Source organism: Bufo gargarizans, chromosome 5 (assembly GCF_014858855.1).
Source record: "Bufo gargarizans isolate SCDJY-AF-19 chromosome 5, ASM1485885v1, whole genome shotgun sequence".
NCBI lineage: Eukaryota > Metazoa > Chordata > Amphibia > Anura > Bufonidae > Bufo > Bufo gargarizans.
The window spans coordinates 169,033,868-169,178,046 of record NC_058084.1 but is presented as its reverse complement, the minus strand read 5'-3'; the positions used below and the strand labels follow the sequence as shown (position 1 = coordinate 169,178,046).

General features: G+C 43.6%; 1 protein-coding gene across 5 annotated transcripts; it reads left to right on the top strand.

The window, feature by feature from the left end:
• Nucleotides 1–42,166: 42,166 nt before the first annotated feature.
• Nucleotides 42,167–141,368, top strand: ZNF516 (zinc finger protein 516). 5 transcript variants are annotated; one of them, XM_044292738.1, is made up of 7 exons: nucleotides 42,167–42,259; nucleotides 76,933–77,028; nucleotides 89,777–89,935; nucleotides 98,999–100,915; nucleotides 121,542–122,984; nucleotides 129,844–129,948; nucleotides 138,674–141,368. In XM_044292738.1, the coding sequence occupies exons 4-7, from the start codon at nucleotides 99,148–99,150 to the stop codon at nucleotides 138,895–138,897; spliced, it is 3,540 nt and encodes a 1,179-aa protein (XP_044148673.1). In that variant the 5' UTR covers nucleotides 42,167–42,259; nucleotides 76,933–77,028; nucleotides 89,777–89,935; nucleotides 98,999–99,147; the 3' UTR covers nucleotides 138,898–141,368. The 5 variants fall into 5 exon arrangements, with proteins under 5 accessions (XP_044148673.1, XP_044148672.1, XP_044148671.1 ...); XM_044292736.1 differs by lacking the exon at nucleotides 42,167–42,259 and adding an exon at nucleotides 46,123–46,364; XM_044292741.1 differs by lacking the exons at nucleotides 42,167–42,259; nucleotides 89,777–89,935 and adding exons at nucleotides 46,123–46,364; nucleotides 130,965–131,032 and having other exon boundaries at nucleotides 138,674–138,873.
• The last annotated feature ends 2,811 nt before the right edge of the window (nucleotides 141,369–144,179 follow it).

Sequence of the window (144,179 nt, the reverse complement as noted above, 5' to 3'; positions counted from 1 at the left end):
ACATTTTAATAGCAGAAGCAATGGTACTGTTAAGCCTTCTCACTTCTGCAGAAATGTCCTATTCTTCTGCAAAATGGAAAAGTAGAGGATATATTTTTTTTTCCGAGGCTGCGGCACGGACATATGGATGCATTTCTTGCAGCCCCAATGAAAATAATGGGTCCACATCCAGTCCGCAAAAAATGCAGACATGGAACAAAAATATGGTTGTGTGGATGAGGCCTTATACAAACAAAGACATAAACAGTATACATAGCATCAGGACAAAAGTGCTATAGACACAGTCAACTGGGGCATCCATTACAACTTCACAGAGAAAGTCACCCAACTTTCTTAGACAACTGAATGGCAGATCTGCCCAGCTATGCAGTGATAATTCCTCCTTTCATGTAAATACATAATTAGGCAGATTTCCCTTGAGGAGTGTTGGAAAGGTGGGTAACCACCAATGAGGAGGCATTCTACAGACTAAACTGGGTAGGCAGTATATATTCACTGTTCTCCCAACACTTTCTGACAAATACACAATGTATCAGAGCAGTGTGGTGTGTAGTTTATATAACCAATATGCCCCATCGCCGTCTTGAAGAGGATGTTACCCAGCTTTCCCAGACTGCAGAATGCCAAATGTGCCTAATTATATGTTGATACATTCCCAACTTTCATATTGCAAAATACATAGTTTTGCAATCCAGGAATCTGGAAAAGCTGGCTAAGAAACCTTGTGACGGGCAACTCTGAAAAGCTATAAAGTGACAAATTCACTATGCTGTAGCATAGCGAGGCAGATTTGCCATTCAGGGTCTTGGGAAAGCTAAGTAGTAAAGAATGTGGAGCTGTAATAGGGACTGACGAATACTAAACATACCTTAATAAATCTCCCCTAGGCAGATCTTCTCTTTCATTGTCCTTGGATAGCTGGGTAGCAACGTATGAAAGACATATCTGACAAGCTATGGCACAATTTAGCTATGAGAGAGATTTATCTAGGTAGTTACAATATCCATCAGAATGCCATTTTGTTTGCTACTCAGCTTTCTTTGGATCCTACCTACAGTAGATAAGTCCCCCTATCACTACCAAATTGTGCCATATCTAGCTAGATTCACCTTTTAGGGTCCCAGAGATCTGATGAATAACAAACTAGAAAAATCTCCCTCCTTAATGCCAAACTATGCTGTTGCTAGCCAGATTTACCTTGTAGGAACTTGGAAAAGCTGGATAGCATTTTCTTTTCTCAAATTAAAGAAAAAATATTCATGAAAACAAAAACAGATAAAACTCACCTATTTCAGATGTATCTCTTGCATGGAGCTGCACAGATCCCCTGCATCAGGACCTTCAAAATTATACACTGTCCACTTTCCCGAACTTCCTGTTTCAGTGATGTAATGCTGATGCACCTAGTCGGTCTTCAGGTGAAGATGGAGGAGGCTAGGGTTGGGCAATATACCGGTATTAACGGCGATATGGCTGTTTCTTAATTACCACTGTATTTTTTGTGATGTCATAGGGGCAGTCACACTTGAGTGCTGACTGCCTCTAAAATGTCCAGGGCACATTACAGCCGGCACAGTGGAGAAGGAGAGAGTCCCTCCCTCCCCACTGTGATGCGGCTGCCGTTGCGCCACCATTGAGCAGTGAAGAGATGAGTAGGGGAGGGGATGTGGCCACTGCATCACCAATGAGACTTACCTTCTTAATGCAAAAATAGACTGTATGGGCCCGGAAGTGTGTATACAATGAAGGTAACACATGATGGCATGGTTCCGTTCATTGTATAGGTGTATGTGGTGTATAATAAAGTTATTGATTTCTTACCTGGCAACAGGATTTGATTGGTGAAGTCATCGGCGAATGACGTCTGGGAAAAGTTGCAGGTGCCCTTGGAGAATGGTGATTGGTCCTTCTCTTGGACGTTCCAGGTACCTGTAATAAAAGGATATAACGGTCAGTGCGCATTCACGGCACTGAACAAAAAACAGACAGGACCTATGCCATACTTACAGTACCTATGGAAGAACTTCTTAAGCAACTCATCTACAAAGCTGAATCTAAAGGATGAGTGAACTGGCTACAAAAATGCTTATCCGATGAATTTACCTTTTCGGATGAAGCTCCAGTATCTTCTTCTCAGGTCTTCTGCGCAGACCAGAGCACGAGCCCATAGAGGATCGATATAAAAGACGTCACTGGTGCGTGCATGCGCAGTGAAAGCCCGAAGGAAAACGTACCTTCAAAACGGAGTCGCCGGGAACCAAAGACCTTCTCTCCTCCACCTCCTCCGGAAAAAAAAGAAAAAACAAGAAAAGAAAAGAAGACACTCACCTATTACCCCTTCGGTTCCGGGAGCAGGTGATACAGAGCTTCTGCATCCTTCCCTCCCTACAGTTGGACCTATTAACAAGGGTGAGATTAACGGTCAAAACAGTCAGGCTTGCACACAGATGCTGCACAATTTTATTACCCAAATACCACAGAATGATGATAAATTATATTTACTTAATGAGTTTTTAAAGTTATCAAACATAAATAAGGAGGATTCTCACTCCTTAACTCAGGTCTGGGTAAATAAGACATCGGTCAATCCTCAATCAGGCAATGACAGATTTATGGGCGAATAATTTAGAGGGTATACATAATTCCTGCCTTAAAGAGCCTTTGATTTTCTCATATTTCACATCTCAGATATCACCTGTCATTCACAGTAAAAGAAAAAATATGGAACAGGGAATATATTGATCTATATTCCCTACTCCCATCTTACGGTAATAAAAACGAATTAAAGGACAATAAGGATCCGGAAACTAAAAACACAAAAAACAAATCTATTTTTAATTGGTTACAGGCTTTCACTATTTATGCGGCATTGATATGTGAACATAAATAAGAGTTCTGCTGTGGATTATTTTATCACATGGATTCAATTTTGGAAGCCTATCGAAGTTTCGGTGGATTGGGTTGGAATTCATATGATGAATTTTTCAGGCAGAAACTGTCAGTTTACCCTAATATGCAATGAGGATCTAAGGACGTTGGCCTATGGCTAAATCTAATGTTACCACAAAAGAATACTAATTTTCGCCAACAAAGTAAAAACAAGAGAGGCCTATGCTTTGCATTTATGAAAACATATGCAGATGGAACGCAAATTGCAAGTATAGGCACGAATGTTACTTTTGTGGCGGAGGCCACCCAGTTTTCAAATGTTTCAAGAAGCTTGGTTCAGCTGGGGCCTCATCTTCAAAAGATACTCAAGGAAAAAACAACAACTCCAGTGAAACTAACAAGGTTAACCCCCTGGTTAAATTGCTATCCAAACAAAGCGATGGCTAGGTTAATATTATCTGGTCTTTCTTTCCGGCTTCTATGTCCCTGAATTTTCAGGGACTGGCTGTTCCTGGGTGGATAACCTCAAATCTGTTAAATTATATCCATCCACAGTTAAAGATTTTTTTTTTTTAAGAAATCAAATTGGGCCATGTTGCTGGAAATTTCTCTTCCCCTCCTTTTCAACATTTTCGTTTGTCCCCTTTAGGACTAGTCCCTAAAAAAGAAACTAACTCTTTCCGTTTAATTCACAACTTTTCCTTCCCCAAGGACCAGTCATTAAATGATGAAATAGATAAAAGTCTCGCTTCTGTTTCTTATTTATCGTTTGATATGGCCATTGTCAAATTAAGGGAATTGGGCAAGAATGCACTCCTTTCCAAAGCAGATATTAAATCTGCATTCAGACTTTCTTCCTATTAACCCTAAAGGATTTATTTCACTTGGATTTCAATTTGAGGGCCAATATTTATTTGACAAGACTCTACCAATGGGTTTTACCCTCTCATGTTTTTACTTTGAAGCCTTCTCATCTTTTCTACAATGGGTTATTGAACAATTTCACATAGACGGACATATATTACATTACTTAGATGACTTCCTATTCATGGGAAAAGGAGATTCCAACAACTGTCAATTATAACTGGACATTTTTTTACAACTAATGTTTTCAATATCCCATTAGCAGAAGAGAAAGCAGTATTTCCAATGAACATTACTAGGTATAACTATTGATACTTCCAAAACGGAATTCAGTATTCCTGAATAAAAAATTGACAACATCAAAATATCTATTAACTTGTTATTGGCTAGAAGAAAATGCACTTTAAGCCCTTAGTGACCAAGCACATTTTTTAAAAATTGCATTCCAAGAGCTAGAACTTTTTTTTTTTCATAAATGTACTTGTATGAGGTCTTATTTTTTGCAAGACAAGTTATAGTTTTTAATGCACCATTTTAAGTACATGTAATGATTGATTAAAGCCAGCTGTTTAGCAAAAAAAACCTTTGTTTACGTCAGTAAAAACACATATGGGTGGTCACTAAGGGGTTAAAAGAACTACAATCATTATTGGGTTCTTTAAACTTCATTTCTCGAGTCATACCTATGGGTAGAGTTTTCTCTAAAAGATTATAGAATTCTACAAAAGGCATTCCCTCACCTTTCTCACATATTAGATTAACAAAAGAGTTAAGAGAATAATTATTATATTTGGCTATTATTTCTATCTAATTTCAATGGCAAGACAATCTGGCAGCAGGAATTCATAAATTCTAACGCATTACAATTGTACACAGACATCTTTGGAAAATAATTTAGGAGTTCTGCGGGACTTAATATGGAAATCCCTTTCCCCAAATACATGGTCTTCGTACGCATCTGCTTGGAAAATTATTCTTTACCTTTAATCGATTTTTTCAATAATTTACTGGTAAATAAAAACTGTTTCCATACTATAAACAAATTATTTATCGGTATCTCATTCTTTCAAAATTTTAGGTCTATAACCAGTAAATAATTTTATTTTGAATCAGGCCTTAAAAGGTCTGAATAGATGTACTATGAAGAAAGTAAAAAACAGACCAATATCCAAGAAAATTTTATTACAATTATATGACATTTTACCCTCAATATGTTTTTCGAAATCTAGAAACTCTGCTTTTCCGATCTGTTTTTCTTTTGGCCTTCTTCGCTGCTCTCCGGATCAGCGAATTCGCAGCTGTGAATAAATACAGTACATCACCAATTAATATTTCCGATTTGATATTATAGTTTTAAAACTTTACATACAAAAGTCAAAAACAGATCAACTACAAAAACGTCATTGGATAACTTTACACACCCTCCATAACACCCGATTATTTCGCCAAAGGTGAATGGTCCTTTATTCATACTCCGGGACCATTCTCCCCTTACTAGATTTTAATTTAACGCAATTTAAAAAAAATGTCTACATATGTTAGGCTATCAAGACTGTTATATTTCTGCCTATTCATTCAGAATAGAAGCAGCGACCTTGGCTGCGCAACAAGGATTGCCTTCATCCTTAATAAAAAATCTAGGTAGATGGAAATCTGATAGATTCAAGAACTATATCAGACCAGAATTGTTATTAGAATAGTTTCATTTGCCTTACAGGGAATCGCAAGATTTGGATTGTAGGAAACCACATTGTTAATGGAGCATTAAAGAGAGCTTCTCAAATAAAATATTTACACGGCCTTGGTTTAAAATTTAATATACCGTATTTTTCGCCGTATAAGACGCACTTTTTTCCCCCCAAAAGTGGGGGGGAAATAGCAGTGCGTCTTATACGGCGAATGTAGCCGATTTTGCTTAGTTTTCAATGATACACCCGCCGCAATGCCGTGCGGCGGGTGTATCAGCTGTGAGGGAGGAGGGGCTGGGGGCGGCATCTGCATTTATAATGACAGCGGGGCCCGTGCAGTGACTGTATTCTACTACACGGGCCCCGCTCACTGTATAATCATATCCCTAATACCGTAGTTAATTGTTGTGTGCACTGCATGTAAAAGCATAATGTGCGATGATGAGCGCTATTACTTACAATTAGAAGCGCTCGCCGTTCGGAGCAGAGAGGAGGGAGGAGGCAGGAGGCAGGCCGGGAGGACGGGCGCTGGCAGTGTGAGTCATCAGTCATGCGCCCACGCCGCCTGCTTCATGAATGAAGCAGGCGGCGCAGGCGCGTGACGTATGACTCACACTGCCAGCGCCCGTCCTCCCGGCCTGCCTCCTGCCTCCTCCCTCCTCTCTGCTACGAACGGCGAGCGCTTCTAATTGTAAGTAATAGCGCTCATCATCGCACATTATGCTTTTACATGCAGTGCACACAACAATTAACTACGGTATTAGGGATATGATTATACAGTGAGCGGGGCCCGTGTAGTAGAATACAGTCACTGCACGGGCCCCGCTGTCATTATAAATGCAGATGCGACCCCCATCCCCATTATAAAAGCAAATGTGACCCCCACACTTATGGAGGGGATCTGTGGATGACACATAGCATAAGATGCTATATATGTGTCATCCACAGATCCCCCCCATAACTGTTATACACAGATCCTCATAACAGTGCCATCCAGAGAGGATCCCCTATAAGTGTCACCCACAGATTCCCCCATAACAGTGCGTCATCCACAGATCCCCATAACAGTGCATCACCCACAGACCACAATTAGTTAAAAATATTTTTTTTCTTATTTTCCTCCCCAAAAACCTAGGTGCGTCTTATACGCCGGTGCGTCTTATACGGCGAAAAATACGGTATACACTCTTGGGTCTGCACAATCCGATTTAAAACTGAGAGATGTTTGGTCTTTGTGTAACTCTAGCATTCTACTTACCTTTACCAGATCTCATTATTCTACAGTTTGGTGAAAATGACTTAGGACATATCAATTTTCTGGAATTGATTGATTAATAAATATAAATACACATTTAGGAATATTCATTCTTTATTACCTAATTCTATCATTATCTTCTTAAAAAATTATTCCGAAGCTCAACTGGTCTCAGTGATCTACGATTCCTGGATAAAATCAGGAAAAAAGTCAATCGTCAGATGAAAACATTTTTACTTCAGTTGAATGGTTTCTCATACAGACACATAGAATTAGAAGGATTTACAGAAGGCCTTTATACTTCTGACTATTGGCGTTTGTCTGATATAGGCAATGATATTCTTAATGTGGGTTTCCAAAACATGATTTAAGAAGGTCTGCGATGTTTGGGGGGTGCCATGTGATACATGGCTTGTGGGTGAAGTCGCTCATTATTTGAGTGGATGTGTTGTTTATTATTATATTTGTTTAATAGTTTATTAGTTAGTTAAAGAATTAGCATAGCGGCCTTTACCTCCGCATATATACTTATATTATTTCCTTAATAAATGTTATTCAGAAGTTAACTGGTCTTGGTAGTAATTTATGTAACCTATGCCCATCATGCGGCACACAGTCTTAATAACAGGAAGCAGTGATCTAGCGAACCGCAGAAATTAACCCCTCAGGTGTGTTAATTGGCACGGTTCGGTGGGATCCCTGTAATTGAAGCCGGGTGCTGGCTGTGTGATAAGGCCGGCATCCACAGTCTATATTTTTATTAAGAGGCTATCATAAATTATAATCATTGGTGGTGCAGCGGCCCCCCATTATTATAAATTATTAGACGCCCCCCATCATTGTTATATTCATTGGTGACCCAGTGGTCACAGGGTCCCATCCCCTCCTCATTGGTGGTGCAGTGGTAGCTTCTGATAATGAAATTGGGGGGATCTGATCAGTTACCATGGCAGCCAGGACGCTGCTGAAGCTTTCCATAGTTGCCATGGTAAGATCTCTGCTGCTGTGTGCACAACGCCCAGGGCTGCAGGGAAAGAGTAAAGTCCGATTCACTCTAATAGAGCTCTTTTAGTGTATCTAGAACAAGGTTTCTAGCTCATAACGGGGCTAATAGTGATTAAGTAAAGAGTACAAAAAAAAACTAACACCAAAATATAAAAATTTTAAATCATACCCTTTCCAAATGTTACATCTAAAAATATACAAACAATAAAAGATAAACATATTACATATTGCCACGTCCGAAAAAGTACAAACTATTAAAGTATTGAAAAATATCTCCTATTTGGGGAATGCCATAACAGAAAAAAAAAAATTTAAAAACACAGTTTGCCATTTTTTTGTCACTTTGTTCCCTCAAAAATAGGACTGTTCTATTATGGGCCAGACGTTCCATGAAATGCGGAATGCACACGGCTTTTTTGGCGTTTTATTTTTGTTTCGCATGCTATTGAGTATTGCAATAATTTTTTATGGGACCGAAATTGAATCAATATTTTGATATTGTGAAGACCCTAGTCACGGGGGCACAACGTCATCTCAAATCCATTAGGTGACAAAGAAATGGCATCTAGCGGCTATAAACCCCCGGAGCCAGGAGACCGGCGCTGGATAACAGCCGCTGCGCTCTGGTGGCATATAAGCAAAAAACAGCAATTCAGTTTTTTTTTACATTGTTCATGGTATGGGATAAATAATTGGCTAATTGTATAGTTCAGGTCATGATGGATGCAGTGATACCAAATATGTGGAGGGGATTTTATTATTTAATTTTTTTTACATCTGAAACTTTTTTCATAGAAAAAGGTATATGTTTTTGAAAATTTTGTTAAATAAAACTTTATTAGGCTACTTTCACACCAGCGTTTTTGCTGGATCCGTCATGAATCAGCAAAAACGCTGGTGTCATAATAATACAACCTAATACAATTCTGAATGGATCCGGTTGTATTATCTCTCAAATAGATGCGTCTCTAAAACCATTGTAAGTCAATGGGAGACGGATCCATTTTTGTGTCTGAGAAAACGGATCCGTCCACGATTGACTTACATTGTCAGTCATCACGGATCCGTCTTGCTCCACACCACATTGCGGACAAAAAAACTCTGCTAGCAGCGTTATTCTGTCCGCGATGGGGACGCAACAAAACTAAACGGAATGCATTTGGATACATTCCGTTTCGTTCAGTTTTGTCCCCATTGACAATGAATGGATCTCAATGGCGGAGAGGGAAATCGCAGATGTGAAAGTAGCCTTAAATCCATGCACCCGTTTGTTCACTTATATAATAAACAGTACTACTTATGTAGTGTAGTATATTATGCTGTCAGTAGGAAAATAAAAGACTATCTATTATGCCTAATAGTCATACACAGAATGTAGACCTGAGGACCATCATTAGACCCCCCCCCCCCAACTGCTATGTAAAGACATTGCACTCCATGATGGCATTTGCAGGGCAACGATGGGTGATAGAGGGAGACCCTACCTCTGAAACCATTTAGATGCTCTGATTGACCAAGACATTTCAGGGGTCAAACATCCGGGATCCCAGTCCTGGCCATTAGATGTTTGGTCACTAGACATCCACTCACCCGGCACAGGACACTTCTGAAGGGCTAAACCTACAAAGGCATATGTACAGGTTTAGTAGATGGAGCTGGTTACTGCAGTGCTGCCCCATTCACTTTAGTGGGAGAAGCATTGCAGTAACGAGCTTTGTTCCCTCTACAAGTGTCATGGTGTGTGGCACCATTAGCTACCATGTACATTCCCGTCTAGTATTCGTGGGGGGAACACCGACCAGCCTTCAGTATGTTCAGAACATCTTGGAACCAGTCCTTCTGCCTTTATGATATGTGGTGTGCCAACAAGCTAATGTCCACCCACATGCTGCCTACACTACACAACATGCTCTTTGGGGTATCCAGCAGCTCCTGGCCAGCTCAATTGCCAGATCTCTACCCCATCCAGAATGTCTGGGACTGTACAGGGTGACAGATATCCCATGCACAGCAGCCAACAACCAATATGGCTGAACTATGGGTCCAAGTTGAAAGAGCTTGGAATGACATACCACAGGATGGTATGCAGCATATGTATGACCGTTACCATACCAGAGTGGAATCCTGTATCGCAGCGAGGGGAGCAATACCCTGTCAGAACATATATCCTGCTACAGAACCAAAAATAAAGGGCGCACCACCTTGGTTATGTGATGATTTACCAAGCACCACTAACAGTTCATACGTTTGTCTCAGCTCAATTGCATTAAGCTTTCTTTTTTCATCTTCTGGTAGTGTTTTTAGCCCAAACAACTGCAGATTTCTGATCAGTTTTAGAAACCCCAAACAATTTTTAGCTAAATAAAATATGTAAAAAATGCTAGCTATGAATATAGCTGCATAAATGTATATATACACTGCCCGTCACCAAAAAAAAGTCGCCACCAAAAATATTTTGTTGGACCGCCTTTAGCTTTGATTACGGCACGCATTCTCTGTGGCATTGTTTCGATAAGCTTCTGCAATATCACAAGATTTATTTCCATCCAGTGTTGCATTAATTTTTCACCAAGATCTTGCATTGATGATGGTAGAATCTGACTGCTGCACAAAGCCTTCTCCAGCACATCCCAAAGATTCTCAATGGGGTTGAGGTCTGGACACTGTGGTGGTCATCTTGGAATATGGCCGTGCCATCAGGGAAATAAAAATCAATTGATGGAAGGACCTGGTCATTCAGTATGTTCAGGTAGTCAGCTGACCTTATTCTTGGAGCACATACTGTTGCTGAACCTAGACCTGACCAACTGCAGCAACCCCAGATCATAGCACTGCCCCCGCAGGCTTGTACAGTAGGCACTAGGCATTATGGGTGCATCAGGGTAAATCTGGACTCATCAGGCCACATGACCTTCTTCCATTGCTCCAGAGTACAATCTTTATGCTCCCTAGCAAATTGGAGCATTTTTTTCTTGTTTGCCTCACTGATTAGTGGTTTTCTTACGGCTACACAGCTGTTCAGTCCCAATCCCCTGAGTTCCCTTGGCATTGTGCGTGTGGAAATGCTCTTACTTTCACTATTAAACATAGCCCTGAGTTCTACTGATGTTTTTCTTACATTTGATTTCACCAAACAGTTAAGTGATCGCCGATTACAATCATTCAGGATTTTTTTCCCGCCACATTTCTTCCTCGAATACGATGGGTCCCCACTATACTTCCAGTTTTTAATTAAGCGTTGGACAGTTCTTAACTCAATTTCAGTAGTTTCTGCAATCTCCTTAGATGTTTTCTCTGCTTGATGCACGCCAATGATTTGACCCTTCTCTAACAGACTAACATCTTTTCCACGACCACGAGATGTGTCTTTCGACATGGTTGTTTAAGAAATGAGAAGCAACTCATTGCACCAGTTGCGGTTGAAATAACTTGTCGCCAGATGAAGGATAATCGCCCATACAGTAATTATCCAATAGGAGGCCCATAACTTTTTGCCTAGTTAAATCCAGGTGGCAACGTATTTTTTTTTTTGGGACAGGCAGTGTATATGCGAGTATGTGTGTCTATCCAATGACCAGGCCTTGCCTGAATGTCGTGTTCTGCTGATGCATTTAAGAGGTATTAGTTTTTTATATGTGGTCACAGTGACCCAAAATACCTTACTCACCCCCACTAATACTGTTACGATGTTGCTCCAGTCCCTGCAGCTCAGCCACTGAGCAAATTTTTACTTTAAAACAGTGAACCTAGGGTATATAAAGAATAATAGCATTGCACACAGAAATATAAGGATCAGGTTTGGACAACCTATAAATGAAACAAATAGGAGCTCCAGAAAAGCTGATTTTGAGATGTAGAGAGGATCTCACAGTGGAAGTAGCTGACAGATATTGGTGGTTTTCAGTAGAGAAAGAAGAAATTTCACTTGAGGAAGTGTACAGTTGACATTTCATCAGCATAAAGATACTACCAAACCCATGGATGTCATGATTAGCATGTAAAGAGAAAACAAAAGGGGTCTCAGTACTCAACCCTGACAAACCTCAACAGAGGGAACTACACTGAACTGTGGTCAAAGGTTAGGATAAAGATCTGAACGTTTTAGCTCTGGAAACATCAAACACTAAACAGAAATCTAAAAGAAATCATTTATAACTAGAAAAGCAAAACCTAATAACAAATGTAATGCTGCTTTTGAAATAGCATTGATTTGCACAGTTTTAAGCCTTTGGACAGGATCTGTGATGATACGACTGTAAAATTGTGATGGCCTACGTTTCTAAGTGATAAGACTAGAGATGAGCGAAGTGTACAAAAGCTCATTTCTTTGTAAGTAGATGGCGCAATGATGGGGACTGGCGATTGCACTGCCCCCCATCATTGAACCTCCTCAGATGCTGCGTTTATCGCTGATCGCAGCATCTGAGATAAAAAAAATTAAGGCTTTCTGGTTTTAATTGGTAAAAAAAAAAAATATATAACAATAATACTCACCTTATCCATTTCAGCACAAAGAGGCCGCCGTGGCCATATTGATTGATGCAAAACCTCGCGTGGTGCATGATGAAGTAATCACGCTGGCCGGCATACGTCACCGCGCACGGGATTTTGCGTGGGATCTTCAAATGGGTGACGTGAGTATGATTTTTTTTGTACAGCCATTTCAGGCAAAAATGATTTCTTACCACAAAGCACTAGGAAATTTGGCTTTGCGGCAAATCGAATTTTTCCAGAAATTGGGACCAAAGTCCACTTTGGATATTTTGGTTTGCTCGATACCAGATAAAGCTCCTTTCACACTTGCATTGTTAATTCCGGTATTGAGATCCGGCAGAGGATCTCAACACCAGAATTAAATAGATCCGTTTTGATTTTGCACATCAGGATGCATCCATTCAGTTGTATGAAATCAAAACTGAAAAAAACGGGTTAAATAAATTGAAAGTCTATGGGTGACGGATCCGTTTTTTTAAGCTCCTAAAAAAAGTGATCTGTCACCATTGACTTACATTGTTTTCAATGACGGATCCAATTTCTTTTAGTTTTTATGACCGGACCCAAAACCACAGCTTGCAGCGGTTTTGTGTCCGGTCACAAAATGCTATGCTGCCGGAACAGAAGACATCCTGATCGGATCTCTTACCATTCAGAATGCATGAGGACAAAACAGAAATGTCTTTTTTTCAACAACGCAAGTGTGAAAGTATCCTAAGAAAGCAAATTATCCTGTATAAAGGCAAAAAAGAATAAAAATCGAATTTGTATAAAAATTGTGGCATGTGTGAAATAGCTGTAGTGCTTTAAATGTTCATCTTTACATCTGTTAGGAGTTTTCCGCACGGGTGCAATGCGTGAGGTGAATGCATTGCACCCGCACTGAATCCTGACCCATTCTTTTCAATGGGGTGTGTACATGAGCAATGTTTTTCATATATTCTGCGTTTTTTCATGCAACGCAGGCCCCATAGAAATGAATGGGGCTGCGTGAAAATCGCATAGCATCCGCAAGCAAGTGCGAATGCATTGCTATTTTCACGCATGGTTGCTAAGGAGACGAGGGATGAGCGACCCGGTTCCCCGTTTTCTTTATTATTTTCCATTATAACATGGTTATAATGTAAAATAATTGCATTCTTTAATACAGAATACAAAGTGAAATGTCACTTGAGGTTTAAAAAATAATAAAAACATAACTCACCTCATCCACTTGATTGCGCAGCCGGGATCCTCTTTGTTCTTCTTGAAGGACCTGCAAAATGACCTTCGCTGACATCATCGCGCTCACCATGTGGTGAGTGTGGTGATGTCAGCGCAGGTCCTGCTGAATGAAGATAGAAGGTGAGTAATGTTTTTGTTACTTTTTAACCCTCAAGTGACATTTCACTTTGCATTCTGTATTAAAGAATGCTATTAGTTTCCATTATAACCATGTTATAATGGAAAATAATACAATTAATAGAACACCTAACCCAAACTTCAGTGAAGAAGTCCGGGTTCGGGTCTGGGTACCACATTTAGTTTTTTCTCACGCGCATGCAAAACGCATTGCACTCGCACAGAAAAACTGAACATCGGAACGCAGACAAAACTGACTGAAATTGCGTGCCTACTCGCGTGGGTTTCCCGAAATGCACCCTGAACGTATCCGGCCCTCACCCGCGACGCCCGTGTGAAAGAGGCCTAAGAGTTATAACTTAAATAGGCGTTGGGGATTGATCTATGGTTTCCAAAATTGTTACATGTAAACGCAACTTTATATGCAGTTCATGGCAACAAGGGATAAAAAAGACAAAGATCAGTTGTTTTGTATAACTTAGGGTACTTTCACACTTGGTGATGCCCTCTGCCCTGTTTGTGTGGCCACCTAGCCAGGGGACTAAGGCTATATGCACACAACTGTGAAAAAAAAGTCAGTTTAGGGTACTTTAACACTTGCGTTTTTATTTTCCGGCATAGAGTTCCGTCACAGGGGCTCTATACCGGAAAATAACTGATCAGGCATATCCCCATGCATTCTGAATGCTACGGTTTTATCTCCGGCGAAAAAAACTGAAGACTTGCCTGAATGACGGATCCGGCATTTTTTTCCATAGGAATGTATTAGTGCCGGATCCGGCATTCAAAATACCGGAATGCCGGATCCGTCCTTCCGGTCTGCGCATGCGTAGACCTTTAAAAATGAAAAAAAAAAAAAAAAAACGGATCCGTTTTGCCTGATGACACCGGAAAAACGGATCCGGTATTGCAATGCATTTTTCTGACTGATCAGGCATTTTTCTGACTGATCAGGATCCTGATCAGTCTGAAAAATGCCTGATCAGTCAGAAAAAATGACATCCGTTTGCATACATTTTGCCTGATCAGGCAGTCAGTTCAGGCAACGGAACTGCCTGCCGGAATCAAACAACGCAAGTGTGAAAGTACCCTTAGGCTAGTTTCACACTAGCGGCAAGGAACTCTGGCAGGCTGTTCCGGCGGGTGAAAAGCCTGTTGGATCTGTGCTGTCGTTAGTGCACGTGTGCCCCCGGACTACCGCTCCGCTACCGTATTGACTATTATGGGGGCGGGCCGGAGTTCCGGCGGCAGCACGGCAAACATTCAGAGAGGCAGCCGGAATAAAACTATGATATGTTGTAGTTTTATTCTGGCTGCCTCTCGGCATGTTTGCCGTGCTCCCCCCGGAACTCCAGCTCGCCCCCATTATAGTCAAAAGGCCGGAGCGGTAGTCCAGGGGCATGCGTTCACTAGCGGCAGCACGGATCCGACAAGCTTTTCACCCGCCGGAACAGCCTGCCAGAGTTCCTTGCCGCTAATGTAAAAGTACCCTTAGGCTACTTTCACACTCGCGTTTTGGCTTTCCTTTTGTGAGATCCGTCATGGGCTCTCACAAGCGGCCGAAGACGGATCAATTTTGCCCTAATGCATTGTGAATGGAAAAGGAGCCGCTCAGAACGCATCAGTTTGCCTCCGATCAGTCTCCATTCCGCTCTGGAGGCGGACACCAAAACACTGCCTACAGCGTTTTGCTGTACGCGTGACGAAACTGAGGCAAACGGATCCGTCCTGGCACACAATTTAAGTTAATGGGGACGGATCCGTTTTCTCTGACACAATCTGGCACAATAGAGACCGGATCTTTGACTTTCAATGGAGTTCATGACGGATCCGTCTCGGCTATGTTACAGATAATACAAACGGATCCGTTCATGACGGATGCATGCGGTTGTATTATTGTAACGGATCCGTTTTTGCAGATCCATGACGGATCCACCGAAAACACAAGTGTGAAAGTAGCCTAATTCTTTATGCAAAATGTTGTTGTTTTTTGTTAAATCATTGGAAACAGTGACAATAATATCAGATCTTTGAGGCTTTATTCACACCAGTTTTGAATAGAAAGTTAATCTTTTTCTTCCTAATTAGATAGTATACATTTAGGTAAACTTTTCTGTGGCATTGAGTAGCATGGCAGTCTGCCCATCTCAATACTGTCAAGAAATCCAGATTTTGAAATGTAAAATACACTGTAAAATATTGATCAGAGGCATACAGAGCGCCCTATAGAGCTCCAACTCTGTATGGACCTAATCCTTCATTGTATGGGATTATTTCTGAAATTAAATTGACTTTACCATTACAGTATACTTGTTATGGCGCTTTTTTCTTTTTTTGACAGTGGATTAGTACACTCTACGTTTTATGTTATCATTTTCAGCTACATGATTTAAAAACAAATGTGGGATGCTTTTATTTATTGTCTCAACTCTGTATGGACACAATCACTATTATTTGCTGGGGCTTTAAGACAGCACCACATGGTCTGGCAGATGTCTTAACACTAATCTCTGTATGCGGTATTTCATTATAATTAGCTAATTGAAGTAGGTGCTATATTAACTGCAGACTATCAGTAGACAGCACCATGACTCCTCCATGCCAGGCAAGGTTTGGAGAGGATTATCCTTGCTTTACATACAGAGACTACAAACATAGAAAAAGAAGCCTATACATAGATATAGAAACATGCACATGACACATGTACAGTAGCTCTGATGTCTGATCACTACAAAAATGAAGGGTAGCGACATAATTTGAACATCTCCTGCACATCAGACATATGAGGGCCTCCAGTTGGTCATCACTGCATTAGTGCTCATGCACACAACAGTATTGCTTTTTCACTGTTTTGCGGTCAGTTTTTTACGGATCCGTTGTTCCGTTTTTTGTTTCAGTTTCCTTTCCGTTCCGTTTTTCCGCATGTCATAAACAGTATACAGTAATTACATAGAAAAAATTGGGCTGGGCATAACATTTTCAATAGATGGTTCAGCAAAAATGGAACGGATACGGAAGACATACGGATGCATTTCCGTATGTGTTCCTTTTTTTTTTTGCAGACCCATTGACTTGAATGGAACCAAGCACAGTGATTTGCGGACAAGAATAGGACATGTTCCATCTTTTCACAGTACGGAAATACTGAAACGGAATGCACACGGAGACACTTCATTTTTTTTTTGCTGAACCATTGAAATGAATGGTTCAGTATATGTACCGCATACTGAACTAAAAAAACGGCCAGTATACTGAACACAAAATACTGTCATGTGCATGAGCCCTTAGGCTGTTATAAGCTGACCTATTTACCCATACCTCTTAGGCTGCTTTCACACTAGCGTTCGCTGGTCCGTTCGTGAGCTCCGTTTGAAGGGGCTCACGAGCGGACCCGAACGCAGCCGTCCAGCCCTGATGCAGTCTGAATGGAGCGGATCCGCTCAGACTGCATCAGTCTGGCGGCGTTCAGCCTCCGCTCCGCTCGCCTCCGCACGGACAGGCGGACAGCTGAACGCTGCTTGCAGCGTTCGGGTGTCCGCCTGGCCGTGCGGAGGCGTGCGGATCCGCCCAGACTTACAATGTAAGTCAATGGAGACGGATCCGTTTGAAGATGTCACCCTGTGGCTCAATCTTCAGGCGGATCCGTCCCCCATTGACTTTACATTGAAAGTCTGGACGGATCCATCCGAGGCTATTTTCACACTTAGCTTTTTTTAGCTAATATAATGCAGACGGATCCGTTCTGAACGGAGCCTCCGTCTGCATTATTATGAGCGGATCCGTTCAGAACGGATCCGCCCGAACGCTAGTGTGAAAGTAGCCTTAACTCATCTTCAGACCGTGGCACTTTCTGTAAGCCCAGATACTGGCTGGCTGATTCGTGCCACATTCATTTCACATTTTGTTCTTACTAATAGCTAGGCCATTGACAAAATCTATACATTTTACCGTATAGTGTTTTTTTTATATTTTATTGTATAGTATAGTGTTTGTTTTTCATTATGTTACTTTATGCGTATCTACTCCTTCCCTTTATTATAGTGCTGTAGAAAAGGCTAATACACGTTATGTCTGTGTGTCTTTCTAAATCAGCTTTATTAAAGTTTCAGACCACGCCATTTAGTATAGACTTGACCTTTCCTGCAATCGTACGGCTTATTTTATTTTATGTGTAGTATTATTACATCAACAAACCCAGAAAGTTATTTAAAGACTGCAGTGCTTCTTGGCTTTCAAAATGTCATCTGTATGTAGCAGAAGACCAGGCCAAGTTGCTATAGTTCCTCCAGCTTATACATTGCATCTGCCTCACAGCTGAATTCAAGCTTGTACTGATGGAAACTGTGTACATACCATAAAGCCTGCCGAAAGACCACATGAGCTGTTACAGCTGTCCCCCGCAAGTCTCCCTGAACTAGCCTCAGAGGCAAACTAACCAGCCTACTGTACCATGCTGCCCTGACCTATCAACTTGTAGGTTTCATGAAGAAGAGAATGCCGCAACCATTAGTGCAGGGACAGACAGACAGACAAACATCACTTTGGGACCAATCGGATAAATACCTTGTAAACATATACAAAAACTCTGAAAATATATAATTATTTTTTGTTCATTAAACAGCAAATGTAAATGGACTCTGTCGGTACACTTCGTGTGTAGGGTCCTTACTTTTATGGTCTGAACTGTTGATTTGTTTATGACACTTATGTACTATGTTACTATGTTACACTGTAATGTCTGATAAAGGTTTCTTTCACACTACCGTCATAGGATCTCAATACCTGAGAAAAGCGCTTATATTTTGTCCCCATTCATTGTCAATGGGGACAAAACGGAACTGAATGAAACGGAATGCTCCAAAATGCATTCCATTCCCATACCGGAGAGCAAACTTCAGCATGCTGCGGTTTTCTTTCCATCCTGGGATCCGGCATGACCCACAATGCAAGTCAATGGGGACGGATCCGTTATCTCTGACACAATAGAAAACGGATCCGTCCCCCATTGACTTTCAATGGTGCTTGTGACTGATCCGTCATGGCTATTTTAAAGATAATACAACTGGATCAGTTCATAAAGGATGCAGACGGTTGTATTATCAGAACGGATGCGTTTTTGCTGATCCCTGCCGGATCAGGCAAAAACGCAGAGGTGAAAGTAGCCTAAGGCTACTTTCACCTCAGCGTTTTGCATTCCGGTTTTGAGATCCAGCAGAGGATCTCAAAACCAGGGCAAAACGCTTCTGTTTTGTCCACATTTCTTGTCAATGGGGACAAAACTGCAGCAAGCTGCGGTTTTGTGTCTGGTCTGCAAAACTGAACAAACCAGATCCGGCATGAAAATCAATGGTGCTGGATCCGTTTTTTCAGTAACGAAAAAAATGGATCCGGCACCGAATGATTTACGATGATTTTCATGCCGGGTCCAGTTTGTTCAGTTTATATTCAATACAACTGGATCCGGACGAAAAGGATTCATTCAGATGTATTAAATGAAACATAAGCGCTTTATTCAGTTTTTAATATAATATGCCGGATATCAAAACCTGAATAAAAAATGTTGATGTAAAAATTGCCTTAATTTGTTCATGTACCCTCAGGTGCTACTGGACCCCTGAACATATCACAGCCGAGTCATGATCAGGATAACCTGTGAATATCTCCAGTGCTGGCAGAACAGACAAAGGAAGCCAAAAAGAATATTCTTTAAACAAAAGTACCAAACACAAACAATCAGAATAAACCAGGGTTGGAAGGAACTGCAACTAAGATGGACTGCGGATAAAATAGCAGAACAAGCTGTACGGATCAGTGGCAGAGGTGTAACCACTGTGCAAAGTGACCGGTTTGACTTTGGTGGTTTTCACCCCTTAACCCCTATACAGGGATCTGGTCTATGCCGCAGGTGCCCGACCGGACTGCTACCTCCTGGGATGGTACACTTGAGACAACAAAGTTGTAACAGAGACACTAGTGTAAGGCACCAGCAATCCGTGCACACAATATTGAACACTGTTCAGACACAAGACTAGGATACAGGATAACGGACAGAGCCACATAGCCAGGACATTGATAAATTGCCTGGAACCCATGCAGAATTTATGCATTGTGCACACAGACAGATCAGGACATACAAACGACCTAGGTATATTGCCTGGAACCAGGCAATATATCGGACATTGCAACACAGAAACGTGGGACATAGCCTGGAACACATGTGGAATGGGGAGCATGGTGTTCCCAGACAGACTAGGACATGAAGACATTGATCAATAACCAGGCTGACCACACAAGTGTCACGACCATGGTCATGGTCGTGACTCCTGTAACCACATGCAGTTGTCTTGGTTGTGTTGTCAATCACAGGTGAGGGCTGAAGTATGTTGCCTCACCTGTGGTTGCCGCTGGCAACATTTTTATGTGGTTGCACCTGGCTACCTGTCTTTGTAGGTGTGCCATTTATGTGTTTGGTGTGCACGGGGTTTAGGTGTGTGCACTGTGACACTTCCCTTCACTGGTGGCTGCCCGTGGCAACGTGTTCTATATTGTACATGTGGTGGCAGTGTCTCAGCCTTTTGGCTGACTCCCAGGACATGGTTTCCACGCATGTCGTTGCCGGCGGTAACAGCTCCAGTGTGTTTTTGTGTGTATTCCCCTTTAAGTGGTTTCCCTTCCCTGGTTGGTGTTGGAAGGGTTAATTCCCTTTCCTGTGTGTGTGTGGCCACTTTGGGCTATAAAGCCTCTTTGGAGACCTGAAGCTGAGGGGTTCTTCAGCCATGCTTTGCTGGAGACATCCTCCTGGTAATTGACCATCTGCCAGTGGGGGCCACCCTTGTGGTCATAAGTTATGTCACACATGATGTTATGAAGGTGTGTTTTTGATATGTTTGTTTATTGCTTATGGTCCTGTGTTCCTGTGTGTTATGTGGTGTGTGGTGTGTGCTGTGTCCGTGTGTGTTCTTTGGACAGCAGCACGTTTGCATGGGTTACAGGCTTTGTGTCTGTGGCAGGTAGGTGCTATAGTTGTTGCATTTACCTGCCATAAGTTGTTTATGTTTCCCCTTTATTGTAGCCTGGCCTGTGAGACTCCTGTTCCTCCATGCCTAGGAGGAACAGGTCGTCTTACCCTGCTCCTATTTGAGGGCAACCCTGAGGGCTAGTAGGGACTTAAAGGTTCCGGAGTATGAGCCCTCCTACCATCAGGGTCGGCTCATACAGCTAGGAGTCAGGGTCAGAGTTAGGGATATGATAGGAGGTGACCTGCTACCTGATCTCTGTCCTGGCCTTGCAGCGACTCCATCTTCTGGCATCGCACGGCTGAGGGTTTTCCCCATCCTCAGCCATGACAACAAGTCAGGGTAAAGTCACAAACACACTGGTGAGGGGCATGCACCCTGTGCATAGCATTCCTGGAGACAGACTGAACTTTCAGGCAAACAGCACAAGGGTCTAAATAGCAGGGTGATAAGGGCACCTGACCACCTAGTAATCAATCACAGGCTAAGGGAAGAATTCACCCTACAAAACAGAGAGAACACAGTTCACACACTATAAAAAGGCCACTGCCTGCACGCACCACCCAAGCAACCAGCATTCACAGGTAATTGCCAGCAGCCAGTACGCAAGAGCACAGGCAGCCAACCTACACGGAAACAGAGTGTTACGCTGAACCGCACTGTCACACTCTGATTGTAAAGTGTTGTGGAATATGTTGGCACATTATAAAGATTATTATTATTACTATGATTATTAATAAATAATAAACCTCAAAGTGAAAGGATTACTGATGGAAACCATGAACATTCATTCCAAAGCTGGAGGTTCTATGTAATCCCTCGGATATATTTAGGGCTAGTCCTGAGGGCATTATCCCAGAGGTCCCCTGGTTTTCACTCTTTAACCCTTAACGCATGGAATAGTGGCCAACATGACTGAACACAAAAGGCCACTGAACCCAAAAGAAGTTGGCGCCGGAGTGCTGGAACAATGGCATCAAGTGAAACGCCATTGTAACAACATATATCTGAGAGGTGATTAGGTTTTGAGTTGTTTCAATGATGGATAAGAAAGGATAGAGCAATCTGTCACAAGAAATTAACTGGTTGTATGTTTTAGGGTACGGCCACCCTGCCAGGTTTCCCGATGCAGTTTTGGAGTGAACTAAAAAAAAAAGAGGAGAAGCTGTATCTGCCCGTGATCCATTTTCTCCTTTTAGACACTGCATCAGTGTGGCCGTACCCCTAGAGTATAAAAGCTAGTGGCCTAATTTATTAAAATACTCAGATCCCTATGTATAAGATGAATAGACAAATGTGGGTGAGATGTATAGTAGATGGACAGTAGTAGCCTTTCAGATTGCCCCTCTCATAGTAGGATGGAAAATAAAGAAATGATTGCGTATTCATATGTGGTGGAGGTGTCCAAAGATACAACCATTTTGGTGCAGTCTGATCGAATTAATCGGGGATATTTTTAGTCTTAAAATCCAGTGGACGGCTTCTATATGTATCTTGGGTGAAATTCCTTATGAGTTATCAAAGGAGAATGAAATGATGTTATATAAATCATGTTTTATAGCTCGTCTACTGATAGCAAGAAGATGGATGCGCCCTGAGTTACCAACAATAAAAGAATGGGAAAATTGAATGAACTGTATAATAGAAAGAATAGGATATATTAAGAGTAATAGAGGTTACAGATATGAGAAAATCTGGACTCAGTGGTTAAAATATATAAATACATAAATATATATATAATTTTTATTTTATTTTTTTCTCTTGTCTCTCTAGCTCTCTGTCCTGTCCCCCCCCCCCGAGGTGGATAGGGTGGTGGTTGTGGGTAGGGGGATAAGGGTCGGGGGTGGGGTGGGAGAAGGAATAAAGGGTTAAAGGTAAGGCAATGTGATACTTATTGTAATGTATTGGATAGGTTAAGTATTTTAAGTATTCCCATGTAGAGGGTATTTAAGTGGGAGGGGAATGGATGCCCTACCACCCCAATTTATGTACTTGTTTTAATTACTCTCAACCCTCTCTGGCTAATGCTTGATGTTTTTATTATGTAAGTGTAAAATGTATTGCTATTTTTTCTTTTTTGTAATTTACTAAGAAAAAAAGAAAAAAAAGAAATGATTGTCCACTTGTCTGTTTTGCTCCCCTTTTTATCTGCTAGTTTTTCTACATGTGAGGTAGAATATATTGCTTCTATAGGCACATGCTGTGAGCTCCACAGGGATGTTAGTGCTCTGTGGTCAGCCAACCTAATGAACAAGCTAGTGGTTCAGAAATGCCAAGAAACGCTGACATAGATTTACACATTTCAAGATTAATTAAAACACAATGTTGACAGCAACACTTGTATTAAGACTTACATCCATTTCACTTGTTTAGTAGACACAGTAAAGAGCAACTTACAAAACCCCCCCAAAATGTAAGAAACCAAGAGCCAACTGCTGTCTTAGACACTTTCTTTAGCTGCTTCCTCGAATAATAGCCAAATACACCAAATATGAATAAATTCACTAGTCAATCGCTGGTTTAATCATGAAGAGAAACCACTGCACTCAAATTTGCAGTTTCAGAATATTAAAGTGGAATATATTTACATAGAACAATCCCCCATTCCTTAATAGACAGTTGTCAAGCCCCACACATCTGAAACAATGGGTTTCATTTACAGTTTTTTTCCCCATGCCCTGCCAGTCAGTGGTGAGGGCGTGACATGACGGGCAGTGAACGGAGCCTCTGGTAGCAACATCACCACCACTGCTAGGGCTCATGCACACGACAGTATGGCTTTTTCAGTGTTTTGCAGTCCGTTTTTTACGGATCTGTTGTTCTGTTTTTTGTTTCCGTTGTGTTTCCGTTTCCTTTCCATTTTTCCGTTCCGTTTTTCCGTATGCCATATACAGTATAAAGTAATTACATAGAAAAAATTGGTCTGGGCATAACATTTTCAATAGATGGTTCAGCAAAAACGGAACGGATACGGAAGATATACGGATCCATTTCCGTATGTGTCCCGTTTCTTTTGCGGACCCATTGACTTGAATGGAGCCAAGCACCGTGATTTGCAGACAAGAATAGGACATGTTCTATCTTTTCACGGTACGGAAATACTGAAACGGAATGCACACGGAGACACTTCAGTATTTTTTGCTGAACCATTGATATGAATGGTTCAGTATATGTACCGCATACTGAACTCAAAAAACGGCCAGTATACTGAACGCAAAATACTGTTGTGTGCACTGAGCCCTTAGGTTACTTTCACACTCGTGTTTGGTGCGGATCCGTCATGAACGGATCAATTTGTATTATCTTTAAAGGGGTTCTGCACTTTCATTTAACTGATGATCTATCCTCTGGATAGATCATCAGCTTCTGATCGGTGGGGTCCAACACCCGGGACTTCTGCCAATCAGCTGTTTGAGAAGGCAGCGGCACTCCAGTAGCGCTGCGGCCTTCTCACCGTTTACCGCCGGGCCGCCCGCCCGCTAAGCTCTGTTCACTTTAATTGAGCTTAGCCGCGCCCACGCTAGTTGATACAAGTCGTGACGGCAGTGGGCAGGCGGCCCGGCAGTAAACAGTGAGAAGGCCGCAGCGCTGCTGGAGCGCCGCTGCGTTCTTAAACAGCTGATCGGCGGGGGTCCCGGTTGTGTCGGACCCCCGCCGATCAGAAGCTGATCTATCCAGAGTAAAAACGTTTGGCTCAGTTTCGTCAGACGGACACCAAAACTCTGCAGGCAGCGTTTTGGTGTCCGCCTCCAAAGCGGAATGGAGACAGAACGGAGCCAAACTGATGCATTCTGAGTGGATCCTTTTCCGTTCAGAATGCATTAGGGCAAAACTGATCAGTTTTGGACCTCTTGTGAGAGCCCTGAACGGATGTCACAAACAGAAAGCCAGAACGCCAGTGTGAAAGTAGCCTAAGTCCTATGGGCTAATTTGCATATTATAAAACATGAATTTTCCCAAGAATGCAGGCACCTAGGAAGATGGGACCAAGACCATGATATTCAATTGTCAAGCGCACATGTCTCTGTTTTAGGCCTCATGCACATGACCGTTGTTGTGTTCCGTGTCCGTTCCGTTTTTTTGCGGATAGGATGCGGACCCATTCATTTCAATGGGTCTGCAAAAAACACAGACAGCACACTGTGTGCTGTCCGCATCAGTATGTCCGTTCCGTTACCCCGCCAAAAAAATTGTGCATGTCCTATTTTTTTCTAGTTTGCGGACAAGGATAGGCATGATTACAATGGATCCGCAAAAAAAAGGGATGCCATATGGAACGACATCCGTTTTTTTTGCGGATCCGCAATTTGAGGACCGCAAAACACATACGGTTGTGTGCATGTAGCCTTAGGACTCATGCACACGACGGTAGTTATGGTCCGCATCCGAACCACAGTTTTTGCGGCTCGGATGCAGACCCATTCACTTCAATGGGGCCGCAAAAGATGCGCTGTCCGCATCCGTTGCTCCATTCTGAGCATGTCCTATTCTTGTCCGTTTTGCGGACAAGAATACGCATGTCTACAATGGCCCGCCTGTTCCTTTCCGCAAATTGTGGAAGGCACACGGGCGGCTTCCGTTTTTGTGGATCCGCGGTTTGCAGACCGCAAAAAACGGCACGGTCATGTGCATGAGGCCTTATTGTGATGTATCCGATGACAGAACCGTTTTAAAGCCTATGAATACGTTCTGTGGTGATTTTTTTTATTGCAATTTACTAATTTTGGGCTACAAACAGCTGTTTCTGTGTATTTGAAGGCTAGCAAGCTCTACTTTTACAATGAATCCCATTACGCTGGGTTCACACCTAGGCGTTTCTCAAACGCGCGTTTCTATGCGCGTTTCTGTCGCGCGTTTTTATGCGCGTTTTTTTTAATAGTGAACGCGCGTTTGACACGCGTTTGGGTGATTGACAGCAGTGTTGTCCAAAGAGTCTATGGCCCAAACGCGCCAAAAAAAAGCTCCTGTACTTGTTTGAGCGTCGGGCGTTTTACAGCGCGATCGTACGCGCTGTAAAACGCCCAGGTGAGAACCATTCCCATAGGGAATCATTGGTTCTTGCCTGTTGTGCGTTTTACAGCGCGTAGGAACGCGCTGTAAAACGCTCAGGTGTGAACCCAGCGTAAGAGATTTGATCTGACAGCTCAGATAGTAGCCCTTATCTCTGAACTTCTGACGGCTCATAACTGTAGCTAAACCCTTATTACTTTGATAAGAATATGTCTTAAAGGGGTTCTGCACTTTGTTTAAACTGATGATCTCTGGATAGATCATCAGCATCTGATCAGCGGAGGTCCGACACCCGGGACCCCCGCTGATCAGCTGTTCGAGAAGGCAGCGCCGCGGCCTTCTCACTGTTTGCCGCTGGCCCAGTGACGTCACGACTAGTATCAACTTGCCCTGGGCGGGGCTAAGCTCCATTCAAGTGAACAGAGCTTAGCCGCGCCTAAGCCAGTTGATACGAGTCGTGATGTCACTGAGCCAGCGGTAAACAGTGAGATGGCCGCGGCTCTGCTGGAGCGCTGCTGCCTTCTCAAACAGCTGATCAGCGGGGGTCCCGGGTGTTGGACACCCGCCGATCAGATGCTGAAGATCTATCCAGAGGATAGATCATCAGTTTAACAAAGTGCAGAACCCCTTTAAATAGGTGGTTATGAGATGTCAGGAGTTCAGAAGTAAGGGCTACACGTGGAATCGCCAAAGCCGCTGTCTTAAGGATTCAGTGTAGAACAGAAAGCAAGCCAGTCTGCGGATATACTGAATGTGATGGCTATAGAACAAAAACTGATGAAAATGTATTAATTTAAAAATATATAGTTCTAGCCCAACATGTAAAATGCAACGATAAAAAATTGGCCCCCAAAGGTGTTCATAGCCTGTAAGTCCTAGACAACCCCATTAATGGGATGTTACACTAAGGTGGGGGGATCTGCAACACTGTGTTACTTGGGACAAGATACTATATACCACTGGGCAGAGGCGTACATAGGAATCACTGGGCCCCATAGCAAAAATCTGAATTGGGCCCCTTAACCCCGCCCACTACCCACCATGGCCCCTCCCACTCCCTGACTTTGCTCCTCCCATGCCACACCCCCAATAAATAAATTTATACATGACCTACAGAAACTGTTAGGGGTTTCCTGGGGGTGACCTGTCACATGGGATATCTGCTGCAGCCTGCAGGTCTCCTTATTTGGGGTGCCATGTTAGGCTACTTTCACACTTGCGTTCGGGTCTCCGCTTGTGAGTTCCGTTTGAAGGCTCTCACAAGCGGCACCGAACGGATCCGTCCAGCCCTAATGCATTCTGAGTGGATGCGGATCCGCTCAGAATGCATCAGTATGGCTCCGTCTGTCCTCCGCTCAGCAGGCGGACACTTGAACGCTGCTTGCAGCGTTCGGGTGTCCGCCTGGCCGTGCGGAGGCAAACGGATCCGTCCAGACTTACAATGTAAGTCAATGGGGACGGATCCGTTTGAAGTTGACACAGTATGGCTCAATTTTCAAACGGATCCGTCCCCCATTGACTTTCAATGTAAAGTCAAAACGGATCCGTTTGCACTATCATGAACAAAAAAAAAAAAGTTTTTTTTTTTTTGTTCATGTTAATGCAAACGGATCCGTTCTGAACGGATCTAAGCGTTTGCATTATAGGTGCGGATCCGTCTGTGCAGACACCAGACGGATCCGCTCTGAACGCAAGTGTGAAAGTAGCCTTAAAGGGAATCTGTCACTAGCAATTTACCCCCAATTTTTTTTTCATGAATCCATGTTTAACAGAGTACCTGTTTTCCATCTGTCTTGTTCTTTTGATTGTGAGTCTTGTCATTTCTTCAAAAAATCGATTCTTATGATATGTAAATGAAGCTGTAAGGAGCCCAGAGGGGCGTTATTCTTTCTCCACGGTGCCCAGGAACGCCCCTCTGAAGTGCCGTGCCCGGCTAAGTTTGAAAACTAATAACGCCTCCAAGTTCATCTAAATCGCCTCCCAGAGGCACGGCTAAGTGCTCAACACCCCCCCTCCTCAGTGCCGCGCTCTGCGGCAAACACCCCGATCCTCCTCTCGCCGGCATCCCAAATCCCGCGCAGGCGCAGTGCCGTCAGTCATCTTATCATAGCACAGGCAATCGCCGGCACTGCGCCTGCGCGGGATTTGGGATGCCAGCGAGAGGAGGATCGGATTTGGGAGGCGATTTAGATGAACTTGGAGGCGTTATTAGTTTTCAAATTTAGCCGGGCACGGCAGAGGGGCGTTCCTGGGCACAGTGGAGAAAGAATAACGCCCCTCTGGGCTCCTTACAGCGTCATTTACATATCATAAGAATCGATTTTTTGAAGAAATGACAAGACTCACAATCCAAAGAACAAGACAGATGGAAAAAAGGTACTCATGGATCCATGTTTAATAAAGTACCTTTTTTCCATCTGTGTTCTTCTTTTCCATGTCAGTCTTGTCCTTTCTTCTAAAAATCGATTCTTAGGATATGCAAATGACGCTGTAAGGACTGGAGCCCAGAGGGGCGTTTTTCTTTCTCCACGGTGCCCAGGAACGGTGCCCCTCTGATTAGTGCCGTGCCCGCCTAAATATGAAAACTCTAACGCCTCCATGTTTAGCTGAATCGCCTCCCAGAGGCGCGGCTAAGTCCTCAACACCCGCCCCCCTCCTCAGCGCCGCGCTCTGCAAACAACCGATCCTCCTCTACGCGTCCCAAATCCCGCGCAGGCGCAGTGCCGGCGATTGCCTGCGCCTGCGCTCTGATAATACGGCTGAGGGCAACAGCTTCAACATCGTCACTGGGCTCGGCGCATGCCCAGTGACGATGTTGAAGCTGTTGCCCTCAGCCGTATTATCAGAGCGCAGGCGCAGGCAATTGCCGGCACTGCACCTGCGCGGGATTTGGGACGCCGACGAGAGGAGGATCGGGTGTTTGCAGAGCGCGGCGCTGAGGAGGGGGGCGGGTGTCTAGGACTTAGCCGCGCCTCTGGGAGGCGATTCAGCTAAACATGGGGGGGGCCCTGGGGAGAAAAGCAGCCGCATAGCCGGCTGCAGGTCATGAGTGGGCGGGGCCTTATCTGCGCTACGGGCCCCCCAGTGCCGTGGGCCCCATAGCAGTGGCGTGGTCTGCCTCTATGGGCGGTACGCCACTGCCACTGGGCAAAAACATATATCATTATCTGTATGTATTACTGAGTTACAGATGCTCTGTGCAGTAACCAGTCATGGATAATCAGTCACTGGGCAGGAAAATACCACTTGGCTACTGGGAACTAGGTGACTGACTCAATGTCCAGTGCTCAGACAGCATATCATATCATTACACATCATTTTGATGGCTTTTTTTAGGTGAATTTTTTTTTTTTTTTTTACTGTAGTTGTGTAATTTTGTTCATGTTAATCTATAAAATATAGTAAAAAGTAAAGTAAAAAGTATTGTTTAATGTTTTAGGTTAGAGAGGTCATTTGATGCGATAAGGAAGGCATTTTTCCAACTTTGCCCTAAGGGCTAACACAGCTTGTGAAGCCAGTGAGCCAGCCTTGAAAGATTACAAGCTCAATTTACATATGTTACTGGGAGAATCTAGATGATTTTGACATACTGCAGGCATTAGCTGGGCTTGATTAGTGTTTTCCTAATCAGCCAGACCCCTATAAAGCCTCATTCACACGTCAGTGTTTCACGGACGTATGCTGTGCGTGTTCTCCACGGACAGCACACGTCCCCATTTATGTTAATGTGTGTATTCAGACATCAGTATTTTAGCACGGTCCGTGGGTCGGTGTTTTTAGCACGAATGCTTGCTCTATTTTGATCCATCACGTCCATTATAGTCTATGGGTCCGTGAAAACCACGGATGCAACACAGATGCCATCCATGTTGCATCCGTGTTTCACAGATCATTAAGAAGAGATGCTTAGAAAATTATTTTTCAGCTGTTCAGTGTCAGTGAAACACGGATGGCACACGGACAGCAAAAAACGGACCCACAGACCAAACACGGATCCTTCAAGGACAGCTTCACAGATGCATCACTGACCACCTGCTCACGGATTTGAGCACGGACACGTGAATGAGGCATAATAGCTGAAGCTACCCAAGACCATGTCTACTGGATGAAACGGTACAGAACCACGGGTAGTGGAAGCATGTTGGGTTCAAGTTAAAGGGGTTTGTCCGGGACATACCCTTATTTTCACCCAGACAGCCTAGCAGCACTAAATCCCACCCATCAGTGCCGGTGACGTCACTGGGGTTCCTGGCAGCCCCATGGAGAGCCCCGATACGTCACCGGATCTCCAAAAAATGCCTTTGCCCTGCGGGATTTAGCGCAGGGCAAGGGAGAGCATCGGAGGATTAACTGCTCAGATGCTCAAGTCAGGGGGGCTGCCGGTGTGAAAATGGAGGGATGTCCGGGTTCAGCTCTGAACCTGGACAACCTCTTTAAAAGAAGCCCTTATGCTTCTTTCAAAATGAAAAGCCAGGGGTATAGACACTTTGGGGAGCATTTATTTTTTGCAGTATGCCACTTTTCCCCGCTCACGCCGCTGTTCCAAAGTGTCAGAAAAAGGGGCATGGCATTCATCAAACTAGTGTGGAAAATGGTCTTAAACTACACTAGCAAAGGAGCTGGCGTAGTTTAAATCATGTGGCATGGCTGGAAGCACCAAGTGCCTGCGCCTCTACATAACTTTGGTGCATCTGGCACAAGCACAGGGGGATTAAAACAGGAATCTAAATCGCCGGTCTTAAAGGGGTATTCCCATCACATACAATGGGGGCATATTGCTAGGATATGCCCCCATTGTCTGACAGGTGCGTGTCCTACCTCTGGGACACGCACCTACAAGGAGAACGGAGCAGAGAGAGCCGTGGCAGTCCGTGGAGTCGGTCTGCCACCAAGCGCTGCTCCCCCCTGCTCCCATACAAGTGAATGGGAGCGCACCAAACACGCGCGGCCTCTGCTCCCATTTATTTCTATGGGGCAGACGGAAATAGCCATGAGGGGGCATATCCTAGCGATATGCCCCCATTGTATGTGATGGTAAAACCCCCCTAATAAACAACTTTCCTTATTTTCAAATGCAACGCAGAACGGATGCTATAAAATCCAAGTGCACAATAGCAGCTGATTTATTGATCTACTTGATATGTATCTAGTGGAATTGGAATTATGTATTATGGGTTTTGCATGTTTGAACTAACTGTAATTAGGTTAAACAGCTACAGTAAAAATATATTTCAAACTCAAAGATGGTAAGGAGGACGGTGCAATCTGACAGGTCTATATAGTTGCGTATTTGTATACAGTTGGATCAAAAAGTACTGAGATTCCACTTTTCAATAGAGTTGCGGCTGCGAGATCCTGATTTATACCAGCTAATGTATGTGAAAAGGGCCCCCTTTTGGCCATAAAGTCTGCAGGCATATCTGGAGATTTTCCCAGAGGTGCATCACAGACATGGTGTGAATTTAGCCTTGGTGATTGTCCCCATTCATGCATTTGCTCATAAATCAAGACAGAAATAAAAACGGGAATCAATTAAAGGGATTATCCAATTTCTCAAACAGCCCCCCCCATGTGCCAGGCCCCTCACAGGTAATATACTTACCCCGCTCCCGGCACCGCCGCCGCTGCTTCTCCCTGTACACGGATGAAAACATCCAGTATTTGGGGGAGCAGCCAATGGCAGGCGGGGGCAGGAACGGGGACAAGCCTCCCTAGCGTAACCCACGATGCTACAGAGACTCGTCCCCGTCCCCGCCTGCCATTGGCTGCTCCCCCCAACATTGGAAGTTTTTATCCGTGTACAGGGAGAAGCAGCAGCGGCGGTGCCGGGAGCGGGGTAAGTATATTACCTGTAAGGGCCCAGCACATGGGGGGGCTGTTTGAGAAATTGGATAACCCCTTTAAACAGTTACTCTGAGGTGAGGATGAAATAATATTTTACTAGTTTTATGTTAAAGGGGTTGTTATGTAGACAGGGTTAAAGAGGTATTTTGGTTATATTACGTTATACCCTATCCACAGGATAGGGGATAACTATTAGATTGGTGTGGGTCCTACCGCTGGGACCCCCACCGATCACAAGAACAGGGGCGCAGTACCCTCTGCAGCCCCCCTGAAATGAACGGAGCAGTCGATCAGCCATGCATGCGTCCACTCTATTCATTTCTATGAGAATTTTGGAGATTAACTTTGCCTGTCTGGCCTTAATGGGGTATTCTGATTTCTGCAAATAAATGTTATTAAGTTATGTATTTCTCAACATACTTTCTGTATCAGTTGTCCACAGTTATCAAGCTCTTAAATAGGAGCCTTAATTTTTTATTTGCAATGGATAAACATTTGTCCTTGTCATATGATGGACTAGATACAGGACTAGATACAGATACAGTAAGGAATCATGCACCAGCACGTGACCATATTACAGCTCAGCTGAACTAAAGGCTTCTGTAGAGGTATAGGGGGACTCTACTGTTCTTCCATAAGCCCCCATTTCATACACAGGTAACAAAGTTTTTGTTTTGTGTGACTCTGTATGAATTTGAAATGATATAGTGCCATTCTCCACTGAACTCAATGTATCTGGAGATGTTCTCTCTCAATGCCTAGCTTCTGGGGGAGAATATCTCCATAAATACAGTATCCAGAAGAGGCCTGTATGGCAGCACACAGGGGCGCTTTGGTCCCACATTGGGAGCCGTTTGGCCCTATGCACCGCATGCATGAGCCCGTAATGAATCAGAGAGTTGTCTCCTAACAAGCCATGTACCCATGTTACCATCACATTAACATGGACAGATTTTTATCCCTTGGTTATAAACAATGGGGAGGTTCACTATGAGGGGAAATTCTGAAGTCAGTTTTTCTTGAGTCAGCATTGACGTAATTTACCAGGGGGAGAGAAACAGAACTGGATCGCACGTCCACAATGCTATGCTTTGATCTAACTCGCTTCTCAGCGCTATATTAAAGTGTACAACCCCCCATACTGCATGCTGTACAAGAGGCATTAGTGTACATTTTGATCAAAAGGCATAAGCCCACTCACCACGCCAAGGTCGCCTCTTTGAGTAGGACCTACTCTGACAAAAAGGCGTAGTGACAAAGCGGCACTGCCCTGGTAGGCGGCGGGACCCAGGAGTCAAAACAGCAACCCTGCTGTCTGACAATGCCACCCATGGCACTGGGTCCCACCAACCCACCAGAACAGCACCACAAAAACAAAAGCCACCACACGGTACTGCACCATGTGAACAGTTCTCTAACACAACATGTCCATTGCCATCAGGTGCTACAGGTCAATGACCACTATATGCAGACTTGTGTGATTACAACCACCTGTGCCGAATGGGAGGAGTGCTGATACCAGTAAAGAAAAAAATAGACCATTAATATACCAGGGGGAGAGAAACAGAACTGGATCGCACATCCACAATGCTATTCTTTGATCTAACTCGCTTATCAACGCTAAATTAAAGTGTACAGCCCCCCATACTGCATACTGTACAAGAGGCATTAGTGTACATTTTGATCAAAAGGCATAAGCCCACTCACCACGCCAAGGTCGCCTTGGTGGCATTGTCAGACAGCAGGGGTGCTGTTTTGACTCCTGAGTCCCGCCGCCTACCAGGGCAGTGCCGCTTTGTCACCGCACTGCGCCTTTTTGTCAGAGTAGGTCCCACTCAAAGAGGCGACCTTGGTGTGGTGAGTGAGTCCTGTTTCTCTCCCCCTGGTATATTGACATAATTTACACCAAACATATAAAATGTTGCGTTTGGTGAAGCTTTAACATAACACTTTTGTCTAGAATTAGTAGTACTTTTTTATACCCCCCACTGGAGTACGAATGCACCTTTTTTTGTGACTTTTTAAAATTCATTGCTGATAAGTCTGGCATTCACCCAATTAATATAGCGAATGAAGCCCAATTTCCCCACCCATGTTTCAAAAGGGGTGAGAAGGGTGTAAAAGCACAAAGAGTGCAGGCAGAAATCTCTGGTACAGAAAGGGGGAGATTTATCATGATGTGAATTTTTTAACTTAGTTTATAAAACATATACAAATAAAAAAAAAACCACATTTACGCAATGCCCAAGCCGACAGAAACCGGAGATTATACATGTTACATGTCAAAGTCGCTGACACAAAACGGGAAACACACACACACTCAGGCAATTTATTTTAGTTTTCACTTGGAAATTTAAAGAACAAGACATTTACAGCAAAAAATATACTTTTTTTTTTTTTTAAAGGGTTTTCGGAGATTTTAATACTGATGACTTACAGCAGTATGGGGAGGAGCGATCGCTCATTATTTATTATTATGCTCACTTATATAGCGCTGACATATTCCCTATCGCTTTACAGACATTAGCATTGGGGCTCACAATCTAAGGTTCCTATCTTTGTCTTTGGAGTGTGGGAGGAAACTGGACCAACTAATACCATTGCTCGTCCCTGTGCATAATCATTATTTACCGGCGGCAGAGCGGGTTTAGACGGCGCGATCTGCTGCTGGCAAACAAATATTTAGGTGACTGCATGAGAGATGTGATTACCCGATGAATGAGCGTTTCCTCGTTCATCGGGTAATTTGCGGCACGTTTACGCTGGCAGATCAACGCTAATGACCGTTCCTGCAAACGCTTGTTAGCGATTATTACTCAGCCCTTCGCAGTTACATCCAGTGACAGATCTGATATGGAAAAAGCTGCCATATTTAGGGTTATTAGCATTCCCCTCTGGCTTATAGAGGATGTCCCGAGCAGGGGAAACATCCCTAAGCTGTAATAAAATAACACCCCTCTAAACACTAATAAAAACTGAGTGTTATTACTTTATGTTATTTCATTTTCAGGCACATTTTGATGATATTGTGGTATTATGTAGCATTTTTGTTATATTATGTGACCTTTATTTTCAAATCTATAGCATTTATCAGGTTTACATACTCTGTTGTATTGCATCTTGTTTGCTACAATGTAGTCCTAGGAACGTTCCTGCTTGCCTTCAGTCATTACGCGCTTTGCTAAACTGTAGAAAGAGTACAAGATCCCTTGTAGTGGGTTTGAAGATAATTGCTTGTGAGATTGGCCTTTTTTTCAACTTGTGGAAACAGTTGTAGCTGTTGTTGAAGAATGTGGCTTTATAAATCAGTGACTGTACATCTCTGCATTTTCCACCACCAGTATCGAAAACAATCATTCCGCATACACTGTGGAAAGAAAACCCGCCTCTTGTTTACACAGCCATTCCTTTCCCTCTAAATTGGCCTTTTGTTTACTGGCTCTTTAGAAATCCCTAAAAAAGAGGAAGATTAATTGCATGACTTGGCCAGAATTTAAGGGTAGTGGTGGCTTAGGGTACTTTCACACTTGCGTTGTCTGATTCCGGCAGGCAGTTCCGTCGCCAGAACTACCTGCGAGGATCCGGCAATCTGTATGCAAACGGATACCATTTGTAGACTGATCCGGATCCATCTTACAAATGCATTGCAATACCAGATCCGTCTCTCCGGTTGTCATCCAGAAAAAACGGATCCGGTATTTATCTTTTTCACATTTTTGAAGGTCTACGGATGCGCAGACCACAAAACCAGATACGTTTTTTCCGGAACACTTGGGGCCTGATCCGGCATTAATGCATTTCAATGGAAAATAAAGCTGGATCCGGCATTCCAGCAAGTGTTTCGGAATTTTGGACGGAGAAAATACGGCAGCATGCTGTGGTATTTTCTCCATCCAAAAACCGTACAGTGACTGAACTGAGAAGACATCCTGATGCATCCTGAACGGATTACTCTCCATTCAGAATGCATGGGGATGAAACTGATCAGTTCTTTTCCGGTACTGAGCCCCTAGGACGGAACTCTATGGCGGAAAACAATAACGCTAGTGTGAAAGTACCCTTACAGTTTTGGTTTGTCAATCACACATTTTTATTTTAGATGCTAATACATTACTCTGCTTTATTCTAAAATAACAACAATGCCAGTAAATACAGGTTCTTTATCCCACGTTCATACTGTCACAGATTCCACTAAAATTGTAGGACAAAAGAGTGTAACATGACTGACAGAAACCCAACAGACCCCACTATAGTCAATGGGGTCGGGCACTGTTCATATCCACCATTATTTCCATTGTTCTGCTCCTATAACACAACAATGTGAACGCGGCGTTAGTTGTCCTCTTCTTGCAGTTTTTTTACATGCATATTTTTGCCATTTTTAATCTGTCACTTTGCACAAGCATTTTTCCACGTGTTTTTAAAGGTGGCAGAGAAAAATGTACTTATCTAAAAGAAAATTCCACCAACAAAAACACTATGGGGGAAATGTATCATACCCCTTAGGGCTCTGTTGGTGTCCCGTTCCCGTATTGCGGACCGTATTTGCGGATCCGCAATACACGGGTACCGTTCCGTTGTCATGCCGCATCACGGATGCGGACCCATTCATTTTAGTGGATCCACAAATCTGGAGATGCGGAACGGAAGCACGGAACGGAACACTACAGAAGCACTATGGAGTGCTTCCTGGGGTTCCTCGCCTCCGAACCGCAAAAAGATGCTCTGTCTTTTTGCGGAACAAAGTTCTATTAGGGGTCGGCCCTTCTGTTCCTCAAAATGCACACGGCCAGTATCCGTGTTTTGTGGATCCACAATTTGCAGACCACAAAACACCCAACGGTCGTGTGCATGAGCCCCTAAATGATGACTGAAATCTAAGCCACCTACGAGCTGGTGTACGGTAAATTTCAGTCTGATGCATTGACTGCTGAAGATGTATAATGAGGTCTGCACTTGCGGATGCACAAAATGCAGATGTGGTCTGTGCACATCCTGCAATTTTCATGGGAACCACTGTAAAAAAGCGTATTGTTGGCTGCAAAACTGACAAGAATTGGACATGTTCTATAATTCTTATGGATGACATTCATGTGCTGCCTTCATTTTTTTTTTCCCCCCGGACACATACACATAGAAACGAATGGGTCTCTATGTGGTACTCAAAAAATGCGGAACGGACATGGACCAAAAATACGGTTGTGTGCATGAGCCCTAAATACTGTATGTGTAGACATTTTCATATTTTATAACAGACTATTAACAAACTTATCACTGCAGCATCTGAGCCACCCCAAAAATGCTACATAAAAAGGTCATGGAAAATGTGTGTGAAATGGTGAAACAATGTATGTGAAGCGGCCGGCTTCCTCTTACAACCAGAAGCATACTCACAAGCTGATATGGCTGACTTTACAGAGGAACCATCACACAGATAGCTTCAGGCCGGCTATACACCTAGCCATTTTGTGTCTGGATATGCCTGCTCAAGAAGGAGAAAGTAGTGAATCTGACATTAATAAAGAGGACCTGGGAGCCCTATTGACATCACCCATGAAATATCAATTCTGGAGCATCTATTCTTAGAGCTCTGCACTGTGCTGTCCCTCTGTTATCCCTCCTAGAAATTGATGTATATATGACAACTGGGTAATACCATCCAAAATGTCTGCGCTCCTACACACTCTCATACTATCAGTGCTGATTATACAGTGTCAGACAAAGTGAGCAAATCCTCAACCAGTAACACCCAGTTGTCAATTAAGGCCTCGTTCACATCACCGTTTCTCCTTTCCGTTCTCCGGCTCCGTTGAGGAGCTGGAGAACGGAAAGGACGGATTCTGCAGATAACCGAGACCTAACTGAGCGTAACGGAGCCTAAAGACCCCATAGACTATAATAGGGTCCATTCGGTGTCCGCTCAAAAATCCTATTCTGTGCGGACACCGAACGGACCCTATTATAGTCTATGGGGTCCTCAGGCTCCGTTACGCTCAGTTAGGTCTCGGTTATCTGCAGGAGAAAACGGTAATGTGAACGAGGCCTTAGGCCTCATGCACACAACCGTTGTTGTGTTCCGTTCCGAAAAATGGGGTTCCGTTGTTCCATGACCCATTCACTTCAATGGGTCCGCAAATCCGGGGATGCGGAACAGAAGCACGGAACGGAACACTACGGAGTGCTTCCTGGGGTTCCGTTCCTCCGCACCGCAAAAAGATGAAACATGCTCTATCTTTTTGCGGTACGGAGGGATCGTGGACGATCCCCATGCGGCTTCCCCAAGGACGGTGCCTGTGCATTGTGGACTGCACGGGCACAGGCTTCACAAGTTTGTGTGAACAAGCCCTAACTTGAATGTTAATACAGACTCATCGTGGATTTTGCTGTGGCTTTTCTGCAACAGAATACGTCCCATTACCATCAGCTCTGCTTCTGTGCAGTGGGAAAGGGAGTTTCTTTGCACTCATAGGGGCACATTTACGAAGGGACTTGCGACTATTTTAATAGTAAAATAGTCGCAAGTCCTCTTTTTTAACCACCGACGAGCGTGACGAGGGTGAGGGTGTGTCGGGGGCCGTGCCTGGACTCCAGCCCCAGCAAATTTACTAACATTTATGCCTGGAAACAGGCGTAATTGTTAGCAAAACTGGCATCATTTTTACACCAGGCGCAAGGACAGCCACAGATGCACGTAATTTATGACGCTTCCTTCCCGACAATCTGCCGCTCTGTCGTCCCATGTGATCAGATTGCAACTTACTATGATGCAGTCAGTGCAGGTCAGGGGAGAGATGCAGCCTACGCACGCTCCGTGTTTCCCGGACCGAGCACAATCATGTGAATCAGTCCAGACACATTCCATATCACTCATGTGAAAGAGGCCCACGTGTCTTGATGGAACATCACCTTCAAAGCTGCTGGCACACATCATGTCTGCGCTGCATTATTTAGGGCTCATGCACACGTCCGTTGTTGTTTTGCGATCCGCAAAACACGGATACTGGCTGTGTGCATTCCACATTTTGCAGAAAGGAACGGCCGGCCCACAATAGAAGAGTCCTATCCTTGTCCATAATGCAGACAATGGTTTTATTTTTTTGCGGAACAGACATACGGACACAGAATGCACATGGAGTAATTTACTTTTTTTTTTTTGCGGCCCCATTGAAATGAATGGTTCCATATATGAGCCGCAAGAAAGCGGAACGGACACGGACAAAAATATGTCGGTGTACATGATCCCTTATGCAGACCAATACGTTTCCACTACAGACTTCGCACCTGTTCCCTTTTAGTAACAGATTCGGTAGTTTAGAGGCAGGAGGACAGTTGTGCGCCAATATGGCTGCAGGATCGGATTACACAAAGTTTATGGAACCATATAGGTCTGCATGGGAGCTGGACACAATAGAAGTTTTCTTTCTATTCCTAAAGTTGCTTAATTTTTCATTTTAGATGCGTTGGTGCCGTATGGCTGTAAAAGTGACCATTCCCTTGAAGTTGTGGAAAGTATCCCAATATATCTTGTAATCAAATTAAAGAACATGATGCATGAAAGGGGTGGGGTGTTCCTCACTTGGCCATGTGCAACTATATACAGTCGTGGCCAAAAGTTTCGAGAATGACACAAATATTAGTTTTCACAAAGTTTGCTGCTAAACTGCTTTTAGATCTTTGTTTCAGTTGTTTCTGTGATGTAGTGAAATATAATTACACGCACTTCATACATTTCAAAGGCTTTTATCAACAATTACATGACATTTATGTAAAGAGTCAGTATTTGCAGTGTTGGCCCTTCTTTTTCAGGACCTCTGCAATTCGACTGGGCATGCTCTCAATCAACTTCTGGGCCAATTCCTGACTGGTAGCAACCCATTCTTTCATGATCACTTCTTGGAGTTTGTCAGAATTAGTGGGCTTTTGTTTTTTCACCCGCCTCTTGAGGATTGACCACAAGTTCTCAATGGGATTAAGATCTGGGGAGTTTCCAGGCCATGGACTCAAAATGTCAACGTTTTGGTCCCCGAGCCACTTAGTTATCACTTTTGCCTTATGGCACGGTGCTCCATCGTGGTGGAAAATTCATTGTTCTTCACCAAACTGTTGTTGGATTGCTGGAAGAAGTTGCTGTTGGGGGGTGTTTTGGTACCATTCTTTATTCATGGGTGTGTTTTTGGGCAAAATTGTGAGTGAGCCCACTCCCTTGGATGAGAAGCAACCCCACACATGAATGGTCTCAGGATGCCTTACTGTTGGCATGACAGAGGACTGATGGTAGCGCTCACCTTTTCTTCTCCGGACAAGCCTTTTTCCTGATGCCCCAAACAATCGGAAAGAGGCTTCATCGGAGAATATGACTTTGCCCCAGTCCTCAGCAGTCCATTCACCATATTTTCTGCAGAAGATCAATCTGTCCCTGATGTTTTTTTTGGAGAGAAGTGTCTTCTTTGCTGCCCTTCTTGACACCAGGCCATCTTCCAAAAGTCTTCGCCTCACTGTGCGTGCAGATGCACTCACACCTGCCTGCTGTCATTCCTGAGCAAGCTCTGCACTGGTGGCACTCCGATCCCGCAGCTGAATCCTCTTTAGGAGACGATCCTGGCGCTTGCTGGACTTTCTTGGACGCCCTGAAGCCTTCTTAACAAGAATTGAACCTCTTTCCTTGACGTTCTTGATGATCCTATAAATTGTTGATTGAGATGCACAATAGTAGCCACAATATCCTTGCCTGTGAAGCCATTTTTATGCAACGCAATGATGGCTGCACGCGTTTCTTTGCAGGTCACCATGGTTAACAATGGAAGAACAATAATTTCAAGCATCACCCTCCTTTTAACAGGTCAAGTCTGCCATTTGAACCCAATCAGCCTGACATAATGATCTCCAGCCTCGTCAACATTCTCACCTGAGTTAGGTCTCTTTCACACCTGCGTTCTTTTCTTCCGGCATAGAGTTCCGTCGTCGGGGCTCTATGACGGAAGAATCCTGATCAGTTTTATCCTAATGCATTCTGAATGGAGTGAAATCCGTTCAGGATGCATCATGATGTCTTCAGTTCCGGAACGGAACGTTTTTTGGCTGGAGAAAATACCGCAGCATGCTGCGCTTTTTGCTCCAGCCAAAAATCCTGAAGACTTGAAAGGTATTGATCCGGATCCGGCCTTAAGCTAAACGTCATTTCGGCGCATTGCCGGATCCGACGTTTAGCTTTTTCTGAATGGTTACCATGGCTGCCAAGACGCTAAAGTCCTGGCAGCCATGGTAAATTGTAGTGGGGAGCGGGGGAGCAGTATACTTACCGTCCGTGCGGCTCCCCGGGCGCTCCAGAGTGACGTCAGGGTGCCCCAGGCGCATGGATGACGTGATTGCATGGCACATCATCCATGCGCATGGGGCGCTCTGACGTCACTCTGGAGCGGCCCGGGAGCCGCGCGGACTGTAAGTATACCGCTCCTACTATGGCAACCAGGACTTTAATAGCGTCCTGGGTGCCATAGTAACACTGAAAGCATTTTGAAGACGGATCCGTACACTTGTGTTTTTCCGGATCCGGCGCGTAATTCCGGCAAGTGGAGTACACGCCGGATCCGGACAATGCAAGTGTGAAAGAGGCCTTAACAAGACGATTACTGAAATGATCTCAGCAGGTCCTTTAATGACAGCAATGAAATGCAGTGGAAAGTTTTTTGGGGGATTAAGTTAATTTTCATGGCAAAGAAGGACTATGCAATTCATCTGATCACTCTTCATAACATTCTGGAGTATATGCAAATTGCTATTATAAAAACTTAGCAGCAACTTTTCCAATTTCCAATATTTATGTAATTCTCAAAACTTTTGGCCACGACTGTACATATCTAACTACATACATCTTGCCATGTCTGGTAGTTGTGGTTCTCACACCCATCTGGAGAACAGGGTGCCATCTTACACACGCAGCTCTTTCCATTCGCTTACATTGGAGTTTAGAAAAGAGCTGAGTAAGCATACTCATCCATAGAAGTGAATGGAAAGAACGGTGGGTGCGCAGCCATCTCTCCCTTCACTGTTGCCACAAGCCGGGACCCTATTCTCGGCATACGTGTGGGTCCATATCCCATGCATCAGTACCCCTTTAAAGATTACCTGTCACCTCTTTAATAAACAGCCCACATAAAATGACAGTTCTGGGACATTCCCTCTCAGGGCTCTATGATATGCTATTCCTCTATTATCCCTGCAAGAAGATTAGAAATACATGTCCAACTTGGGGCTACCAGTTGAGGGTGGTGCCCCTGCCCAGTCCCTATAGTAGGATAATGTATAGCCTTGTCTTTATTCCCAGCACATCCGGGGACAGTGAGGCCATATTGTAACAAGTGGGATCTGCTTCCTAACAGCACGACCCCTCTAGGTACATGTGTGGGGGGAGCCCGTGTGACGCGGCAGTCATCTGATGCCCGCACACTTTCCCCGCGTTGAAGCAGAACTTTGTGTGAGCTGATGAGACAATAGTAGATAGTGTGTGTGCATTTAATTTAGGACATACCACTGGCCTGCCTGCGGGGGACACGCCGACCTACACACTGCCTGAATGGCTGACAGAACGCGGCTCCTCTCTCCCACTGCTTTAGTCCGTGAGGTAACGTGCGGGGGACAGGGGGTGCGGGGAGTCGGGGTGCACAAACGCTCGGACTGTGCGGGGGAGAGCCCCCGCCGGCCGCCGCGCCCCCCCTCCGTCACGCAGTGGTGCGGTCCCAGTCAATCATGTGCACTTCTTTCTTTATTGCATTCAGTGCATGGTTTCACCTTCAGATTCCTGTTTGTCTGTGCCCTCAATAAAATAGCCCATCTTGTGCCCCTGCTAGCCGGAGGTAAGTGACGGGCACAAGCTTCTCGTGCTGCCAGGAGCGGGCGCCTTATTTAGCATTTGCTTGACTTCTATTGTAACTTTGCCTTTTGACTGCATTGAGGACATGGAGCCGCCTTACTCCATGACTGAGGGGGGCAGCGAATGATGCTTTTGTCTGCCGGGCACTACTACGACTACTATCATCCTCCATTAGAGGAAGTTGGGGGTGGAGGACACAACTCTTCGCCTTCCACACACTGGGCAGAATGGAGGCTCCACTTCTCCATTGGACAAGTTTGGGAAAGTTTTCCGGGTGGGGTATGGCAATGGCCGGAGGTAGGTGCAGAATGCCAATCAGCCCTGGCTTGGGAGATGCCTTGGGGTGTCATGGCTGATAATGGGATAGTATGGGAACCTGTGGCATTTGCCAAGCCGGTGGGAGTAGTAGTCCAGAGCAGATCTGGAGAAATGGCTGAAAAGCGGGGATGTGACGTGCTCGCAGGAAAACCAGATTACAAGATTAACATCTGCTAACATGAGCGTTTATCTCCGGCCAGAAATAGGTCAGTCCTTTCTTAAGGAAATGGTGGCCGGCCACTGAGGTGGAGGAGACGTGCCCGCGCCGCCTTCCAAATTCCGGCATCTTTGGAGATCGATATAAGGTCAAAGTCCGTTTTTGGGCAGAGGCGCCCAACTCCATTCCCTGTCCCATCCCCCACTTCTCGATGCTGCAGTTCGCGATTTCCTGCTCGCAGGGGAGAAACAAAAGGGTATAGAGAAGATGTGACGATGTCGGGGGTAGTAGTTAGGTGGCTGTGATGGGCGGGAACGGACGAGCAGAGGGAGCACCCCCCATAGTGCTGGATTTAACTTGGCCATGGCTAATCCTGTCACTGTCACCCAGGTGGCGGCTGTGTGGTGACAGGTGACTTGTCCATTGCACCAGGTATGAGGGAAGTTACCCCCTGCAGTGCCTCAGCTGGGTGCATGGCCACCATGTCATGAACTCATGTCCCCTGTCTAAGGCTACATGCACACCACCGTCCGTGTGTGTTTTGCGGTCCGCAAAAAACGGATGATGTCCGTATGTCATCCATATATTTTTATTTTTTGTGGGTCCATTGTAACGATGCCTAAAACGGACAATAGGACGTGTTCTGTCCTTCTTGTGGGGCTACGGAACGGGCATACTGATGCGGGCCCATTGAAATGAATGGGTCCACAAAAAAACGGAACGAAAACACAATACGTTTGTGTGCATGTAGCCTTATAGTGGATTGGGTATACAAAGTGGCACAGACACTTGGCATCTCATTCATTGTGGTTGGTAAAGGCAGGGGGTGGCCTTCAAGGGGCTCTCCGCTTTGGAAAGTCTCTTAAAGGGAACCTGTCGCCATGAAAATGTGAAATAATCTGCATGTTATAGAGCAGGAGGAGCTGGGCCGTGTGATGCACAGTTGTATGGTAGAATATTCGGTAAAACTTGTGTTTTATTCATTTCTATTCTGGGCTTTGAGGTAAAGGAGGCGGAGCTATCAGTGATTGACAGCTATCAGTGTATATAGTCATAGAGGGAAGGCTGTCAGTCACTGATAGCTCCGCCTCCTGGACTACAAAGCTCAGAATATAATGAATGAAGTAATAAGTGACTGAGGGGACACTTGGCAGTGAAGTAAAACGGACCATTAAAAAAAGGTAAACTGTCAGTTTTCCACAAGCCCCCCCCCCCGGTTTGCCGTTCTGAATCAACTGACATTAAAAACAATCCCCTTCAATTGTATGTGGGCTGTGAAAAGGGGCAAAATAGGACATGTCCAGTATTCAGTCTCTGAGAGCAGCCCTGTGAATGTACTCTGCAGCGCCACCACAGGAGAACGGATGTATTACACAATACCCATTCAACTCTATTGATATTGTTGGTAATGTAGGACAGACTCTCCAGAGCAAGAGATAAAGGGGGACCTGCCCCCCCCCCTTCCCCTTGTCTGTTTTAGGAACTGCTTGTGTTCTCCTTGTAATAACACTTCTGGAGCATCTATTCTTATGAGTCTGTCATGTGCCATTACCTTATTATTCCTGCTAGACATTCTGAATGAATTGCTAGAATTTTTGGAATGCTGGTCCAGATGGGTGTTACCAGCTGGGGTGTGTATCCTTGCACAGAGACACTGGCAGCATTGATTGGATACTTTTAGACAGTGCAAGGACACATCCCCCAACTGGTAACACCCCTCTGGACCTTCATTGCAAAGGTGTAGTAATTCATCCATAACTTCCAGCAGGAATAATAAAGGAATGGCACAAAATAGAGTCATAAGAGTAGGTGCTCCAGAACTCTAATTACATGGAGAATGCAGGTAGTTGCTAATACAGACCTGTCAGGAAAGGGTAAGAGCCCTATTTTAATAAGGTGTATGAAAATGGGTTTTCTAAACTGGACAACCCCTTTAAGTGTGGTAAACGAAGATTTCCTGGCATTTTAGACCCCGGCACAGTACACTAGCCGGGACCACTCTGTTCTGCTGGGCGTACCATGTGAATATACAGCTTTTAGTAATTTTATGCCATATTGTGAGACCTTATATAGGATATGATTGTTAGAGGCACGTTTCATGAAGAAGCCATATGTGTCATAATCAAAGCAGCAGTTTTTGGCATAAAAAACGTAAAACAGAAACCCGCCGTATACTTGTCTATAAAATTCTTCATCCGATCCTTTGTTTTCATGTGTGTGGTGATGTGACGCTGGCTGCCCCATCACTGCCCAGTGTAATAAGTCAGTATGGTTGACGCAGAGGCCGCACTTTTGTGACTGTGTTCACACAGGATTGTCAACAGGTACTTTTTAATTTATTTTTTTATTCTTGGAAAATCCCTTTGAAGAATTTGACTGGAAAAAGTTTGTTCTGAGTCATTAAAATGGTTCCAACCGAGGAAAGTCAGTCAGATGTGTGCGTAAAAAAAACCCTAAAAATCTAGATTTAACATACAGCCGTATCTTATATTGTTGGTATAGCGGTAATCTAGGAATGCAGACGTCTGCTGTATGGGCCCCATATTATACCCCGGGCAGTGCTCATGGTGGACAATCTAGGAATAATGCTGCCATATGAGAGCAGGAGAAGTGCAGCTTGCTAGCACAGCTCCCTGAATGCCATGAATAATGACCATTGCTGCCAAGCACAAAAGGCACATTGAGTGAAGGAATGTCTGTCAGGAGCCCATAGCCCGGTATAGGCACGGCTAATCCCCCACCCCAAAAATATAATCCTTTAGAAATAGTTTGGCTTTCATGAAAGCAGCTTAAAACCCCCAGGATGTCCCACAAGTGTATGGCGGCTCCTCTGTGAGGAGAATGCAGCCACATACTACTCCCCTGTTATGTGAAAAGTCCCATCTTGTCCTCTACAAAAGGCACTACTACCAGACAGTTCCTTGTGTGAGGATTATGTGTGCCTCCCCCTAATGGCCTGTCCCTGCATGAGAGGCTTATTGTGCTGTGAAGAGACAAGCCAGCAGCAATATGTGCCCGCTCCTCCTCCATCACTGTCCTCCCCGCACCACAGCTCCAAAAACTGTCGCGGGCCAATGAGATTTCAGCTGTCAGATTTCCGGTGTAGGTTAGAAAATGTAAGACGCGAGCTGATTGGCCAGGATTACTTTTTTATTTTATTTGTTTTTCTCTTCCCCAAGTCTGTGAGGTGACCTGCAGCAGATTCACCTCAGGCTTGTAAGTGGTGTCGGGCACTGGCGGCATTCCTCCCGTACCTGGCCTGGGAGCTGTTGCCGTGCAGTGTCCGGGGGAGGAGCTCCTGCATGGCTGGGCGTCAGCATGGAGCGGCTCCCCCTCCAGTGTACACGTCACTCTGTGTACTGGGAGGGAGAGAGAGAAGCTCAGCAAACAGGCAAAGCCCAACTTCTAGCCCCCAACAAAGCGCCGTCACCCCGGGCTGCCTCCTCCGCCCGCACCGCAGGCCCGGCCTCGCCACAGTCACTCTGAGGAGAAGTTGTTGTTTTTTTCTTTCTGTCCCCGTAACTCGCCCTGGATTTTGAGAGCAGTGACAGATGACAGAGCCGGAGTTTCCGTGCCCTCTACAAGGGGATATTGGAGCCCATTGACTGGCAAGGTAAATGGAGAGCAGTAAGTTTAGTGGCGGAGCACAGGGCGCAGTGTAAGGCGTGGCAGCCATTGGGCTGTGCTGCCTCTCAGGAGGGGGCACTACAATGTATTGTCTTCCCGAGGAGGGAGGGGAGGACCAGCCCGGCCAAGTGCAGGGGGCGAGGGAAAGCCCCCCAGTGCCAGGGACCCAACTTTAAACAACAAAGGGGAAGGGAGGCTTCTCTGCCGCCGGTCATTGTGCCAACTTTCCCCACCTGAAGGCTGACACCCGATCGAGCCCCCGGCCTCATGAATAATCCACCGCCTCGGCTCTACCTTTACATTCATGCGGCCAGGAAGTTGAGAAGATCTGTTGCATAATAGGTGTGCACCCAGGATATTGCTGCTAGTGGTGGCCTGTGCCACCTGTGGGCTCATTAGTGGGCCATCTTGTATGATCCTCTCCTAGCAGGTTGCTGTGTCCTACACTTTGTATTCCCAGAAGTTCCCATGTCTGCCTGTCACACTGTAAGTAAGTTGGTGACTGTGACTCTCTCTCCCCCGAGACTCTCGGGAGGGGGGGGGGCGACCTTTTGTTAAATCACTTGGTGATAACAGGGTGATGTGTTCTCCACCAAGGCTCCGACTGTACAGAAGGAGGCAGATCATTTTACGTCATGACTTAATGATCCTTTTGTTGTGAAATGACCTTTTTATTACCAGGAATGCCAATTATCTGAAGCCAGCCGCCCAAAACATGTCTATTTCATCCCTAGATGTCCCTTTGAGCCGTGAGATGGGTGTGCGCCCGCGCTGTAGTTCTCGGCAGAGCTCTTGTGTTTGTGTGCAGCACAATTGCCATTTTCTGGAATGGAGAGGCAGACAATAGCAGGACATTCCCCCGGCCCCTGTGTCTTGCTGGTGCCACAGGTGGTGCTCTGGGTGTGCTTCAGCGCCCAGCCTCTGACTTTTTTTGGCAGCAAAGTACAGATTGAGTAATCTAGTGAGTTTGCTAGTTTTTACTATTGTAAGCATTGTGGCAGAAAGCGAGAATAACAGCACCTTCTGGCTACCCAGGAACCTCTCCCCGGTGTAATATTGGGCAAAATCTCCTCGACCTGAGCACCCAGTGCCAGTCTGGTATTCTAGTGGCCTGGCTTGAATAACTTGAGACTACCTGCGCACATTGTGGATCACGTGCAGAAGAAACGCAGCGTAACGCCTCGTGCACTCAACCATATCCATTTTGACATCTACAAAACGCAGATACTGGCCGTGTGCGTTCTACAGTTTCCCGTCCTACACATCCTGCTGTGTGTTAAAAATGCCTGTTGTCTGTAAAATGGACAAGAATGGGACATGTATAACAGATAAAGATACTATAAAGGAGAAGGGAGAGATGTTATACACTGTAGCTATACTGTAAGTCCGTCACTGCCTGTCTAGAGAGGGTTAATTGCCCAAACCTTCAATAGGTAAAGACCTAGACCCGCTCTGACTACTTAGTGTAAGAATAGTAGTGAATCGCGTAACTCGTGTGTTTGTATCTTTTCCACGGCACTACTAGGTTGTTTACCGACAATGCCGAGTCGTCTCAGTTCTTATGTCGCTGTTCATTTCTATAATTAATACATTGCTATCCCACTAAACGCAGGATGACTACTGCCTGGATTACGATGATGTACAGGATTCCCTGCAAATAGTCCCGGTAGCTGGATTCGAGTTGTAAAATATTCAGTTTCCTCTGCAAGCGCGCGCGGTCCCGGCCGGTGACACGTGCGCGCGAGGGAAACCATGCTGGAAGTCCTTGGGAGTGAGAGTTCTGTGTGACGTCACACTTGGGGACGGGTCTAAGAATAGGACATGTGTTTATATATTTTATTCTTGATATTTTATTTATTTGTGGAAGGGAATTACGGATACGGTCAGCACGCGGTACGCTGTCTGAATTTTTTAGGTCCCCATTAAAGTGAAGGGTGAAGTCTGCACTAAAAATCCACGGAAACAGTTGACATGCTGCGGGGACAGGTCAATAAGAAGATATACTCGGTGTACGTGGGATTTCTCCAATCTCATTCACTTTGCTGGTAGTGTGTTAGGCCTCATGTACACCATGGTATTTTCTGTCCGCATTTTTTTTTTTTTTTTTCGGATTGGACCAAAAATACAAAAAAAAAACTTATACAGTAGCAGCAAAGTGAATGAGATTTGACAAATCTCATGTACACTTTGTGTATATTTACTGTGCGGAAATTTCTGGTGCATTGAAAAGGTTGAGTTTGGGGTAAAACCGCATCAAAATCCACAATGGCGCAGATTAGATGCGGAGACATCCACACGAAGATCAGCACCTGTGTGCAGATGGCCTTAGATAGTAGTCAGTAGCTACTTCTGACTCCCTCCTGTTAGTATTTCTTCTATGTATATGAGTAGAGGGTATCTTGCCAAGTGCTTGAGGTTACTCGTGACCGTTCTGTGAGCAGCAGCTTTGGATGTGACACGGTCTTGCTCTACATAAAGATCAATGTGTGAGGTTTAGTGCACTGTGGCCTCACAGTAGGTTTTCCTGGTCACCTCCTCCATTATATGGGGAGAAGTTTTAAGGTGAAGTACTCCACCCTTGAAATAATGCTAATCTGACATGATTCATTTTTAGGCTTGATTCTAAGGACTCTTTTTAACATGTCAATGATGATTTCCGTCACAAGATGGTCCATGGTTCACCTGAAGATGTCCATAAATGATAGTTGCCCTCCATGTGTCATTTGTACTCCTCTGACACTTTAATTCCAGGGCGTATTTTGGCAACAATCCGTGAAAACCACGGACGGCATCTGTGTTGTGTCCATGGTTTTCATGGACCCATAAACTAAAATGGCGTGATGGATCCGTATTCACCGCCAAAAATAGGGCATGCTTCTGTGGTGTCACCCTTTGAGACCAGGCACAGCACACCTCCGTGATTCACAGACGTGCGACAGAGGCTTAATATGTGCTTGGACTTCAAAATCTCACAACAAGATCTCTAGAACAGTCATGGTTGTAGGGTCTAAAAGTACACTTGGAATCTGGACTATGTTCACACGTGTTGGATCTGTCATGGGAGAATCCAGAATGGATTCTTCAAAGACTGCATACAAGGTCTAGCTCCATTGTAATTCAGAGGGTTAATTAGTGGCTTTTCTGTGTAGAATGCACTGTGGTACTGAATATAGATCCACTTTATGGTTATTGTTCGTCTCACTTTCTCTGCTGCATGTGATGGGCATAAAATACCTCAATTAGGCTACTTTCACACTAGCGTTCGTCGGTCCGCTCGTGAGCTCCGTTTAAAGGGGCTCACGAGCGGACCCGAACGCAGCCGTCCAGCCCTGATGCAGTCTGAATGGAGCGGATCCGCTCAGACTGCATCAGTCTGGCGGCGTTCAGCCTCCGCTCGCCTCCGCACGGACAGGCGGACAGCTGAACGCTTATAATGTAAGTCAATGGGGACGGATCCGTTTGAAGATGCCACAATATGGCTCAATCTTCAGGCGGATCCGTCCCCCATTGACTTTACATTGAAAGTCTGGACGGATCCGTACGAGGCTATTTTCACACTTAGCTGTTATATGCGAAAATAATGCAGACGGATCCGTTCTGAACGGAGCCTCCGTCTGCATTATTATGATCGGATCCGTTCAGAACGGATCCGATCGAACGCTAGTGTGAAAGTAGCCTTAGCTGCATCAAAGGGGTTGTCAAGTTATTTTTATAGGTCATCAAAATCAGATTGGCGGGGGTCAGCAACCTCTGGCACGCCAGATGCTGTAAAACTACAACTGCCAGCATGCTCCATTCACTTCTGTGGGTGATCCAGGAACTCTGAGAGTTGTAGTTTCTCAACAGCTGGAGGTTAATGTCCCTTGGTTGAGGCTGACACTTTAGATTTTCAGGTTGAAGACACCATGGCGTTGCCTTTCATTAGCTGAAGCCTAGTATTTTCCACACAAAGTACTAGTTGCTAGACTGGGAATTGGGAAAGGGAGTCGGTGTCTAGGGACACGGCATCTTTCTGGATTTGTCCACTGTTCTATGAAGTTTTGGAGCAGTGACCTCACAACTTGATAAATAGACTCCTAAAACTGTCCGTGTGCAGCTGGCGAGGACTAGATCCTCCTCGGTGTCTAAATAGGGATTGTTTTTTCAGCTCCCTTCCTTAGGTTGGAGCTGTATGGAGGAAGCGTCAGCTGTGTTTGGCATGTTGTGACCTAGCAATATCCCAGTCATTGTTGTGCTCCAGGTGCCTGGTGAGGCGGTTCCCGTGAACATGTGTAAACTCTTCTTGGAAGGGGCACCTTGTTGCCATGTAATATTCTAATTATGAATGTACAGTGAAGCCAAGGTGTGTGTGTGACGCTTGGGCCTGTAGTCTGCAATTTCTGCTGGATAGAAATCTACAGAGGCAAAGCAAACTTGCGTATAGTTGGGTGTAAACCTTGTCTTCCACTTACAGATGTCGAAAGCGTTTGGTCATTTTCTCTTTAAACGCTAGCACAGCCAAACCATCTACTCCGTATGATATTATGTAACTGATATCTGGTGGGGTTATGCAAGCACAAGCATTATGCCACCATTGCTGGCTAATCACATTACATTATGGCCCATGTAAGCTGGTTATTTGGTTTTTTGGCTGAAGAACAAGAGCCGGTCACCGAGGCGAGGTTCAGATTTGGTATGTTCATCTGGCAAGTGTAAGGCCATGAGAGATGTGGCTTGAGCCTTTAAAATAATTTATTAGGCCATTAGGGTTAAGCATTTTATTGTGATGAGAGCAGGACAGTGATTGTGCTTGTCTTGCTGGTAGTTATGCTTTTCAGATGTCTAAATGGTAACAGCTGCGTCTTAAAAGACGACAGGATTTGCTGCACTTCATTTAGAAGGATACTTAATGTGTAACCCACAGCGCACTCCTCAGGAGTCTGTACCTTGGATTGTCTGTAACCTTCCTGCAAACATACATTTGACCTTTCGGTGGTCTGCGCTCTGCCTCTGTGAGCTGCCATGTTTTATTTGGAGCCATGGTGACATTGATATTGTCCACAGTGCACAGAGTGGATGTTTTACTGTGTACACAGTCATTGCTAGAACCTTAATATTTGGTTTATTACATTCTATATGTATACATCTGTACCACTACCAGCCTTCTGGTTAAAGGGAACCTGTCATCTCAAAAACGCATAGAAAACCGCCAGCATTACCTCATAGTAGCTCCCAGTCTGTTAATAATGATATGTTTGATCTGGTAGTCTAATGCTCCATAGATATGTTTTAAGCGCCATCAGCGATATCTTGCCAGTCAGCTTTAAGTCAAGGGGGCAGTGGCTTTCTTGCTTCAAGTCAAGGTAAGCGCGCCCCCCCAACCGTCTCCTTTTTTGTTACATTGACAGCCTGCAGTGCGTCCGGAATCGTCTTGCGCATGGAGCATCAAACATATATGATTATTAATAGACTGGGGGCTACTATGAGGTAATACTGGTGGTTTTTGAGGTGACAGGTTCCCTTTAAAGGTTTAGCCAGCAAAACACTGAGAATTATTCCAGCAAATATTTTTCAGGAACCTGTCGCTGTGAAAAGCTGTGCAATCTGCAGGCAGCATGTTCTAGAACAGGAGGAGCTGAGCAGATTGATATGTAGTTGATGGGAAAAGGTTCAGTAGAACTTGTACTCATCTGACTCTCTAATCTTTCTGGGATAAGGAGTCATGTGGGTGGTCCTAATCGGCCTTCCCAGTGTGAGTGGGACTACCAACTGGACTCTTCAGATGAGTAAAATATAAGTGGTACTGAAGCTTTTCCCATAAACTATACATCAATGTGCTCAGCTTCGCCTGCTCTATACCCTGCAGATTGCTCTGCGTTTTCTTGGTGACAGGTCCTCTTTAACACGTTTGATTTGTTTTCCATTACAGCAATAGAAAATGGAGCCTTCATTTCCCTCCGTTATTTTTCCTTTCTGTACTTGCTGTGCTTTTAGCGGTCATAGTTGTAGTCCATCCATGTGTCACACATTAGTTTGAACACTCCCAAGTTTAGAGGCAGAATATTGGTAGAAATAATCCATTTGTCAGATTCTTCTGATAATAAACAGTGGTCGAAGACTGCTAGAGGGTTGTGCCAAGGGGATAACAACGTGATCACTGGGTGTCCAACCCCCGGGACCCCCACCGATCCCCTGATTTGATGTAGCAGCAGGTCGGGCATGTGCTCTGCTGATCCATTCTCTAGTGGTTCCATAGAGAATGAATAGAGCAGCAGTGGGCATGTCCGACCTGCTGCTCCATCAGACCAGGTGAATGGGATTGGTGGGGGTCCCAGTGTTCGGACCCCCTAGTGATTAATTAGTTATCACCTATACTGTGGATAGGATATAACTTCTTTACTTGGTACAACGCTTTAACTGTTGATACCCTTTTTGAGCTTGATTTTTTTATTTTTTTTTCAGGGGGTTCTCTACTCCCAGCTTGCAGACTTATGACTGGTGTAAGATTTGTTAACTTTTCTGAGGCTTCTAGGTCTCATTAGATTCAAGGCGTTTTATGTTATTAGCGTTCATTTACCAGCTCACATAACCAGATGAAGTTACTGACGCCGTCAGGCCAATAAGTGGCCCGACTCTTTAAATATCTGATTGTGAAGTAAGGGAAATGCTTTTGTGCTAATTTTCTATCTCGCAGTAGCTGCTCCCATGATGATGGTGGAATTATAAAAGGGTAGGGTAGTGTCCTGCTGCTAGACCCTTGCGCTGTGCATGCTGGAGCTTCCATGTGGAGGAGGTGACATTCCAGATGTCTGCTACACCGCGTTTTTCCTGCATTCTCTCACATATAGAGTTTTTTTTCCAGCCACCACTTTACTTTGACACATTTCCATTTAAAGCTTAGCAGCCGCTGCTACTACTGTTATAGTCCAGAAGTTGTTACTGTTATATATCCTGTATGTCCCTGATGTTTTAGGATGTTGGGGGCAGTGAGCTTTTTTTCCTTGAACATAAGAAGCCTTTGTGTAATGCATCCCGCTCAGTGCTGGGTGTTTTAGTCCTTTGATTTCCAGAACTAGGCCAATGTTATTTAATGCTCCTGTTTGTTACTTTCCTTTTTTTTATTTTTTTACTTGTGGGTTTGGTTTTCAAGTGACATAGAAGCTTGATGCATAGGAGATAAATTGCCCATTTTCCTGCTGCTGTTCTAGTAACCCTTTGTCCTTGGATCCAGGCATATGCCTACAACAATTATTGCATTTCCTGCTATCAGTTACTTTAGCATTCCTGGAATTAAAGTCACAGCTACCGCAGCACTCTGGAGGGGAATTTGTGTTCTGGCTATTTTCTTGGTTTTAATTGAATAACCATATAAACATATAAAACTATGTCATAGCTTTTATGTAATGATATGGTTTCAAGCCTTGTTTTGCAATTCTTCAGACAAGTGAATGCAACAAAAATTTGAGGCTGCAAAATCCGATGCAGATTTACAAGAGAATCCACATCCGAAATCTGAGACCGGCCCCATTCATTGGAGCTAATCTGCTTGCGTTTTTTGCACGTGGAAACTATCGCCGCCATTTGAACTGCGACTTTGATTTTTCCGTTGAAATCAATGCAAGGCGGTTTTCCGTGATGTGAATATATCCTTATGCTGCGGGTTATTCATTCAGTATAAATTATTCTAAGGCCACGTTCATATCACCGGTAACCTGATCTTGCAGTCTATTCCAGCGGAGAACAGCCTGTCCGAGTTCACCAGACTATAATGGGATCCTGCAGGGATCCGGCTACTTTCTGGCCGGACAAAAACCATTGCATGCATCAGGTTACATATAGCCTAAGGGCTCTTTCACACCTGCATTTAGCTTTCCATTTTTCTGATCTGTCAGAAGAACAGAAATAATAAAAATAACTGATCTGTCTTATTTTGCGCATCAGTTTGTGTCAGTTCTGTCAGGCCGGCCTGCATGCATGTAGCCCCATCCTGAGGGTGTATTCACACGTGGATTTTGACTATGCCAGTACGCTGCACATCCCATGGTACTTAATTTGAAATGCTGCGATCTTGCTTTGAGTGGAGCTAAACCGTGAGCAGACTCCTGTCATGGTGTCCGCATGGTAACTGCACCGAAAGGAACATGTTCCATCTTAGTGTGAGCTGGAAAGCCATACATTAAAAATCCTTCATCCGTATTCCACAGACACTGCTAAGCTTTACATAAATTTTGAAAGCATTTTCTAGCAATGATCCGTTAAACATGGGCGCCATCCATGTTGTGTCTGTGTTATTTTACGGACCCCTAGGCTATAATGGGCATGAAGGATCCATCAACGCAGAGAAACGTAGGGCATGCTTCCATGATGTAACCACGGACCCACCGACCGTGGTAAATCACAGATATGTAAATACACACATTAAAATCGGTGGGTGTATGTGCTGTCCATGGAGAACACTGACGGCGCACATCCGTGATTCACTGATGTGTGAATAAGGCCTTACTAATGTGAGTGCACATAGACCTTGTCGTAAACTGTGGCAAAAGTTGGCTGAATGTGGCTCATTTTTGGCACAACTAGTCTTGAAAAATACTCAGCACCTAGCTCCACAAGGGGCATTACCTGAGATGCACCAAAATTGCACCTCAATTCTGGCATTTCAAACAAAGCCGTTGGTATGAAGTCAAAGTGCCTATCACGGCAGCACAGATGTATTGATAAATATTAACCAATGACCTCAGAATAGGACACATGTTTTGCAGTATTTATTTATTTTCTGTAAAAAAAAAAAAAAAAACTGCGCCAGATGTTAGCTGAAGGTCCATAGGATATCTAAAACGCTGCTACACAATTTTATTTTAATTTTTTCTGGTATTTTTATTGCCCGAATGGATGATTAGATTTTTGAGGCTACTTTCACATTAGTGTTTTTTGTGGATCCGTCATGGATCTGCAAAAACACTTCCGTTACAATAATGCAACTGCATGCGTCCGTCATGACCGAATCCGGTTGTATTATGTCTTCTACAGCCATGATGGATCTGTCTTGAACACTATTGAAAGTCAATGGGGGATGGATCCGTTTTCTATTGTCAGGGAAAACTGATCCGTCCCTATTGACAGGACGGATCCGTCTTGTTCCGCACCACATCGCGGACAGAAAAACACTGCATGCATCGTTATTCTGTCCGTGATTGGAGTGCAACCAAACAGAACGGAATACATTTTGGTGTATTCTGTTTAGTTCAGTTCAGTTTTGTCTCCATTGACATTGAAAGGGGACAAAATGAAAGCGTTTTCTTCCGCTATTGAGATACTATGAAGGATCTCAATACTGGAATTGAAAACGCTAGTGTGAAAGTAGCCTCAGTCTAAAATCTAATGAGAGATATAGATATATATAGATATATATCCCAGAATTGTTCAATGAGCAACAATAGCGCTACAGTAGTACCTCGACAGTATAAATACACCCGCAGGAAGAGTCTGTCCTTCACCAGGGGACTGGAGTACACATCTGACTCTTTGCAAAAAAAAGCCACTGGCTTAAAATGTAGTTCTAGCCCCCAATCGTCTGGCTGATTGGGTGCAGTGGTCCTGTGGGTATACAGTACGTCACCACTGCAGTCATGAACCTGTCTGGTCTGGAGGACCAGAAAGTTATTTATTTAATAATCAGAACCAATTTTATGATATCAACTAATAATGTGATGTCTGTGCCGGGCTCATTAGATTGAGAAGAAAACTATTGCTTCTACTGGCAAAAATCTAATGTGTGTCATAGAAAGTGTCATTGCTCTCATTGAAAGCGTTAGTAACAGAAGGGAAGGAAGAAAAGCTTGGACCCCCACCCCTGGAGTACCAGTATTTCTGCAGTCTTATTCTGAAATGCTAAATGTGCCCATTAGTTGATTACATTATATGCCTTTGCTTATCCTGGTGTCCAGCTGTAGCCTTTTAGCCGTGTTTGTACAATGATAATATATGTAGTATTCCTGCAGTAGAGAAAAGCCATGTAAGCAAGTGTCAGATCTGGTGCTCCGGGGTTACGGAGCAGAGTAAATAAAGTCCAGCCCTGTAACAAGGAGGTGTTTCTCTGCGCCCTAATTTACCAAAAGCACTGCTGATGGACGCAACTGACAACTCTGCACGAGCATTGCACTCATCCGCTGATGCTTTATCGTTCTGTCGTGTGCAGCAGTAGTTGCATCGTTTTATGCAATGTGTGTAGAAGTGATTTATATGGTGTGTCTGAGAGGTCAGACCTATAGAAGATTCTGAGTAGGAAACCCTAATAGTTTTTTTCTTTTTCTTAATTCTTTACCCTTTTACATACTGGCATATTTTCAGTCCTTTATGACTGACCAAGCAAGAATAATACATTTTTTAATTTAATTTCTATTATGGCTTTAAAAGGGTTGTCTTATCTTGTCACGATATGCCACCGATATCAGATAGGTGTGGGTCCCAAACCAATCTCCAGAACCACCCTCCCCCAAGTGAAAGAGAGTGCACTGTGCCTTTGCTCCCCACCAGCTCACCCCCTAGGCTATGAGTGCTCTGCTGGGCCAGAGCTCTCTCTCCTCCCCCCATCATCATTATCTGTTGGGGGAGAGACATCTGATGACTGTAATGTGTATGGGCATAATGCTGCTTTATTTCCTATGCAGGTATAGCCACGTATTCAGTAGCAATCTTTTAGAGTAGTGGTATTATTTCCAACAGGCTATTCTGGCAGAGAACAGCATTGCCGGACTCTGCCTGAATGCCTGCTGGTCCCATTAACAAATATGCCAAAGATTGGCCGGACAAATACCGCTAGGTCTTTTTTTAGACTAGTCTTGCTGGTTTTTAGTGGTTTATACAATATTGGCTCTCGACAGAGTTACAGTGTGAATGTTTATTTTGTAACTATTGAAAATTTGTATTGTTAGAGAGACCTGAATGTCTGTCTCTATAGTGAGAAGTATCAACGAGCTGGCTGGAGTGGGTTCAATTTTCCCATCTACAGACTATCTTTGTATAGTAGGCAGTTTTTGTACAGCTTACAAATGCCTGGCCTGATTGTATGTGTGCTTTAACATCATGGTTCAAAAGGCTTGTTGACCTTGTCACCAAACACAGATATACAGGTCATCAAATCAGCTGGCACAGATCACACAGACTGAAGGAACTGAAAATGGGGAGGAATGTGTGAGATAGGGTAAAAATAATAAAAACGGTATTTTTTCTAAGGGGTTGTCTGATAAGCTGTTAGGTAACCTTTTAAAGTGCATGCTCATAAAGGATAATCCTCTCTTAGGCCTCATGCACACGAATGTGTGCCAGCCTTTCTTGTCTCCAATACATGGGCAATGTCTGTTCGGTTTCCACAGACTGGAACAGCCAAGTCCCACATAATCTTTACCAGTTATACCTGGTTCAGACATGGCCTCCACTCATTTTTTTAGACACAAGCCTATTTGTAATCTGTGTATTTTGTGTACTGGAATACGCTGCTAATGTTTAAAGGGTTTTCTGACATTTTAGTACTGATGACCTATCTTCTCTATAGGTCATCAGTGTCTGATCAGTGGGGGTTCGATACCCGGGACCCCTGCCGATCAGCTGTTGGCTGCCGCTGTGAGCACCGCTGCCTTCTCGCAGCTTACCAAGCACAGCTTAGCCCCATTCACTTCTATGTGGCTGAGCTGTGTCTAGGCCATGTGACTGATGAACATGTCGTCACTGGTCTAGGGAAAGCTGAGAGAAGGCTGAGGCGCTCACAGGCGCACACTGCTGGATTTCTTGTGACTTGCACGGCAATCCCATTCATTTCTATGAGATTACTGCTACTGTGCAAACCTGGCTGCGACAGTTGTTAAAAAATTTTTTTTTTATGTGTGTGTGTATATATATATATATATATATATATATATATATATATATATATATATATATATATATATATATTTTATTATACACTGAACTCGAGTTCGGTTACAAGTGGTACCTTGGAACTGAGTTGGGCAAGTGTGTGTTTTTTTTTTTTTTTTTTTAAGTAAAAATGTATGTATGAAGTTATTACGTGACTTCGCAAAGTAATAACTTTCTCATCTAAGCCCATACATTCTCCGTACAGTATTGGATCTTAGTTTTATGCGAATGGATTTTTGGATGTTTTATCCAAAGTCGATTTCGCTCATCCTGAATGTCCACGTCCGAAAATATCCAATGATCAGTCGTACATACTGCAAAAATGGTACCAATAAAAAGTAAAGTTCGTACCGCAAGAAGCCCCCCATACCTGCTCTGTAAACGGAAATTTAAGTTAGGGCGGTGCAAAGAAAATTTTTCAAAAGTGTTTTACTACTTAAAAAATAAAATAATAATAAAATATACAAACTTGGTATCGCCGTAAAATAAGGACATTGTTTGCCAATACGAGATGTAGTAAATTAAATGGTCTGATTAAAAAAAAATATAACTTTTCCTGCAAAAAATAAGTTATGGCTCTTAAAATGTTAGGAGGAAAAAAAAAAACGAAAATCTGTAACTCAGATGTGACTTTGGTGTCAGATAACTTCTGTCTTGGGAAAGAATTGGGTATTTAGGAATATTATTAGTAGGCATTAGGGAATCTTTTTTTCCTTTTTGTATTCAAATTAAATATATATATATATATTTTTTTTATATTTTTTTTATATTTTTTTTATCTCCATGTATTTAATTACTAACCAACAGAAAACAAGATCTGTATATGCAAAAAAAAGGGTAAATGCTAAGAATACTCCTACATCATCTTCCTGTCCTACTTCAGGTCAGGCCATGTAGGTTCTACTTTAACAAGTAAACCCGCATGGACAGTTGGGGCACAGTCACACAGGCAGGTTTCCGGATGCAGTTTTAGAAGCCAAAATCAGGAGTGGATCAGTAAAGTGTAAAAGACAGATGCAAGTTTTTATTTTTATTTTTTTATTCGCTCCTAGCTTTGGCTTCCAAAACTGCATGCAGAAACTTGACCGTGTAACCGTCCTCTTAGTGTCGGCCTTTTTTTGCCTGTAGAGCCTTCTTATTTGTCAAACTTTGTTCTAATATCATGTTTATTACAAAACAAGTACTAAATTGTAGATCATTTAGTGTGTGTGTGTGTGTGTGTGTGTGTGTGTAGCTGGTGCTTCTAATAAAAGCTCCCCTTCATAAAACACTACATCAATAGCCTGCCACTCCCGTGAATTACACCATTGACATCATGGTAAAAGGGAGTTTGAGAACACTGTAGTTTTGTAAATCCTTGTACAACCCCAATTCCAAACAAGCTGGGACGCTGTGTACAATGTAAATAAAACCAGAATGCAAATCTCATTAGGGCTGCAGCTAACGATTATTTGAATAATCGATTAGTTGCCGATTAATTTCTACGATTAATCGGGAAAACCGACAAAATTACAAAACAAAGCGGTTTATATGATTTTACTTGAAACAAATTGTGGATGGCACTGTTATGGGGGGATCTGTGGACGACACTATTATGGGGAGGATCTGTGGGTGGCGCTGTTATGGAGAGGGGGGATCTGTGGGTGGCGCTGTTATGGAGAGGGGGGATCTGTGGGTGGCGCTGTTATGGAGAGGGGGGGATCTGTGGGTGGCGCTGTTATGGAGAGGGGGGGGATCTGTGGGTGGCGCTGTTATGGAGAGGGGGAGATCTGTGGGTGGCGCTGTTATGGAGAGGGGGGATCTGTGGGTGGCGCTGTTATGGAGAGGGGGGATCTGTGGGTGGCGCTGTTATGGAGAGGGGGGGGATCTGTGGGTGGCGCTGTTATGGAGAGGGGGAGATCTGTGGGTGGCGCTGTTATGGAGAGGGGGAGATCTGTGGGTGGCGCTGTTATGGAGAGGGGGGATCTGTGGGTGGCGCTGTTATGGAGAGGGGGGATCTGTGGGTGGCGCTGTTATGGAGAGGGGGGATCTGTGGGTGGCGCTGTTATGGAGAGGGGGGATCTGTGGGTGGCGCTGTTATGGAGAGGGGGGATCTGTGGGTGGCGCTGTTATGGAGAGGGGGGATCTGTGGGTGGCGCTGTTATGGAGAGGGGGGATCTGTGGGTGGCGCTGTTATGGGGATAACAGTGCACAGATCCCCCCCCCTCCCCATAACAGTGCCATAGACAGATTTCCCCCTCCCCATAGCAGCCCCGGCCCTAATCACTCACTGTATCTTTATTTTACCTTACAATCGTGACGCTCCAGTAACAACTAACAGGCAGAGCGGAGGGCGGCGTAACGTCACTTACTCACGTGACGCACTGCTCCGCCCACTTTATGAATGAAGGAGGCGGAGCAGGCGCGTCACGTGAGTAAGTGACGTTACGCCGCCCTCCGCTCTGCCTGTTAGTTGTTACTGGAGCGTCACGATTGTAAGGTAAAATAAAGATACAGTGACTTAAAGTAAACCGCCCGCCCGGCGCCCGCATAGCAACGAATCGGCGATTATTCGATAACTGGATTCGTTGACAACGAATCCAGTTATCAATTATAATCGATTACATCGATTAATCGTTGCAGCCCTAAATCTCATAGACCTATATTTTGTTCACAGTAGGTCCTAGAATGCAGATCAGATTTGGAAAGTGGAACATTTTACCATTTCAGGAAAAAAAAAAATATAATGAACTTCATGGCAGCAACGTATCTCCAACAAGTTGGGACAGGACCCTGTGCAGCATCCCCTTCTTTTACCAGTCTGGGAAGTGAGGAGAGGAATGTTGTCCCAGTCTTGTGTGATGTAGGAGTCTAGCTGCTCAATAGTCCTGGTTCTTCTTTGCCGGACTTTACATGATGTGCCAAATGTTTTCTATTGGTGAAAGGTCTGGGCTACAGGCAGTTTCAGCACCCGGACTCAACCATGCTGTTGGGCTGGATGCAGTAGGTCTTATAGCATTGTTTTGCTGAAAGAGACCTTGTCTGGATGGGAGCAGGGATTCTAAAACCTCCTATATACTGTTCAGAGTTGATGGTGCCTGTCACGCCATAGGCACTAATGCCCCCCCCCCCCCCCCCCCATACCTTCAGAGATGCAGGCTTTTGAATTGTGCACCGATAAGTTTAGGATGGTTCTACTCATCTGGAGTCTGAAGGATGCAGCATCTGTGGTTTCCAAAAAGTAGTTCAGACTTTTCTCCAGAGAAGACTGTAGTGTTTCTGGATCATGATGACATATGGCTTCTTTGAATGATGCAGGTTTAACTTACATTTGTGAATTGCACAGCAAACTGTTAACAAACCATGATTTTTTGAGTTCCTGTGCCCATGCGGTGATTGGCAATACCGAATCATGCTGGTTTTTAATGCAGTGCCGCCTGAGGACCTCTAGATGCATCAAGCATCCAGTATTTTGCTCCTGAGAGACATTGCTTCTCTAACCTGCTCTTTTTATGCCCAGTCATGTGACTTCATAGCAAATTGCTCCTCCAGTATTAGTACCACTTACTTTTCCAGCCTTTTTGTTGCCCCTGTCCAAACTTTTTTGAGATGTGTTGCTGCCATTAAGTTCTAAAGGAGTACATTTTTACCATTTCATGAAATAAATAAAAATAAATGTCCCAAATTCTGATGTGTTCTTATTGTGCAAAAATATGGGGCTATATTTGTAAATTCACATTAACTTACATTGTATACAGTGTCCTAACTTTTTTGGAATTGGGGATGTAATTTGTGCATAGCTCTTATTTTGCCGCAGTTTTTATATGTATGTTTCTGGACCAAGATACTGTAGGTTCTGCTTTGGATAGACATATGCATCTGACAGATGTCCATAGCATTTGTCTCCAAAAGGCGCTCATTATAAAGAATAAAATGTGTTGATTGACAGGACCACAGCAGAGCCAGAGATCAGCAATTTTCAGCGCTCCAGCTGCCATGAAACTACAACTCCCAGCATGCAAACATGCTTAGCTGTTCTTCTAAATCCCATAGAAGTGAAAGAAGCATTCTGGGAGTTGTAGTTTCGGAACAGCTGGAGTGCCGGAGGTTGCTGATCCCTGCTCTAGGTGTAACAGAAACACCCCCCTTGCACCTTGAGCCTCATTTGCATATATTAAAACTTTATTTTTCTCAGCAATGTGGGCACATATGAACATGGGACCAACACAGATGTCTTCAGCTGTTAAGTGCACATGCTACAGGTCATCCAGGTTCATAGATACAAATCTTCTGACAGATGCCCTTTAACTACTGCATTCCTGTGTATGGTATAGGCCTACTTCGTACATTGAGATCTAGTGAGCGCAGCGGGCTCCCAGCAGCTTTACAAGCACAGTGCCGTACATTGTATAGTGGCAGTCCCTGGTATTGCATCTCACCCCATTCACTTCAGTGGGGCTGAGCTGCAACCAGGCCACGTGACCAATGTACGGAGCACCTAGCCTCTTTACCTCACAAATGCATATTTCCTAGAACAGTGTTTGAAGGCAAGTTACCCATTGATGTTTAGTGTGGTGTATGTGTTTTTTATTCATTGCAATTAGTGGAAACCTTGTTTTTATTTATTTTAAAGCCATTTTTGTCCTACAGTTTTAATGCGGCCTATGGTGTGCACCACAACACTAGGTGTGAATGAGGCTGTAAATGCTGAGAGCTAGTGAGAAAGCGTCAGCCCAGTGTGACACCTCCCTGTATGCAAGTCAGTCTTTTTTACGGACAGCAACTGCAAAGGAAATGTGGAAACTGGCTGATGACATTGTACAAAAGCTCCTTGACCTCTGTGTAATGCTCTGCACTTCAGTGTTAATTACAGCACGTGTCTGCCCCGCCATACAATGGGATTCCTGTGTAAGTCGCTGCTACTCCCAAACAGTTTTTCTGCAGCTACAATTTTTGCAGTGAATGCAGTACTTATAGTTAGCAATTTTTTTCCCTTCTAGTAGAAGTCTGTTTTTGCTGTGTTTAAACAAAAAGGTTCAAATGTTCTGTCTCCAAACTTACAAACGGCAATTTATAACCAAAATAACGTAATATGCTTCTATGTATATGTGAAGCACAGCAGCGCCACAGAACAGTTTCAAAGGTGATATTTGGAGATTTAAGGGGGTTGTGTGACTTTCGGTGAGTTTTTTTTTTCTTGCCAAACCCCACCTCCTGGATAGATCTGTGAAGTATACTTACCTGCTTTCCAGCACCAGGTCCCGACTCCTTGGCCTAGGGCTGGTCTGGTGCGCTCTGGATATAAACTTCCTGTCCTGCAGCCAATCGCTAGCCACTGCGGTGACCTCCTTCCTTTGTGTCACTGGCTGCAGTGGCATCAAACAGATGGTTTTCATCCAGGGAGTGCCAAGGAGCAGCCTAGGCCAGGGAGCGAAGGAGTACGCTTCTTTTTGCAGGTCTGTACCCCCCCCCCCCCCCCCCCCATTTAGTTATACATTTGCCCATGATCAACATTTATCACCTGTGCACAGTATATGTGATAGACTACTGCTGTGGGTCCAACCACTGCGACCCACACTAAGGCCTTATGCACATGACCTTTTGTGGTCTGCAAATTGCGGATCTGCAAAACACAGATGGCGTCCGCGTGCGTTCCGGAACGACGCGGACAGCTATTAATAGAACTGCCTTTTCTTGTCCGCAAAACGGACAACGGATGCGGAAAGCACACAGAGTGCATTTTTTGTGGCCCCACTGAAGTGAATGGGTCCGCATTCCAAGCCGCAAATGCTGCGGCTCGGATGCGGACCAAAACAATGGTCTTGTGCATAAGGCCTAATCCTGAGAAATTGAGGTCAGTAATGTTGATTGAGCATGCTTGGCTGAACACCAGTTTGGCTCGAGCATTGCGGTATTCGGCCGAATACTGCGTGTGCTCGAGCGCAAGTCTCCTCCCTGCACGTCTGTTGGCTGCTACACAGCCAATAAACGTGCAGGTAAGTACTGCCACTCACTGTAATGCTGTAGCCATGTTGGTTACTGACATTAGTGATTGGCTGGCCGGAACACGTCATCGGGTGCTATAAAGCACCCAATGACACATGGTTCGGCTCAGTTGTAGTTGGGGAGAGCTGTGCTGTAGAAGGGTCAGATAGTGTAAGGAATAGATTTTTATTTTTTTGCTAGGCAGGGTTGGTGTTAGAGACCCAGATATCCTTTAAGGACTATTGTTGTGTCTGTAGAAATATATATTTTTAGCACAACCTGCGCAAAATAGCTTGCAATTGTTTGGCCGCTGCAGACAGCGACATTACCTGCACTACATCTTCTGTATAACGTTTGCACATCCTAAATATCAGTGACGTTCAGTTTAATTTATTTGCGCATACACTTACAAAACCTGCGCTAGTGTGTGTGTGTGTGACATACTTGCAAGCATATATACCATTTAATGTGAAGAAAGCGAGCAGTAAGGGACGGGGAAGTGGCCGTGCTGCTGATGGTGCACGCAGAGGCCGTGGCCCTGGGCGCAGTGAAACTGCCTGCTGCCAGAACACAAGAAACACACTTCTCCACGATACCTTCATGTCCCAGTTTGCAGGGCGGCGCTGGACACCACTCTCTAAGTCAGACCAGTGCGACCAGGTGGTCGGTTGGATTGCAGCAGAGTCTTGCCAAACAAGTGAGCCCATATTCCAGGGAGCTTTTTTCATTGCCATTCCTTGATTTGGGCCTCTCACCAAGCCTGCTTGAAGAGGGTCATGAGATCGTGTGCATTGATGCCCAAACTCTTGAGCACAGGTACAAGAAGATGACGGTGGGGAACGGCAATTAGTGTTTCACGAGGTGGATGAGGATGATGAGACACAGTTGCCAATCAGTGAGGTTCTTGTTAGGAGGATGACCAGAGTGAGGAAGTGGAATAGGAGGTGGTAGACGATGAAATCACTGACCCAACCTGGGAAGGTGGCAAGCCGAGCGAGGACAGCAGTAAATAGGGGGAGGTATCCGCAGCACCTCGACAGGCTGGAAGAAGCAGTGGGCTGGCAAAAGGAAGAAGACAGGCCACACCAAACAGGCCCGCAACTGTTCCCCGGAGCACCCTCTTGCGGCAGTCTCCCTTGCCAAGTGGTAGGTGTTCCGCAGTCTGTCGTTTTTTTTTTTTTGGGGAAACTGCGGACGATAAAAGAATAGTCATTTGCAACCTGTGCCGTACCAAAATGAGCAGGGGCGTGAACACTAGCAACCTCACCACCACCAGCATGATCCGCCACATGGCATCAAAGCACCCTAATAGGTGGGCTGAACGCCTCTCCTTACAACTATTGGGTGTCCAAGCTGGACACGTGATACAAACTGGCGCTCTACGCCTTGGAGGTGCTGGCCTGCCCTGCCGCCGGCGGTTTTCCAGAGCAGGTATTTAGTGCTGCTGGGGGCATAATAACTGATAAGCGCATCCGACTGTCAACTGTAAAGGCTGACAGGTTGACTCTTATCAAAATGACAAGGCCTGGATTGCCCCTGACTTCTCTACTCCACCAGAGGAAAGCGGCTGAACATAAAGGCACTTTACATGTGGCTTTTATGGTGTATTGAATACACTGTATTCCCATGCACCCCTTCCAACACAAAAAAGGGTATATGGTTCAATCTTCCTTTTCTCCTTCTCTATCATATCAACATGCTTATTAGGCTGCCCTCGCTCCTAATGTTTTAGAGAGTCAGCTCAGCAGCAGACCCCCAACCATAATTTTTTTCGCTGGTCAGTTCAGCAGCAGGCCCTCGCCCATAATGTTTTAGTTTTTTAGGATCAGCAACAGGCACTCACCCCTAATGTTTTAGATGGTCAGATCAGCAGCAGGCCCTCGCCCATAATGTTTTTGAGGGTCACCAGCAGGCCATCAATCACAATTTTTCAAGGCTGTGTATGATGCCCACCTTTATGTGTAACAAAGGGTGTATTGTAACGTCTGTTCCTTGTAATTTTTGGCAGCCCTTTCACTTAGTGCATAGGCTTTATGAGTGTAGGAGTCCCACTACCTGAACAATTGTACCACAGTGTGAATGAGGCCCTCCATTATGTGATATGCAGGTTGTATCGGAGTCCCTCTTCCTTGTAATTTTTGGCAGCACTCACACTTTATATACAAGTAAATATACAGGAAAGAATGTTTCCTAACATTGGCGTACTTCTCGGTCACCATCGTTCTCAGCAGCGACCTGGGAGTCCAAGACGCATCCAGACATCCTCCCCATACTGTTCCCGAACTATTTTGGTGGTGTTTTCATCAATTTCTACACTTTTTCCTATGACCCAGGCACCCTCTCCTCTTCAGAGCAGGGGGTGCCTTGTTTAATGCTTGGGTTCATCCATTGACTCTCCGAGGTGTTCTACTCGAGCACCCGAGCACTTTGGTGCTCGATCAACACCAGAGGTCAGCTCTTGACAGTTCTTAGGTTCCATTCACACATCCGTGTGTGTTTTGCGGATCCGCAAAACACGGACACTGGCAATGTGCGTTTCGCAATTGCGGACAAGAATAGGACATGTTATTTTTTTTGTGATTTGAAATTGCGGACCCGGAAGTGCGGGTATGCATTTCCGGATCCGGGCCGCACATCGTTCAGCCCCATAGAAATGAGTGGGTCAGCAATTCTGCAGAATGGAATTGCGGACGCGTTAATGGAGCCTTAGAAGTGAATGAAGCAGAGGTCATGCATGGACACTGCTGCTCCAATCACACACAGGACCTGGGGCCCATGTTATTATTTCTGTGTTTATAATGTGTGTGTGTGTGTGTGTGTGTGTAAAATATATATATATTTTTTTTCATACAGTAGTATTGGAAACAGAAGGTTTTAACATTTTAGCACTTCCCTACCTCACTAAGGAATAAGTCCTGTTGATACTTCTGGGTTTCTCCAAGCACTCTTGACAGTCTGTTACACACTTGGGTTAAGACTGCGAAATGACTGATTTGAAAATGGTTTGTGTGAACACAAGAAGCTTTTAGAAAGGATTGCCTAAAGAGTTCCTGCCAGAACTGCCTTATAACGTGTCTGTGTGCACATATGGTGCTGGTCAAGATCCTGGAGCCATCATCCAGTGTGTCCAGAACGTTGCTGCTACTGCCTTGGGATATTTCTACATGTGGCAGGTTTGTTGGAGAAATGTCTGTGGCTGAAAATCAGTTCCATTCATCTGGATTGGGCGGGTTCTGCAGTAAGTGGACTGATTAGATGAATGTAGAAGGCTGCAGGAATTTCTGTAACAAGTCTGCTGTGTGTGAATCCACACTTATTATTTTGGTTGTTTTCAAATGATCATAGTTCCCTTGCCCCTGATTCAGAATATGCGTATACCATTAACCCGTTTGTCCTGTAATTAATACAACTACGGTACATATTTACTCCCCCACCCCCCTGGCAGCAGCATGTCCATTAGGCCCCCTGCACACGGCCGTGTTCGGCCGTGGAACCGCGGCCTGGATCCCTCCTGAGAGCAGGAGCGCACGGCGTCACTGGTTGCTATGACGCCGTGCGCTCCCTGCTGCCGGCACAGTACAGTAATACACTGGTATAGATCATACCAGTGTATTACTGTATTGCGGCGGCAGCAGGGAGCGCACGGCGTCATAGCAACCAGTGACGCCGTGCGCTCCTGCTCTCAGGAGGGATCCAGGCCGCGGTTCCACGGCCCGCACACGGCTGTGAAACACGGCCGTGTGCAGGGGGCCTTAGAGGTGCAAATCCAAGATGCCCAACCTGTGCTGTAGTCTGTCAGGCTTTCCCATTCACATTAGATTTTGAATAATTCCAAATGTTTAAAATCCTCAGTTGTCAGTGGATTTATCCAAAATGTAAATTTAGCAAAAGGAAGTCAAACTGGTTCGTGGAGTGTTCTGTAGTGTCCTGTAGAGGTTGGAAGTCCACCAGTAAGAACCGGCATGGATATCAATGGAGCATCAGCAGCAAAGTTCTTCTGTGTTCCCCTGCCTTGTTCTGGGTATAGGACCTACAGGAACTTGCCCAGCACTGCGCTCTGTTCCCTGTGGCCATCTGTGTAATGCAGGTCTGCTCTCAGGATTAGAGATGAGCGAATTTCCTCTTATGAAATTCGTTCACACTTCGTTTGGTGGTAAAAGGTGAATTGCGTTATGGATTCCGTTACCACGGACCATAACGCAATTCTGTGACGGAATGCCTTTATTAGAGAGTACTCCCCTGCATAACGGAAAGGGGACGGATCCATTTTGGAGCCCGTAGACTTCTATTATGACGGAATGCCTCTAAAGGCATTCCATTATGCATTCCGTCATAGAACTGCGTTATGGTCCGTGGTAACGAGATCCATAACGCAATTCACCTTTTACCACCAAACGAAGTGTCAAAATATGAAATTCGCTCATGTCTAGTCATGATCTGTTACTGGCATTTCCACTTTGCTGTATGTAATCTATTGCAGGAAACATACCGGGTTGGCCATGTTGTACTATTATAATGCAGTCTCATCAGATTTTTGCGGACCTCTCCTCTAGCCCTGGGGTGATTGTCTGAGGGCGTCCCTATTCTCAGTAACCTATATATCACATAGCAGACGCCTGCACCCCTCCTGAAGACTAACAAAGAGCAGTAGCTGCACATGGATTATATCATGTTAATAGCTACTTAGCTCATAGAACGGCACTGGATTTCCTGACTTTGCTCCAGCGCCTTGTTTCACCAACGCTGCAGGCTTCAATAATCTAAGTAGGCTATAATACCAAAATAAAATGAGCCACAATTAGCTTAGATGAGGAGGACGACCCTAAGAGCGCTGTGCTGAATGTTCAGTGGTACTATAGCAGTGTCCACACTTATCACGGCTCTTCACATACGACAGATCATTGATATGGTCTGACTAAAAATACTGCTCAGGTTGTTTTTCCCCCCTCCTTGTATTTCTCTTGTGATGAGTTTTGGGTTGGAGATCCTGCTGGCAGTTCTGTAATCCGTTTCAGTGCGGATTAGTTATAATGTTTTTCTATCCTGTCTTTGTTAATTTGCTAGCCTGTGCTCAATACCATATGGAGAAGGCAGAACAATGAAATTATTTTCCCTACTTTTCCCTGGCTTTGTTTATTGCACTGCATGGAGTGTAGATGGAACCTGTATGTGTGTCATATATCTACACTGTGCTTATCTGTTCAGCCCCCTCCCCCTCTCAAGCTGCAATTTCAGAGCTAAAGGACCTTGTTTTATACAGACTCCTCTCATCTGTCGTCGGTGGCATTTTTTTATTTTATTTTTTAAAATGTATTCCCGTTCACATATGTGTAGTTTATTCAAGAGTGCAACACCCATAAAACGAAATTTACATTGCGTATGGTTGTTTTTAACATTCCTTGTAGAGGTAATTGTTCCCAGATATTGATAGCTCTTCTGTTTAACCCCTTAGAGGTGTTGAAACTGGACAACACTGGGGGGCAGGCTGCAAAAAGAAGTGTGTTGCGCTTAATTAGCGGATCCATTGCCTCGCAATGATGTCACAATGACAACGCGACCACTGCAGCCAATCGTTGGCCTCTCCAGTACACCACTGATGCCAGTGGTTATCTGCAGTTACAGCTATGTAACCTCCCTTAAATAATATATTTGTTGTGTGGGTTGTTGGCATTTGGTATCTGGTATTTTATGATTTTATTTTTAATTTTAATTTTTTCCTTTGTGCACAGTTGAGTTACATTATCATTATTAGCATTTTCATTGTCTGCAACACATAGCTCTCGAAGGAAGTCGCGTTTCGTGAGCTGGCTTGGTGGGCCTATAAGGTGTGCGATAGGCTGTCTGCACACACATCACTTGTTGCTGTCATGAGTAAGGCTACTTTCACATTTGCGTTCGGGGCTCCGCTTGTGAGTTCCGTTTAAAGGCTCTCACAAGCGGCCCCGAACGCATCCGTCCAGCCCTAATGCTTCTGACTGGATGCGGATCCGCTCAGAGTGCATCAGTCTGGCGGCGTTTGGCCTCCGCTCCGCTCAGCAGGCGGAAACCTGAACGCTGCTTGCGGAGGCAAGCTGATCCGTCCAGACTTACAATGTAAGTCAATGGGGGCAGATCCGTTCGAATTTGACACTATATGGCTCAATTTTCAAACTGATCCGTCCCCCATTGACTTTCAATGTAAAGTCTGGACGGATCTGTCTGCGGCTACTTTCACACTTAGAATTTATTTTACAATATAATGCAGACGGATCTGTTCTGAACGGATCCATCGTCTGCATTATATGAGCGGATCCGTCTGTGCAGACCCCAGACGGATCCGCTCTGAACGCAAGTGTGAAAGTAGCCTAAAAGGGGCAATTTATCAGAGTTGGAAAAATTGAGAATTGGCTTTTGGCCAAGGGTAAAAGTTTGGGAACTGTTCTCATGTTGCTGTTGTGAAAGTGAGACGACAAATGGCACCATTGTGTCAATAAGTGACGTGGAAACTGTGGAGCACCATGTGCCATTGATGTGAGAGGTAAATGTCCGCTATGGAAGTGCATGGGGGTTACAATATGTGTGTCTAAAACAATGTGAACCCCACTGCTTATAGGACTCCGAAGCAGATGGTCAGTGCACCTCTGCTAACAAAGTTGTATCAGAAGTTAGCAAAGGGGAATGTGTTCATGTTGTTCTACGGGGCCCACTCATCCATGTGGAAGGCACACTCAACAGATTTGGGTATGAATTCATCTTTGTAGATCACATACACTCATACATTGTGATTGTCTTCCCTGGGGCAGTTTGGATCTTCCCTCAAGACAATGCGACATATCACACGGCTAGAAATGTCTGACATTGGTTGGAAGAGCATGACCACAACTTCCATGTACTACCCTAACCCCCTAATTCCCCAGATATGAACCCAATTGAACATCTATGGGACCACCTCGATTGTCATGTTGCTCTATGGGATGCACTGCTGTCAGCATGGCTCCAGATACCTGCGACAGCCTACCAGGACCTTCTGGAGTCACTGCCAGCCCATCTAGCTGCTGTCCGTGCGGCAGATGCAGTTTACTCTGCATATTATTAGCAGGTGGTCAGAATAATGTGACTTAACTGTGTATGTCTGTTTAATTTATACATTTTTTGTTTACTTAATTATTCTTAACCCTTTCATGACCAAGGGTCATTGATGCCCCAGTGTCCAGGTCAAAATTTACAAATCTGACATGCGTCACTTTATGTGGTAATAGCTTTGGAACACTTTTACTTATCCACGCCATTCTGAGATTGTTTTCTCGTGACACATTGTACTTCATGATAGTCATATATTTGAGTCAATATATTTCACCTTTATTTATGAAAAAATCCAAAATGTACCAAAAATTTTGAAAAATTCACAATTTTCCAAATTTCAATTTCTCTGCTTCCAAAACAGAAAGTGATACCTAATAAAATATTTATTACTTAACATTCCCCATATGTCTACTTTATGCTGGCATCATTTTGGAAATGTAATTTTATTTTTTTAGGACGTTAGAAGGCTTAGAAGTTTAGAAGCAATTCTTGCAATTTTTAAGAAAATTTCCAAAACGCACTTTTTAAGAACCAGTTCAGATCTGAAGTCACTTTGTGGGGCCTACATAGTGGAAACCCCCATAAATGACCCCATTGTAGAAACTACACCCCTCAAGTTACTCAAAACTGATTTTACAAACTTTGTTAACCCTTTAGGCGTTCCACAAGAATTAAAGGAAAATGGAGATAAAATTTCTAAATTTCACTTTTTTGGCAGATTTTCCATTTTATATTTTTTTTTCTTTAACACATTGAGAGTTAACAGCCAAAGAAAACTCAATATTTATTACCCTGATTCCGCGGTTTACATAAACACCCCACATGTGGTCGTAAACTGCTGTACGGGCACACGGCAGGGCGCAGAAGGAAAGGAATGCCATACGGTTTTTGGAAGGCAGATTGTGCTGGATTGGTTTTCTGAACGCCATATGTTTTTTATTTTTCTGCCGATCGTCTTGTGCAGGGGCTCGTTTTTTGCAGAAAGAGTTGAGGTTTTTATTGGTACCAATTTTGGGTACATAGGATTCTTTGATCATTCATTATAACACTTTATGGGGCAAGGTGACCCAAAAATTGTCTGTTTTGGAACAGTTTTCATTTATTTATTTTTACAGCGTTCATCTGAGGAGTTAGGTCATGTGATTGTTTTATAGAGAAGATCGTTACGGACGTGGCAATACCTAATATGTATACTTTTTCTTATTTATTTAAGTTTTACACAATAATAGCATTTCTGAAACCCAAAAAATGATGTTTTAGTGTCTCTATAGTCTGAGAGCCAAAACTTTTTAATTTTTTGGGCGATTGTCTTAAATAGGGTATAATTTTTTGCGGGACGAGGTGATGGTTTGATTGGTACTATTTTGGGGGTCATAAGCCTTTTTGATCGCTCGCTGTTGCACTTTTTGTGATGTAAGGTGAAAAAAATAGCTTTTTTGGCACTGTTTTTTTTATTTTATTTTTATGGTGTTTATCGGACGGGGTCTATCATGTGATATATTTATAGAGGCGGTCGTTACGGACGCGCTGACACCTAATATGTGTATTTTATTTTATTTTTCATTTTTTTTAAAGGAAAAGGCAATTTCTTTTTTTCAATTTACATTTTTATTTATTTATTTATTTATTTTTACTTTTATTATTTTCACTTTTTTTATCAGTTCCCTCTTGGATCTTCAAGATCCAGTGGGGCTGATAGTTGTACTATACTTTGCAATGCTCTTGCATTCCAAAGTATAATACTTACAGATGTCCTGTAGGTGGCAGCACTGGACACCTTTCCATGGCAACAGGACGCTTTTGCAAAGCGTCCGGTTGCCATGGCAACCATCGGGTGCTGCAATCACAGCGCTGCAGCCCCGATGGTGGAGAGAGGGAGCTCCCTCCCTCTGTTAACCTCATGGATGCCGCAACCGCGGCATCTATGGGGTTACAGGAGAGTGTCAGCATAGAGCTGACACTCTCTGCTGATGGCGGCGGCTCAGTAATGGAGCCGCCGCCATCGCACACAGCAGGGAGATCGGGGGGGCAGCGCTGGAAAGGTGGGGTGGGGGGGATCGGGGAGGCTACAAAATGACTGCATGGGTGGGGGGGGGGGGATCGCCGAGGCTACTAAATGACTGCATGGGGCGGGGAGGGGGCGGACCAAATCACGGCAGCTAGTAGGAGAATGAGCTGCAGGCGGCACAAGGGGGGGCACAGCCACAGATCGGGGCACAGATCGGCGGGAGGGGGGTTTATTACCCGAGGTCACATTACCTGATTTCATGCTCTGATCTGCAGAGCGCAGATCAGAGCATGAAACCGGCATTTTAACACTGCCGCGATCCGATTGGTTAGTCTGCACAGACTAACCAATCGGATCGATTGCCGGCAAGGGGCCACTCTGATTGGTCCCTTGCCGGCATTACTGCACTGTATGCTGTCCGTGACAGCATACAGGGCAGGGGCAGAAGCTTTAATCCAAGCGCTTTGCAGCGCTTGGATTAAAGAGCTGCCAGAACGTTTATATACGTGGTAGCTGCACGGGGCATGTGCAGCTATCACGTATATATACAGATTGCGGTCGTGAAAGGGTTAATTTAACTTATTTTCTTTGCCCCTCTAGGGGGGTTGCATAAGAATGGATAGTTTTACAAATGAAGTAGCTTATATTATAATTGGACTTTGTTGGACTTCATCATTAAAGCTTCAAAAACTCCAAAAACCGATGGCCTGTCAGTGTTGTAGCTAGTGTTGTAATAGTGGGGGATCTCTGCTGATCTCCTGTTTACAAGAGCTCTGTATTGTCAGTACTGTGGTGCCTGGTATTACAGCACAGTCGTATTCATTTGCTGTAGTGAGCTGTAATACCGGGCACAGCCACTTGTAAAACTACATTGTGCCCTAAGTGAGGACCGTTCTCCTTTCACACAGCTCTTTGGTGGTGGTGGTGGTGGTGGTGCTGAAGGTCAGATTCCCACAGAGCAAATGTTGATGGCCTGTCCTAAGGGTCGACCCATTAATTTGCAAGTCCCCTTTAATTGTCAATTTCTCGCTGTTTAAAATCCTTTTGAGATGATGTTAAATGCCAAGAAATGTGATTCAGATTCTCCCAGCACAGTTAGCAGAGCAGATGGCCTTCATTCCACTTGGAAGCCTTTCAGCCTGGTATCTGAAGGCCATTGGGTTCCTTTCATCTTGTGTCTCTTCTCCTGGAGAGCGCGCTCCTGTGTGCGGTATATTAAGTTACAAAAAGTGAGTGTCCGGTTGTGCACATGGTTTATGAAACGGCAGAAATCCTCCTTTGTATGACTTGCCCGCGTTGGGTTTGCTTTTTTCCCTAGTTATCTGATAACCGCTGGTCTGGACAGGACTTTACCCTGTAGGAAAACAAAGCAAAGGTCTGAAGTCTCAAAGGGACATTTAAAAGAAGTCCTCTTGTCATGCCACCACATTTACCAGTTTGTTGCCCTCTCTACACTTGATGACATGTTTTCTCTACAGTGTTGTACTCTGTGGATGTGTGCCCATTTTTGCGAGGCATACGTTTTTTATTTTTTTATTTTAGCATTGATCATGTAGAACACGATTCAGCAGATTTGGCTTACCGCTGTCCTAATTGGTAATGGAGAGATGCTAAGTGTAATATAAGGTGAATCCTGTAGTCAGGTAATCCGTGCTCTGCCTCTGCTAGAAATGTCCATTTGCTTGTATGATGACATAAATAATTGATTGTGCTATGACAGTGCTTCCTGCGCTCGGCAGATGAACATTTGTGTGCGTATGTGTGTGTATATATATATATATATATGTGTATGTAACCCAGTTTTGCTGGTTTTAGCTGCTGTTGCTTGGGAGGCTTGAATGCAGATATTCCCATTTGTGTGTAGCTTCCAGGGATACGTTCCCTGGAAGCCTTTTTACTCCATAGCTCTTTAGTGCATCTTGAACTGTGGCAGCTGCTTTTCGCCCTCCAGGGGATTTGCTGCTGAAAAGCAATAATTATGTGGAGACCAATCAATTGTAAAACTTATGGATGTCATTTAGTTATTTTTAACTATGTACAAGCAGGAGGAGTCTTTACATTCATGGTGGCTGTGCACATGCAGACCGAGCCGTCCATAACTGCAGCGTGATACAAATATGTCTCAGTGCTTTAAATATATAATTGGCACAATTTGATCTGACCCCTATGATGGTGGGGTCGTCGTACCGTAAAAGATTTGGGGTATATTCACTTACGGACTTTTTATTTTTTATTTTTTTACATTTTTATTTTTTTTTTTGCAGAAATTTCTGTTAAAATTTCTACTGTTCATAAAAAATACCAGTAGTTGTTTTACAGGTGAGCAGGTGCATTTCTTCAAGTACCATTGAAATTTCTGCAACAAAACTGGCACTTGTGAATTTACCCTGATGGTTTGATGCCCACATTTAGGGCTTATTTCCACACATCGGTGACTCATGGGCAGCCTACGTATCCATTGGTTGTGTTTAATCACAACTCCTTATTTTTCCACTAACTGTGGGTACAATTGTGGTACATTCGTTACATTTTACTACTTTTAACACATATAAAAAAAAAAAGCATTGTATAGCTATATTATGACACCTATAACCTTTATGCTTCTGTATATGGAGCTATCTAAGGGCTTGTTTTTTCTGCAAGGTGAGGCTATAGTTTTTCTTTGGTACCATTTGGGGTATGGCTTTCATCCTTTCATATTTTCATTTTTTATTTTTTTTGGGTGGTGAGAGGACCAAAAATCAGCAAATTAACCATTTTATTTATTTATATATATGTGCATTCACCCACAGCACATGATTATCTAAATAGTTCAAGATTTTACAGACGTGGCGGTAATTATTTTTTAACTGATAAATGGGAACTTTTTTTTTTAAGTTTTTAAGCACTAGTTTGCCTACGAGACTAACATGATTGTGTGATTCTTTGTACAATACACTGCAGTACTTCTGTGTTGCAGAGTATTGTAATTTTACTGAAATCCTACTACACTCGCTCCGTTTAACCGCCCAGACGCTGTAGTCGCATCTGAGTGGTATAACACAGCCAGCGCCCACTATGTATCGCGAGGACGCAGGTCCTGAGCCCATTCCGTACTGTACATTCTCTTCTGCGGTTTGCTGTCTGTAAGGATATATGGGTGCCTATATGAATATATGCTTATGAAGTACTGGGCGTTTGGGTGTGCATGATGGGCATTTCCTTTATATAACGGGCTGGGTGATGCTTTGCAACATGGTTCTGTGCGCAGATTTCTCCAGTTGACCCTTTGAGAATGGATAAGTGAATTGGCAGCGCACATGCTCGACCTGCTGCTCCATTCACACAGGGACGTGCAACCTGCTTTCTCGTGATCGGTGGGGAGCCCAGCGGCCAGACGCCCACCAATCAGATGCTGTGGATAGGGCATAAGAAGTCTAGCTGAATAAATAATCTTGTGACAATCCCCAAAAGCTTATTAATGAGAGAGTCAGTCAGTCAGTCAGCAGTGTGCTGCGTACAGAACCTATTCTGTGGTATTGGAATGTTACTTAAAATAATATAAATGAGATTATTAAAGAGTGAAATGATGCAATGTTTTAGAATACTTACATCTGTACCTAACTGACATTTGGTTTTCTTTCAGCTTCAGTAGAGGGTTCTTGCAGTCCCCAGTATGGCAGCAGGTCCGGTTTCTAAATAGTGTGGAGATGGACAGAGACAATCGGAGCTTCAATCCAAGGTCAGTTTATCTCGCATCTAGCCTCCCTGCGATAACCGGTGCTTCACTGTTATTCTTCTAATGGAACCAATGCTGAGATTTGCTACTGGCAATCTTTATTTTGGAGTATTGATTTTTATGAAGCTATTAATAACTGTTTAACCCCTTCACTACCGAGCTTAAATTCCAGGCCGATTTTTGCTAATCTAACGTGTCGCTTTATGTGGTAAAAACCTTAAAACACTTCTACTTATCCAAGCCATTCTGACATTGTTTTCTCGTCACATATTGTACTTCGGGACAGTGGTAAAATTGAGTAAAAAAATGCCATTTTTAATTATAAAAAAAATCCAAATTTACCAAAAATTTAGAAAAATTTCCAAATTTCTATTTCTCTACTCTTTTATAATAGATAGTAATAACTCCACAAATAGTTACTACTTTATTAACCCTTTAGGTGTTCCACAAGAATTAATGGAAAATGGAGATGAAATTTCAGAATTTCACTTTTTGGGCAGATTTTCCATTTTAATAAAAAAAAAAAAAAAAAAAATTCACTAACAAAGCAAGCATTAACAGCCAAGCAAAACTCAATATTTATTGGCCTGATTCTGTAGTTTACAGAAACGCCCTATATGTGGTCGTGAACTGCTGTACGGGCAGAAGGAAAGGAACGCCATATGTTTTTTTGAAAGGTTGGAAGGCAGATTTCACGGGGATAATTTTAAGCTGCCATGTCACATTTGAAGACACCCTGATGCACCCCTAGAGTAGAAACTCCCAGAAAATGACCCCATTTTGGAAACCACTGTAATATACTTGCAGCCTGCTTGCTTGTCAGATCCAGGGGGCTTTTTTTTTTTTTTTTTTTGCAGCCTTGTATTTTTCTATCACAATTTATTTGCAGGTTTTCTAGATCTGGTTTAATTTAACTTCATTTCTGATTTCCTTTTTAGTAAGGCTACTTTCACACTCGCGATTTGGGCGGATCTATCTTGGATCTGCATAAACTGATCAGTTACAATAATGCAACCGCATTATTGTAACTGACGGATCGTGTCAGAGAAAACAGATCCGTCCCAATTGACTTGCATTGTTTGTCAGGACGGATCCGTTTGGCCTAGTTTCGTCAAGCGGACAGCAAAACGCTGCAGGCAGCGTTTTGGTGTCCGCCTCTAAAGTGGAATGGTGACTGATCGGAGGCAAACTGATTTATTCTAAGTGGATCCTTTTCCATTCAGAATGCATTAGGGCAGGCATGCGCAACCTGCGGCCCTCCAGCTGTTGCAAAACTACAACTCCATCATTCCTGGACAGCCTACAGCTATCAACCTACAGAAGGGCACGGTGGGAATTGTAGTTTTACAACAGCTGGAGGGCTGCAGGTTAAGCCTCCCTGCATTGGGGCAAAACTGATCCGTTTTAGACCGCTTGTGAGAGCCCTGAACGGATCTCACAAATGGAAAGCCAAAATGCCAGTGTGAAAGTAGCCTAAATTACCCATAAAGGGGTATTCTGTCATAAAGATTTATGGCATATTCTGTGATTATACGGCAAATGTCTGTGATGGGAATACTGTTTAGTCAGCATGTAATGAAAACACTTGGAAATATTCTTCACCATTTTCAAGTTCTCTTATTTGCTGTCAGTGAATGGAAACATTGGACATATCCGTTATTTACCAGATGACGTGCTCAGCTCATGACAAAGAGAGCACTGATAAATTTAACAGGCTGCACAAGTTATGTACTTTTCTACTGCTGTTTGTCTTTAGACAGATACTTGAAGTGATCAGGCAAACTAATATTGTTACTTTGGTCTGTTTTTTGGGGGGGGGAGCAGTCAAGGTATTTAAAAAAATTTAAATAAAATAAAAAAAATTATACTCATCGCTCTGAACCACCTTTGCTACTATGCTGCCACTCTAATGCTTCCCAACATCAGCATTTCGATTGTCAGGAAGGAAGTGTTCCTTCTTCACTGTTGAGCAGGCGATTGTCAGGGAGACTGCTGCTATGACATGCAACGATCTCCTCCACAGTATGGGGAGGAGCAATTGCTAATGCCATCGCTCATCCCCATACAGAATTATTATTTGCGTGATTAGACAGCATGATCTGTTGTCGGCAAACGATTTTTTCTTTTTGGCCTGCTTAAAAATTGCAATTGCCTGATGAATGAGTGTTTGTTGGGTAATCAGAGGCACTTTTACAAAGGTAGATCGCCACTATCGAGCATAAGATCCTTATTGCAGTCTAGCTGCAGAAAGAAAAGCAGCCAAATCACTGGTCTCATGCGACTTGCATTGTGGTCTCTGATGGTCTATGATGGAAAAGTTGCTTGTGACCCAAAATGCAACCGTGCTGGCCACAATGGGTCTTATGCCACATTGCTGCTCCATGCAGTGTAACATATACTGTGTGTACTCACGTTGCCCTGTAGCCCCAGGATAAGACTTAAAGGAGTATTACCAGCTGAGACGTTTATCAAAAGTATGTCTTATAGTGTAGGCCCCAGTCCCAGGACACCCACTTATTGGGAGTAAGCAGTGTACAGAGTAGGAGACCAGGCATGCATATGGCTCGCTCAGTCGTAGATCTTGGTTGTTGTGTTAACTGCTTAACATTTCACAACTACTATAAACTACAGCTGGAGAGAGCTGTGAGTATAGATGTCCACCTCATATACTTCTTTCTGGAGTGACCGTCGGTCAGTGGCCTCTCACAGTGCCCCCTGCATATCCCTGGGCTGTGTGCTATTAATCTTCTCTCTGACATGGAAGCACAGACAATAGCTTTTCTATGTGTAGATGGTTGGGGCTTCAGGCTGTTGCTCCCCTGGACAGTCGCTGTGTGTTTTTTATTAATTTTTCTCTGTGGTTTTGCACTTTGAATGCCACATACCCGTTTGCAGTTCAGCCCCACCCTAAAACCATGAGCAGACCCCAGTCACTGCTTTGAGCGGTGTCTGCTCGAAAACGATTTTGGCCTAGCCTTGGCTTTAAACCGCTGGTTGTGCTAAGGGCAGTATTGCCTCCCGTTGCAAACAGTGGGAGTCCGGCACCACACGGATGCTGGTGGAATTATGCCATGGAATCCTTGCCAAAATTCCAACAGCAAATTCCCTTGTATGAACGAGCTCTGAGGATTTTGACTTGAAGTGTCCCCAATGCTGTCCCAGATCATATTAATTAATATAAGTCATACGCATCTTGCCAGTCCCGTTCTGACCGAAGAGGTCACCTGCTGGTCCACATGCAGAAAATAATAATCATTAGCTATGCTAAAACGTACTGCAATATGAAACTTCCAAGCAATGGAGGCTTGGTAGGGCCCCCAAAAAGTTGTCATATTTTGCAGCTGTGAGGCACTGAGCCATGATGCGCTCGAGCCCTAAGAATTTGTGGTAACTTTAATACAAGCCTAGCCATGACTTCCAGTGATGTCATGGTGGCTTAATTATTTAAAAGGGGGTTTCTCACTTCAGCAAATGGCATTTATCATGTCAAGAATGTTAATACAAGGCACTTGCTAATATATTGTGTTTGTCCATATTGCCTCCTTTGCTGGCTGGATTCATTTTTCCATTACATTATACAGGGGTTACGACCACCCTACAATCCAGCAGTAGTGGCCTTGCCTGCACAATATAGAAAAAAGCGTGCCTGGTGGCCAGGACCATGGAAATAAGCATAGTCCGGTGCTTTTTCCTATAGTGTGCCGGCATGGCAACAATACATTAGTAAGTGTATTGTCTTAACTTTCTACATGATAAATGCCTTTAAACCTCAATGATGTACAGTTACATCATGGAGATCATGCAGGCACATGAGCTGTACCCGCAGGTTCGCGGCCGGAGACCTGCACTGCTGTGTAACCTCCAGATGCTGTGGTTGTGATTGAGCTATACAAGATTTACCCATACATTAGAAAGCAATCAAATTATCCCATTGCAATGTCTCCTGGTCAGACTAAAATAATTATTAAACGTTAGTAAAGATTACTGAGAAAACCAAATATGGTATCGCCGCATTCATTACAAGCTGTATAATAAAGATAGTTATTTAAACCCTTCATGCATTTGGACGTAACTGCAAGTAATTTAGTGCATTTTGGACAGCAGAGACACTGGGGAAGCTGGCAAGGGACCAGAGTGGTCCCTTGCTGGCAAGTACTCCAATTGGTTAGTCTCTGCAGAGACTAATCAATCGGAGCTCTTCATCTGGAGAGTCTGGAGATTGCAGCCTGAAATTGGGTAAGACCCCCTGTGTGCCGCCGTGCCACTGATCATTTCTGTGCCCCCAGTGAACTTAGTGTCCCTTCCCCTGATGCCCCCTGCTTGTCTGTGCTGGCTCTGATGGCAGCGGCCCAGGAACTAAGCTGCTGCCATCAGCAGAGTGTGTCAACTGTAACTTACAGCTGACACTCTGTTGCTACGGGGAAATCGGTGCTGGCACCCATCTCGGCCATTTAGCCCCATAGATGCCGTGGTCAGTACCTGCCCGCGGCATCCATGGGGATAAGGGAGGGAGCTCCCGCTCCCATCGGGCCGCCACTGCTGCGATGGCAGCGGGCAAATGTTGCCATGGCAACCAGATGCCTTACAAAGGCTGTTCAGACCCTGAGGGCCCAATGGGGCCGCAAAAGATGCTGACAGCACTCTGTGTGCTGTCCGCATCCGTTGCTCCGTTACGTGGCCTCGCTAAAAAAATATAACCTGTCCTATTCTTGTCCGCAAAGCGCCAGGCATTTATATTAAAGGCCATCCATGGTTGTGTCCATAAGGCCTTAGTGTATGTGTAGCACTGACTATACAGTGCATTGCAATAGATGACTATTGCAATGCACTGTATAGCCATCAGGCCCACTGGATCTTCAAGATCCAAATGGGTCTTGATTAAAAATTAAATAAAAAACACATAATTGGTATCGCTGCATCTGTAACGACCTGATCTATAAAAGTACCATGTTACTAATCTTGAGCTGTGAACGCCGTAAAGAAATAATGTAGAAAAAAACAATGACGAAATTGCTCTTTTGTAAACAAGCCTCCACACAGCTACATTGGTGAAAGAATCTAAAAGTTATGGACTTTAGTATATGGCGATGCAAAATAAATTATATATATATATTTTTTTTAACACGAGTCATTTTATGCTGAAAAAGTAGTAAGGCCCCTTTCTCATGAGCGAGAATTTCGCACTGGTGCAATGTGTGATGCGAACACATTAAATTTGGTATGGCCATAACTGTATCAACCCTCAGAATATAATTATCGTATCATATATATTTACCGTCCATAATAGGGCTGAATTGATTACTCGGTTGAATCGAGTAATTCGACACAAAAAAATCCTCAGTGCCACCAGTGTGCCCACCAGGGGGAGATGGTGGCTCTGGGGGGCAAGCTGGTGGCATGGGAGAGGGGCTGATAAGTTTTTATGAAGAAAAAGTTATTTTAATTAGTTTTTTTGTTATTAGAGTGATTAATCGTTGGAGTAATCGATAGAATACTCTATTAGTAAATTGTCGACAGCTGCAGCCCTAGCCCAAAAAATAAATAAAAAATACTGACACAATTGCCATTTTTAGCCATTTCACCTCCACAAAAAAAATCCTGCAAAAAAAAAAAAAAAACGCTCGCACAGCTGTATTGGTGAAAAATAAAAATGTTATGGCCCCTAAAAACAATTTCAGCAAATTACATGTTAGAAAATCCTGATGCCGCTCCTTCACCTTCTGAATGCTGACGTGTCCCCAAACAGCTGTTTGCGACCACATATATGGTGTTGCCATATTCAGGAAAAAATGCTAAAAAAAATGTGTGGTGCGTTTTCTACTTGTGAAAATAAAATAAATTTGGAGCTTAGACATTATATTGGAAATAAAAGTAAATTTTTCATAGCAATGCGTTTTCTAAATTCTATGAAACGCTTGTTGAGTCAAAGCATTTACTTCACCCCTAGATTTATTCCTTGAGGGGTGTAATTTCCAAAATGGGGTCTTTTTTTTTTTTTTTTTTTTTTTTCCTATGGGTTCCTCTTGGTCTCATCAAATGTGATATGGCACCAGAAAAGCATTCCAGCAAAATCTGCCCTCTGTGAACAATATGGCGCTCCTTTTCTCCTGCGCCCTGCCGTGCACCTGTACTGCAGGTTCCGACCACATATGGGATGTTTCTGTAAACTGCAGAATTGGGGTAATGAGTATCGAAGTTTGTTTGGCTGTTATCCCTTGCTGTGTTACAGGAAAAATTGATTAAAATGGAAAATCTGCACAACAAATGAAATTTTAAAATTTCCCCTCTGTATTGCTTGAATTCTTGTGGAACACCTAAAGGGTTAACAAAGTTAGTAAAATCAGTTTTAAATAACTTAAAGGGTGTAGTTTCTAAAATGGGGTCATTTATTGGTGGTTTCTACAATATAAGCCCCACAATGTGACTTAATAACAGAATTGGTCCTTAAAGAGGACATTTCACCGCTCCTGACATGCCTGTTTTAGTAGCTACATGTATTCCCCATAACAATTCTGGAACATCTGTTCTTATGGCTGTGTTATTTCTGCTTGAAGTTATAAATGAATTGCTAGCAGTCTGCAGTAAGGGTTCAGAGGGGTGGTAACCAGTTGTGGGGGTGTACCTATCCAATCAGTGCTGCTATTTTCACACTGTGCAGGAACACCCCCCCCCCCCCCCCGAACTTGTTACTACCCCTCTGTACCCTTACTGCAGACTGCTAGCAATTCATTCATAATTTCTAGCAGAAATAATAAAGGAATGGCGCAACATGGAGCCATAAGAATAGATGTTCCAGAATTGTAATTACACGGGGAATGTATGTAGCTATTAAAACAGGCATGTCAGGAGTGGTGAAATGTCCTCTTTAAAAAAAAAAGTAGGTTTTGGAAAAAATTTACATTTTTTAAAAATTGCTTCTAAAATTCTGAGCCTTCTAACTTACTGAAAAAATAAAATGACATTTAAAAAATGATGCCAACATAAAGTAGACATGAGGAATGTAATCACTATCCATCTTAAAAGCGGAGACAATTTTTCCAAATTTTTGATTATTTTTTTTTTTTTTTTTTTTTTTAATGCATAAAGGTAAAACGTATCAACTCCAATTCACCACTAACATGAAGTACAATGTGTCACGAAAAAAAACTATCTCCGTATGGCTTGGATAAGTAAGAGTTCCAAAGTTATTACCACATAAACTGACACTTTTCAGATTTGAAACATGGAGCTCTGGCATTTTGTCCAAACTGGCTGTCGCTTGAAGGGGTTAAACTGCCTGGTTAACAACATAAAAAAAAAATCTAATAACAGATCTCCTTATATGTCTTTCTGGGTCCAGTATTATTGATCCATCCTTAGAATAGGGCATCAGTGTCTTATCTGTTGTGTCTGACTCCCAGCACCCCCGCCGATCATCTGTTTGACGAGGCTGTGATGCATTTGCTGTATATGTGATCATTATAGGTGCTGGAACTACCCATCTCAGTCCATTGTGTGGTGGATGGAACCGGCTGTGTCCGCTACCCAATAAATGGAGCTGTGTATACTAGAATACCTCTTTTTTAAAGTTTGTTTGCTCTAACTAAACTAAAAAGTTTTGGAACTTTGGTTAATTTTGGGGATTGTGCACCCCACATGTTTGATTCACCTCAATGGCAGGGCAGTGCACATTATCCTGTGGTTTGGGGAACAGCAGTTTTGGAGTAGTGGCAGCACTGACTACTGTTAGGAGGATGACTCCCATATAGTGGCCGTGCGGTTAACCCATAAAGCATGTGGCCGCTAACCGTCCCTATGAAACCAGTTTTCAACCTCGCTGTGGCCAGTATGTGGACGCTTGTCCTAATAAGGCTCCATTCACACGTCCGCAATTCTGTTCTGCATTTTGCGGAACGGAATTGCGGACCCATTAATTTCTATGGGGTCGCATGATTCCGTTCCCCCAAAAAATAGAACATGTCCTATTCTTGTCCGCAATTGGACAAAAATAGGCATTTTATATTATAGTGCCGATGTGCACTCCGCAAAATGCGGAACGCATATTGCCGCTGTCCGTCACATACGGATGTGTGGATGGACCCTAATAAGCATGATACAGGTATTTACGTTAACCCCTTAGTGACTGGCTTATTGGTGGTCACTAATGACTTTATTATGGAATACCAGACACACTTTTCAGGATAATTTTTGTTTTTGGGATCTTTATTTTTTAGCTTCACGATATACATATACCTGTGCAGTAGTTCGACTTGTCCTCCTCTTCCAGTGATTAATATGAATGTTTGGTTTTGTTTTTTATAGTGTGTTGGAAAAGTTTGCTGGTCTCCTGCGTTTGATCACAGGGTCATTCGCTAATCCATGCTTATTCGTTGTGTAACGGGATTTGCTTGTGTAGTAGAAACAGTTCCTGCTGAAGTAAAGAGCCTTTTGTTAAACCATAAATTAATGGTGTAGCTTTCAGACTTCCCCTGGCAAAGGTGCTTTATGCAGGCTTAGTAATACCCGGGTCCATGGTTTTTAGACCTGTACAAATGGCTCGGTTTTTCTAATATTGGCATTTATTCACATTATGAACTGTTCCGATGTGCACCATTTTATTGTACAATTTTTAGTTTGTTTTTGCCATAGTTTAACTTTTTGGCTTCTTGTTTTAGTTGCTTGAGTTACAAGCTCAGATTTATTTTCCTTACATTGTGTGATTGATAGCTTTCTTTAGTTCTGCAGTTGAACAAGGTACATTGGTTGAAATTCTCGGATAAAGAATGACGGGGCAGCTAAGCCTCAATAGCTGGCGCTTGCTAAAGTGCATTTAGCAATGAGCTTGTCTTTGTCCCTTGTTCCGGTCCCCTGAGGCTGTGAGTGTTTAGTAATGGCTGCTTTCTGGAGGTGGACCTGAAAGTGCTTATGTATTCTGAGACAGGGCAAAGCAGAGCATCGGTGGTGGTGTCTGTCCCACCAGGGGAAATGGGTGACTCTGCTTGAGACAAGAAAGAGTGCCTGCAGTTTTCCTCAGCATGCCTTCATAAGTGACTCCTAATGATTACTGGGGGCTTAAATATATATATGCATTTGCTTGCAGAAAATGTTTCTTCATACTTGCAGCATGCCATTGCAGAACTATGGGAGGTAATATGGAGTTGGGCATCATTTTGCTGCTATGAAAGCCCACACTCTTCCAAGAAGGCTTTCTACAAAACTTTACAGTGCGCCTGTGAGAGATTAGGGAGGTCAGGCAGACAGTGAAGTTGGCTGAAAAGGTCTAACTCCCAACCGTGTTCCATTTCATCTCAAAGGCGTTCAGTTGAATTGAGGTCAGAGCTCTGTGGAGACCACTTGAGTTCCTCCACCCCAAACTGATCAAACCTTGTCATTATAGACCTTGCTTGGTGCATAGGGGCCCAGTCAGTCATCCTGGAAAAGGAAAGGGTCTTCCCGGAAATATTTCCACTAAAGCTTCCCATACACATTCAATAGCAGTCGGTCGACAGCCGTCTCTTCCAACTCCCTCCTGGCTTCTCCATACACATACATGTTCAACTTGGATATATGTGTATTCTTACAGACACTTCTGGTGGTGGATTATCTCCCAGGAAAACTAAAGGATTGGGCAAAAATCATGTGTTCGGGGAGAGTCAGGAGCTCCGCACACAGCGCCCTTTTTGGCGGGTTCAGCAAACACAAGACTCATTTCTATGGCTAGCTTATGTCTGAAGCCATACAGCTGTATAAAACATCTTCTGTATTCTGTAGAGGTAAAATTACCCTTCATTGGAAATGAGGGGCTCAGCTCAAACCCAGAGAAGCACTCCTACAATCATCCTTCCTCTACCAGATGGAGTAGGAACTATGCCATTCTTTAGGCAACACAGATGGAAGAGGGCAGGCAGGGGCCTCAGGGTGAGCATCCAAGGGCTGCCAGTTGCCCACTACTGATATAGAACTATCTTGTAGGGGCCACAGCAGCCCAGTCCCGTTCAGCTGATATTTTTATGCTAACCATATTAATGCAGTATTTTTAGCATGTAATATATATATATATATATATATATATATATATATATATATATATATATATATATATATATATATATATATATATATATATACATAAAGAGATTCAGGCAGCACTCCCTTTAGTGCATATAATAATGCAGGTGCACGCGGTGGTCCCTCGATATGGGACAAAATTAGTAGAGAAGGAAAGTCCGCAGCACTCCTTTAAGTAAAAAAGTGAAATTTATTCACGCATGTCAGACAACGTTTCGGTCCTCTCACAGGACCATTTTGAAAATGGTCCTGTGTGAGGACCGAAACGTTGTCTGAGGCTACTTTCACACTAGCGTTCGGGCGGATCCGTTCAGAACGGATCCGCCCATAATAATGCAGACGGAGGCTCCGTTCAGTACGGATCCGTCTGCATTATTTTAGCAAAAAAAAGCTAAGTGTGGAAATAGCCTGGGACGGATCCGTCCAGACTTTCAATGTAAAGTCAATGGGGGACGGATCCGCTTGAAGATTGAGCCACATTGTGGCATCTTCAAACGGATCCGTCCCCATTGACTTACATTGTAAGTCTGGACGGATCCGCACGCCTCCGCACGGCCAGGCGGACACCCGAACGCTGCAAGCAGCGTTCAGCTGTCCGCCTGTCCGTGCGGAGGCGAGCGGAGCGGAGGCTGAACGCCACCAGACTGATGCAGTCTGAGCGGATCCGCTCCATTCAGACTGCATCAGGGCTGGACGGCTGCGTTCGGGTCCGCTCGTGAGCTCCTTCAAACGGAGCTCACGAACGGAATACCGAACGCTAGTGTGAAAGCAGCCTGACATGTGTGAATAAATTTCACTTTTTTACTTAAAGGAGTGCTGCGGACTTTCCTTCTCTATATCTATATCTATATCTATATCTATATCTATATCTATATATATATATATATATATATATATATATATATATATATATTTATTATATTTTTTTTGTCTCCAAATCTGTCTTGATTAAAATATGTCTAGCAAAACTGACTGAGGTGTTCATGGTATTGACTCTGCACAAGTCTTGTAGAGTCCTTATCTGTCTCCTAGCAATGTACTGCAGATCTGCTTGTAACATTAATACTTTGCATGTTTACCAGGAGACGATGTAGAGTGCATTAGCAGCAAACCATCATTAGGACTTTTTATATGCAGCTCAGCAATGTACAGATGTCAGCCGGAGCCTCAGCAGGTTAAAAAAAAAAATGTTTTCTTCTTGGGATCCTTGAGCCCCTTTTGTTTTTTGCGGCTTTTTCGGAACATTCATATTTTTTCGATCACATAGCCATAATAGGGTTTGTTTTTTTGTGTGATGAGTTGTACTTTCTAAAAAAACATTTAATATTACATACAATGATGAGAAACTGGGAAAAAAAAATCCAAATGGGATGGAACTGGGTGAGGACCTGCAGTTCCGCCACAGTTTTATGGGTTTTGTTTTTACAGCCTTCCCTATGTGATAAAATTGGCCTGTTACCTTTTAGTCTCTGGGTCAGTATGATCACAACGATGCCGCATTTAAATACCGTATTTGGAAATGTGCACGGTGGGTCAATTTCCGCGTAGAGAAAAAAAATCTGCAAACTGTACATGATTTGTCTATTCTCGTACACGCTGATACTGTACTACGCTGTGGTTTCTTCACATGAAAATCCGCAGAAAAAAACATCTACACATATTTACCAATGTTTGCAGGTCCCCTTACACACCTATTTGCTAAGTTTTTGTAGAAAGGTAAGAGACCCCCGCAAGAAATAGTTTATTAATCAAACGAGGTACAAGCCTGCTTTAGTTTGCCAGACATTCACCTATACTATAAAGCAATACAATTAAATGCCACCATTTTTAGACTATAAGACACACCTCAGATAAGACCCTAAATCAGAGCCCCAAGCTTCATCAGCCTCAGATCAGCCCTCCCCCAGCCTTCATTAGCGCCCCATCAGACTCCAATCAAATCCAATGTACCTCAGATCAGACCCCCCCAGCCGCCATCAGACTCAGATCAGACCATAATGGAAGCAGTCACTAGCATTCAACTTTTGGGTGGAAAAAAAGTGCTTCTTATTACAGTAAATTGTTAAATCCGGTTTCTCCTTGCTCACACGATGCAGAACTCAAATTAATAGAAGAAAACTGAATACATTACACACCTTTTGGCTCCCTACATCAAGAGGATATAGCAACAAATCCTTCAATCCACTGGTGAAAAGTATTTGCAAAGTATAGGATGCTTGTTCACCTAAATTATCTTCCCTGCCATCTCTCTGCATGTCCATAGGTATTATTCCAGCCTTAAAGGGCATCTGTCAGCAGATTTGTAGCTATGAAACTGGCTGACCTGTTACATGTGTGCTTGACAGCTGAAGACATGTGTTGGTCCCATGTTCATACGTGCCTGCATTGCTGAGAAGAATGAAGTTTTAATATATGCAAATGAACCTCTAGGAGCAACGAGGCTCTTCTCTCTCTGCAACTGCTGTGCCCTCTGCAGTTTGACAGGGCTAGGCAGTGAAAATGTCATTGTGCCTGGCCCTTTCAAAGTGGAGAAAAAGTGGGGACTGCTGCCAGATGCCCTTTAAACAAGAAGGGAAAAATTTTTCATATATTATAGGCCTCACTACATACTTTCCTTCTCCTTTAGATTCTAGGAAGAGTCATGGACACCATAGATTCAATGTATGATGAATGTCCCCCTTTATAAACATTCCTGTCTTCGTAGATCTCGTTTGAAGACCATTCTACATAACTTTCCTGACATTTGTACATTGTACAATAGTATTGAAAAGTATGATGGCCGTTGAAGGCACTATTTTGGTAAAAATAAAAATCTAGGAAAATATCCAACATTTACCACATCTTCTCCACCCAGTAATTACCGGTAAGTCTTCTCATCCAACCTTTTTGTGATCTAAAGAATCGGAATTGGGGATTACCCTGACAGACAGAAGCCATAAGCATATTAAAGCACTCCCATGGCTTCTCTCCATGTATCCTGTTAATGGAAAACCATTATAAACTATTAACTAGGTGCTATAAATCTCCAGAATTTTAATTTTTTTTACATTTCACTTGTCACCATCCAAACTGGGATGGAACTGGCACATATCCCTATATTTGGTGGTCGTGTCCTCTGGAAACAAGTAGAAGCAACCAGACACACAGTAACTAAGTAAAATTTCACGATCACCTTTGACATGATAGCCTTAGCCAAACCGAGCACATCATATTCGCCTAGCTGTAATTTTACTACACACATGATGGCAGCTGCCAAGTACTTAATCCCACTAGAATTGCTACAAGATCAGCCCCTCTCGTTATGCTGGACAGCCCAAGTACATCAGATTTATCGAGATCTCCAGCTGGGCAACCTGGAAACATGGAGCCTACCTGAAGACATGGTCTTCTGGCGTCAGGCCAATCCCTTACGCATATGTGGCTCTGGCAATGAATACTTTTTCTTCTTCTTTTCATTTTTTTTTATTTTTTTTTTTATGACTAGTATGAAAATATATATGACTCCTGAACCTCGGTGGTAATTAACTATTTGTACATTGTCACCGACAACAAATGTCATTTTGATTATGTGACTCTTTACTTTCCATCCCCTCTCCTCTACTGATTCTCATCCTTCCCAATTTCGATTCTCTAATAAGTGTGCTATGCACTTTTTTCTTGATGTTTGTTCCTCTTTGTATATTTATTTTCTTCTCTATGTTGATATAAAATGTCCATAAGCTACTATCTGTTTTTAAAAGCTAAAAAATGGTATGACCCGAAAAACAGCGCATAATGTCCTGGTCTCGGGTTGCTTTTTGTATTACTGTACTGATTTATCATCGAGTAGGTGATCTTGCAGCTTTCACAGGTAGAGACATACAAGTAATATCTAGGTCATGTTAGCTGCTGGAATACAGCAGGGCTGCTTAGCTTCACATGCACCACTGCTGTTCCTGGCTGGGTGTGTTTTAATATACATTTATAATTAGTCTTCACAGCACAAATATTGGTATGAAAACATCTTTCAGGACCACAGCAGCCAAGCCACATCACAGGGGTCATTTTGCAGTCCTTTTTCTTTGGTTTGGTAATGTTTAACAGCATTTTCATGGCTCATTGCTCTGGGTTGTACCTCCTAAATGCATAATGAATCGCTGTGCGCCGTTACATCTTAAAGGGTTTCTCCAGAAAATTAAGAAAATGAAAATACTTAAATGTTACTTTATTATAAATGCATTCTCAAATACCTTTCATTAGTTATAACGGCTTGTTTTCTCTAGGAGAAATAAAATGGCAGCCATACTATTAGTACACACAAAACCTGTACTATCACTCAGACGGACATGTTACTTCAGAAAACTGTGCTAAAGGTCTGCCTCATTCTCCTCTCTGCTCTACTTGTCAAGGATTATGATCCTGAATACAGCTAATAAGAGCTTTAGCTGCATTTCTGTGGGAATGGAGATCATGAGGAGACATGAAGTACAGAGCAGGATGGGGATGTGGCCTAATGAGCAGCAGCACCTGTATACAGTCTCCATTATGACAGTCTGTCCTGTCCGTTCTCTCTCTACTTCATGTCTCCTCATGGACTCCATTCCTACAGAGATTCTGGTGTAGATCAGCTGTATTCAGGATCAAAACCCCTGACAAGTAGAGCAGAGAGGAGGATGAGGCAGCTCTTTAGCTCAGTGTTGTGAAGCAACTTGTCCTCCTGTGTGATTAGGACAGGTTTTGTGTGTACTAATATAACGGCGGCCATTTTATTTCACCTGAATATTGCTCCCCGGACAAAACAAACCATTATAACTAATGAAAGGTATTTGGGAATATATTTATAATAAAATTACTGAAAATACAGCATTTTCTTCCCGGAGAACCCATTTTTAACCGCTCTGGTGGTAATTTTGGTCTCCATAGCTTATCTATAGAATTAAAAAAAAAAAAAAAAAAAAAAAAAAAAAAAAAATATATATATAAATATCTCACACAATGAATGCGGGTGCAAAATCCTCCTGAGGGACCTGAGACCAAGATCCCAAGTGTATAAAGGAAAGAAAAGAAGGCAGCACTCCAAATTGTGATGAAAAATGTGGGCGGTTTATTCACCCATCTAGCAGCAATGTTTCAGCTCTGTCTTTGGAGCCTTTGTCCAGCTGAATAACGTGCATATTAGCATACATACGGTAAATAGTGCAAATAATTAACAAAATTCCAAATTAATAAATGTAATAAAGTGCAAGTGCATAGATAATACAGCCATGTAGCAAGTATAATTCATCTATCTTCATAATTCAAATCCACATAGCCGTAAACACGATCATATAAATTCCATAACATGATTGATACAGTGCAAAATCACAAATAATACATGATTGATAATAGAGTGTGGTAAGTGAACAGGTGTGTTTCAGTAATACATCAATAAAAATGTTAAAAACCTTTGAATGGATCACATTAGGCCGGAGAAACCTGGTGGGAACTGTTGGCCTCCGGAAAGGCAGTCGGCACATGCGCTGCTCCATCTGCTATCGCGAGACTCACAGTACTAATGGGAAGCATAAAGACCACAACAAAGATGGCCGCTATTGAACATTGCATTAGGGCACATGCCAGTGCAGCCGCCCGTGTAAAATTGATGGCCCCTATCTGTATTTCGGTGCCACTCCAGCCCCTTATGGGACTTGGGTGACACTGCTTGCTGACGGGTGGTGCGGTCATGTGTAATATCAATGTATTATGGGCCCCGATGCAGTGCGTCTGTGACCTCCCCACTTATAGGAGAGGTGGGCTGACAGTATTGTGGACCCCATCCATTACGTGGTGGATTGTGTCACGGAGCGGATATGCTGTCAATTCTGGACAGCGGGGTGTTTGCGGTGTGGAGACAGTATAACCCTGCTGACACAGATGTTCCATTTTGGGGGCCGGTGCTCACCCGTCGGTCCTCTATGTATGGATCGGCTTTTGTCTGCTTTATACTGCGGCGCAGCACTTTGGACACTTCAGATATGTCTGTCAATTTTACACGGGCGGCTGCACTGGCATGCGCATGCGCCCTAATGCGATGTTCAATAGCGGCCATTTTTGTTGTGGTCTTTATGCTTCCCATTAGTACTGTGAGTCTCGCAATAGCAGATGGAGCGGCGCATGTGCCGACTGCCTTTCCGGAGGCCAACAGTTCCCACCAGGTTTCTCTGGCCTAATGTGATCCATTCAAAGGTTTTTAACATTTTTATTGATGTATTACTGAAACACACCTGTTCACTTACCACACTCTATTATCAATCATGTATTTTTTGTGATTTTGCACTGTATCAATCATGTTATGGAATTTATATGATCGTGTTTACGGCTATGTGGATTTGAATTATGAAGATAGATGAATTATACTTGCTACATGGCTGTATTATCTATGCACTTGCACTTTATTACACTTGCATATAGGGGTGGGCGATATGGCCTAAAATCTATATTGCGATATAATTTTAAGCATGTGCGATATATATTGCGATATATTGTTTTCTATATTGGGGGGGGGGGGTGTTTAAATATTTTTTTTTAACATTTTTTTATTAACTATTGGCCTCATTAAGGGCTAGAACCCTTGTCATATTCACCCTAATAGAGCTCTATTAGGGTGAATAGGACTTTAAACTCTCCCTGCTGCCCTGTGCATAGTACACACAACAGCAGGGAGCTGACCATGGCGCCAGCCTCTCATGTGCCCCCCCAGCCTCTGATCTGCCCCCCCCCAGCCTCTGATCTGCCCCCCCCAGCCTCTGATCTGCCCCCCCCAGCCTCTGATCTGCCCCCCCCAGCCTCTGATCTGCCCCCCCCAGCCTCTGATCTGCCCCCCCCAGCCTCTGATCTGCCCCCCCCAGCCTCTGATCTGCCCCCCCCCCAGCCTCTGATCTGCCCCCCCCCAGCCTCTGATCTGCCCCCCCCCAGCCTCTGATCTGCCCCCCCCAGCCTCTGATCTGCCCCCCCCCAGCCTCTGATCTGCCCCCCCCAGCCTCTGATCTGCCCCCCCCAGCCTCTGATCTGCCCCCCCCAGCCTCTGATCTGCCCCCCCCCAGCCTCTGATCTGCCCCCCCCAGCCTCTGATCTGCCCCCCCCCAGCCTCTGATCTGCCCCCCCCCCCAGCCTCTGATCTGCCCCCCCCCCCAGCCTCTGATCTGCCCCCCCCCCAGCCTCTGATCTGCCCCCCCCCCCAGCCTCTGATCTGCCCCCCCCCAGCCTCTGATCTGCCCCCCCAGCCTCTGATATGTCCCCCTTCCCCAGCCTCTGATCTTCTCCCCTCTGGTAACGCAACGCAACGTATTAATCATTGGTGGCAGTGGCCACAGGGTCCCCCTCGCCCCCCCCCATCATTGGTGGCAGTTTGCCGTTCCGATCGGAGCCCCAGCAGTGTAATACTGGGGCTCCGATCGGTTACCATGGCAGCCAGGAGTCACGCTGCTGAAGTCCTGGCTGCCATGGTATGTTAGTGAGCAGAGAGCAGCGCATTATACTCACGTGCGCTGTGGCCGCCGGTCGCTCCTTCTCATAGGTCTGTGCGGCGCATTGCTAATGCTGTAAGCATTAGCAATCCGCCGCACAGACAGAAGAAGTAGCGACCGGCGGCCACAGCGCACGTGAGTATAATGCGCTGCTCTCTGCTCACTAACATACCATGGCAGCCAGGACTTCAGTAGCGTCCTGGCTGCCATGGTAACCGATCGGAGCCCCAGCATTACACTGCTGGGGCTCCGATCGGAACGGCAAACTGCCACCAATGATGGGGGAGGGGGGGGGGGACCCTGTGGGATATGGCCGGCACATTCATTGGTAGCGCAGTGGCCACAGTCCCTCCCCTCCTCCTCCTACTCTGTCCTCATTGGTTTTCAGCGGCAGCCGCGCACAGTGGGGAGGGAGGGACTCCCTCCTCCCTCCGCTGTGCCGGCTCAGGAGAAAATGATCATATCACGGTCCGGCGATATGGCGAAAATCCATATCGTGGCCCAAATTCATATCGCATATCGCCTATACCGCCCACCCCTACTTGCATATAAAATTAACTATTAAAGTATCAAAATAATTTTTCCATGCTGTAACAGAAAAATAATATACAATTCAACATTTATTGGCCACATTGTCCCCCCAAAAAATGTAATGTCAGCAAAAAGTCATACGTACAACAAAAAAATGACCACACACAGCTCTCTAAACAGAAATCTAAAAGAATTATGGCCGTCAGAAAATAGCGTTGTTGTGTTTTTTATTTATTTATTTTTTTTAATTTTTTTTCAAAGGTTTTTAATTTTCTTAAAATAGTAAAACATAAAATCTTTGCAAATTTGAAATTGCCATAATTGTACTGACCTGTGGAATAAGGTTAGCATGTCATTTTTTGTGCATACTGAACGCTATAATAAAACAAAAACATTGGCTATCTAATATATATATATATATATATATATATATATATATATATATATATATATATATATATATATATATATATATATATATATTTTTTTTTTTTTTTATTCACCCTACAAATCTTTTTCCCCACGCTCCAGTACAACATGTGACCTGGGTGTTTAGTGGAAACATAATTTACTTAAAGGGAACCTGTCATCAACTTTGTGCTGCCCATACTAACGGCAGAATAAAGTAGAGACAGGTGAGTTGATTTCAGCGGCCTGTCATTTATAAGTAAAAAGTAAGTGGTTTCCAAGAACCAACATCAGTGATTGCAGACTGGGCCTGGAAAAGTCCCGACCACCTGAGAAGAGTCATGGTTATCCAGGAATTCCTGCTCTCCCTGCCACCTGCTGATGTCTGACAGTCTTCTACCTAGTTTTCTCCCTTTCTCTCTAGGAGAGAACTGCCAGTCATCAGCAGATGGGGGAGAGCAGGAGATTATGTATAACCAGGACTCTTCTCAGGTAGATGTGACTCTTTTTTCAAGGCCTGTGTTGCAATGATTATGATGCTGGTTCTCAGCAACCACTTACTTTTAGCTGATGTGTGACACACCGCGGAAATCAGCATTTCTGTCACAATTTTTTTGCTGCCCTCAGTGAGGTCAGCATAAAGTTGATGACTGGTTCCCTTTAAGTTTTTGTAGGTGAAAAGTTTGTTTGAGCTTGTGTCTTAACTAGGCTTTCACAAGCCTAGGGATGCATCTGAAACTGGAAAGCAAGCAGGGAATTTAGCACTTGTACGCTGATATTAGTGTTAATGGAGGTCAGTGCAGATGTTTGTGTCTGTCAGGCTCTACAGAACAATAAAGAGGCCTGGACTGGACAACTGTGCCAAGACCAGTAAGGCAATAATGAAAAGACATGCTTTAAAATCCGTGCCAGTTACAGTGATGGTTTTGCTTGTCTGTACATAGAGATTCCTTTTATATGTTTCTTGGTATAAAAGTAGAGATGTATTTGGCTCATAATGGATTATTGATTGGCCTGAGAGCAGCAGAGGCCCTGAGGTCGTGTCATCAATGGTACTTACTCTTCCAATAGTGAATGCATCGTTTCATACATCAATTTGGGATCTGAATAATGAACTACCAATTGTTTCTGTTTTTTTTTTTTTTTTTTGCTGTTTTAACGTTGGAGGTCTTCATTTTATGTGGCTTGAATAGTGTTTTTATACAATAAAAAAATAATAAAAAAAAGACTGTGAAAGAGCATGTACATTAGTCATTGGCTCAGTATAGTAACACTATCTATTGATCAGATGGCTATAATGTTGGTATATATCAGCCGCCCGACCGCAAGTCTAATTACTCAAATTCACAGCATCATAGTGTTGGGCAAATGCATTATGATTTCTAATAGAATAGTAAAAAATATATATAGCGAAGGCGGAGTTCACATCTGCGTTTTATTTTTTATTTTTTTATCTGTTCTTCAGTCCGTTTCACGCATCTGAAATCCACCATTTAGTCCGTTTTTTAATGGATCATCGTTTTTCGGTTCATCTGACAGAACAGAATAACTGAAAAGTCAGCGCAGATGTGAATTCAGCCCTAGTTTTTTTCCAGGTAATTGAGTCTTGACTAGTGGTAGGACAACTATTTGCACTGGGAACTCTTCTTTGGGTGGGTTATTTGTTGTGGGCATTTTTCTTTTTGTGGTCTGTCCATCAAAGTTCACAAAAGACAATTGGGAGACTGTAATACTATTTCATACTACACTTTTCTACTGTAACTGGGGCTGCACTTGTCTGCCCAGTACAAGTGACAATTGTAAACATGTGCCAGATGATCCAAAACCAGTTAAGAAAAGCCTCCATCTTTTAAGAAAGTGTTAGTTTTTTTTTTACCATATCCCAATTATTTGGTCTGCTTTTTTTTAATTTTTTTTATTTTTTTACTTTAATTTTTACTTGTCCAGGGTTTACAAAAATACAACTCTGTCAACGGAACTGACGACAAGCCAATTTAATTGGGGTCTGTCACATAAATTTATTACAATGCAGGCATGTGACTGAAGAACATATTGTCCATGGTTTATTGTGTACATATGACTGCTTCTTTCCAGCACTGGGGACCTTGGCAGGATTCACTTTTTTTTTTTTCCCTTAACGATTTTTAATTGCCCAAGTCTTGAAAATAAACCATTACTCAGATGTAAGCATTAGTTTTCTAACATCTAGATCTAGGTTGTATATGTGTTTTTACAGATATTATGGTATGCATATAGTAAACCTTCCAATGAAAGGTAAGGCTGCATTCACACTCTGTTTGCAGTCTACATTTAAGTATGTTCCGGGAAAGCTCTCGGCATATAAACCAAAGCTATCCATATGTCCTCATTTACTTGGCAAGAGGCCTCCTTTTAGCTGACAAACCTCTTTTATATCTTTTATTTTTATTACATTTTTTCCCTATGTGGAAAGGCATACTTGAATATACTGGTTATACAGGCATCCATGCTCAGTGTTTTTTATTATTTTTTTTTTTAAATGTTTGTTTGTATTCCACCGAAAACCCGGTGGCGGCCGCGTCCTCTCTGTCCCCAATACATCTCAATGGGAGGTGGCACGGAGTATTGCTGTGCAGGGACATGTCCATTCTCGCGGCTTTAAGCCACAGCTCCATGATCCTTAGCGCAGCCTCCCTTTGAGATGTATAGGGGACAGACAGAACACTGCTGCTGGCAGATTTCGGTGACATTTCGGCGCAGCTGTCCATGCCAACATTTCGCTGTAGAAACCTGCTGTGTGAGCTGACACTAACGCTGGGTTCACACCTGAGCGTTTTACAGCGCGTTCCTACGCGCTGTAAAACGCTCAACACAGAGAAACCAATGATTCCCTATGGGAATGGTTCACACCTGGGCGTTTTACAGCGCGTACGATCGCGCTGTAAAACGCCCGATGCTCAAACAAGTACAGGAGCTTTTTTTGACGCGTTTGACGCGCGTTTGGGCCATAGGCTCTTTGGACAACACTGCTGTCAATCACCCAAACGCGCGTTCACTATTTAAAAAAACGCGCGACAAAAACGCGCATAGAAACGCACGTTTGAGAAACGCCTAGGTGTGAACCCAGCGTAAGTGCGACAGAGGGATCCATCAGAGTTATAGGTCAGGAAATCCTCTCAACCTGTACCTAGCACAGTGTGAGTGCACCCTTTACTCCCATATAGGCCGGTTTTAGTATACTAGTATAGTTACTAGTTTTAGTATACAGCGGTTTACATAGCATTCATGATGTAACTGTAAGAAAATTGAAGCTAAGGCGTATATAAATGAACTTCAAGTATAGTAAATATCATCTTGGACCATTTAATGAGAATTCTTTCCTTTTTGTTTTTTTTCGCTAAAACATTTAATGTCTGATTTTTGGAAAGCAATGTGCAGTTCTCCCTGATTTTTCATGCTTTCCATTTTATTAACTCTGTTTTAATAATGAAGAATAGTGACATGTATTATTCCCTTTTTTGCAGGGACCCATCTGTGTTACACATTGGTTCAGGTCTGTGAAGCTTGGCGCGTGGCCGTTAAGCTTGTTAAATAGCATACGACTAAATACAGAAGTCTCCTGCCAGTTACTCCTGGATAGGCGTTGGATTTCCTACCTGATGTTTTGCTGTTAATGGAACGAAAGAAACAGTTTGACATGGAACTACGTGAATCAGCTTCTAAGTCAAGTAAAAATGATATGGACGACGACAAACCAACCAGTTTTAGTTGTGTTATATGTGGGAAAAGTTTCCCTTTCCAGAGCTCCCTCTCTCAGCACATGCGAAAGCATACAGGGGAAAAGCCATATAAATGTCCTTACTGTGACCATAGGGCTGCACAGAAAGGAAACTTGAAGATACACCTCCGAACCCACAGGACTGGTACACTTGGCCAGGTTAATGATGCTGAAATGGGCGATTCACATGTTGGAGAGCTAGGTGCTTCGGAAGGTATGGGCGTATGTGCAAGTCCTACAAAAAGCACCTCTGCTTGTAACAAAATTCTCAATGGCTCCCTCCAAATGGAGGACTCCGATATAGTTGATGACGACACACTAGGTGACTACAACTGTATGTTTTGCAAAAGCAAGTACGACCGTAGGAAGGAGCTTGATCAACATCTCATACAAGTGCACAAGCCATATAAATGCAGGTTTTGCAATTACATGACTTTACGAGAGGAAACTTTGTTAAACCACATTGAGAAAGACCATATCACGACAGCAATTCCTTTGAATCGCGATGCATACTCCGAAAATGGGAAAGGTGAACATAATTCTGGCGAGTTCCCTTGTGAAATCTGTGGCCAGGCTTTTGGTCAAGCATGGTTCCTTAAAGCTCATATGAAAAAGCATCGGGGATCCTTTGACCATGGTTGCCATATATGTGGCAGGAGATTTAAGGAGCCTTGGTTTCTAAAAAACCACATGAAATCTCACGGCCCCAAGACTGGGAACAAAAACAAACCCAAATCGGAAAGTGAACAAGTAGCCACTATAAATGATGTTGTTCAGGAAGAAACGATAGTGACAGGTTTATGTCTTTATGAAGTTTGTGTGAAATGTGGAAATTTATTTACAAATCTCGAAAGCCTTAGCGCACACAATTTGATCCACTGCAAAATGGAAGAACACGCTGATGACAAAACTGTGCTCAAACGTGAGATATTACACAATGCAAGTTCAGAGGCACCTCCCTCCAAACAATGTTTCTTAGACTATCTGCAATTGAAACCTTTAGGAGATGCACCTAAAAGTACAGATGAAGAACAGGGGAAGAGAGTACCTGAATTTGACCCAGTCAATAGCTATCAAGCTTGGCAGCTGGCCACCAGGGGCAAAGTTGCAGAACCATCAGAGTATGTCAAGTACTTGGGATGGGATGAAACCTTGGCTGATGCAGATGTCTCTTATGATAGAGATAAAGGTGAATATGTCCTTGTCAATCAGGAGAAGCGTAAACGGGAGCCCGAAAGTAACAATGCCAGCAATCCAAAGAGACGTAGCTGCTCAAGTGGAAGCCGCACAGAGAAAAGCAGCATGCAGCCTGGAGAAAATGTTGTGGAGACACCTAATGATTTAGAATTTAGACCTCCTTCACGTCAGAGCCGCAGAGCCTCTCAGAACAAATCTACCGAATGCTTTGAGTGTGGAAAGATTTTCAGGACGTACCATCAAATGGTGCTTCATTCCAGGGTTCATCGAAAAGAGCGTACAAGTCTGAGTGAGAGTGGTTCAGTTTCTCAGCATGACAGAGATGGATCAAATAGCGAGGGTGACTCTGCTAGTAGACCCAGTAGTCCTGACTCTGCTTCTGCTCCAGAAGACTCTTTGGCATATGGCATTGGGGATGACGGAGCTGATGATGATAGCTTTGAGGAAGCAACCACATCATCACCAGGTAATTGAGTTGTTTATAGTCCTAACACTGTCAAATGGAGATGGTGAAAAAACTGCTGCTACATTTTTATGTTTTTGCTCAATCAAGTGTTATGTAAGACTCTCCACCTAGCAGAGGCTGCAGCTAGCTGACATTTTATTGTTTATCATATGGTTATATAGATGTTTTGGAAATTTCATTGTTATAAGGCTACATTCACACGACTGTGGACTGTGGCTGCATTCTGCAAACTGTGGATTCGCAAAACACCTATGCCACCTATGCGCGTTCTGAAATTTGCAGAATGGAACGAGTGGCCCATTATAGAAATGCCTATTCTTGTTTGCAAAACGGACACCTGAGGGGTTAATTGCCACGGTTCGGCAGATTGCATGCTCTTATATTGAGGCCGGGTATGTGATACCACTGCCTCCTATACTTGAATTAATGTATTAATTACATTCATTGGTGGCGCAGTGCGCGCCCCCCCTTATTATAAATTATAGCCATTGGAGGCGCAGTGCGACCTCCCCCCTAGTATTATTATCATTGGTGGCGCAGTGGCCACAGGTGCACCCCCCTCCCCCCCATTGTTATATTCATTGGTGGCAGTGGCCACAGGGTCCCCTCCTCTTCATTGGGGGTACAGTGGCAGTTCTGATTGGAGCCCCAGCAGTGTAATCCTGGGGCTCTGATCGGTTACCATGGCAGCCAGGATGCTACTGAATCCCTGGCTGCATTGGTAAGCTCCATGCTGCTGTGTGCACAAAGCCCAGGGCAGCATGGACAGTGTGAAGTCCTATTCACCCTAATAGAGCTCTATTAGGGTGAATAGGACAAGGGTTCTAGCCCCCAAGGGGGCTAATAATAAATAAAAAGTAAAAAAACAAACACCAAAATACTAAAAGTTTAAATTTAAAAAATCTACACTGCGGGATTCGCCATTTTTAGTCACCTTGTACCCCAAAAACATAGGATAGAATATTCTAAGCCGGACTTTCCATAAAATATGGAATGCACGTGGCTTTTTTGCTTTTTTATTTTATTTTTTATCTCATTGTATATAGTAGCAATACTTTTTTATGGTATCGAAATCGAATCAAAATTTTGGCATCGTGAAAACCCTAGTGCATATACACTCATTATATAAAAATGAATTTCTGGACCTCTATAGGTGCCAGACCGTCATATTCTCTGGATTGTTAGATGGTGATGAAATCTAACTAAAATATTCTGTTGTAACTCTGGTTTTTAATTAGAGAAATTTCCTAGTTGGTTAGCATTGTTTCCGGCCTTGTGAAATTTCTCAATACAGTTCTTTTTTGTGCAGGATTAACCATTGTGAAAAACTTCACACTGTCAACATAAATCCTGAATGATAAATCTGTCTTCTATTGACATGTATAGCATACCGCCATACCCCTTTTATGTTGTGAAAGACACCTGTGCAAGCGCAGCCCAGCACTTTGCACTTAAAGTGTAACTGTCATATTTTCTTTTATTTGCTAGTTTATTAGAGCTAGGCATGTATACCTGAGTTAGTCTGTCAATGATTGACAAAAGATCTGTAATTACCTTATAATAACAGCTTTCATTAATGTCCTCTGTCCCTTTCCACTGCTCCCTTAAAGGGGTTATCTCATCTTAACGATATGCCCCCATTGTCTAAGATATGCCCCCGTTGTCTGATAGGTGCGGGTCCCACCTTTGGGACCCGCACCTACAAGGAGAACAGAGCCGGGGAGAGTTGTGGCTGGAGGACCCCAGGTTTCTCCCATTGAAGTGAGTGGGAGCGCACCGCGCATGCGTGGCCGCCTCTCCCATTCATTTCTATGGGGCCGACTATTTTTGGCGGCTCCATAGAAATGAATGGAGGGCGGCTGCGCATGTGCGTTGTGCCCTCCACAACTTTCTCTGCTCCATTCTCCTTGTAGGTGTGGGACCCGCACCTATCAGACAATGGGGCATATCCTAGTGATATGCCCCCATTGTCTAAGATGGGATAACCCTTTTTAAAGACCGTTACTAGTGCTTGTCTGTCTCCCAACTTAATGTAAACAGAAGACAGAGGGGTGGTCCTTCACACTGCATACCTGCATTAGGCTTCAGAGTGAGGAGGCGTGTCTCTCAGTAATACAATCTGATTGGCTGGCAGGGAGCTGCTGCCTACAGCAAATGTGTATGGGAAGTGAGGGAGGCAGTTTTGGCCTCAGAGAACTGGCAGAGGAGCCATCTTGAGAAGGTCCTCCTATTGTAAATGTTTAAACAGCCGTAACTAAGGGAAAAACAAGTAAAACAGCGGTATGTGAAGAAACTAAAGACTGCTTTATGCATAATGCTACTGCAGCAGCAACATATGCTAAAATAGATTTTTATTTTTTTAATGAAAACATGACGGTTACACTTTAAATGGCAAGAACACCTTCATAGAATTTTGCATCAAAGGCTATATTCCCGCATCTCAGATTCAATTTGACTTATATTATACAAGAGTATCTGCAATTAGAGGCTGCCCGTGGATTTCAGTTGCAGATTTTCTCGAGGATTAGCCCGGATGTCATTCAGGTAGGCCAGTGGTCAGCAACCTGCGGCTCTAGAGCCACATGCGGCTCTTTAGCCCCCTGATATTGGCTCTTCCAGGTGCCGGCTCACATGTACAGTGCGATAGCATTTTCGTTGCCCGTAGCAAAAATAGGTAGGAGGGTGAAGACCAGGAAGCGGTGAAGGCTCTGTACTCACCGCTTCCTGGTCCTCGGTTGTAGGCTGTGCAGGGCTGCGCACAGTGTGAGGCGCTCTGTGACGTCACTCTGTGCACGCCAGTTCACAGCACAGCCGACAGCAGGAGGAACACAGAGCGCGGGTGGTGAGGAGCAGCGGCATCCAGGAGCCGGAGAGGTAAGTGCTTTTTTATTTTATGAAACTTGGGGCTGATCTGAGGCAATAAGGTGATGAGAATCATAATGGGGGATATGAGAGGCATCATGGATGATTAAAGGCATCATGGATGATAATGGTGATGATGAGAGGCATCATGGTTGATAATGGGGATGATGAGAGGCATGGGGCTCTTATCTGAGGTCTGATTGAGGGGGTCATTTACTTTGGGGTCTGAGCTGACATCTGATCTCAGGGAGGTCTTATTAACATTGAGGTTCTGCTTAAGTGCTTGAGGCATAAGGTCACTGACTTTTTGAATGTTCGTATTGCGCTTCAAACAATACCTTCATGGGAATAGGGGTTCTAAGTTAGTCTCCAACCTTATTAAGAACCAAAGAAATAAATCCTTTATTCAAGCCATCAAATCAGCCTCAGGCCCCCGACTTATTAATACTCCAGCGATAGCTCAGGAGTTTTGCTCCTTTTATTCAAATCTGTATAACCTCCCAATACCCCTCACCAGCCAGCAAATCGAGACACGCACGTCGGAGTTCCTTAGCTCTATTAACATCCCAAGAATTTCTGAGGTCGATATACATCAGCTGCTTCAACCGTTTACAACGGAAGAGGTAGAAAAGGTTCTAATGTCTATCCCTTCAGGCAGGAGTCCCGGACCTGACGGTTTTCCAAGCTCATATTACAAAAAGTATAAAGATATTTTAGTCCCACATTTTGTCACGGCATGCAATCTCCTCCTTACAGGTGGCTCTCTGACCCCACAAGCCTAGGAAGCGCACATAACGATTATCCATAAAGAAGGGAAGGATAAGGAAGCATGTGGAAGTTACAGGCCGATTTCACTGCTGAACACCGATTTGAAGTGGTGGGCTAAACTGCTTAACAGCAGGATGTCAGGGTTGCTCCCTGGGCTTGTGGGTGAAGAACAGGTAGGTTTCGTTGCAGGTAGAGAGGGTAGGCATAATATCAGTAGAGTCATACATGCGATCACCCACGCCATCAAATCTAAGTCCCCTCTTGTACTCCTGGGCACAGATGCGGAGAAGGTGTTCGATAGGGTTAGCTGGGCCTATATGGAGAAAGTACTACAAGCCTTTGGCTTCCCTGAAGGCCTCATCAGAGCTATCTAGAAAGCTATCGAGAAAGGTATGTTCAGATGGTTAGGAATACCCTTATGAAGTAAATAACAATGTACCTTCCTATATGATTGAAGTTTAAAAAATTTGGCTCTTAAAAAAATAAAAATCGCAGTTTTGTCGATATTTGGCTCATTTTACTAATAAGGTTGCCCACCACTGAGGTAGGCTAATCTGTGGCTTTTCTATGTAGAATATAGAGCATGCCACACATTCTGCTCGCTTCATACCCCACTCGCTTGCATTGGGTGCAGAATGTCAGTGGTTTTAATGAGGATATAGTTGTGGAATCCATTCCTAAATTCATGAGATCATGGGAACATAGCTTTATGTTGTGTAAGGGGGGGGGAAGCATGTTTGTGCCTGAATCTCTGACCCAAGCAGATCCGTAAAAGGGTTTTCCAGAGTCCAGAGATATTGATGACCTATTCTCAGGATTGGTCATTGGTACCTGATAGGTGGGAGTCTGACACCCCCACAATCAGCTGTTTTCAGTCTCCATGCCAGTGTACTGCAACGCCATTCCCATTCGAGTGAAGTGCTTTCATTTAGGGCCCATGCACATGGCCATAGTCTCTGTCTTATTCTGATCCGCACATTTTGCGAATCGAATGCGGACCCGTTCATTTCGTAAGATAGAACATGTCCATTCTGCAGACAAGGATAGGATATTTCTAGAGTGGGGGAATGGCAGCATGCCCTCGGCCGGGATCTGTGTTTTGCGGATCCCCGATTTGCAATCTGCAAGACACTTAGGGCTCTTTCACACAAGTGGATCCCGTGCATGAAATCTGCTGCGTGAAAGACAGCCAAGCCCCATCCCGGAGAGAAGAGACACAGAGCATTACCATGATTGATAATGCTCTCTGCCTCTCTGTGATCTTTTTACAAAATCACAGTGACAACTTTATCTCACTGTGATTTTGTAGTAAAAGGGTCACTGAGAGGCACGGAGCATTATCAGTCATGGAGCGGGGCTTGGCTCTTTCACGCGGCAGATTCCACGCACTGGATCCACTTGTGTGAACGAGCCCTTAAGTGAATGGGAGTTGAGCTGACGTCAAACTGGACAGAGCCCTGCTTTTTCTAATTACACTCTTTCTAAACGTTTCTAAATTCCTATTTTAATACGTAATTATTTAATAACTAATAATTTTTTATTTATTTTTTAAGCCACAGGTGGAGTTGGTAAATTTTGTACCAGCTTTGACTCCATAACCCAGCATACATGGCATTTAATCCGATATCTAAATGCTCATATCTAGAGAAAAATCAGCAAAAATGAAAAGATCAAAAATATTGTCTTTTTATATTGTCTTTCCAATTTGTGGCAGGGGAGGTTTTATAGCAGAAGTTGAAGTATCTCCCCCTGGGGTTAATGAAAGGCTGTACCAGGATGAGATCTTTGTTCTGGCTGTCGCTTCCATCTTCTCCCTCCCACCATTACTTTAACAGATCCCTGGCTTCACTAGAGTGCACCTACAGCTCTGGTATAGTTTAGGAGGCGGTGGAGTTCACAGGAGCTTTTCTTCATGCTATATCCCCCTGCATAAATGACAGCACATTTCGAACGTATTACTTCTAGGTGTTGTGTGTCTCAGGCTCTACTTATGTCAGTCTTTTATCCACAAGCAGGAATGCATTTCACAAAACTATTTCACCAAAGTTTAAGCTTTGATGCAAAATTGCACGAAGGTGCCATGATTGTAAAGTTCTGTGTGGCATTTTTACAATGTGAAATGCTTCTGCTTTCTACAGGGAGGCCCGCGAGAAAGTAGCCCGCCTCCAGTGACAGTATGACAAGATGAACGTTGTTGTTGTTTTTTTTTTTATTACCAACAAGTCACAAAAGATGCTGTAAGTGGTCCTCGTTCACGTCTATACATCTTTGGGCGCATCATGTTGGCTGATCCGGCTTGTGATGCTTTGTGATGTTTTCCTTGAGTTCATCCAGGGGTTGTGGATTGTTAGTAGACACTTTCTTTTAAATTTACCTACAGATGCAAATCACACGTGGACAAGTCTGGGGACCGTGGTCACATAACCCCTTGCTCACAGTTCACAGCCATAAACAGTTCATGAACCTGTGTCGGTGAGTTCTGTGAGGTTCGGCATGTTGCCCCGTTTTGTTGGAAAAAGCAGGACATTGTTTCTTCTGCAGCATCACTGGTAAAGAGCTGCAAACTGTATCGGCCAACGTAATCCGACCTACCCAAAGATGCAGAAATGTGAGCAGAGACCGCTTTCAGCATCTTTTGTCACTTGTGGGTAATTGAAAAAAAATTTAAATCCACTTGCTCGTTCATCTTGTCATACTATCGCTGGAGGGGTATAAGTATGGGGTGTAACCTGATTTGTCTTTACACTTTTATATATTTTATTGTTTAGATTTAAAGGTAAGCTGTAGCACACATGCACCTGGTAGTTAAAGGGTTAAAGTAGTTTCACTGTTATGTAAAAAGCTATTAAAACGTGCCCAATACCCTACTTGGACTGCTGAAATAGTTATCTTAACAGAAAGTCGAACACTTGGGTAATAAATAGGTGTATGATATTTTTCTGAATAATGCTGAAGAAAGGGGAGTTCGTCTTCACTGGTGAAGGCTTTAAGGCAGAAGGGTCAGGATTCCAGGGTAAAAGTAATCTAGCTCATCTTACCAATGTTAAAGTGTTCCAGATGTTCTCTATATGAACGTAAATGTTATTCCTGCAGAAACGAGATCTTTTCAGCTTGAAAGCAGACACAGCTGGCCGGCTCTATTCTCTACGGCTTCAGCCTTGATGTGATGGGGTATAGACGAGTGCAATGTCAATCTGTAAAAGGGGTATTCCACTTCCAGGCTGTACTCGCTGTCTGATTTCTTCTTGTGTCTCCCGATACCTGTTATCCCTCTGTCCAGTGTGATGACCAGCCCACTGCGGAATTGCCTCTCTGTAGTGACCGCCATGGATGCTTCCAATAACTTCTATTGACCGGGTTGTTCTAGGCCTTGCTGCCCAATTTCATCTTTCAGAATATTGCATTCTTAGGCTGAAATTGCACATGTAGGGGGACATTTAGATGCCAGTCTTAGTTCATATCCGCTGCCGCTTGATGCGCCCAAGTTATGTAGAGGTGCCAGCCTCTACATAACTTGGGAGCTTTACCAGCAGCTGTGCGACTTGCTTAGGGAGCTGGCGTAGATTTGTCATTTTTCTACGGCAAAAACGGACCTAGAAAATTATGAATCGGACAGGTCTGCCATAACAGCATTTAGAAAGCATTAAAAACTGCTTTAAGAACAGCTCAGGCAAGATGGTAGCCCCCATAATCATGTTCAGAAAATAGAATTAAAAAAAATCTATAACCAGAAAATAAAAAACTGAAAAAAAATGTGTTGCTATCTGGTTTTAACTGGCAAACATTGTAAGTCACATGGCTTTCGGCCACTTTGAAGAAGGTTCAGGCTGCGGTGTTAAATTACTGTGGGGGGTCAAGGTATTTGCGAAGATGCACTAAATGTGCTTGAAGTTCCAAATTCTAGACTAAGAAGCAGATAAAGTAGGCTACAATGCAGACTGCAGTGGTGGAGCTGCCCTGGAGCAGCCTACATAATGGGGGAGCGGAGGGGGCTTTATAGAACTTTGTGAAAGAAGAAACATCTGTGTCCAGGACATCTGCCTCTTACCTTGAACTGGCTGTGACCCACACATGAAGCGGCTGCCCGGCACAGTTTCCAGCTCTCCATACATTCAAGAGAACTCTGTGAAAACTTGATTGGTGGGTTCTGTGATCATTTTATTCCCATGGAATCCATTGACTTGTTTGAGAACCTCGGCAGTGAGACAGAAACTCTCCAGAGGTATCCATATACTTGTGTGGACCAGACATATTCCAGGAGTTTCCTTTTGGCTGTTACCCCCTCTTAAGCTGTGTTCTCTGCAAAAGTCTCCACCCTACAGACAGGTAAGTGCTTTCTCATCTGCCGTTTTTAAAGACTACTTAGTAGTGAATCATAACGAGAGGGGAAATATATAGAAAAGATCCCTCCTCTGGTTTCGACTTCAGAAAATTGCATAAAAATCTGCATTGAAACGGCACATGTGAAAGCACATTATGGCTGCCCACTCATACACTTAAAAACTCTAAAGAGGATTTTCCAGTTTGTAGATACTCTCAGCTATCCTGGGTTATCAACATCCGATCGATGGGAGTCCACCTCCTGGCACACCAACCGATCAACAAAACATTGGATGGAGCCAGAAGCAGAAGGCTTCATCCACTGTGTAGTCACTAGAGATGTTACATCCAAAGTTTCTTCGTTCATACCTTCGGAATACTACTGTACAGAGATCCGTATCTTTACACTTTTAGAGTGTATGGGCTCCGATGAGCGAAGTTAGTTATTTGTGAAGTTGTGCGTGACTTAAATTGGTAATTGATTTTTAAAGGGGAAAACCACTTAAAGGGGTTCTGCACCTTCATTTAACTGATGATCTATCCTCTGGATAGATCATCAGCTTCTGATCGGCGGGGGTCCGACACCCAGGACCCCCCCCGATCAGCTGTTTGAGAAGGCAGCGGCGCTCCAGCAGCGCCGCTGCCTTCTCACTGTTTACCGCCGGGCCGCCCGCCCACTGACGTTGTGACTTGTATCAACTAGAGTGGGCGCGGCTAAGCTCCATTCAAGTGAACAGAGCTTAGCCACGCCCACTCTAGTTGATACAAGTCGTTACGTCAGTGGGCGGGCGGCCCGGCGGTAAATAGTGAGAAGGCAGCGGCGCTGCTGGAGCGCCGCTGCCTTCTCAAACAGCTGATCGGCGGGGGTCCCGGGTGTCGGACCCCCGCCGATCAGAAGCTGATTATCTATCCAGAGGATAGATCATCAGTTAAATGAAGGTGCAGAACCCCTTTAAGCACTTGAAACTGAACTGTTTCGGTTCTGACTAGTACCTCGGCAATCGGAGCCCATAATACTCTACGGAGCCTGGCATTTATTTCTATTATGGGCAGCCAATTCTGTTGCAGAAGGCACACGGGCGTCAGTCGTGTTTTGTGTGCCGCAAAATACGGCTTGGTCGAGTGCATAAGGCCTCAAGTTTACGTCATCTATAGGATTAGTAAATCTGGGCACTGTGTAAAGCCAGCTGTGACCGTTTTTGGTCTCATTGATCTTATTTAACACTTTCCTTTCTGGAGCACACAACGTGAAATGTACACTTTATTTGGGGTCTGTAAATCAGAATACTTATTTATTTTTTACAATTCAAGGCCACCCTCCTGGTGAGGTCACACAAAACACGGAGGGGGCGAACAGAGCCTGAGGCGGGGTTCACATCACGTTTTTGCCATCCATTTAACGTATACAAAAGATGTGTATGTAAAACACATAAGAGAAAAAAGTGTAAAAAGAGGTTAAAGCATCCGATAGATATTAGGGGTGGTAGCCCGTAATCTGTGGAATATCACAATGACTAGCGCCAAGAGGGTGGCAGATCAAAGTCAATATTGCATGAGTAGGAATTGGGAAGCCAGTTAAGTGGTTACGTGGAGCCTAGCTCACACGTTGTGATAGGAAAGGTCAGATCTGCCACCTTTGCCGCCTGAGGGCTCAGAGGGCACAACAGGACCCCTGTGGAAAAAAAATTATTATTATATAACTCGCGTCATAGCGCCACTCCTAGGAAACTGAAGTTATACAGTAAATCAGACAACTTGTGTCACTGATGGGAGGGATAACATAAAAACTATATATACGTAATGCAATGTAGTGGGTGAATACGGGCTACATCTAAAAACATTTAAGGATGAAGCTTATTAAACATTAAAAAGTTTGTTAAAAGAAAGGTTCACTAGGGAGGATCTCTGTCGGATAAAACTCAAGATGCCTTCAGACAGCCCCCACGGCTGGGTCTGCTTTAAGATGTTGAAAATGATGGCAGCTAGATGTCCAGCGTCTGATCAATATTATTTTTATTCGGTAGATAACACGGCACTCAATGTGTGTTGCGGGTCTCAGACACCCCCTTCTTCAGGAGAAATACTATGTAAAAAATAATACAATAAACACAAATAGCTATATGTTGGTACCTTTATATATTCCAGGTTTGGGGTGGCATGTAGGATTGTTGCAGGTATCGAAATTTCGATACCCAATTGATACTTTTGTCCCGGTATTGATACGATACCGGGATTTCTATTATTTTTTTCAATACTAGACTGCGCTGCAGCGCAGTCTAGTATCTCTGAACATGGGTTCGCTGCTGTCAGCGCGCTCATGTTCCCTCAGCAGCACAGGGGAGAAGGAAGCAGTCTCTCCCTCCCCCTGAGCTGCTGCCACCAATGAGGAGGGAGGGGCGGGCGCATTGCATCACCAATGATCGGAGGATTTTAAATGGGTCCGGACTTTAAGTTATCAGGCTACATAGAGCGGCGCCCAGGGATGTCCCTGCACTTACTATTATTCCTGGGCGCTGCCCGTTTCGCCCGCTGTGCCCCCCATTACTGTCTCCTGCTCCATATGCTAATTACTACTATCGGAGACATCAGCTTCTCTCCTGGGCGTTCCTTCTCCCTGCTGTAGTGCTGTCCAATCGCAGCGCAGGACGTCACAGCAAGGGAGAAGGAACGCCCAGAAGAGAAGCTGATGTCTCTTGCCCATCGCTCCGATAGTAATAATTAGAATACGGAGCTGAATACCGTAATTCGGGCCACAGCATGCGAACTGAGCGGCTCGCAGGAATAATAGTAAATGCAGGGACATCCCTGGGCGCCGCTCTATGTAGCCTGCTCATGAAAGGTCGTCTTTAACTTTTAATACAGGAGGCAGGTGCCGGCAGCAGAATCGCATAGCCTGCACCCTGCCTCTGACAGGGAACTGCGATCAGCGGCAGTTAACCCCTCAAGTGCCGCACCTGAGGGGTTAACGGCAGCTGACCTGCTGCCGGCACCCGCCTCCTGTATTAAAGGTTAATTATCATTGGTGGTGCAGTGCGCCCCCATCAACCCCCCCCCCCAGTATTAGTCATTGGTTGCAGAGACCTCTTCTCTCCCCCTCATTGGTGGCAGTGGCAGCTTCTGATCGGAGCTCCATCAGTGTAATCCTGGGTCTCCGATCGGCTACCATGGCAGCCAGGACGCTACTGAAGCCTGGGCAGCAGGGAGTGTGTGAAGTCCTATTCACCCTGATAGAGCTCTATTAGGGTGAATAGGACAAGGGATTAAAATATCCCAGGTTCTAGCCCCTAAGAGGGTAAATAGTTAATAAATAAACTGTAAAAAATAAATAAAAATAAAACACACCAAGTACTGTATAAATCACCCCCTTTCTTAATTTTACATATAAAATATATAAACAAATCGCATATCGCCACATCCGAAAAGTCCCAAAAATTTATAAAAACTCATCGATTTTCCCATTTTTAAAAATGCAGAATGCACATGGCTTTTTTGGTGTTTTATTTTTTTTCCGCATTGTATCGAGTATCGCAATACTTTTTTATGGTATCAAAACTGAATCAAAATTTTTGTATCACAGCAACTCTAGTGGCATGTATGTATTGTTGTGCCCTCAGAATCCAAAAGTGGCAGATCTGTCCTTCCTATGTTAACACATGCCATACAGTGGAGTTACATTGTAAAAAATAAATCTTTTTTTTTTTTTTTTTTTTTTTTTTTTTTTTTACCGGACTCTGCAGGATAAGAGTGGTGTGCTACGCTTTTGTATCTCTCCCCATCCCCAACATATACATCAAACATGGCAATAACCTGATGTGAACCCCTAAGGCCCCTTTCACATGAGCGAGTTTTCTGTACGGGTGCGTGAGTTGAGCACATTGCACCCGCACTGAATCCTGACCCATTCATTTATGAGTCTGTGTACATGAGCGTTGTTTTTCATGCATTATCTCTGCGATACGTGAAAATCTCAGCATGTTCTATTTTTTTTTTTTTTTTTTTTTTTTTTTTTTTTTCCACACAGCCCGGTCCCATAGAAGTGAATGGGCCTTCTGTGAAAAACTCATTGCATCCAGATGCAAAGCTTTTCCCTCTGATGTTAGGAGATTGTCATTCAGGTTTTTTTTCACACGTGTGAAAAACTCATTAAAACTGATATCATCCGTATGAAAAAATGGAACCACTGTACGCAATTGCACACAAAGCTGACTGCATTTCTGTGCAAAACCATCAGTTTTTTCCTTGAAAAGATCAGAACACAATCCATATTGTTCGTGTGAAAGAGGCCTTAGAGATTTTTGGGAGAGGTCATTGCAGTGATTTGTGAGCAGCCCACTCTTGCTAGTGATTTCCCGACATGAGCGCGGGGGGGTGTTTTCTGCTGACAGCAGCGGGACTGCCAGGACGGCACCGGTCACTCCCTGGATGGAAGGCTGTCCTTCTTGGGTTTCAATATAACAATAACATTTACGATGTTAAAATTGAGAGATTAGGGTACTTTCACAGTAGCGGCAGGGACGGTTCTGCCGCTATTTCGCCGTGCTGCTGGACTGCCGCTCCTTCCCCATTTACTAAAATGGAGGCGGAGCTCCGAGGCAGCACGGCGAAAAGCCGCCGGACTAAAAGTACTGAATGTCCGACTTTTTAGTCCGACGGCCTCTCGCCATGCTGAGCCGGAGCTCCGCCCCCATTATAGTCAATGGGGACGGAGCAGCAGCCGCTAGTGTGAAAGTAGCCTTAGCCAACATATCCTACTGTGGAGGACATGTCTGAGCCCGAGCACCTCGCCAAGGTTTCTCAAGTAGCTCGGGACCTAATGCTAAACCTACCTGTGCCGTATGGGCAATACCAGGAGCCAGTGGGCAAATTACAGAAGTGCACTGACTCACAGCAAACTCCCAGTTACCTCCAGTATGCAGCTCCTGTAATTTGCCCACTGGCTCCTGGTATTGCCCATACGGCTCAGGTAGGGGAGTGTTAGGACCCGAGCTAGTTGAGAAACCTTGGCGCGGTGCTCGGGCTCAGACATGTCCTCCACAGTAGGATATATTATCTAAACTCTAAATTTTACATCCGTATGAGGGTCTAGTCAGACCGCAGAGTGCACCTGTCTTTGTAAATGTTATTGTTTATATTGTTTATCACATCCACACATTTGCTATTTGGTGTAGGATGTCTATTGTGGTCCGCTGCTGGCATCCTCCATTGTATGCATTTTTTCTGGGGATCGCTATTAGTAGCGAATCACAAGTGCAGGATCAAACCCCCCCCCCCCCCCCCCCGGTAAAGATGAGCCACTGCATATGGGGTTGAGCACTTCCTGCTTTTTAATACCATGCCAATTTATAGTTTTGTACCTTCTTGGTTTTCCCATTCGGTTCTTTATACAAATGCACTGCATTTCCTATAAACAGGTTAGTGATTGGCCTGTTTTTAGTACTGTAAATACTTCCGTGAGTTTCTGTGGGGAGGAGGGCGTTTAATTGTTGGCGTCACATATCTCCTCATTGTAATTTAAATAGGTTATGGCTTGAGGGAGAATCACATGTCTGAGAAGGTAAACGGTTGGCTTTATTGCAGCCCCATGTAAATTGGCTACATGACATGTCGACAATTGCCATCTTAATAAGATACGTTTCCTTCAGCTATTTGTGACTTTGTTTTGCACGTCTACTTTTCAGTGCTTCAGTATTTGTCCTGGTGTTTTAAGGCTGGACCACACACAAAGCTCAAACCCTCTTCATAGAATGTGAGCAGGCGCCATCTAGTGGTCTAGTTGAGGGCATACATAATCGGGAGAATGCTTTTCCTGTCTTAATGCAATTTAGTTTTAAACCTAACATGTCTAAAGCCATTTCCATTGATTCTTGAAGCTGGTGATTCGTCATGATTTTTATTTTGCTCTGGCACGTTGCACGAGTAAGACATTGTTTTCTGAATGTTACAGCACAAACATGAAAGGAAAGGGTGCGGCAGGCACAGCTCGCTCTCCTAATCTGCAAGGAAGGACAGGTTCTTTTACTTTCATCACCAACCTGTGTAGCTTTGGCAGGAAATGAGGGAAATTACCAATTTCTTAGCATTTTACCTCCACCCGCAATGTTCATTTCTTTTGATTTAATTAACCCTGATTCACCCCAGTAAGGTATTTGTAATGTGATCTGCTAGTTATGTTGTATTATTCTTAGCTATTGCTATATTGGTTTTTTAAAGCAGTGCTCCAGGAGTGGCTGGGAACGTCATGCACACTGTCCGTGCTCCTTGTACATTGCATCATGCGCTGCAGAAGCCGTTCCTGCTGTCGGCCTTCTCATATTGTGCTTTTTATTTATTTTCCTTTTTTTTTTTTTTTTTTTTTTTTTTTTTTTTTGGGTAGGCTCACATCAGTTTAGTTTTTTAGAAAGGAGACTTCCTGCTGTCAAAAATAATGGATCTCAGATGGAAAAGTCTACAACACATGCAAAATGAGCACAATCAAATAATAGATGTTTTTCTGTTCTCATCCTCTAGGAAAAAAAAAAAAATGAAACCTTTTTTTTCCCCTAAATAACTGTGCATTTATGTATAGCTATCTTCACTTTTGTGAAGTGGGTGTTATTAGCTATAGGGTTTGTTTCGATATCAAAATTTAGATTCGTTTTCGATACCATTAAAAAAGTATTGCAATACTCGATACCATGCGAAAAAAAAAGCCGCGAGCATTCTGCATTTTATGGAACGTCCTGCCGATAATCGAACAGTCCTCCTATTTTTTGGGGGGACAAGGTGACCTAAAAAATGGCAAATTTCCCGGTTTTTATTTTTTATTTTACGGCATTCACATCATAAAAGATTTTTTCAATATTTTAATAGTTTGGACTTTTCGGATGTGGCGATATGTAATATGTTTATTTTTTGTTTATATTTCTATGTAAAATCAGGAATTTATACTTAATAATTTGATAATAACTATTTTCCCCCTTAGGGGGCTAGAACCTGGGATCTTTTAATCCCTTGTCCTATTCACCCTAATGGAGCTCTGTCCCTGCTGCCTTGTGCTTTGTGCACACAGCATCAGGGATGTTACCATGGCAGCCAGGGTAGTGTCCTGGCTGCCATGGTAACCAATCGGAGACCCAAGATTACACTGCTGGGGCTCTGATCAGAAGCTGCCACTGCACCACCAATGAGGAGGTGAGGGGACTCTGTGGCCACTGCCTCCAATGATTTTAATACTGGGGAGGGGGAAGGGCACCTGAGGGGTTAAGTGCCACGGATGCAGCGCTCTGTCAGATGTCGGGTGCTGGCAATGTGTTTCTGCCGCCTGTATTTGTAAAGTATTAATCGTTAGTTATCATTGGTGGCGCAGTGCGCCTCCCCCTTCCCCCTCTCCATTATTGAAATCATTGGTGGCGCAGTGCCCCCTCTCCCTCTCTTCATCCCCATTGGTGGCAGCGGCAGCACAGGGGGAGGGAGAGACTGCTTCCATGTTCCTGTGTTGCTGAGAGCAGCGCGCTCATGTTCTCTGATAGTAGGCTATGCAGTAGCGCAGCCTAATATCGATAAAAGGCAAATCCGATACCGGGACAAAAGTATCGATTGGGTATCGAAAGTTCGATACCCGAAACAACCCTAATTAGCTATATTAATCAGTTTTATACACTAGATTTATCAACTGTGAATTTTTTTAAAAGTCCCAAAAAGGCACAATCTTACATTAGTAGGGAGTGGCATATAGAAACTGGAGTAACATCTCTAGACAGGTGTTAAGTTTATAGCTTATATACAGAAGGGTACTACAACACAGCCATGCTCAACCTGCGGCCCTCCAGCTGTTGTAAAACTAAAACTCGCACAATGCCCTGCTGTAGGCTGTTTTGGCATGCTGAGAGTTTGCTTTTTTTTATTTTTATCTGCACGTACCCAAAAACGCACTGCTACTTCCCAGCATTTCCAACCTGTTGATCCGGGACAGGAGCAGCATCAGGATGGCAGAGACGAGGAATCGGTAAGGTTGAGTATCCTTTTTAAGCCCCTTTGAGCCCACTGCTTTCCAATTTTTATTGCACTAGAAAGCTCCTTTTAAGAAAGCAGCTGAGAACGTGTTAAGGGCTCATTCACACGAACGTATTTTCCTTCCGCTTCTGTTCTGTTCAGTGTGGTGTTTTTTTTTTTGTTTTTTTTTGGTGGACCATTTGCGGAACCAGTCACTTCAATCGGGCTGTAGAAAATACAGAAGTTACTCCGTGTGCATTCCGTTTCCGTTTGTCCGCATGGCTGTTCCACAAAAAAGTAGTGCAATGTCCTATTATTGTCCGCAAATCACGGTCCGAGGCCCCATTCAAGTTAGTGGGTCCACAAAAAAATACGAAACGCACACGGAACACATCAGTTTGTCATCCGTATTTTGCGGATCCATACTGTAGAAATTATATGCCCAGCCCATATTGCTCATGTGTTTGGTGATTTAATAAGTTACTGTTTCTGTATATGATCCGCAAAAAAAGGATCAAATACGGAAACCATACGGATATGTTTTGTGCAATAACAGGAACGGAAGAGGGCTTAAATCAGAGGAAAAAAAACCTCAAGTACGGAACAATGGATCAGTGAAAAAACGTACTGCAAAACGACGGTCGTGTGCATGAGCCCTAAGGCTTGGATTACACCGCGACACATCGCACGTCTTTAGATCTAAGGCTAGGTCTACACGACTATATTTGTCGTGCAATAGATAGGGCACAACTACACTGCAACATTTTATAATGGCAGTCTATGGTGTCGCACTGCAACATGCTGCGACGTGACAGTCACAGAAAAATCCATCTCGAATGGATTTTCTGCGACTGTCGCGTTGCAGTCGCGCCATGTCGCATGTTGCAGTGCAACCCCATAGACTTCCATTATAGAAATTGCAGCGCAACATTGGTGCAACAAAATGTTGCGCGACAAATGTCGTCGTGTAGACCTAGCCTAATGATTGTCAGCGGGGTTGATGTGCGACGTGACAATTGCAAAAAATCCAACACTGTCTGTTGGTTGTAAGTTGTGCAAGACTTCGCTATCAGAGCACAATGGCCACTGTGACTTATCTGCAACTTTTCTATCATTTAGTTGTGATTTTACAGCAAAATCGCAGCCCTTGCGCGACAGCGAGTCGCACAAATGTTTTCTGTCATGAAGCTCTTCTGTGTTTCCCCAGCCTAGAAGGTGAGCCGTAGTGGGAACCTGCATGAAAATCTAGCCGGAACTGCGTGCCCCTTTAGGAGACTGGCACCACCCAATCTTAATAAGTAATTAACCTATATATAGTAACATATACAGCATGTATGTGTTTTCAATAGGAAGAGGGGGAGGGAGCCACCCCCAGATTCCTGCTAAGCTTGTGCATGTTGAAATGCGATATGCCTCGCCTTTCTGTGCCCATCTGCCTCTCGGGAGTCAAGACTCCTCTCACAGTCCAGTTGAAATTTAGGCGACACATGAGCCGGCTTTATAGTTAGGTTTCTGTTCTACCTGTGTACTTTTGTTTAATTGAGCGTTACCGTTTTTCTGTTTCCTAATGTGGAGTACCTGAATAGCAGTAATATATCTGTGGGTACTGAGAGGGGTCGTCTAATGAAGACAAGGACCCCACCAGCCGAACCGGGCATGCCAATGCGTTACGTTGTCAGCCGGCCATAAAGGGGTTTTCCAGGACTCCTATACTGATGACCTCATCAGTATCTGATTGGTGGGGGCCTGAGACTCGGCACCCATGCAGATCAGCTGTTCTGAAGTGGCACAACACTCTAGTCTCCTCATAGCTAACCAAAGCACAGATACCAGCCTCAATTTCCCCTTCCGCAAAATCCGCACTACGTAGCAATTGCTTATTCTTGTCTGCAGAATGGAAGAATCGGATATGTTTTTTTTTTTGTTTTTTGTTTTTGGTTTTTTAGCCGGGCTGCGAAATGGACATACGGATGCGGACAGCATCCTGTGTGCTGTCCGCATCTTTTGCAGTTTCATTGAAATTAGTGGGTCTGCATCTGATCTGCAAAAAATGCTGGAAGGATGCGAACCAAAAATACACTTGTGTGAATGGCCCCTTAGGGCTCATGCACAGGACCGAAGCCTGTTTGCGGTCTGCAAATTGCTGATCCGCGGATACCGGCTGTGTATGTTCTGCATTTTGCGGAATGGAATGTCCAGCCCTACCCTTGTCCGTTAAACAGAAAAGAATAGGACATATTCATTTTTTGCGGGGCCATGGAACAAACATATAAATGCGGAGAGCACACAGTGTGCTTTCCTCATCTTTTGCGGCCCCAAAATGAATAGGTCCGCATCCGACCCGTGAAAGATGCGGACCAAAAATACGTTTGTGTGCATGAGCCCTTATAGGAATATCTCCCTTATCTGCAGCTCTCCGGCTTCTTTGTACACCTACAATATGTCAGTGGCCAGCAGACACACACCCTTGTATGCAGGATGACTACACCGCTGGTACATAGCATTCAGGTGGCGCTAAAGGTTATATTACATTTCTATAGAGTAGATTTAGTGATGAGGGTGATGATTCTCTTCTGATTGGTTTCAGAGTTGTTGTTTCCAGTGTCGGCCAGTAAGTGGCAGCAGGTCTCTACAGTTGTTACGTATTACTCATATAGGGTACAGATGGCAGCGTACAGCTTTCTTCAGTAACTAAGGATGAAAGGCAGCAGTTTCATACCTCTAACCCCAATTTACTGTCAAGGAGCACGGCATGACAGAGTCGGGCATTTTACCTAATAAGTTCAAAACATTTTTAACATTTTAATATTTGGTAGAAAAAGCCTGTATTAAAATCCTTGGTTCTGGCCGGTAATGGCTGCGTGTGATGACTTCTTGATCACTACAGAGGCCTCCATCAGCGCTTATTTTCAGAGGAACTGGATCAGTATGTATTCCTATAGCCTGCTAACCGCTTTACAAAGCCCTTCCTTTAATATGGCTGTGGTGCCTCATTTGCACCACACTCATCTGGGGCCTGGTAGTAAGAAATAGAGCTGACGCAGTAAGGGAGAAGTAGGCATAGTGTACGACTTGACCAGCTTCTTTACCTTCAGTATAGTCTGAGGTAGTTGTGTCACTCTGGAGGTGCTTTCCCTGTACAGTAAAGGATCCAGTGTGCCATCAGATAATGACATACCTGATCCTTTAGGGTCCATTCACACGACCGTATGAATGGGTCCGCACCCATTCTGCAATATTGCAGAACGAGTGCGGACCCATTAATTTCAATGGAGCCGCAAAAGATTCGGATAGCGGACTTGGTTCCGTAAAAATATAGAGCATGTCCTATCTAGCGCCAGCCATGCGCGGTCCTCAAAGCACAGAACGCACACGGCTGGTATCCGTGTTTTGCGGATCTGCAATTTGTGCACCGCAAAACGCATACGGTCGTGTGAATGTAGCCTTGCTGTATGGTGACACTGTGTACAAAGTGACCCAGTTTTTCTACAAACTTGATGTGCAGTATCTATACTGCACCTATTTTCTATGCCAGTTCTCAGTTGGTGACTACTGTCTCCAAACTCTACATATCTTTCCGGTATAGCAATTAGTAGGATTGGAATATCAAAGGAAGTCTCCTAGTTATACAGGCTTTTGTCCTATATACCTGCTTGCTGATGGTTGGAGTGCCTCCTAGAAGCCATTTTCGGATGGTCTTCTAAACTGTAAACTTCTGGAAATTGGGTTAATTTATGACCTGCAGTACAAAATGAAAAGTTATTAGAAGGCAGCACTCGAGACCTTCTGTCAGCTTGAATAGGCATTCTGGGAATAAATAATGGCTGAGATAAGTAGGTTAGCTCCATATTCCCTCTTTACATGGCATCTCTGTTGTGGTTGTATTGATGCCGTCTAGCACACTAAGGAAAAGCAGTTTGTTATAATATTTATATAGAGAAGCTTGGCACTACAGGGGGTACAGGTCTTGTGCAGAGTCCTTCTATATAGCTTTTTCCTTTTAAGAGATTTATCGGGGGTCCAGCTCTCTGCACCCTTGACAATCAATCACCTGTTTGAGATGGCCCCTTTGGAGCTCCTGCCTAGACCTTGTGACAGATGAGCATGATGTCACGTGGCCTAACAAGTGCCGAGCCCTCTTTGTACAGCGGACTGGGTGGGTTCCAGTAGTCGGACCCTTGCTGATCTCCTATTGATGACCTATCCGGAGGACCAGAGAACCCTTTTAAAGTTCTTGCCTATTGTTGCTGGGACATGAGAAGTTACATTGACAGCCAGAGACGTAATTTTATGTGTTATCTTTATCACCAAAAAGGCACACTTACACATTTTAGGTTGTATTTTAGAAGACCCATTGCTTTTCTTTGGGCATCTATCTAGTCATTCAGATCCTTGGTCGTAAGAGGCAGTCGAAGTGGTCTATGGAAACTGGCAAGACACATCCAAAAAGGCTGCTCTGGTTTCACATTGGAACTAAGTTTGGGTACTAAATTCGGTTTATGCCTATCAGTTCCTGGTGCATACGAGATGTTCTTGCCACCGGATATAGGCTGACACCAGTGCATAACCAAGGAATAATCTTACAACACATTTTCGCTCTTCTCCGATGCCGCCCCCATTTTTTATGAAGATAAAATGTTTGATAGAAATGTGTTGACTTCTTCTTTATGTAGATTCTTTATAAATTCTCTGTTTTATTTTGCAGGGTTGAAGCCATACCACCATGATTTTTCTGCTATGGATATGGAAATACCCAGTGCAAACCATCAGACCTTCAAATCTGAAGACACCAGCAAATGTGAACACCTGGAGCTGCCAAGTCCTACTTTTGTCTCTGATCAGCATCCAGACCTTTCTTTGGTGAAAAACGAATATCCCTCCGACTTAATAGTACCAGCATTCAAATACAACAAAGACCCTCACAGACCCAGTCAGAATATTAGCTCTTCCCATTCTGTAATACAAAATAGCCTGGAAACGGTTAATACAAAAAAACATTTGTCCTCAGAACTAACGCCTTCAAATGGATCAGCACTTGACCTGCTGAGAGAAAACTCAGCATTACAAAATATTGGTGCAGAGAACCATGAGCTTGTTCCTTTGAATTTAAGTGAAAAATCAAGCAGGAGCGAGGTTTGTAGTAAAAGTGCTACTGATGCATTGCAAGCTACACTGGTTGTCCATCAGTGTCCCTACTGTAGTCATAAGACTTATTACCCTGAAGTTTTGTGGATGCACAAAAGAATTTGGCATAAAGTCAGCTGTAACTCCATGGCTCCTCAGTGGGTTCAACAAAATGGCTTCAAAAATTTGAAAAATAATGTTCTTTTTCTAGTCAGGAACGGGCGCACAGGACCTCCTCCAGCTCTTGGCGGCAAAGAATGTCAACCATTACCTATAGCAAGGTTTACACGTACACAGATGCCAAATCAGCCTTCAGCATCCAAAAGCAACTCGTCAAATTTGGAAAATAATCCTAAGACGTGCGCCACTCAGGTGCGTGTTAACTCCCGTGGCATCAATGGGCCTAAAGCATCAAACTCTGATGCGCAGCGACAGCCTAAGGTAGCACCTGCTCAGGAACAATACAGCACAGCGGTCCAGCCACCAGGATCAAAAGTCAAATATGACTCCAGTCCTAAACTGACCCAAACTGGAAGTTACATGAGAAATCATCCACCTCTCCAGGCATCAGTGGTGCGGCAAGTTCTGCAGCCTTCTAGCAGTAAACAAGCTGAAAAATACATGATGTCCCAGGGAGTCTCCAGTTTTGGATCCCCAAATAAACTGTCCGTGTCTGATGCAATAAAAACGAAATTCACGCTGTCGCAGACGCAGTTTCCATTCCAGAAAGTAGAGCCACATGTTAAACAGGAGAGCCCTGCAGTGCCTCAAAGGGAATCTCAGGCCAAGATTATTAATGAACTTGGAACCATGCCCAACAGTAGTGCTGGGCCCAAGACGAGCCCCGTTTTACAAACTCAGCTGAGTGGAACTCCTTCCCCTTTTCAACCAATAAAGCAGGAGCCTGTGGCTGAGGGCCTGGAAAAGCGAGTAGACATTCTAAATATCTTCAAGACCTACATTCCAAAGGACCTAGCAACACTGTACCAAAGTTGGGGAGCCAATAGCAGCTTGGAAAATGCAGGTAAAAAGCACACATTTTCAACATTATTTTTTTTTTCTATTCTATCTTATTTTATATATGCTAGTTGATATGCAATATAGATACCGTTCCCACTCTCCCAGGATGGATACCCAGTAGGGCTGCAGCTAATGATTATTTTAGCAATTGAGTATTCTACTGATTTATTTTTACTAGGGGTGCACCGAAATGAAAATTCTGGTCCGAAACCGAAAATTCAGGATACCCCTTGACCGAAACCGAAACTGCCTTTTTGCCCAAATACTTTTAAAAGACCCCCCACCTCATAACAGTGCCATCCACAGACCCCCCCACCTCATAACAGTGCCATCCACAGACCCCCACCCACCCCATAACAGTGCCATCCACAGACCCCCACCCACCCCATAACAGTGCCATCCACAGACCCCCACCCACCCCATAACAGTGCCATCCACAGACCCCCACTCACCCCATAACAGTGCCATCCACAGACCCCCCCACCTCATAACAGTGCCATCCACAGACCCCCACCCCATAACAGTGCCATCCACAGCCCCCCCCCCCATTGTACAATTAATAGAAAATAGCGGGGAGGGACTGGGAGGAGGAGCGGGGGGCCGGTGCCCCAGCTCCAGTAGTTATAAAATGTTGTACAATTAATAAGCATTCTATTCATGAGGCCCCCTCTGCAGTATTACATTCAATACAGCCACATCCTACTCACAGGGCTGTCATCTTAATGCTGGCCGGCCGGGCAGACGAGCGGCAGCGTCACAACTGACGTCATGTGCCCGGCCTACTTTCTGAATGAAGGAGGCGGCGCAGGCATGTGACGTCAGTCGTGACGCTGCCGCTCGTCTGCCCGGCCGGCCAGCACAGCCCTGTGAGTAGGATGTGGCTGTATTGAATGTAATACTGCAGAGGGGGCCTCATGAATAGAATGCTTATTAATTGCACACATTTTATAACTACTGGAGCTGGGGGCCGGAGCACAGTGAACGCACCGGCCCCCAGCTCCTCCTCCCAGTCCCTCCCCGCTATTTCCGGCCGATATGTAAAAATATCGGCAGAAACAGATTAGGTGCATTTTCGGCCGCTGAAATTTCGGTGCACCCCTAATTTTTACGATTAATCAAGCACTCTAATAAGAAAAAATGAATTAATAGACTGTTTTCCTTTTATAAAAACTCATCTGACCCCCTGCCATCAGTCCCCAACACCCTTCGTTCCTTCCCCCTGTGCGATTAGCCCAAGTGCATCAGTTCCCCCCCAGTGCCATCAGGTCCACTATCCCCCTGTGCCATCAGCTCCGTTCCCCTAGTGCAGTGATAGGCAAACTGCGGCTCTCCAGCTGTTGCTAAACTGCAACTCCCACCATGCCCTGCTGTAGGCTGAAAGCTGTATGCAGTCTTTGCATGCTGGGAGTTGTAGTTCTGCAACAGCTGGAGAGCCGCAGTTTGCCTATCACTGCCCTAGTGCCTTCAGCTCTCCCCCACCCCAGTGGCATCAGCTCGACTTCCCCCCCACCCCGGTGCCAATCTCTCTCCCCTTGTGCCATCTCTCCCCTAAGGCTGGGCCACACTTTAGTTAAACCACGAACACCTGGTCCGTGAAAGCCCATTCTGCCCTCCTCTTGACACCTGGAGTGCACAGCGAGAGCATTGCGGGCCAGCGGGAGACCACAGAGCGGGAGTAATAGCAAGTGCTTCACTCCCGCTCTGTGTCTAATTACTCTATTTAATCGAGTACTCGTTGCAGCCCTAGTACCCAGCTTTTTAGAAACTTCTGAATGGCAAATTTGCCTTATTAGGAGATGCAATCACATGTCGGTGCATAACCAAGCAGTTTTCCATTGGGCAGACGGGAAGTTCTGAGGTGACTGAATAGACTCAATAAGGGCTCATTCAGACGGCTGTATGCTGTCCGCAAAAATGCGGATCTGGGTTTTTTTCAGCATGTCCGCCAAAAAATGGATTGATCTTATTGCTGAACCATAGACTTCAATGGGGCCATGTCCTGATTTTCAATGACAAGTATAGGACTTGTTTCATTTGCTTTGCTGAGCTGTGCAATGGAAGATAAGGCCCCATAGAAGTGAATGGGACAGCATCTAATCCGCTAAAAAACAGATCCACGTTTTTGCCGACAGCATATGGCCGTCTGAATGAGCCCTAACAGCGAGACAGAAGAGCACCGTTTGGGACATTTTCTTTAGAAGGAGCTTACGGTAATTTGAAGCGCAGCCGTAGATGATGCACGAGTGTGTTACAGTAGATGTCTTCACACTTGTCCACATCTACATGGACATCAACTGACAGGGTTATTCTTCACAGAAATCTACATGGATGGCAGAGTCGGTCAATAGCTGTCCATCTCACACCTCATGCTGAACTGGCCTGTCCCTTCCTGGGAAGGTGACCACTCTGACAGCTCAGTAGGCTTGTTCTGGTCATCTCCGACAAGCTCATTCCGATATGATCAATAATGGGGGTTATTGTTCTGTTATTAGGATCACACTAGGTATCTTGTACATGTAAAGCTATGTGGCACAACCATTTCGATTAGGATCTGCACCCAGGATTTTCCAGTCACCAGTTGTTCCTTTTGATGGTTTTCAGCCGTCCTCGTTGTGCCTCCTGGTGTCAGTGGGCGCAGGCAACAGGCCTGGACTTGTATCCTGCACGGGCTGTGTTCATTGTCGGTGAAGACCCGTCTGTTCTTCCACAATGAGTCTTTAGTGGAGGCTTTATCTTCCCTAAGCCCTTCTTTGCTGATGTGTGCAGCCTGCTCTGGCAGTGCGCTCTGACTGACACCAGATGGTGCTGCAAGCTGACAGATTTACTTAAGCTGTTTACTTCATCAAGAGATCTGTGTTCAGTTCACCTGTCTGTCATTTTTTATTTTTTTTTTTGTAATTATCCACTGTGTAATCAGGAGGCAGCTACTACTGTGTCCCCAGTCTCTTTGGGGCATCCTTTAATCTTGGTTAAATATTTCCAGAACTCCTGGGTTCAAATAATATCACCATGATCATTAAATAATATGTGGTATCTCAGCCACTTTCCCTTGAGGACCTGTTGCTTCTATGTAGTGAGGAAGGAGATTTTGGGAGAATAGACCCTCTGGAATCCTGGTTCAGACAAGTGTATATGTAGGTCAGCTTCAGCCACCATACAGGGAGTGCAGAATTATTAGGCAAGTTGTATTTTTGAGGATTAATTTTATTATTGAACAACAACCATGTTCTCAATGAACCCAAAAAACTCATTAATATCAAAGCTGAATATTTTTGGAAGTAGTTTTTAGTTTGTTTTTAGTTTTAGCTATTTTAGGGGGATATCTGTGTGTGCAGGTGACTATTACTGTGCATAATTATTAGGCAACTTAACAAAAAACAAATATATACCCATTTCAATTATTTATTTTTACCAGTGAAACCAATATAACATCTCAACATTCACAAATATACATTTCTGACATTCAAAAACAAAACAAAAACTAATCAGTGACCAATATAGCCACCTTTCTTTGCAAGGACACTCAAAAGCCTGCCATCCATGGATTCTGTCAGTGTTTTGATCTGTTCACCATCAACATTGCGTGCAGCAGCAACCACAGCCTCCCAGACACTGTTCAGAGAGGTGTACTGTTTTCCCTCCTTGTAAATCTCACATTTGATGATGGACCACAGGTTCTCAATGGGGTTCAGATCAGGTGAACAAGGAGGCCATGTCATTAGATTTTCTTCTTTTATACCCTTTCTTGCCAGCCACGCTGTGGAGTACTTGGACGCGTGTGATGGAGCATTGTCCTGCATGAAAATCATGTTTTTCTTGAAGGATGCAGACTTCTTCCTGTACCACTGCTTGAAGAAGGTGTCTTCCAGAAACTGGCAGTAGGACTGGGAGTTGAGCTTGACTCCATCCTCAACCCGAAAAGGCCCCACAAGCTCATCTTTGATGATACCAGCCCAAACCAGTACTCCACCTCCACCTTGCTGGCGTCTGAGTCGGACTGGAGCTCTCTGCCCTTTACCAATCCAGCCACTGGGCCCATCCATCTGGCCCATCAAGACTCACTCTCATTTCATCAGTCCATAAAACCTTAGAAAAATCAGTCTTGAGATATTTCTTGGCCCAGTCTTGACGTTTCAGCTTGTGTGTCTTGTTCAGTGGTGGTCGTCTTTCAGCCTTTCTTACCTTGGCCATGTCTCTGAGTATTGCACACCTTGTGCTTTTGGGCACTCCAGTGATGTTGCAGCTCTGAAATATGGCCAAACTGGTGGCAAGTGGCATCTTGGCAGCTGCACGCTTGACTTTTCTCAGTTCATGGGCAGTTATTTTGCGCCTTGGTTTTTCCACACGCTTCTTGCGACCCTGTTGACTATTTTGAATGAAACGCTTGATTGTTCGATGATCACGCTTCAGAAGCTTTGCAATTTTAAGAGTGCTGCATCCCTCTGCAAGATATCTCACTATTTTTGACTTTTCTGAGCCTGTCAAGTCCTTCTTTTGACCCATTTTGCCAAAGGAAAGGAAGTTGCCTAATAATTATGCACACCTGATATAGGGTGTTGATGTCATTAGACCACACCCCTTCTCATTACAGAGATGCACATCACCTAATATGCTTAATTGGTAGTAGTCTTTCGAGCCTATACAGCTTGGAGTAAGACAACATGCATAAAGAGGATGATGTGGTCAAAATACTCATTTGCCTAATAATTCTGCACTGCCCTGTATACAGATACTCACATACTGCAGCCTCTGCTCCTCTTAGGATTGTGAAATAGAGTAGTTACTGACATGGTGTCCTAATACAGGAAAACGGTAAGACCAAAGACGTTTCACATCCAGTGTTTTTTTTTTTTTAAATTAGTCAGCTTGATATATACATGAATAATATCATAATGCTTCTGCTGGTTTATCATGAGATGCCATGACACTAAAATGCGTCCTAAATATATAAGAAAGAATAGCAATAACCATGCAAAACAGTCCCACGAATTAAAATAAAATAAAATGTAGATTATTATTTATTATTATTATTATATTTGCATGTTTATTGCTATTTTTTCATCACCTTGAGGATGCATTCACATGACCGTACGAAGGGCTCTGCTGTGGTGTATGCACAGCTGCTCGGACACTACACCGCCACTACAAGTTAGTCTGCAGTGTAGAGGACACAGCGCTAGTCACATAAGTGCCACAGCATCTTCAAACAGCAGATTGTGGGGGTGCCAGAATTCGGACGTCTGATCTGAGGATAGCTCATCAGTATACCAGCACTGCACCACCCCTTTTAAAGGGGTTGTCACAAGATTTTAGACTTGCGTTGTATAACATTGGAAGTTTGGTGTCCCTATATGAATGGAGTCCTGGCCAAGCGTGCACACTGCCTTAGTTGCCTGAGCACCGTACTCTCCACCGCCACTCGTACGGGAGACCTACCAATCAAAAACGTATCCCCTATCCACAGGAAAAGGAGATGTTTCTGATCAGCGGTGGTCCAGCCTCTGAGGTTAAGGGTCCATTCACATGTCCGCAATTTCGTTCCGCATTTTGAGGAACGGAATTGCGGACCCATTAATTTCTATGGGTCCGCACTTCCGGGTCCGCAATTCTGTTCCCGAAAAAAAATAGAACATGTCCTATGAATTGCGGACAAGAATAGGCCTTTTCTATTAGTGCCGGCAATGTGCAGTCCGCAAAATGCGAAACGCACATTGCCGTGTCCGTGTTTTGCGGATCCACAAAACACGTTACGGGCGTGTGAATGGACCCTAATTGTGAGACTAAGGACCGGTGTTGAATGAAGTGGCAGACAACATGAGCTGCTGTACGTGGCTATCTGCATGCTTGCCACTGCGTTCAGTGGGGAAACGGGCCCCGCTCATTCTGTGGGTAGTGGATACATTTTTGCCATTGCACACCCCCTTTAAGGCCTGTATCAATTCTAAACAAACTTATTTTTTTGTTTGTTTTTGTTTTTAACTAATAGGTTGAGATCTATTTTTATTTATTGTAGAAAGTTTCTTACAATGTTTTGGCTCTGAAAGCAGCAAGAAGCACCGAATGTGTCTCCAGGAGAATGTTTGATAGAAACAAATGATATTCCAAACCAAACATCCAAATGTAAAAGTCAGACATGTCTTTCTTGATCAGCAGCAAAGACAAAAGCTAGCCCTTTAAGTCAGATGTTGTAAACTGACCTTTTAGAAAAAGGAAGGTCTGAGTAGTTTTCCACAAATGCTAATGGCCCAGAAAAGCTGTTTACTAAAGGCAGGAGAGAGGGCCCAGTGTCTGGACGCGTCCAGAAAGACACTCTCATTCTCCGATGTCTTTAGTGTCTGCCTCCCAGGTCTAGGGTCAAAACAGCCCCAGCAGGCAGATAGGTGAGGGCGAAAGGTTTGAGAAGTCTGTGATGGCTGCACTCGCTCTGCATTTGTCTCCAAGGTACATCAGCCCAGGGGGGACAGGCCAGCTCTGGTTCTACTCATTTTCTATTATCCATGTGACTAGTCTCTGGCACGCTGGAGTCACTTTGATTTGCTTGATACACTGCTTGACAAAGCTGGGTGATGGCTGAAAAGTGGATCCAGCTGCTCTGAAAAGCGCACACCTGACATGCCAGTCCTGGCGCGGGCACATCACGGGGAGTGTTTTTTAATTCAATGTAATTTATGCATTCTCGCAGTCCTGTGTGTGCCTGGTCTGTCATCCCCAGCCCAGATGAAGGCTGACAGTTGTCATCTAGGGCCTGAAGGTAGCCTCACATAATGACACATTAGACATACTAATGATGTTTTCTTCCAGCATAATGTTTCCTTCTCAACTTCTCTCCTTTTTCTCCCCCCTCCTCCTCTCATCAACCAAAGCAATGCTTAGGACACAGGCACGGCAAGGAGACTACGTTTGCATCGAGTGTGGGAAATGTTTCACCCAGCCAAGCCACTTGCGGACCCATATGAGGTCTCATACAGGTACATCTTCCATGTATTTTGACATTTGTACCTATTATTTTTTTTTTTTATTTCATTATTGTAATATGTTGAAGATACTAACCTGTTCAGATCTATTGCTTTGGCTCCATGGATTTACTTGCATTCATTGCTTCTATACTTGTTTGTTCTGGGTGCCAACCTGAAAAATAAGCTTTTATTGGTAATGATACGAGGTCGCCTTGATCTTGGTTTGGAGTGGTTTCTTTTACGGCAGCTATTGAGCAGTTCATACTCCGACTTAAGAAGGATTGGCTGTAATTTTCTGTTATTTCTGATGGGAAAGGTTAACTAAAGACCACAATGAGTATGAATAAATATGCAAGTGATTCATTTTGCCACAAGCGCACCGATATCCAGCTATTCGTCTCAGCATATCATTAACCCCTGTTGTACATGATCATCATCATCATCACCTTATGCCATTTCTGTTTTGTGGCAAAATGCCCTCCGTAGGCTGGACAGTGATGAATGAAACCTAATTAATACAGCCATTTAATATCTGTTTGAAGCTACACCAATTTGGTCTTTGCGACTATTAACATTGCTAGTTAGGGAGAGCTTGAAACGCGCCCTGAGCGGTCTGTGACAGCTCCAGACTATTGGGCTTATGTGCAAAAGTGTGAATGATGCATACATAAGCCAGTCTGATGTGAAATGACAGAGGCCAAATGGTAAGTAATGCAAGTAGAGGGTCCCTTTACACACACACTGATAATTAATGTTGTCAGTGATTGCTTTCTTCAGCACTGAAATCTGAATTAAAAAGGGCAGTGGCCTTAGGCTGCCATTAGCACACACTCTCACAGAAAGTGTTACAGTAAATTGGTATGTACTGGCCACAGGCAAGTAACTGGTGTCTTTATTTTTTATTTTAATCCCCCCTCCCCCCCCCCTTCCCTTTTTAATGTGGTTAAATTGTAATGGTCTCAATGATGTACACACACTAACGAAAGCTTCAATGCTCCTCTGTTTAACAAGACCCCTTGTTCCCACAGTGGTATTTGAGTCTAATGGACTCCGAGGTACTGAAGTTCACACCACCTCCGCAGATGCCCCAAAACAAGTATGTTATCAACTAATTGAGTGTTTGGTTTTTCTTATGATTGCCGGGGAGGAAAGTTGCACAGTAGTACTCCTCAGTAAAGCACTGACCTTCCCTCATCTGTGCCAAGATGACCGATTGCCTATTTGCCCGCTCCTCAAACATTTAACCTCTATGGGTATTGGAACAGCAGCTCTTTATGCACATAGATATCTATATATCCGAATCTCGCCTTCACCCGGATTCTGTATCTCCTAAGTTCTAGTCTGTGTTTTCCTGAAGAGTATTTTTTTCCTTCCAGTCTGAAGACATAGCTTATAGAGTACCTCCTCCTGACCTTGCAGTTTCTGTGGACTCTGTGTGGTGGTGTGCCTTTCCTGTTTCTAATATCCAGTGTCTGCTATCTAAACGGCCTCCTTTTCCACTTCCTTCTTCTAGTCTAACAGCTTCTGTAGAAAAATGTGAACACGCTTCCTTGCTGAATGTACCTGAAGCCATAGAAGAGCACAAACAGCACGGACATTTAACATGACATCACAGAGATGAGGGTGTTCTGGTTTCATACAATTTTAACGCTTGGCATATTTGTAAAAGAGGAGAGAATATTCAAAAGAAGAAAAACTGCTACAAGAGGACATAGATTTAAATTAGAAGGGCAAAGGTTTAAAAGTAATATCAGGAAGTATTACTTTATTGAGAGAGTAGTGGATGCATGGAATAGCCTTCCTGCAGAAGTGGTAGCTGCAAATACAGTGGAGGAGTTTAAGCATGCATGGGATAGGCATAAGGCCATCCTTCATATAAGATAGGGCCAGGGGCTATCCATAGTATTCAGTATACAGTATTGGGCAGACTAGATGGGCCAAATGGTTCTTATCTGCCGACACATTCTATGTTTCTATATCTATTCTTAGAGGTTTTCCAGGTCCCTGTTTTGTAGTTATTAAAGGGATCCAGTTATCATGAAAGTGCAGTCTGCTTGTTCTAGAGTGGGATGAGCTGAGCCGATTGACATATAGTTTCATAAGAAAATATAATTAGAGATGAGCAAATCGACTTTGGATGGTGCAACCGAAGTTGATTCGCTAAAAACTTTGTTCTAATACTGTACGGAGATCCCACTCCATACAGTATTAGAATGTATTGGCTCTGAAGAGCCAAAGTTATTGCTACGCGAAGTCGCGCATCACTTTGTGTAATAACTTCGGGAATTAATTCTTACATAGTAACATAGTACATAAGGCCGAAAAAAGACATTTGTCCATCCAGTTCAGCCTGCAAGTTGATTCAGAGGAAGGGAAAAAACAAACAAAAAAAACTGTGAGGTAGAAGCTAATTTTCCTCACTTTAGGAGAATAAAAAATTCCTTCCCGACTCCAATAAAAACCCTTGGTACCGAACTCTGCTGCAGTTCCAAGGTACCACTAGGAACCGAACCAGAGTTCGTGCCAAGGTTTTTTACAGTAATAATTCCTGAAGTGATTACACAAAGTCTTGCGTGACTTCGGAACCAATACATTCTAATACTGTACGGAGCAGTTTTGAGCTAAACTGCTTTAGATGAAGCATCCAAAGTCGATTCACTCATCCCTATTTATAATCTTGGAACTTCTATACTTGGGTGTCATGTGGGTGGCCCTATCAATGATTGACAGCTATGAAGTTATACGGAGATAGCGGTCAGTCATCGGGTAGGACCACCAGCAGGACTCCTGAGTTCAGAATGAGCTGAGATTTAAATGAATAAATTGCAAGCTATTCTACAGCTATATATCAATCTGCTCAGCTCCTTCTCTCTAACACGCTGCCTACAGATTGCACTGTATCCTCATGGTGACAGGTTTTCTTTAAATGTTTGCTTCCAAATGATGACTATCTCTTCAGGTCATATGATCACACTGATAACCAGATCGTATGAATAGACTGATCCCCATCCTAGTAAATGCGTCTGTACAATTCTGGAGTATCTTTGTACCATCCCTCTGTTTTGGCCCTGGGAATGTATGAATAAATGGACAACATGGTGTTACCGTGCCCCATGTCAATAGGAGGGGTCTGACACAAGGATAATAGTGATGTCCAGTTAGCAATGTATTTATACCTTGCAAAGAGAAATAACCAAATGCTGCAATGCAAGCTTTTAAGAAAATATGCTATTTCTGGGGGAATTGGTCATATTTGGTAAGACGCACAGAGGGCAGGGGGCCTGACTCTAAAAACTGTCACCCACATTTTAGTAGTGCACGTAGATTTTTGGAGTAAATTGCAATGACGTGGGGCAATTTGGCACATCTAGGTTTAGTGAAATTAACCTTGGCTCAGCAGAATGGTGTGGCTTATTCACAACGGCCTTCTGAATTCCGGCTTGGACAATAATGATTGTAGAAAATTACATAACCCTGACAATAAAATTTGTCACTGAAACTGGAATACCCCTATAATAGTAAAATAGAAACTTGCCATGCAAACGAAAACATAAAGAGCGTTTTTTCCTGTAAAGTGTTACATAAAACAAAGTGACAACAGTTCCACGCTGGCTCCATTTACGTCTGTTTAGAAACAAAATAGATTCTCAAATTATCTGGGTCTGATGACATCCTTAGTCGATGGTCCACTGTGGTGAGTGACCATTCATCTTAAAGAGTCATCAGATTTATTAGTATTATAACTAGACAGTAATGGCCCATCCTCATTGCTTCATTCGTTTCAACAAATTGTGAATTTACAGATTTCCATCACTGATCCTAAGAGATGCCAGTTCCTGTCTGCTTTTTGTCTCATTCCTCACTTTTCCATCTTGGTTTTTACTATCAAACATAATATCTTCCACAATGAACCCAGTGGTTGTTGCCATCTGCACTCCTCTCATCTCTACTTTTACCCAGTAATTTCTTAAAATTGAATGTGTTTTCCGTGAATTGAATGTTAACCTCTCCTCAGGGTAGGTCATCAATATCAGATCAGCAGGGGGCCTTATTCCCTACACCCCTGCTGATCAGCTATTTGAATAGTCAACAGCACTCAGGCAAGCACTGCACTTTACAATACATAGGGTATGTGAATGATACATCAGCTTTGTCCCATTAAATGGGACTGAGCTGCTTAAAGGCCATGTAACTGATGGACATGACCACCACACACCCTTTCTACACTTGATTGGTTAGGGAGAGTGCAGCAATGTCTGTCCAGCTGATTCTTGGTATATTTGCTGGGTTGCAGCCGGATCTCCACCTGACCCCATTATAGTTAATGGGGCCGACTGGCATCCGGCAATTATTGATCCGGAGAACTCGGCAGGCTCTGCTGAATCTTGAGCCGCAACTGTGAAACTAGCCTTATCGGTCTAAAAAAAACATTTAGAAGAAAGTCCGGGATAACCGGTTTTGATTCAGTTTTCATCCATTCTGTACTCATGCTGTAGTATCATTAAAATATTTAGGGGTTATTATATGTGATTAGAGATGAGCAAATTTCCGCTTATGAAATTCGTTCACACTTCGTTTGGTGGTAAAAGGTGAATTGCGTTACCACGGACCATAATGCAGTTCTATGACTGAATGCCTTTAGAGGCATTCCGTTATTCATTCCGTCATAATAGAAGTCTATGGGCTGCATAACGGATTTGTCCTGTTTCCGTTATGTAGGGGAGTCCTCTCCTGCATAACGGAAACCGGACAGATCAATTCTGCAGGCCATAGACTTCTGTTATGATGGAATGCCTCTAAAGGCATTCAGTCATAGAACTGCATTTTGGTCCGTGGTAACGGAATCCATAACTCAATTCACCTTTTACCACCAAACGAAGTGTGAACGAATTTCATAAGCGGAAATTTGCTCATCTCTATATGTGATCAATCTGGAAGAGCGGACAGCCTTCTCTGAAAACTAGATAGAAGCCTGTATGTAATGTTCTTGGACATTGAAAGCCTTTTCTTTTTTGAGATCATCAGACATGGTCTGTCCTGCGAAAATCAAATCTTGTTTGGTGTCGAGGATTGTTGCAGCAGGGTGATCTTGTTCATGGTGAACATCAGATAAACTAAGCTGAAATGAAAGATTAAAAGCGGTTTGTCACAAAAACATGTATTTTGTTTGACTTGATTTGTTAATATAATGTAGTCAATATGCAAACCTTCAGTTACATACAGTATTACCAGAACTGGTAGTATTGTGGTTTCTTAAAGGGGTTGTCCAGTATAGGAAATTCGTAATCTTAAACCTTATTTGCTTTTTTTGCGTTAATCAGAGGGTCCTCCCATTCAGGGCTCTCCTCTATTATCCACTATATGGTGACCCCCGTTCTGGAGGACCAGTATTAAAAGGACAACCAGTTGATTCTGAGAACCGTGTAATGCTTAATTTATCCTGCAGGGTTATTGAACAATTTCTACCAATTTATTCCATAGGTTACAAACGATGGCTGGAGATCGCAGCAGCGGGACACACTGATTAGGGTTTTTAGTTTTTTTATTTAAACGGTACATTCTTGTGAAGGGTTTTCCCCATAAAACCTGCTACCTTTATTTCTCCCAGATCCAGTAATATTTTTTTCAATAATGCACAGTCCACGCTTTGTAAGAATTGGTAACATTTAGTTTCACTGTAGGCTGTAAAACAACAGTTTTCTGACCACTTCAGCCTATAATATTGACCAATTGTGTCCAAAGAGAAAACTTAAAAGAAAAAATATATATCAGAATTTGTTCTTAATACAGATAAAGCACAAAATTATTTTAAATTCTATTTTCCAATAATTTTCAGAATTTGACCCCCGCAGAAGCAGTGCAGCAGTAATAAGCAGCCCATGGTTGATGGTTTGAAGTTGATTCTTGAATGGACCCCGTCCAGTACTAACAAAATCTACATACAAACTAATTCTGCAGGAAAACAAAGAACCAAATTTAAGACCTGGCTACGTTTTTCCCAGTCTTGAGTAAATGCTCAAATACAACGTGTTGTACTATGTGAACCTAGGCAATCCTTTGTGAGGAGCATAGCTTAGAAGGATGGCTACATTGCAGTTCTTCTGTCAGGTGATCTGTGGGGGTGGTTTAGCCCATGGGATGTCAAATGGCAATTCATTGAAATACCAAATTATACCCAAATTTATTTCTCCACTTTATTTAAAGGGGTATTGTAATAACATCCTTCCCACCCTTTCTATAATCCTGTTAATGTCTGGAAAGCCAAATTTCCACTGCCAAGACTATGAAGAGGGACAACTCATGCTCAACCTGCTCTCTAGCCATGGGATAACCGCTTTAAAGGGGTTTTCCAGAATTTCAATATTGAAGACCTATTCTCAGCCAAGGTTATCAGTATCTCGGTGGTGGCGGTTTGACTCCTGGCACCTCAACCAGTCAGTAGATTAAAGAATTGCCAAGCACAGTGAATGGGGCTGAGCTGCACCTAGGCCAGTGATGGTAAACCTTTTAGAGAACGAGTGCCCTAACTGCAACCCAAAACCCATTTATTTATCGCAAAGTGCCAACACGGCATACTGAATACTGCAGTCCAATATAGTATGTCTTCTATATACTTTATCATTTAACTATAATAGCCTGCCTACATTCAGTGTGCTGCCTGCGCTGTTCATACTGCGTCCTACACTGATTGGTACACCATAGACTTTTTCCAATATGCGGGTGCCCACAGAGAGGGCTCTGAGTGCCGCCTCTGGCACCCGTGCCATAAGTTCGCCACCACTTACCTAGGCCATGTGACCGAGGAACTTGATATCACTGACCTAGGAAGAGGCTGTAGTGCTCACCTGAGTGCGAGCAGGGGTGCTGGGAGTAGGACACCTATCGGTCGAATGTTGATAATCTATCCTGAGGATAGGCCATCAATATCAAAATCCTGGACAAGCACTTTAAGCTTTATTTACTGGACCAACAATTTTAAGGTTACAACACAACTAGTGTCAATCACTTATACAGTATTGTGCTGTTCCAACATTTTGAATTGCTGGGAATATAGATTTATCAGTACTACTGGGGCTGCCAACAGACTGGCTTTTCAGGCCATATGTTACAAGACAAAGGAACGTTGGTATATTTCGGCCCAGATGAGTGGAGATCGTGGTTCCTATATGAAACCTAATAATCTGAGGACGCCATCTATCCATTTTTTTTTTTTCTTTTCCCTACTGTGCATTTTCTTATATTGTAGTATAGTACGTTTCATGGTTTGCATAGAATACTTCAATTTAAACATTAAGGAAGACCTGGGTAACCTGCTTAGACATTTGTTGTGATTCATTAGACATGTACGTTTTACAATTTACTGGTTGTTTTCAGGTTTGTAAATAATAATGCAATCTTTTCCCTGGTTAATGTTTTTAATCAGTTTTGCTCTACTATGGGTGACCCATTAAGGCTTCATGCACACAGCCATGTTTGTATTTTGGTCCAAAAACATCTGATCCTCAAAATGCGGATTCCTTCCATGAGCGTTCCATATTTTTCTCACTCCCATCACTACAAAAGGCTATTCTTGTCTGCAGTAAGGATGAGAATACAACTTGCTCTGTGATTTGCGGAATGGCCACAGGTTTCCGCAAAAAATACAGATATCGCAGAGATAAAAAAAATACGGTCGTGTGCATGAAACTGAATCAACAGAATGGACTGTGACCTAATCTGTAGAAACCTATGTTCAGTCAGAGCCAAGAAGCACCATGTAAAGCAAAGCGTGTGCAAATATGTTTTACTGTTTACGACTGGGATGCTCAACCTGCGGCTCTCCAGCTGTTGTAATACTACAATTCCCACTATGCCCTGCTGTAGGCTGTCTGAGCATTCTGGGAGTTGGTTTTGCAACAGCTGGAGGGCCGCAGGTTGGGCATCCCTGGTTCACAACACTGTAATGTCATTCATAAGCTACACATTTGCAAAGGAGGATCTTTGTCTAGGTACAAATCTAGATACAATAGATACAGAAATCGCAGTCTACAACACACTCGCATATGATGCATGTGTTTGTACAGTTGGCATAGCAATGGCATATTTCAGTGAGTAGGATGGCAGTATTTCTCAGCCCTAGATAGAATTTGCCTGGCTGGTTTCCCTTGACTCAGAATGATTTTTCACTTTCTAATTAACTCTGCATAAGGTTAATGTAATAATTAAACATTAAGCATGCCATGTTATGTTGGGAACATGTGACGAGAAGAGACGGGCACATGGCATTGTTCTGTGATGTTCAAAATGTCATTGTTGAACAGTTCTATGAAGGCTTCAGGCTCACATTAGTTCACATTTAACTTGCTTTTCCCTGTACTTAGAACCTCCTATGTGTTTATCATTGTGATTCTTTATGGAAATTGGTAGAAAGCCCGTGAGGTTTTGACAGATCTGCGTGTGAGAGTAATACTTTACTTCTCCTTTGTGTGGACACACACTGAACCTTTTCTTTGACTATCACTCTTGCATCTTCCCTGTGCTTTTGTACTTCTGTCATTTCCTTTCTTTCTCCTTCCCTCACTGTGATCTCAGATCATATACTGTTATTTTCCAGGTCACTTTTTTTGTTTTTGTGTTAAGAATGTGATGTGAAGAATGTTGTAGTTCATTTTAAACTAGACTTGGTTGCTTTCAGGATTTTCTAAGTAACCTGTAATGCAGTGGGGAAAAAAAAGTGATGTTTCTTGTGTTTTCCTAGGGGAGAGACCATTCCAGTGCAGATATTGTCCATACAGTGCCTCTCAAAAAGGGAACCTAAAGACACATGTGCAGTGCGTGCATCGGGTACCTTTCGACAACAGCGAGTACCCCGACAAGCAACTTCTTCAACCCCAAGGTGACAATCCCAACACTTACATGGAGGAACAGCTGGAAAATTTGCCTTCCAATCATCAAGTCCCTGGGGCTGTTGTATTAAACTGAAGAAAACATGACTTGTGTTTGACCTACCCTTAGCGCAGGAGTGTATCTGTGCTACGTAACAATTTATACTAAATGAAGATGTAGGAGAAAATGCATCCATATCATTTTAATTCCTATTTTAGTTTGAAAGTTTGCGACTTTGTTTTTAAAAATGGCCGATGCTGAGATGACCTAAGACACTTACAAATGCAGCAGATTCTCACCAGACACTGGATGGAAGGACCGGTACAGCATGACACAATTTGGACCATTTGTAACTGTAAGCACTGATCTGTTACCGACTTCTGCTTGTGAGTATGACAAGGGGGTAACGGACGAGGCACAAGAAATGCTTTGAATTCCTCTACCACTGATTTGCTAAAAGCCAGACTGCTCAGTGATGTTGCATACTAATATGCAGTTGCTTGATCTGAAGACGTTGCTCTGATGTTTCTGGTCTCGCGTCCGAGGATGTTCCTTATGGAGATGGGAATGAACAGCGAAACACTTAACATTATGTTCCAGGAACACTAATACAGGGGGGCGAGTCTATTCATTTTACTCTCAGGACCTTTTTATAATAGGGCTACTTTCTTAAACGTGCGCATAAGATTATGCAAGTCGTTATTTTTTTTTATTTTTTTTTTCTTTTATTACCACACATCAGCTGCAGATTTTAGTACTGTACTAGGTAGGTAGAAAATTAAACAATTAAAAAATAAATAAAAAAAATGCGCATGGAATAGCATGCATGAAGTCTATCTCCCCACTGCAAAAACCACCCTTCTCCAAGCCGGTACCTTGAGAGAGGTCTTAAGATATATATATATATTTTAATTTTTGTTTTCCTGTTTATAGCATGTTTAAAAATGTTACTTCTGAATTTTTCTGTTGGTGGCATTCAGGTTGTGGGGGGGAAAGTGAGATATAAAAAGCTTTATATACCTCTTCTGCAGTGACCTTTTTATGGTGAGGTGATGGTAAATGAAAGCGAATGAAACAGTGTCCTCCAGTTTAACCCTTCGGTCCAGCGGCCTTTAATGCGCTGTTTGGCACCGACTTGGGACTACATATGTATTCCATAGATATAAATATTTTTTCCCTTATTGCTGCGACACCATGTGCTGCAGCAATGCCTCTAATAATTTTTTGCACATATGATTTTATGCATCATCAAGAAAAAGTTACTGCTGCCTTGAAAGAAAAATGTTCTGTGAAAAAAAAAAAAATTTGCAAAAGCTTTACTAGTGTTTTTTTTTTTTTCTATTGTAACCTTTTATAAAGGCAGAAATGGGTATAAAAAAAAGCCTAGCATGCTAAATATATTTTTCAAAAGAAGCAATAATTTTACATGTACAGATATAAATCTAACCTTTTAATACTGGTGAGAGCAACAGTTTACTTTGTACTTTAAAGAATAGCTTTTTTTTTTTGTAGTATCTGGGCTTAAGATAAAAATGTTGTTTTAAAATAATAAAGAGAAGCCTTTTTTTTTTTCTTTTCATGTGCGTGTTTTTTCAAACAATATTTTAATCTAGTTTGTTTTATTGCAGATCATACCAATATTTGTAAGACCATGTATGGGTATACCAGAATTATTTTTTTTGTTCTCCATCCCCCCCAGATATATATATTGATTTTTCTCCGTATTGCCTGGCTAGGCGATAGCTTTGAGATGCTTCGATTTTGAAGTATTTCTTTTGCTTATGGATGCATTCCATGTCTTATATGAAAATATATGTATAATCCGGTTGCATTTAATTCCCCTTAGTGGACTGCTCCCTTCCCTTTGTCTAATGTGAGTGTTTAGAAAGACGCAGTGATTAAATGCTATAATATATGGTCTGTTATTAGCAAAACATTGAAAACATGACAACTATGGTATTAAACAGTCTAGCTTTCAGTGCTCTTACAATTAAATAGAGGTCCTCTTTCATTTTGGCACAGTCTTGAAGAACATCTGACACATGGCAGGAAGCATGACTGTCACTGATGCTATGTTGGTATTAATCAGCAAAGTTTACACCATCAGTGTTTCTTTATGGAGAACAACTGTAGGGGGAAATGATTGTAGGTAATTACATGCTGTGTACAGTTCAGAAATGAGATTCACATAATTGAGCAAGCATTAAAAATAAATCTCCACGGATCCTAACCATTTTTTTTTTTTTTTGTGTAATATCACCCTATTTAGTGGTGTAGCTTTTTTTGTGCTCTTATTTTATCATCAGTATTGTGTTGATTTGTTAATGTAGAAATCTGCTAGACTATAGTATTTAAAAATGATTTTTTTTTTTGTTATTTATTTAGTCGACCTGTTTTGATCAGCTTTTAATTCCTTTTGGCCTGACACACTCCTGTTAACCATCTGTGGACTGTTACATCAATTTTCCTACTACCTCTACCAATCTACTGTTTCTCACTCATTTTAACAGGTTATTTTTTACAGCGCTCTAATGTAATTTACACAATAAAAGGTTTGATTGTTTACACTGGACTTGTATAGACTTTTATTTTGCTATGCCTCTTAATGCCTTTATTTTTTATTTTTTTCGCTCACCATTTGAAAACAGGGTTTTTTGACTGTAATGATGAATAATGCATAATAAACCATTAGTTTGGTATCCTATAAAATGCTACGGGATATGCATACAGCAAGTATTGGTAAAATACAAAAATGATAAAGGAGAGGCTCAAAACTTGAGACTCACCATGTGCCCCCATAGTACTGACACAGCAATGCTGTTATCCTTCCAGCTGTTTCTGATACTGCGTCTCAGCCTTAACCACTTCAGCCCCGCTAGGTGAAACCCCCTTCATGACCAGGCCACTTTTTACACTTCGGCACTACACTACTTTCACCGTTTATCGCTCGGTCATGCAACTTACCACCCAAAAGAATTTTACCTCCTTTTCTTCTCACTAATGGAGCTTTCATTTGGTGGTATTTTATTGCTGCTGACATTTTTACTTTTTTTGTTATTAATCAAAATGTAACGATTTTTTTTGCAAAAAAATGACATTTTTCACTTTCAGCTGTGAAATTTTGCAAAAAAAAAAGACATCCATATATAAATTTTTCGCTAAATTTATAGTTCTACATGTCTTTGATAAAAAAAAAATGTTTGGGCAAAAAAAAAAAATGGTTTGGGTAAAAGTTATAGCATTTACAAACTATGGTACAAAAATGTGAATTTCCGCTTTTTGAAACGGCTCTGATTTTCTGAGCACCTGTCATGTTTCCTGAGGTTCTACAATGCCCAAACAGTAGAAAAACCCCACAAATGACCCCATTTCGGAAAGTAGACACCCTAAGGTATTCGCTGATGGGCATAGTGAGTTCATAGAACTTTTTATTTTTTGTCACAAGTTAGCGGAAAATGATGATGATTTTTTTTTTTTTTTTTTTCTTACAAAGTCTCATATTCCACTAACTTGCGACAAAAAATAAAAAATTCTAGGAACTCACCATGCCCCTCACGGAATACGTTGGGGTGTCTTCTTTCCAAAATGGGGTCACTTGTGGCGTAGTTATACTGCCCTGGCAATTTAGGGGCCCAAATGTGTGAGAAGAACTTTGCAATCAAAATGTGTAAGAAATGACCGGTGAAATCCGAAAGGTGCACTTTGGAATATGCGCCCCTTTGCCCACCTTGGCAGCAAAAAAGTGTCACACATGTGGTATCGCCGTACTCAGGAGAAGTTGGGGAATGTGTTTTGGGGTGTCATTTTACATATACCCATGCAGGGTGAGAGAAATATCTTGGCAAAAGACAACTTTTCCAATTTTTTTATACAAAGTTGGCATTTGACCAAGATATTTTTCTCGCCCAGCATGGGTATATGTAAAATGACACCCCAAAACACATTGCCCAACTTCTCCTGAGTACGGCGATACCAGATGTGTCACACTTTTTTGCTGCCAAGGTGGGCAAAGGGGCCCAAATTCCTTTTAGGAGGGCATTTTTAGACATTTGGATCCCAGACTTCTTCTCACACTTTCGGGCCCCTAAAAAGCCAGGGCAGTATAAATACCCCACATGTGACCCCACTTTGGAAAGAAGACACCCCGAGGTATTCAATGAGGGGCATGGCGAGTTCCTAGAATTTTTTTATTTATTTTTTGCATAAGTTAGCGGATATTGATTTTTTTTTTGTTTTTTTTTCTCACAAAGTCTCAATTTCCGCTAACTTAGGACAAAAATTTCAATCTTTCATGGACTCAATATGCCCCTCACGGAATACCTTGGGGTGTCTTCTTTCCGAAATGGGGTCACATGTGGGATATTTATACTGCCCTGGCTTTTTAGGGGCCCTAAAGCGTGAGAAGTCTGGAATATAAATGTCTAAAAATGTTTATGCATTTGGATTCCGTGAGGGGTATGGTGCGTCCATGTGAGATTTTATTTTTTGACACAAGTTAGTGGAATATGAGACTTTGTAAGAAAAAACAAAAACAAACAAAAAATGTCCACTAACTTGTGCCAAAAAAAATGGCTGAATGGAGCCTTACCAGGGGGGGAGTGATCAATGACAGGGGGGTGATCAATGACAGGGGGGTGATCACCCATATAGACTCCCTGATCACCCCCCTGTCATTGATCACCCCCCCTGTAAGGCTCCATTCAGACGTCCGCATGATTTTTACGGATCCATGGATACATGGATCGGATCCACAGAACGCATGCGGACGTCTGAATGGAGCCTTACAGGGGGGTTATCAATGACAGGGGGTGATCAGGGTAATCAGGGTGATCACCCCCCTGTCACTGATCACCCCCCCTGTAAGGCTCCATTCAGACATCCGCATGATTTTTTACGGATCCATGGATACATGGATCGGATCCACAAAACGCATGCGGACGTCTGAATGGAGCCTTACAGGGGGGTTATCAATGACAGGGGGTGATCAGGGTAATCAGGGTGATCACCCCCCTGTCACTGATCACCCCCCCCTGTAAGGCTCCATTCAGACGTCCGCATGATTTTTACGGATCCATGGATACATGGATCGGATCCGTAAAAATCATGCAGACGTCTGAATGGAGCCTGACAGGGGGGTGATCAATGACAGGGGGGTGATCAATGACAGGGGGGTGATCAATGACAGGGGGGTGATCAATGACAGGGGGTGATCAGGGAGTGTATATGGGTGATCACCCGCCTGTCATTGATCACCCCCCTGTAAGGCTCCATTCAGACGTCCGCATGATTTTTACGGATCCATGGATACATGGATCGGATCCGTAAAAATCATGCGGACGTCTGAATGGAGCCTTACAGGGGGGTGATCAATGACAGGG

Excerpts from the sequence above, each read along its gene's own strand:
- ZNF516 (XM_044292737.1), top strand. The coding sequence starts at position 99,148 with ATGGAACGAAAGAAACAGTTTGACATGGAACTACGTGAATCAGCTTCT. Across the intron at positions 122,985-129,843 it reads TAGCAGCTTGGAAAATGCAG|CAATGCTTAGGACACAGGCA; the intron begins GTAAAAAGCACA and ends CATCAACCAAAG. Across the intron at positions 129,949-138,673 it reads CCATATGAGGTCTCATACAG|GGGAGAGACCATTCCAGTGC; the intron begins GTACATCTTCCA and ends GTGTTTTCCTAG.